Source organism: Pan paniscus, chromosome 16 (assembly GCF_029289425.2).
Source record: "Pan paniscus chromosome 16, NHGRI_mPanPan1-v2.0_pri, whole genome shotgun sequence".
Classification (NCBI taxonomy): Eukaryota; Metazoa; Chordata; class Mammalia; order Primates; family Hominidae; genus Pan; species Pan paniscus.
The window spans coordinates 41,971,916-42,116,094 of record NC_073265.2 but is presented as its reverse complement, the minus strand read 5'-3'; the positions used below and the strand labels follow the sequence as shown (position 1 = coordinate 42,116,094).

Sequence of the window (144,179 nt, the reverse complement as noted above, 5' to 3'; positions counted from 1 at the left end):
TGGAGATATACTGGGATGCAGCAAGCTAGAAAGATAAGGTGCTAACCTCGGATAAAGGACACCTGGATAATCACCCTACCCACTAACACTTTGCTGGCCTCATTTTACAGATACAAAAGTTGAGGCCCTTAGAAGTGAAATGACTTGTCCAAGTTTACAATGGGAGTTAGTTGCAAGACAAGGACCTAAATCTATACATTCTCAAAACTTCTTAGCACTTGCATTTTTCAACATTTTTTAAATCTACAATCACTCATGGAAAGTAAATGGAAGCGTTGTTAGCAAACCCATGAGTTTAACCTCTGTTCAGACTTCAGGTTTCATTCATTCATTCAACAAACACACACTTATTCAACAAACACACAGTACCTACTGCCAGGCGCAAGGCCAAAGAGAAAGTTGGTATAAATTCGGACCTTAGTTAGTCCAAGGACTGGACAAAGGACTTGACTGTGCAAGTGAAATATAAAGTTTAGAAAATTAAATCATATTTGTAGGAATTCGAAAACTTTTTCCAGCTTTCTAAAGATACTTTCCAAAGATCCGCATAAGAATTCACTTTCATCAAGTGATTTGTCTTCATGAAGCCTGAAGTTTAGAAGCTCAAGTAGCCACAAGGATTTGATTTTCATGGAGGGCAAGAGCACACAAAAGGTTTGACTCCTACCTGCTTTCTGCAAGGAACATGCTCCCTCACATAGGATCAGAAAGATTGTGTTCCACAAGTAACAATGGCCCTGTCACACGAGGGTCATAGATTTAGTTCAGAGAGGCCTCTAGAAGTTCAGATCTCTAACAGGAACAGCCCAATGTATTTGAGCCCCTTTGATATCGAGTTATAAGGATGAAAACAGAATTTGTGACACTAGATACCTCTGATGAACCACAGTAGGCAAGGAGTCTTTATTGCTATTCTGCCTGGAGTCAGCTAAAAAAAGAAACTGAATAAAAAATAAGAGCAAAGGAAAAGATTAAGTGGGGCTTCCCGAAGCTTAAACTTGCTGCTCTAGTTTGTGTTTTGCACAAACTTCATATTCTTTGTTTCTTCAGCCCCCTACATGGGACACTGGATTACTTATATACTATCATTTAAGTTATGACTAAAGGCAAATTGGAGTGTTCACCACACCACACAAGCATTCTTAAACTTCTCCTTAGGCTTGCATTGCCTACACAAATTTAAGGCCAAAATGGGTAAGTTTGATAACAAAAAATGAATGTGACATTTCACAGCCATGAAAATTAAAATTATGAGGCCTAGACAGCAATGTAAAAAAAATGTTTATGATACGTTATTAGTAAAAGAATTTAAATGATCACATATGCTTTGATTGTGACTCATGAAAATAGGTTTGAATTCAATAAGACTAGATATCCAACTAGCATATTGCTATTCGTAAATGATCAAGTGTTGGATTAAAGTGATAGGCTTAAGGATTAGTAGAAAAGAAGGAATATTTTTCAGTGTTCTTTAATTTGTTCCAGGGTTTGTTAAATTATTTTTTGATAGGGTGTGAACCCAGTACAGTAGAGAAATGGTCCCCACAAGAAGCAGGTGATAGAATAGAATTTTTTCACTTTTTCCTTTTGTCTGCGTGTTTATCATCATTATTTGTTTGATTTCAGCCAGTAACAAATCAGAAGACACTTATTTGAAACTAAAGTCTTGATGAAAATTTCATAAGGAGTAACTAACTAACATCATTGGATCCCCATTTAGAGAGGGAGAATCTGTGAGACCATGAACTTGGAGTCTGAAAAAAAAGAAAAGAAAAGAAAATCTTGGATCAAATCCCAATCTGGCCATTTCCTTCATTTCCTCACCTGTGAAGTGGGAAGGAGAAAGAAGAAATATTCGCTGAGTGCTGACTATGCACCAAGCTCTGGGCTGAGCAATTTCCCATACATCATTTCATCTCATCTTCACATCAGCCCCAGGAGACAGTATTAGCCTTCAGTTTACTCATGATGAGAAGGAGGCTTCAAGACATTAAATAATGTATCCACAGTCATACAGCTTATTAGGAAGTGGCCAAGCCAGGATCCAAATTTAAGATTGTCCATCCCCAGAATCTGCCCCTTTCACTCTCTGCATGCAGCCTTGCAGGGTTATTCTGTGAATCAGAATCTCAATATCCATTACCATGAAAACTTAATGAGCCATGTCTCTAGCTTCTTTGGCAAGGAAAGAGTCGTTTTCCCTTTGCCACTGAGTGAGCATCTGCCCAATCCCATCCATCCCGTGAAGAACAGGCACCCACATGTGGGGTGTGAGCTATGGGGTGGGAGGCAGGCCTCTCTCTCCACACTGGCCTGCAGCCCCAGCAAAGCGGCAGCATCAGAAGGAGAGCAGCACCTGAACACCTAGCAGAGTCTGTAGGGCACGCATCCTGAGCACTCTCCAAGCCAAACAATGTGTTGATGCTCGGCCTTCAGTAAGATGTTCTGCCCTGCCTGATCAGAGCAGAAAGAGAAGGAAGAGGGACCAGCAGGAGGATGGTGGGGGTGGGGAGGGGTGTCAAAAGCTTCAACAGGGTCCGAAAGGGCAGTATAGCCAGGTTCTAATTCCTTTTTAGAACAGATTCCTAATTCCAATTTAGAATTGCTCCACAGAGAGAACATAAAGGTATTTATGTATTAACTGGGATTCACCATAATCGTATAAACAGAACTTGCCTTTCTTTTTCTCTTTTTGTTCACAGTAAGGTGGGGATTATTTCCCCCTTCTTAATACAATCAAGACTTTTTTCCCCTCAACCAGTCAAGAGAGTAGGGACATTAACAACCCCATACTCTGTTCAGGAATATCGTCTTTTCTCAGGCCTTTTCACATTACAATACATTTTTAAAATAGGATAGAGTGCAGAATTAAAGACAGACACTTCCCTAGTATTTTGAAATCATTATGAGTTACAATCCTTTTGATGTAAAGGGTCTCTTTTTTTAAGCATGGTGTCTTTTATGTAACTAGTAAAAAAATGTTCACGGTAACAAATGCACCAGGAAAAAAAAAAGGTTAGAAAAAAATGGAAATCCTGTTTGTGTCCATAGGTGAATTGCTGCTGTGAGGCGGCTGCAATTTGACTTTGTACAAAAAGGGTCACTGAACAGAAGGTCAGGCAGCTGGCCATTTCCATTTCAAAGATGCTATCGAAAGGCCAAGAGGCAGTTCACCCAGCAGCCCTTTAGCAAACAAGATTTTCTCCTCTCTCGTTTATGATTTTTTTTATGCCAAAACAGTTTAGTGAGAAGGTCCCTGATTCATTTCCCCCACAACACAAGTGGTTCGTGTGAGGTTTGGATAGGACTTTAGTTTAAAGAATTGGAGGAGTTTTGAGTAATGAGGAGCCATTTGGTGGCCACTTATCAAAGGTTTTGCAGCAAGGCAATAAATCACAACAGAGCCCCTTCACTCAGGCTGAGACAACTGGAGAAAGGTAGCTCCGTTATTAGGAATTATGGCTTGTCACGTCTGCAATGAGAGATCTCAGCTTTACAAACACCTCGCTGATTAATCAAGAGCCCCTTGCAGAAATCCTAAGAGGAAGGCACAAAATTCAAGGAGACTGTGATTTGGGTTGAGTTTGATGTCGGAGTAGCTAGATCTCACCTAGCAACTATGGACAGACAAAATGATGCTGGCAGAGCTAGAAGTTACACATCCCATGTGTTGTGCATGGCTTAAACACAACACAAATAGAAGGTGAACTGGAATATGGAAGAGCAGTCACCCAGCCTAATATTGTTCACTGTTGAAATACCCCTTGAAGACTTTCATATGAGCAGGTCACCTGTCACCACACACAAACACACACACACATATAAACACAAAGTAGAAGGAGGCACTACTGTTCAGCCTGCCTGTCAGGGAAATCAGGGCAGACTGGACAGACACTAACAGAGTCTTGGACCCACTTGTGATTAGAACTGCCAGCAAGAGGCAGACCGAGAGGACAAGGCCAGTTCTAGCAGGGCCAAAGGTCAAAACCAGGGAAGCCGTATCCATCGACTGGTACAGAAATGCAAAGGAAAGCTAAGAAAAGGTCAGGAGCTGCATAAGCGTAGGAATAGGGTGACACAAAGAGCAAGGGTGGATGAAAAATACAAGGCCCAGGATAATGACTTTAAACGGGGTGCTTGCAGACGGGGCTTTGTCGTGAGACAAGGGATGGTATCTAGTGAGGTTTCAAGTCATTGGCCAGGCCAGATACTTATAGGCCCTAATGTCCTAATGTTCCCTGGAGCTGTCTTTAAAAAGCCCTCATACTTTGCCATCTTTAACCCTTTTCTCTGTAAAATGATACAAATGGCTTCCCAGCTTGTCCTTTTACCCCCACAACAGCATGAGACTTGATTGACCCTTTCCTGGATGACCAGTCATTAAGGCCTCAGAGCAGCCATGGAAATCACGTAGAGGTCAAGGTGGGGTCTAGAAACAGCCCCCTGGGAGAGGAAAGCCAGCGACTTCTTTGCTGTTTTAGCCATGTTATAAGCACTGTAACACTCTTGAGGGGAAAAAAAAATGAAAAAAAAAAAAGACGAATAACCCCTGTATTCTGAAGATTGTACCTAATACTATGGAGGAAAATTGTGACTTCTTCTCCAAATACTCTAGTAGTTTTCACCGAGCGCAGTTTAAGATGTAATATAATGGATAACACTGCATTATTTTATCATTTCATCTTTTTAAAAGACCCTTATTTAAATCATTTTATGTTTACAGAAGGAAAAGGACATCCCCTCTTGCTATTTATTTAGATTTTTCCAAAAATGTTGTCTCCAATGCTTAAAAGAGATGTCTGCTGGTAGGAAAAAAGACAGAGGGAGGGATTGAGGGAAGGAGAGAGAGAAATAGAGAGATGGAGGAAGGGGAGGGGAGGAGGGAAGGAGGGAAAGGAAGGGAGAGAGACAAATCAGACTGCTGCACTGGCTGCTGCAGAAGCAATCACTGGCAGCTGTCAGAACTCTCACTAAATGAAGGTCCGTCTTATCAGGCGTTGGCTCTGCTTCTGTACACCTAATTGTGTGGCCTTGACTGTGATGGAATTTGTTCCTTAAGGAAAAGGGAAAACATGAGCCTTAGTGCTTTAATAGCAAGGTATCTTCTGAAATAATAAATAACCCAGAGGTTGGATTTGGCAGCAAAGAAGGCTACTTCCTATGTCCTCCCCCGAGGTGCCATGAGCAGCTGCAGTCATTAGAGAGGGAGAAGAGAGTTCCAGAGGATGATGGCATGAGTGGAGAGGATAAGAAGGAAAGAGTGAGGTGATGTCATAGAAGAGAGAAGAGGTCTGACTGGATTCTCTGCCCATGACAGCTAGGCTTTTACCAGTTTGGAGCAATACACTTTGAATAGCATGACCTGCAGCTCTTCAGTCATTGGACAAATTCATTAATAAAAACCTTTCAGAGCCCTGTCTAGTAGGTTCTCAATGGCAGCTGGTGGGGCTGCAGACCTACAGCGAATAAATCCAGACTCACAGTGGTATTGTCACTACCCATAATGTCTCTCTGAACTCGTTATGCTAACAGTCTGTCCATCCACTCCAGCCCCACATTCTGCAGCCCCCATTGCAGAGACCCTGCAAGCCCAAGAGAATGCCATGTTCACACTTCCAGGCAGGCTCCCATGGCCAGCCCCCGATATGAGCCTTGGCTCAGAGCACAGCCCGCAGAGGTAAGAAGCACGTATGTGGCCGTGGTCAGATTTTCACAGTCCTGCTGAATGTAATAGATGATCCTACGTATTCCATCAGAATTCCTGGAGACAGGAAAGAACTTCCGCGTCCAAGAAAATGTGGACCGGAAGTAATCTGACTGAAATTCACCCTTTAAGCATGAAGATGATTGAGGGAGCTGGCAATGGCCCATAATAATTATATCTTCTGCTGATACCATGCTAAAGCCTTTTCATCTACTTGTTTTCTTTATACATAAAAAATCTTGTTGGGCTGTTGTTAACCTTCCCATTTTACATAACAGGAAAACTGAGACTTCAATAGGCTAACTGGCTGTTCCAAGCTAGCAAATGGCAGAGCCAAGATAGACACTCCAATCCTCTGACTCCAAGCCCAATTGTCCCAGAGCCAGGACTGGTCTGCTTAAGGCATGAGGAAAGCTCTTTCAATCTAAGCAATCAACACTTATCGTCCTGAGACAGAGCTGAGGGTTCTGACTGTTTGACATTCCTTTGGCCTGAAGAATAGAATCTCCAGTGTCTTTTCTGGACAGCTGTCAATTTGCTAACTCAGCCCCAAATGAGGCAATGAGACAAGAGAAACATAGAGCTAGCTTCATATTCCTATAAATTCTGGTAGGTGGCAAACCACCAGTGCAAAGTCCCTAGACTCTCAGGAGGTAGCTGGAAGTTCCCTAATACCAGGTAGCAAGCAGGAAGATGGATAGAAACAGGTGGGGGGAGAAGAAAGAAAAATAGAGACTGTCCACTCAGAGAGATGAACCACCAGGAATTATGAGGGGGCTGCAGGAAACGATAATACCCCAATCTGTCTCTCCTCTAGGTGGGCCTGACACAGGCACTAGCTAGATGGAAGGAGGGAGAGTGCCCAAGGGTACAACTCAGGGGAGTGCCCTGGCCTGGCCAACTTCTCCTCCCAAGCCCTCTGGACCTCAATCTAAGAATCTCAGGTAACACCCTTTACCCTGCGTTATTGGCAAGATGAGCTTGTGTCTAGTTGAGAGGGGCCATCTTGCCATACCCGGGCTTGCAGGAGAACAATCAGCCCCTCAACACTCAGAGATGGCCAGTTTTCTCCCTCTGTGACTCCATCCACCAACACTGTCACAGAGCTGATGCATCTGCAGTGCTGTCAAGACAGGACAGCAGGGCTGTAGTGAAAAGAGCATGAACCCCAATTTGGGCCAGGGGAAGAAAAGAACCAACACCTATTGAGTTCTCACTGTGTACCGTATCCTGTGCCAGGCACTCAGGCACTGTGTATACTCACTTAATCCTCCAAACAGTCCTATAGGGTGGGCATCATTATCTTCATTTTACAGTTGAGGAAACTGAGGCTCAGCCATAGAGTAACTTATTCAAGGTCACACAGCCAGTTAAACAGGAAAGGCAGAATTCAAACATTATGGCATTGCTTATGTACTTCCCATTATACTAAGCAGCTTCAATGAATTTAATAGGATTATTTCAAGAACTAAATGATACAATGTTAATAAAACCTGGGACAAACCTAAAGTGCTATGCAAATATTAGCTCTCTGTGTGCACAAACAACACTCACATAGAGGCAAGTAGTCAGATCTGCAATTCACTCTACAGAATAGCCATGTGAGTTAGTATCAGTTGTGTTTCTCTCCACAAAGCAAATATCTGTACTTTACACAATTCCCCTGTGAACCCCATCATCAACACAGCCATTAAATGCGGTCCCCAGATGAAGTATGAGCATGCTGGTCAAAAATGGATATTCACAGGCTGAAAGCACTTTATGATTATCAAGGGACAAAAAATGAATTAAAATCACACCCTGCTAAGTGCCACAGAAGTATTTTCAAATTAGCATCTTTGCTGCTATCTCCCCAGTCCCTGGCATGTGGGTTATACCTGCTGACATGTCCCTCAAGAAAACTAATATGTTCAAATCAGACCAGAGACAGATGATTACAGTTTATTTTCCATGCCAATGACAAGAGAAACAGGCCAGCTTTGTCAAAGGGGTAAAGTTCTATGGTCCCTCTCCCTGTCTTAATGAAATGTGTGCCTTTTCAGAGGGTCATTTCTATGATTTATAAGTTCCCAGCAAAGCTGGGCCTACGGTGAGGCAAGTAAGGATACAAAATTTAAGAAAGAATGCATTCTCTGGGTCAAGCAAGTGCCGACTCTATACTTGCATGTCCCTGGAAGTGCGTACACCCTTGAATTTTGCATGCTTGGTATCTTGCTTGCCTTACCCTAACCCAGTTCCTAGCACCAGCACAGGAACCCACCAATGAAAGAGGGTAGGAGTCACTTGGAAGAGTGGCTGCCCCCAGGGAGTGCTAGAGAAGCCTCCAAGAGTCTGGTGATAAATTTATCTAAACTACAACCAAGAGAAACCAATATATGGAAATGCATAAGGGCCAGATAATACAAGTGCCCCAGCATTTAGAAACCATGTCATACACTCCACTGTTCAGGCCCCCATCCTTCCATTATCCCAAAATCTGTGCCACAAGGGAAGAGGAGGGCAAGAAGGGAGAGTTAGCAGGGCTGTGTGTCTCTGCAGGTTGTCTTACCTCCTCCCCATTTCTAAGCTCTGACATACCACAGAGGAAAGCGTGAGGGCAGGACGAAGCGCTTTCCAGCCTACACAGCTTCTATCAACCTGTCATTCTATCATGTTAGAAGCCCCAGTCTGATGCAGCACCAAGTCACAGGTGAGAATTGCTATGCAATCAATTGTGCTTCACGAACTCAGGAAATGATCAGACATGAGTCGGGTTAGATGGTAACTCTTTCTACACCACCCCCATGTAGATTGGGTTACTCTAGCTCTGCCATTGAAAGGAACCAAAGTAAGAAATGTTTCAGGATTCACATGATCCAGGTTGCATTTATAGCAAATGAAGTCAACAGGGTACAAGCAAACACCCAGGTGGGGCATGAACACCCCCCGTGGTGCAAGCCAACAGAGCAGAAATCAGACACTGAGTGCTGGAGAGTCCGGTAATAACCACATCTATGGAGGGTGCCCTGGGAAAACTGAGTCAGGGTTCCACTGTGTTCCAAGAAACATAGTGTCCTCAGAAGCAGTGAGACTGGAACTCCCTTCCCCACTTGCCAACTCATGGGACTGGAAACCCACCTCCCCCAGCTCCAAAACACTGGCTCCCAGGATAGGGAATGAGACAGAAGTCAAGAGAATGTGAGGGTCAAAAACAGGTTCCACAGAGGGCGAAAAGTGGAGGAGATATAGCTGCCTCCTCGCACTGTCACTGCAAATGCTCACACAAACAGGCAGACAATCCCGATCACCTTCTTTCTGGAATTCCTTTGACTCCAGAGATTGGCCCTCTCCATTGCCACCCTCTACAGCTTCCAAGCAAGGTCTCTACTCTACCAGATCCACTGAGAAAGAGATGGAAAACAGACATCACTTACCAGCTGTGTGACCCCAGGCAAGTCACTTTCTGACCTTCTGTTTTGTTTTACCATCCACAAAAAAAAGCAACAAACCCAGCACAATGCTAGGTACTCAATAAATAGTAGCTACTTTGTCTCATATTGCTAGTGCAAATAGAGATTATTTTTAATTAGAGATATCATATGAAAGCATGAAGCCCAGTGCCTACCTCAAAACCACGCATAACGAATCCATTCTTTCTTCTCCTCTCTACCCTCCTTCACTAGATTTAAGACAGGTAAAAGTCTCTGCATTCTCAAAGAGAAGAGAGTGCCAAGATTTAAACTTTCCTGGGTATTGCACCACAGGAGCTCAACCTGGGGCAGGGGCAGAGCCCTGGAGTGGAAAACCAAAGGGAACCTGAGAGGCTTCCAGGAGAAGGGATGAAAACTGAGAGGCCCACAACAGTGAGCCTCAGCAGTGAAGGCCACCTTCTCATTACCTGTTCCTTCTTCCCACCTATCCTGCTATGCACGTGCCCCCCTACCCTGGGTGATGGCAGACACAGGAATGGGTGGAAATGAGACAAGTCAATTGCATGACAAAGGGTCAAGTGAATGAGGAAGGAAGAGAGGTCCTGCAGCCACCATGCCATGCAACCAGGCAGCTGTTTCTAAGAGACATTCCAACCCTCAAGATCTAAGCTGGGACCTGACTGTATTTCCATCTCCAGCTTGTGTATCTGGTTAATAATCACCCTCCCTAGGCCCTGAGAACCCTAAGACAAGTTACTACACTGACTTTCATTAAGCAAATAAATCTAATCAGCCAGAAATTCCAAATCCACAAAAATCAACAAAACCCAAATGATCTAAATATGTTTGATCTGAATTATCCTAATAATAACCTAAGTTGTCTACTTGACTTCAGGGGTACAGGAAGAATTGCTCCTCAGGTGACCAAAAGCCATGTCCTATTGAATGAGCTATTCTCCCTCTGCTTACTTTTTGAAAGATATAATCCATATAAGCATATAAAATCCTGTCCATCTGTAGATTTTTTTAAGATTAATCATGTTAGTATTTTACCTAACTTAACAGAGGATAAGTTATTCCTTGATATTTGCTTTTTTTTTTTTTTTTTTTTTTTAGATGGAGACTGGCTCTTATTGCCTAGGCTGGAGTGCACAGGCGCAATCTCAGCTCACTGCAAACTCCGTCTCCCATGTTCAAGCAATTCTCCTGCCTCAGCCTCCTGAGTAGCTGGGATTACAAGCACCTGCCACCACACCCGGTTAATTTTTGTACTTTTAGTAGAGACGGGGTTTTGCCATGTTGGTCAGGCCAGTCTCGAACTCCTGACCTCAGGTGATCCGCCCACCTTGGCCTCCCAAAGTGCTGGGATTTATATTTTCCATTTTTAATTCTCAAAAAGATGGAAGTGTAGTGACAGAAAGAAGATCAGTGGTTGCCTGGAACTGAAGGTCAGGGGAGGGGATTGACGTGAAAGAGAAAGAAGGAAATTTTTGAGGGTAATGGAGTGGTTCTGTGTTTTGATGTGGGGAGTCCATCAAACTGTATGCTTAGAATCACCAAATTTACCATATGTAAATGACACCTCAATAAAGTCTTAAAATGCCATTTTTGCACAGAAGAGTGGCAAAGCTTAGGAATGTCATGGAAAATGTTTCAGCTGCACAGAGTTGGAAATACTAGGTCTGCCAAAATGTCTCAATAACAGGGTACTTCTGCAGAGCACGTCAATATTTTGTGGAATAAATCACCATCTGTCAGCTCCCTGAGGTGGAGCCATGTAACATTTAACATGCCCAGAATGTGTGTTTTCCCATTACACCCCTCCAGGAGCACTACTTGATCCATTAGAAGTTAAAGGCAACAGCACTTCTCAGGTGGGCAATGAGTAGGGGCAGTCTGGTATACACTAGAAAAAGAAGGCTATTGAGTCACCACGGTCCCCTCCACAGCCCAAACATGTGGTGTTGGCAGGGCCTTTCCCTTCTGCCATTTCCACATTTACTTGGCAACTCAAAAATATGGGACCTCAAGTTCATTTGAAGCCCAAATGTTTTTTGCCTTACACCCATTTGATTTACCAAAGGACAGCCTGGTGGTGCCAAAAGTCCTCTGGGAATTCACAAGGTGAGTGACCACAAAGATGTTGATAATAAAGGAGATTTCTCCATTCCTACTATCCCCAGGGGCAAGGCACCTAGTGTTGTGTGGATAAAAGTATTGCCCTGCTGTTTTTACAGGTCTGTTTGTGCGTCTCTTGCTTATCTCAGGTTCACTCAGAAGTGCCTGGAGAAAGAAGGTCCCTGGGACACCTGCACACCCCTTTTGGAATCCCACATAGCCAGCCCTGAGAAGAGGGGATAGGTTGGTGAGACCCCTGGCTGAAAGCTCAGGCTGGGAGTAGAAAGAGGAAACCCAGGGTCTACTGATGTCTCTCATTGAATGAATCTCCATGTCACAATTTCAAAAAGTACAATCAATGTCATTTTTAGCCCACTAATTTTTTTGTCAGTGACATCTGATGGGGAACTGGGTTTGGGAGCTAGAAAGAGCACCTTATTAATATAAGCAATTCAATTCAACATGTACTAAGCTTCTGCTGGGTATAAGGTACCACAGGAGTTGTCTTAAGCATGGTCTATATTGTCTTCCTCTCCCTGGGTGATCTCGTCAACCCTTCAGCTTTGATTGCCAGACTCTTCAATGATGTCTAAAACTCTCCAGCTCAGCTCTCTCCTCTGAGCCACAGCAATGGATTTCTACCTGTCCTCTGACCATCAGTCCCTGGGTGTTTGGCAAGGAACCCCAATTTGAGGAAAGCAAATCCAAATTCAACAACATTGCTCACAAATCTATTCCTCACCTAAACCCCTACATGAAAAAACAGTTCCTAGGCAATAGGCACCCAGCTGCCCAGATCCCAAACTGAGGTGCACCTGGAATCCCCTCTTTCCCCTATCACTGTCATATCCAAACTAATCACCAAATTCCATCAATTCTACCTCACAGATCTCTCTTAAATCTATCCCCTTCTCTCCATCACCACACATCACGCTTTTCCTGGCAACTCCTTATAGTCCCTCCACTTCCAGTGAGATGATTCTGATTCATCCTCTATAGCCTACGCTTTTGGAGCCCTGCCCAGGCACCCTTTATTAGCTGATGTTTTCAATGCATTTATGCCCCAGGCACTACAGGTTTGGGCTGCTAACCCCTCACACTTACACCCTTTTCTGGAGGACTGTCTGCAGCTGGTGGAGCCATCTTACCTGGAGATGTCTGGGACCCCATCCTCCCCTTGGGGGCAGCAAGGACAGTCTCTGTGGTATAATTCACACTCAGAGCTCCTCTTGAGATCCAACTGAGCCTAGACTTTTCCTTAAATCATATCCTTTCCCAGCTTCTGCCCGTGCCCTGTCCCACTTCCCTCACTCTCTTATTTTTTCCCTAATAACACTCCTTCAATTAGTCATTTTCACAAGAATCCCCATCTCAGGCTCTGTTTCTAGGGAGTCCAACCTAGAATATCCTTTACAGTGGCACAGAATAATTTATTTTTACAGGCATAGTTGATCATGGAATTCTTTGGCATTTTTTTTTTACATTCATACCCCACCAGGTGCATAAAATCTGAAAACTTCAGTTCATCATATAAACCTTGTCTTCTCTCACCTGACACTGCCCCAAGTTCCCCATTCTAATCCTTCTGCCCTTCCTTTCTGCTAAGGTACTCTACTTGGCCCCAAACCCATGCTCTTTCACACCTCTCTATAAGCTCATGTTCTTCTCTTGGCCTGAAATGTATTCCCCCATCTTATCTAAACTCTCATTAACCCTTTAACACTCAACTTATACCTCCTCCTGGAGCTGTTCCTTTGTCTTTTCCACTCTTTTAGGCAGAGTCAGACACCCCATTCTTCATACTCAATTGGTGTCATGTATGCATCTCTACTACAACATTTGCCTTGTATTTCCATGCTACCACCAAGAAAATCCAGTACATGTTATAATGAGTTGTATCAGGACAGAGCATTTCTTTGATATCTTTGTATCCCCAGTACCTAGCGCTGTGCCAGGCACAGAGTAGGTGCTCAACAAATATTTGTTGAGTCCATGTACAGCCCATCAGCCTTCAGTTCTCTAGCCCTGGGATTACCCTTTCCTTTACAAGCTAAGAAACAATGGTATGGGCTCCTTGTTTTACTGTATCCTACTTCCTGCAAAGTCTTTAGCCAGATTTTCCTCCCCAGGTATTTTCGAAGTACCTGAGGGATGTATTTGCCCCCCAGAGGTCATCTTGGCTGTCACTTTTGTCACATCTAGATCTGGATTACTATGCTAGGCCTCTCTGTGCATCACCACTTGGCTTAGCCAGCTTTTCCAGTCCACCTGAGCATTCTCAGTCCCAATTCTTCCCCAGTGAGGATGCTGACCCTCCCTTAATTTCCCAATACACAGCCTTAGGCAGACTATGGTGTTCAACAGAACTTACTGAAAATTTGAGGAGGACAAAGGGGAGTTACAACACAGGGAAGAACCCACAAAACTTGGTGTGAGACCACTGCTCCCAGAGTCCATAGAGTTATGCCTCTGAAGGTATCTCTCCCTTAGTTTCCTCTCATACATGCCACCATGTTTCAAAGCCAATTTACCACCTCCATGAACAGAAGTTCCCCACCATGAGACTAATGCCTGACAACCCCTCTCTGCATCTAGAAGAGTAAATTTCCCCTTTGTCTTCCAGTCAGTACCAAAACAATCCCTGCAGAGAGGCAACTCCTACAGTGTACAACACTTTCCACCATTTGAATTTGGCTCCTTCCTCATAGTTTCAAACTCTCCTTTCCAGACTAGGATCTGTACTTTACATTTGTATAACCAAAGACATATTGAAATGTGACTCTCCCATGCATAAAGAAGAGAGAATAGTCCTTCCATTTCCCACAATACAAGATCTCTATCTCTGAAAAATAAAAAAGCTGCTATTATCTTTGAAATAGAAAATGTAACCATCAAGATTTCAGAAATAGGGTATTCTAGGCTCAGGGTATTGCACTATTCAAATGAATAAATAAATGTATAAATTAAAGGGTAAATCAAAAATATCAATGTTGAGGGGCTCAAGTAAGACTTTAGTCTAAGGGGCTTGAAAAGGGGGATAATTTAAACCTGCAGAGATGGGGAGGATTTATTCCAGGCAAAAGAAACCACAGGAACAAAGGTCTGAGTCCAGCAAGCAGAATCTTGATGGCACTTTCTAGGAAAAATATGGAAGATTCATACATCAATTAGTAGTAGTCAGATTGGAAGGGAAATGAGATTCCTTCCAGGGTTCATATCTACTCCATCTACAAGGCTGAGAAGTGACTTGAATTAAAATATGTATTTAAAGTAACAGGTAATGGCAAAGTTATCAAGGCTTTTGCTATAGTCCTAGATCACTGTATGAGTTGCCAACTTTTGATAAAAAAGGCTGCAGTGAACCATGTCATCAGAAGAGAAAAAAGACTAGAAGAAAAAAATGCCTTCCCTCTTGGTGGTAAAATTATGGATGGGCCATTTATTGTTAGTATTCCTACTTCTTTTCAAATTTCTGCATGTGTTAATTTTTTGCAAGGAGCATCAACCATTTTATGATAAATCTGAAGAAATCCATTGCTATAATATTCATAATCATTAAATATACTTTAAGGAAGACCCTGGGTAACAATCAAATTAAAAGGAAAGAATCTTCATTTAGCAAGCTTAGCCCCCTCTAATGGTGCATTAGCTTAGACTCCAGAGCTGCCCTCTCTTTACTAAGAAGATAATTCAGTTCCAAAAACATTACTTCTCAAAAAGTGCAAATAATTGCGATGACCAAGTGAACATTAAAATCCAAAGAGTTGTGTCTCCTCATCTTATACCCAAGCCACTATATCATGATGAGGATACAAGGCACAAATATCCCTTTGGAAAATAATAGCAAAAGCCAGAGACAAGCAAGTTGGCATAAATGGTTTTACTTCAACCTGAAAATATATCGTCTAGAAGCTAAATCAGGAAAGAAGTGGTGTCTGTGTGCAAAGAGCAAATGACCTCACCTGTAGGCCAGTTGCAGAGAGTACCTGAAAAAGAAATTGGATCGGAAATTCCAAACAATTATCGCTCACACTAGAGGAGGAATAAAAGAGTTCAAAATAATGCGCTTCTCAGAAAGAAAGCTTTCAAAGACGTATGAAAAAGAAGGCCACAGAGTTAGAATCTGGCCTGGCCCATGGGGTGAAAGAAATCCTTTACAGACACTGGAATTGTCACCAAGATTAATGCCGATGCACACAGAGAGCATGAGACATCATTTGGAAGACGGAGCATCCACATGAAATACCTGAGACAGCCTAAAAAGGTGACAAAACAATACCTGGAAATGAGAAGACAATGGAGCAGCCATGTGATCATTCAAAGTGAACACGTGGAGAAGGCAAAGGTCGATGGTAAGATGGGAAGAGCTGCCAGTGGGAAGAGCCGGATGAAGGATGGCATGAGTACAGGAGCAGACAAAAGGGAGCATTGAATGGAAAGGTCACTGTACCTTGTGTGACCTCTGCAAAGAGCTGGGTCACCCAGCCAGCAATTCTTCAGGATAGAGAAGACCTTAACTGCTCATTTTAAACACTGTGACTATGTTAATTCATAGCTAAAGTCTTAGCTTTCAGGCAGGTGCTCCAGATCAGCACACTTCAATATAGATACTGAAAGAAATTTTGAAATAAAATTTAGTGGATTCAGGCCATATGTGTGAGCCTTAAAGCAAAAAGGAACAGCAAATGTTCCTTGCTTAGAAAAAACACGTCCTTGCTTAGAAAACATAGTTTAGCCATCCAAAGGGTTTCTTAGATTAAGGGAAGGGTCATACTAGAACTCTGGGCTTGGACACTATGGAATCGCCATGCTCTGGGCATCCAAACTGATAGAAAATCCCTAAAAGTTGTATTAAAGGAATCCCAGTTCTACAGAGAGGGCTGAAAAAAAGAGATCTGCAAATGGAAGACAGAAAACAAAGGGAGAACTCGTATGTTTTCTTTCTACCCTTTAGGGAGAAAGAAGGAGGCTAAACAGCTCTGAGATACTGGGAAAGGCTGGGCTTAACCAAAGATAAAATGAAGGCCATACTAAAGCAATATACAGACTTCTAAAGTGAATAAAAGTTAATGTTATTAATTGATTGTATACACTTAGATGATATTTGCAATCTATTTGCACCAAAGTGAGATCTATTCATTCTATATCACACATGGAATAACATGCGCAAAAGAAGTTGGCACAGACCAGGCGTGGTGGCTCATGCCTGTAATCCCAGCCCTTTGGGAGGCCGAGGCAGGCAGATCACGAGGTCAGGAGTTCAAGACTAGCCTGGCCAACACGGTGAAACCCTGTCTCTACTAAAATACAAAAAAGAAAAAAAATTAGCCAGGCATGGTGGTGCGTGCTTGTAGTCCCAGCTACTCAGGAGGCTGAGGCAGGGGAATGGCTTGAACCCAGGAGGCGGAGGTTGCAGTGAGCCAAGATTGCACCACTATACTCCAGCCTGGGAGACAGAGCAAGACTCCATCTCAAAAAAAAAAAAAAAGGAGTTGGCACATACACAGAAGCAGCAGGAACAATGTCCAGCACATAACTGGTGCTCAGTAGACATCATATAGTCATGTACCAGATAGTGATTGACTGATATGGTCTCACCTTGAATTGTAACTCCCACAATTCCCACATGTTATGGGAGGAACCTGGTAGGAGGTAATTGAATCATAGGGGTGGCTCTTTCCTGTACTGTTCTCATGATAGTGAATAAGTCTCAGGAGATTCTGATGGTTTTAAAAATGGGAGTTTCCCTCCACAAGCTCTCTTCTCTCATCTGCTGCCATGTGGGGCCTTCCAAGCCACATGGAATTATAAGTCCATTAACTCTCTTTCTTTTATAAATTGCCCAGTCTCGGGTATGTCTTTGTCAGTAGCATGAAAACAGACTAATATACTGACTATCTACTATATGCAAGGCACTATTCTAGGCACTGAGAATTCAGCATTAAATAAAAAAAAAGGCAAAGCCCTCATGGAGCTTACCTTCCAGTGAAGGAGACAGGCAAATGTGCAAACATATATATAACAAAGTCAGAGAGTAATCAGTTCTATGAAGAAAAATGAAGCAGATCAAGGGGATGGAGAGGGACTAGGGCCTTCCTTATATAGGACAATCAGGGAAGCCTGTCTAAGGAGGTAGCGTTCAAGGAGAGGCCTCGAAGAACTGAGGAAGCCAGCCACATGGGTATCTGAGGGAGAGCCATGCAGGGCATGCAGAGGCAGGGAATAGCAAATTCAAAGCCCTGAGTCAAGGACCAGAAGGAGGTAAGTGAGGCTGGATCAAAGGGAAGGAGAAGAGAAGTTGTGGGAAACAGGGTTGGAGAGCAAGGTAAGGACTAAGCATGCTGGCCTTTGTGGGCCATGGAAAGGATGTTCAATGGTATTCCAAATGTGGTCGGAAGCCATTGGTGTGTCCTAAGCAAGAGAGCCACATGATCTGACTTCCTTTTTTTTGAGACAGAGTCTCGCTCTGTCACCCAGGCTAGAAGGCAGTGGCATGATCTCAGCTCACTGCAACCTCCACCTCCTAGGTTCAAGAAATTCTCCTGCCTCAGCCTCCCAAGTAGCTGAGATTACAGGTGTGCACCACCATGCCCAGCTAATTTTTTTTGTATTTTTAGTAGAGACAGGGTTTCACCATGTTGGTCAGGCTGGTCTCGAACTCCTGACTTCAAATGATCTGCCCATCTCAGCCTTCCAAAGTGCTGGGATTACAGGAGTGAGCCATTGCGCCCGGCCTCATTTTTTTTTTAATTATACTTTAAGTTTTAGGGTACATGTGCACATTGTGCAGGTTAGTTACATATGTATACATGTGCCATGCTGGTGCGCTGCACCCACTAACTCGTCATCCAGCATTAGGTATATCTCCCAATGCTATCCCTCCCCCCTCCCCCCTCCCCACCACAGTCCCCAGAGTGTGATATCCCCCTTCCTGTGTCCATGTGATCTCATAGTTCAATTCCCACCTATGAGTGAGAATATGCGGTGTTTGGTTTTTTGTTCTTGCGATAGTTTACTGAGAATGATGGTTTCCAATTTCATCCATGTCCCTACAAAGGACATGAACTCATCATTTTTTATGGCTGCATAGTATTCCATGGTGTATATGTGCCACATTTTCTTAATCCAGTCTATCATTGTTGGACATTTGGGTTGGTTCCAAGTCTTTGCTATTGTGAATAATGCCACAATAAACATACGTGTGCATGTGTCTTTATAGCAGCATGATTTATAGTCATTTGGGTATATACCCAGTAATGGGATGGCTGGGTCAAATGGTATTTCTAGTTCTAGATCCCTGAGGAATCGCCACACTGACTTCCACAATGGTTGAACTAGTTTACAGTCCCACCAACAGAGTAAAAGTGTTCCTATTTCTCCACATCCTCTCCAGCACCTGTTGTTTCCTGACTTTTTAATGATTGCCATTCTAACTGGTGTGAGATGATATCTCATAGTGGTTTTGATTTGCATTTCTCTGATGGCCAGTGATGATGAGCATTTTTTCATGTGTTTTTTGGCGCCTGGCCTCATTTTTAAATAATCACTCTGACAGCTTTGTCAAGATTTGCCTGTGAGGTGTGGGAGCAGGGAGAAAGCTAGGTGAAGGAGTGAGGAGATGATGGTAGCTTGGAGAACAAAATAGAAGGAAGCCTCCCACTTCTCCAAAAAGAAGTTCTCCCAAAAAATATTTTGGTCAACTCAAATATACAATTTCTGGAATGTGAATAAAATACTCAACTTTTTACGTAGAGCAGTAGTATTTTATTTTCATTCACATACATATCTAAATTATACCTATAAAATTAATTTAGAAATATCAATTTTGAAATATTTCTTTCTTATTAGTCTCACATTACTCGCAGTCATTTCACTCAAACTCCCCCCAAGCATGTTTAACATCCGTGTCTTTTTAGATCACTTTCTGGGTCACTTCACATAAATTTCCAAGGCACACTGTCTTTATTTCCATCCAGTCCTTTTTTTAATCCATGATAAATGCTGTCTGTGGATCATTTGTCCCAAGCCACAGTACCTATTGGTAAGGACTCCAATTTTAAAGTAGCACTTACATCAGAATATAGGTTCCTTGAAGGCAGGAGCATTATTTCATTAACTAATATATCCCCCAGTGTCTACGGCAAGGGTTAGCAAACTACAACCTGTGGGCCAAATTTGTAAATTAAGGTTGTTTTGTTTTGAGACAGGGTCTCGCTCTGGAGCCCAGGCTGGAGTACAGTGATGCTATCATAGTTCACTGCAGTCCCAACCTTCTGGGCCCAAACAATCCTCCCACCTCAGCCTCCTGAGTAGCTAAGACTGCAGGTATGCACCACTGCACTCAGCTAATTTTTTTTTTTTTTTTTTTGAGATGAGTTCTTGCTATGTAGTCCAGGCTGGTCTCGAACTCCTGGCCTCAAGCAATCGTCCTGCTTCAACCTCCCAAAGTACTGGGATTACAGGCATGACCCACTGCATCTGGACAAGTTTTTAAAAATGAAGCTTTATTGGAACACAGCTAGGCACAGCACTTATTGTCAATGGCTTTTACTCTGTAATGGCAGAATCAGACAGTTGTTACATAGACTGTATGCTCCAAAAATCATGAAATATTTACTGCCAGACCCATTGCAGAAAACGTTTGCTGACCCTTAGTCTAGAATATTGCCTAGCACATAGTGGGCATTCAAAAAAAATTGTCATTAACTAGCTATAAAACAACTCCCTATTTTCTGAAGGATAATTTAGAGAAAGAAAATAAAAACTTTATATTCTGCAGTATTTGTTGAATTCATCCTCAAGCGCCCTCCACACTGGCCCCTTCTAGTGCTTCTTTTCAAGCACTAAGTGGCATAAAAGCCTTTCTCTCTAATTCTTAAAGAAGCGTTTTCTGAGGCAGCTCTCCTTCCCTCCGTGCCCCGAATAATTCCAAAGACATCGCTTCTCTCTTTTTTGCCTCCATTCTCCACAACTTGAAAACAGAGTGTTTGTGGAACTTGTGGGTCAAGTGTTTTCAGAGAAAAGGTACTGCACTCAGAGTGTTTGACTTTTATATCTGGAAAAAGCAAAGGGGCAGGAGTGTGGGAAGCCCGACTGCCGATGGAGGGATGAGAGTGCCGTCGGCAGCTGGAGCCAGTCAAGAGCCAGGCCCTGGAGAGAGAACAACTTTGGAAAGAGCACTTCTTTCTCCATGTTTTCAAGCCACTCATAGGAGCGTGCTTTGAAGGGGTCCATTCCATGTTCCAAAACCATATACAAAATGTTCTGATCTTGATAGAGTATGCAGACTCTGAGAAAAGAGTTCCTGCCAGTGCTCCCGCGGAGGTCCTTTGTAAAGGTTTGCAGGTAGCTCAGCCCTGCTAAGGCTCTGTTGACACCAGCACTGCTGGATGCAAAATCACCTGAAAGAACTCTACACTAGAAAACTGATGGAACGATGATTGCTTTATTTCTTCTTGTAGAGCAAGCTGGAAATTACCTCCCTCTGTTGCAAGGGAATCTGGTCTTAGGAGGCAGAAAGCCTATATTTCTTGGCATTGTAGAGGCTCACAAATGTTCTGTTTCACTCTCTTTCATCTCCTGCCACCCCAAAAAGAGCAGAGAAGAGCTCTGAGAGAGGTAAGCTGAACCCCTTTAAAGTATTTCAGCAGCAATTTGTGCAAAGGATAGTCCTAAGAGTGATTTTTCTCCAGCCTGAAATATCCTGGGGGCAGCAAAGGGAAGCTGTGAGGGCTTTTGATGCAGAGCCTGAAGACCTGGGTGCATGGCCCTGCCAGGGAGCAGCCCCACTCCACACAGACTTCAGAGGGAGGGAGGGAGGGAGAAGCCTTGTGTGGAGGCCAAGGCTGGGAAGTGAGCCTGGCTTTCCTCTTTAATCACTACTGCATGATGATGCTCAAAGAATTTACTCATAATAAATGTGAGAGCACCTATGGCAAAGTAAGTCAGCTTGACCATGGGTCCCCCTGAGGCAGATCCAAGACAAGGCACAGGTAGTATATTTGAGAAATATAGAAAAAACCAGTGGTGAGTGAGGAAGTGAGACAGGGAAGAGAAGGAAGCCACTAGAGGGTCTGCTACCAAGCCAGCTACCACTGTGGACAACTAGGGCTTAAAGCCAGGGAAAACTCTGGGGCACAGTGTAAAACAGGAGCCTCTAGGGTACCCCACCCAAGGGGCAAGTCAGCAATTTATTGACAGCTGCAAGGAGCAGTGTTAATTTCCCCAGTACCCCCACTCTGGCTTCCAAGAGTACTCTCTCAGGCTAAGCTATGCAGACAGTGGCAGCTGGGAGTGGCAGCAGCACCTCAATATGGTGAGTTCCAATAAGCACATACCTGAGTCTGGGTAATTTATAAAGGAAAGATGTTTAATTGACTCACAGTTCCACATGGCTGGGGAGGCCTCAGGAAACTTACAATCATGGCGGAAGGGGAAGCAAACACGTCTTTCTTTACATGATGACTGGAAGGAGAAGAATAAGATCCAAGCAAACGGAAAACCCCTTATCAAACCATCAGATCTCATGAGAACTTACTTACTATCATGAGAACAGGATGGGGGAAACCACCCCCACGATTCAATTACCTCCCACCAGGTCCCTCAGACCACATGTGGGGATTATGAGAACTACAAAATGAGATTTGGGTGGGGACACAGCAAAACCATATCACATGGATGTAGGTGGCACAGCCACAACATCTACCACTGAGCCTCTCAATAGAAGTTTCCTGTCCTCTTTCCTTGCCCACAATCTTCTCTTTCACATACTTGGAAACAAGAAGCTACCTGGGATGGAGTAGTAACATCTACTACATACACAGTGCCCATTGTCTTTGGAATAGACTTCCTCTGTCTGCGGAAATCCTTACACTGTGAATTCAGCCTCTCCAAAGTTAAATGCAAATGCCCAGTCCCCTTGCAGTGAGGACATGCGCCTGAGATTTAGGCTCTGCTAATCAGGCACACAAACGTGACACTGTGTTTTGAAAGTATGTGATATGTGAGGTGCGCTGAGGGGGACACCTCTCGTTCCTGGGGAGAGACATGGCAGAGCCATGCAGGTTTTGGTGGTAGAGTTTTTCTGGCAGTTCGGGATAGTATTTCTGACACAAAACTAGCAGCAGGGCTGGTAGCTGCAGCAGGTGCAATAATTGGGGTTTCCCAGCATCTGTTCAACAGCTTCAGGGCTTAACCATCAGGCCAGTTCCTACAGTTTAGTGATCCTCCTACAAGCCTGCCCCCAAGCGTCTTTCTCCCTGCTTTGAATATCCTTTATATTAATTCCTTTCTTCCTTAAACTAACCACAGTGGACTTTGCTCTTTGCAACTACAACCGTGACCGCACAAGTGGAAAGAATAAATGGGGAAAAGACACTATGAAATGGTGTATTTATAATTATAAAGGAACCCAAAGGAGCCATTTGGTCTCCCCTTTTCCTCAGAAAGAGGTTTAAATGGTAGCTGGGATTTTTTCTTTTTAATTTAACTGTGTGTCTTTGGATCTGTATATGATTATTTTTAAATAAATATTGTATGTATTCCAATGTGGATGAGATTTTTGTTTTTTCTCCCTTTAAAATTTCACAGAGTTTTGCATATCTCATCTTTTGTGATCTGAGCTATTATCATTTTATTAAACTGTAACGTTGATGACGTCTCCACACCTTCTGACTGTGCCAGTTGTTTGCTATGATGATATGATGAGTATGCCAGCCCATACTTCAGTGCCCCAAAGTGGTTTCTCATCGCCCTGTGGATCCAATTTAAACTCCTTATTGCTGAAGCACTGTTTCAATTCCCTTCCTACATTCATCCTCCCATTCCCCAGCCATATATCACAGAGTCTGAGAGGCTTAAAATTACACTTCTCAGGCTCCCTTGCTTAATAAATTATACCCAAAGGACATAAATCTATGGAATCCCTAGTGATACCAGTGCCCCAAATGTTCTCCATCTTAGATCTAGGTAGGACCCTACCGCCACAATGTTTTTAAAAGTTGCTCCTCGTCTCTCTCATTCCATTTTTTTTTCTCCTGGATATTTCATAGTCAACTCAAACTCAACCCTCCCTCTATATTTCTTGAATTCTTTGAGTCCACATCAGTATTCCTTAGCTTGCAAGCTTCTTAAGGACAGAGAGGGTATCTAGTTTAATCGCAGTAACCTATTCCCTCCCTTATCCTCACAGTACACATACACGTGCTCCTAGCAAACTGCTTTGGCATACTGTAGATCCTCAAAAAAATTTGTTTGCATATATTTCTAAAGGTAAGTAATCTTCTCTTTGCATTCAGAGCACAATGGATTATGTTCTGAATTCCTTGTTTCCCTGGAGCTCAGAATATCAAAAGTCGCCGGTAAAATAGAAATCCTAAAAAGATGGGCTCTCAGAACCAGAGGCAACTGTGTCCTAAACAAAACCCACGGTTGTCTCCAGAGAGTCAGGCAAACACCCTAGGACAACTCCACTGATTTGCAGAAAGGGTCACAAGATGTTTGAGATGGAAAGGACTCTCAGAGGTCATTTTGCCCAGTCCTTTCAACTGACAAGTGAAAAAACAGGACCAGAGAAGGGAAAGTGACTTGCCCAAGGCAGGCAGATATTTCTTTCCAAGAAGAGCCTAGGGCCCCCAACCTCTTTCCACTAAATCCTCCTATGCATGGCCTGGGGCAGTAAACCCCTCTTGGAGGTGTTCGCAAAGCCCCTCTATCCTCTTCAGGGCCATTGAGAATCTCAAAAGGAAACCTAGCAGCGGACTTGCCCCATGCCTGGGTGACCACAGGGACAGCGACCTCACTTCACTGAGCTCTCCCTCAGCACCCCCATATGCTCCCCTTCCCAAAATTAATTCTTTCCAATTCTTCATGTATTACCCCAGAAATTGCGAGTGAAGCCAGGAGGGAAGGGTGCCACTACTGCGTGTCCTCCACACAGATCCCCCCTGCACATAATCTCTGGGTAATGATTCCTTTTGCCAGAAGCCCAGCTCCCAAAATAGTGCGGTACATTGGCGGAGGTCCAGGAGCTAATAGGGACGGCAGCGCTGTGTCTTATGACCCATTTTAACTGAGCTAATTTAGAATTTACCTGACCAAGAGTACCATAAAATGTACTCCTAAAGACGAGATTGTTAATTACCACAGGATGATTCGTCTGTGTTTGGCGGCTGAGGGAAGCTGGAGGGGAAAGGCTGGTTTCCAGAAATAATCCTTTCCTCCTCATCAGATAGGAATTAAATGTGGGAAAGGGCAAAAGGGATGGACGGAGAGGTTCGCCCACAGGAACTAAATAGGGTTATAATTAGTTTGTGTGTTTGCAGGTGTCATCTTTCACCCTCTGCCTGCGGAGGATACTGCAGGTAAACTCAGAATTCTTTGCGTCTCTGGGAGAAGGGCATTGAGTTCCTTGGAGTGTTGAAGAGCTGGGAGCCAGATGACTGCTAGGAGCAAAGCAAGTGAAGTCTCTGTGGTGTGGAGAGGCGCCCGATGCAGCAACCCCCGAATATAACGCTGTTTACTGACAGCAGCTCCCCGAAGCTATTACAGAGCTGCCTGAGAGCATCCTAATTAGTGAGGGTTGTCAGCACTCCCATTATAATCCCCAGTTGAGTGATCTAAGTATTTATCTCAGCCACTTCAAGTCACAGCCCCTGAAACGTGGCCCTGAGTGACTGGTCTCAATTTGTTCTTACCCCATGACTTACTCTAACCATCTCCATGTTTCATATTCATCTCCATGTGTATTTAAACAGAGCCATCTCGTATTAAAGGGGATTCCCATGGCTCTGCCATTGCTAGATGTCTGTCATTTTACAAAAATTTTCTCTTTCCAAACATTTCTAAGATATGAGTCATAAGTTAGATTCTAAGCATTTTCTTCCACCGTTTTGTTCTCTGTTTTCTCTCCTGCTGGTTCCACATGCTGGGTCTTGACCTCACCACAATCAAAGCAAGAATTTGTTCCCACTTTTCTTCCATCGTGGATTGTAGTCTTGCATATTAATCAACCAAACACTGCATTCTGTGAATTCATCCTAAGCATGCTCTCCTTAATATTCGTAAATACATGAAACCCTTTTGGAATTTGAACCGTGTGAGATATTTAATCTTCCTGTTATGCCATAAACCTTTTTTGCATGCCATGGTCTGCCTTGATGTGTAGAACAGCCTTAGTAAAAGTAATGGGTGTCTTGCATTCTGAATCGAGAGAGCCTTTTGAAGAACAGGAATAAAACTCAAGCAGGATGAGGCATGCGTAAAAACACCGTACATGTCGATGGGTCGTGTGAGCACTGCCTCCCTTTCTCCACAGCCACAATTGTCAGGAGAATTCCAGAGTGATGAGGGGGAGGGTTTGAGGGAGTCTGGCTTTCTTGAAGTACCAAACAATACCCTAGGTAAGTACATCAAATGTAAAGCTTCCCTTAGGCAGTGTGGAGCTGACCTAAGCTTACGTCTGACACCAAAACCAGTGGTTTTGTGGATAGAGAAATCTAAAGATTAAAGAACAAAAAAAAAGAGCCTGTATTGAATCCTTTTTGAGATCCATGTAAAATTAACACTAAAGATACTTGATGTGAGTTTGTCTATTAAACAATGTAAGATCATTAACAATAGTCAAATCCAGTCACTTCAATTCAGAGCCATAAACCAACATTTCAAGAAATTTAAGATCATTTTTTCAACTTTGTATTAGGAGAATTTTCACACATATACAAAAAAGCAGAGAGAATGTCTGATGAACTTCACGTATCCATCTCCCAGCTTCACCTCTATCAAATATCAACTCTTGGAATTTTTTTTTCTTTTTTTTTTTTTTGAGACAGGATCTCACTCTGTCACCCAGGCCAAAGTGCAGTGGCACAATCTCAGCTCATTGCAACCTCCACCTCCTGAATTCAAGCGATTCTTGTGCCTCAGCCTCCTGTGTACCTCGGATCACAGGCATGCACCACCAAACCCAGCTAATTTTTATATTTTTAGTAGAGATGGGGTTTCGCCATGTTGGCCTCGAATTCCTGGCCTCAAGTGATCCACATGCCTCGGCCTCCCATAGTACTTGGATTATAGGCATGACCCACCAGAAGTTCAGCCAATTTCTGAAAATCTTATTGCATCTATACCCACAACCTCCTCTAACACACTCACTGATTACCCAAGAGCTAAATTGACTATCTCATGACGTTTAAACAGTCATTCTCCATACTTAACTGAGATGGATTGCCACTTCCAGTTAGTGTATTAGGCCTCCCGCTGCTATATCCTCACCCCTCCTACCCTCAAGAAGGGCTTGGGAGGGGTGAAGGTATAGCAGGAGTAGGCCTAATACACTAACTGGAAGTGGCATCTTTGGTGACTACAGCAACCAGAGATGTCCTCTCAGGGTTGTCATCAAACACACTATGAGCCAGAGGCCCAGAATGTGAAGAACTGACTGGCTGCCCCAAATAAAAGCAATTGCCAGATGATGCTATCACCCTGCAGAGCAGCACTACCCACAGCCTGCAGCCTGCCAATGGCCTGCATGAGACAGCATGAGGCAGCATTTCTCAGTCACTAAGGCAACAGCATCAAGTGCTCTATTATCAAGGAAAGAAAGATAAGAAAGCATCATTCTTACCATAAAGAAGCTCAGTATCCTTAAAAACAGAAATAAACACACGCATAGCTTATGAACAAGTATAGCCTTCGTTCTACAAAAATGCATGAGGAATATAATATCTTTGCAATGAACCCTACACGCCCTCGCCCCTGGCTCCCCTCCCCCTGCCACAAATTAAAGCTTGTAATGTGGTTCCAAAAGCTGAAGACTCCCATGTCCTTCTCCGCTTTTTATATATTTGGGACTGTTCTTTTTGGAATCACACTAGGAAAGCATGCAAGGAAAAAAACACATTTGCACCTACTTAACTTACATGAGCTTGAGGGTGTTGATAAACGTGTGAAATAAACATCTAAGGTGGTAATGATCAGTGAGAATTTTAAGGGTCTGAAAATATTCTGAAAACCAGCCAGCCCTTGGCCCATTAGCAGCTAGTATTATACTAAAATGATCTGCCTGGAAAGCATGGAAAAATCAAAGACATTCTCCACTGGGAATCAAACAAGTTTGATTAGCAAGATGAGCCTGTACTAAACTTCTAATCTTCCCCATCAGAACAATGGTAAATCTAGCCATTAATGAGCAAATATACATTTTTAGATGGCATTCAATGAAACGCACATCAGAGAGAATGCGTGTTCACAGAATAGTTGACTTGGAATGAAGGGAAACATTTGAGATACTGGTTAGTAGGGAAAAGAAAGGAGACCTTCTTATTCAGCCTTTGTCAGTCACTATCTGAAACACAAGGAGAATGGGAACACCAGTAACCAGGCCTTCTCAGGAAGGAAGGCAGAGCTGAAGAAGCCCCAAGAGTTAAAACCCTGTTTACTATGTCTGGAGGTGGTGTAATCTATATACCAGTCACTGAAGTCATTTGAGGCTTGCCTGTTGCTGACAAATGTAGATGGACAGATACGTAAAGATGATGCGTCATGAACTACAGCTGATGAATTTCCTGCAGAAGCCCCAGTACTCACATCAGAGGTGTCAAGAGGTGACAGAGCTACATCACACCGAGTCTGGCAGTTTAATTTGGTGTCGGCTATTAGTGTTGACTCTCAGTACTATTGCCATTCAGTGTTTCTGCTGGCAAGGTGACACAGCCTCAGAGATTACTAAATTTCTTTGTTGAGTGAAAGAGAGGTTGCCTGGTTTGCACAATAACCCCTTCCTGAACAATGGGAATCTCAGAGGGGCAGAGAGAAGGAACGGGGAGAAAAAAGAACTCAGTCCACAGGGCTCCTCTAAAACTTTCCTTGCATCATTTCAGGTAAGCATCTGATGGCTTTGTTGAGTAAAAAACAAATGTCCGGGGCAGAGATGATTTATGATGAAGGTTTGGCTTGGCTGAATTGGAAGCTACTGAGTGTCCTAGCATAGGAGAATTTCTCCCTACATTGGTCCCAGAGAAACCACCACATTCACTCAAAAAGGAGGACTTTGTAGGTTGCTCTGACCTCTGGATATCACCCAGTGAGTCCAATTCCTGGGAGACACAGGCTTTGGCAGTGCACCCAAGTACATGTCAACCTTCCTTTGGGTCACGTTACTCTACATCCCTTCTGCCCCATGGCACTGCTGGCAGGATGAGAAGACATGGGATGCAAACCAGGGAGACCCTGGCAGTTCCACACTGCCTAAGTAAAGACTGACATTGACTCCAGGGTTTTAGATCAAGGGCAATAATACCTTGACCCTTCCCCACTCTCTAGGGCAACAGAGCCCTAAAGGGGTGTCCTGGTCCACACATGGAGGCCACAGAAAGGTGATAAAGAATATCAGGTCCTAGGAGACACCCTTCTAGAACTATCTACGAGAGTGGGGGAGGGTAGGAAGAAACATGTAGACAGACTTAGACATTAGTAGTAAAATCATCTCTGTAGCAACAAGAAAAACAAGGCTCAAAGTTGAGGCAGCTTGTCCAAGCTAGCAATTAGGAGTAGGCAATTAGAGTAGGGCAAAAAGGACACACTGTAGGAGCTATGTAAGAATTAGAGCATATGGCAATGCTTGTTACACCTGTCCCACCACATTAAAAAGATCAAACTCACAATACTGTGCTTCTTATATTTTCAGAGAACATCGTGCTTGTCTGTGGATACTTCCATCACTTCATTGGAGCCTCAGTCACTCCATGGTTTCTTGAAGCCATTCCCAGAGCCACCTTTCAGTTCTGAGCTCCTCCAATACTCCAGCTTCCACCCACATTCCTCTCCAATATAGAAGAAAATTGTGTACTCCAGAAGAATTTCACCCAAAACCATGAAGTTGACCAATCAAAAATCATCACAACCACATAATCCAAACTTTCTGTGGTGGAAGACTGGGGTAAATTTCCAAGCGGGGGGAATATGTAGGTCAGTCCAAGGCATTCCATTTAGACAAGGAATGTCTGGGATAACCACACATTTTAAAAGAACATCTTCAAGATGACTTTCCAATATAAACGTCTTTGGGAAACCAAATTCATTATTGTAGTGTCTTATAGGATTTTTTTCCTACAAAAAACTTCTCCAGTTGAAGGATGCTAGCATTAATATTCTAGAGGCCCTATGTCTCTGTCTTCTGCTTTCTGAAACCCTCTTCCTTCCACAGACATACTTAGAAAAGTTTCAGGAAGATCCTGTAAGGGATTTTAGGCTATATACCTTAATGACAGTCCCTGCTCCATGCTGATCATCCACCTAGAGTGTTGTGTCCTGTTGTGGGAGCTGCACTTTACAAGGGGCATTGACAAATAGGGTGCACCCACAGGAAACCAGCAGGGGTAGTCAGGAATTGAACACAGCACCATGTGTGTATATTTAAAGGTCATTGGCCAGAAAAGACAAGAATAATCTAAGTCTTCAATTATTTGAAGAGTTATCGCGTAAAGACAAGAGACATAGAGCAGAGTGAGGCCCAGTGGGAGTTTCAGGGAGAAAAATCTCAGGTAAGGAAGAGCATGTTAGTGGGTAGCCTGGCCTGAAATAGGCTGCCTCAGGAGGCCATGAGTTGCCTCCACAGGGAGGCTACGCCTGTTGTCAAGAAGTGCTTTGGTGAATGCTATAGAAAGGGTTTGTTCATCATATAAGGAGTTAAAGTAAATTACAGCTGAGTTCCCCTTCCATGCTAGTGTTCTATGGTCCTGGGATCTTCTCCACTGAAACCTTGATGAATTATAGAAGGATGAAGAAATTTCAGACATTGCATGTCCTGTCCCTGGGTGAGGACAAAACGACTCAGTGGGATGCTTACAACCCTTCTCCAGACTCCCAGGTTTCTCCCTTTACTTTGAGGTAGGCCTCAAGTCAGAAGACTGCTGGTGAGGAGTGTCTGCCTTCTTCCAAACCTGACTGGCTTTGGTTCGTTGGTTGTTTTTCACAGACTCAAATACAAAAATATTACGTACCTTGTGGGAAGTTGAGAGTTTGGGCATCTGGCACATATAAAGTGTCTCAGCCATTTCTGTCCTGTTTCCCTTGCTGTTCAGGAAAGGGCCTGACAGACCCCCTGGTCAAACTCTTTTATATTTTATATAAGAAAAGTGACACTCAGAAAGGTCAACTGCACATCCCAAGATCACACTGATAATTATTAGTAGAGCTGGGCCTTGACTGTGGGTCTCCTGGCTTCCAGTCCACTGGGGATACAAATAACAGTTTCTCCAACAAATCAACGGAATAAAAAGCAAATAAAGAGATTGGTTCCAGGACCCACTCTGTGGATACCAAACATCTCTGGATGCTCAAGTACCTTATATAAAATGGCATAGTATTTGCATAAAACCTACATACATCCTCCCATGAACTAAATCATCTCCAAATTACTTATAACACCTAATATAATGTAAAAGCTATGTAAATCATTGTTATATTGAATTGTTTTTCTTTGTATTATTTTTTATTGTTGTTATTTATAATGGTTTTTTGTTTTGAATATTTTCATCAATAGTTGGTGGAATCTGCTGATTTGGAACCTGCGGCTACCGAGGGCCAAATGTAGATTAAAGTAAGAGAATCAACTAAATGCATAAAGTATAGCTTATTTGAATTATCATTTTTAAAAAAAAACTGGAAAAAGACATTCTTGAGACAATTAGCAAAACTGAATATGAACTGGGTGTTAGATAACATTATTCATTATGGAAATTTTATTAGATGTCATAACAACATCAAGTGGATGTGACTTTTTTTTAAGCTCTTAACAGTTAGAATATTGAAGCACTGACAAGTGACAAAACATGACATCTTGGATTCTCTTTAAAATACTTAACTCCCAGCTGGGCATGGTGGCGTGTGCCTGTAATCCCAGCTACATGGGTGGCTGGGCTGGGAGGACTGCCTGAGCCCAGGACTTCGAGGTTGCAGTGAGCCATGATGGACCACTGCACTTCAGCCTGGGCGACAAAGCCAGACCCCATCTCTAACAACAACAAAAACAAAAATAGTACAGGAAAATAGGGGGCCATGGTAATGGGTGAAATAAAATTGGCAAGATTTGGCAATTGTTGAAGCTAGATAATAAGTACAGTGGGAGTTATTAAGCTACTCTCTCTCTACCTTTGTGTATACTTGAAAACATCCATTTTAAAGATTTTTTAAAAATACTAATTCAGACTTAAGGCTGAGCAGGTTGAAAGCACAACCTCTACCCTGTCTCCAGCCAAGTAGTTCTCGGAAGGGTTGGGGGAGGCGACTTGGGCCTGGACCACTGTTGCTCTCCCAGGGTCTTCACTCAACCCCCAGTCTTCTCACTGAAGATATCAGGTGGGGGACAGAGCAGGAAATCATACTGGGCTTTGTACATATTTATCTATATGTTACTCGATCTGTTTCCTATTAATAGCAAACTGAAAACTTTCTAGTCAAATTGTCCTGTGCTGTTTTCCAGATCCTAATGCTTTGTTAAATTTTTAAAAATAAAATTTAAAAAGCCTCACACTCATCTCATGCACAATACCCAACCATCACATTGTTAAATCAGATGCAGTGTTAGGGCTCATCAATAGTGCACTCATGTCACCAATTCTACACTCCTTTTGTGTGTGTTCCTCTATACACACACACACACACACACACAGAGCATTAACCATTGACTATGCAGGAATTCAGTTTGTTTGCCCATTAATCTCAAGGAGGAAGATCTACTACAAGTTGAGTATCCCTTATCTGAAATGCTTAGGACTGGAAGTGTTTTGGATTTCAGATTTATTCGGATTTTGGAATATTTGTATTATACTTATCAGTTGAGCATCCCAAATTCGAAAATCAAAAAGCAAAAATGCTCCAATGAGCATCCTCTTTGAGCATCGCAGCAGCAATCAGAAAGTTTTGGATTTTGGAGCATTAGGAGGATCTTAGATGTTAGGATTTGGGATGTTCGACCTGTACTGGATCCAAATGGAAACTTGCCTGCAATATGGATTCAGAATGTGGTTAGGCTACACCACTTCTTCTATTAATTCTCTCAAGGGACTTGAGTAATTTGGCTTTCATAATTAAAGAAGTTGTGTCTTTGTGGGAACATTTGAAATAACTTTGGACTTGAATATATTTACCATTGAAATCTTGATCTAATAGCTTTTAATAGTAATCTGAAAGCATTCACAAGCCTCCAACCAGGGACCTGATGAAATGGATTTGAGGTGGGGAAGAGCACAGGGAAGAAAACCATCAACAGAGCCTTAGAAAGTTTCTTAAAATGATCAAGACTACATCAATTATTTTTAACCCAAAAAAATTTACTTTGATCCTACCACATTTGCTCCCTTCCTGGTCCAAACCATTCCTCCCTCCTTTTACTCTTGTCATCTCTGTAGTCCATGATTTTTCAACAACCATGATGCTGTCAGCCATTGTAGAGATCCCTTTGCCAAATCGCAAACTTGCCAAATATTACTGTGACAAATGTTATTGTGGAAGAAACAGGAAGAGAGTTATAACTCTCTGTACCAAGGTACCCAGAAATAAAGCATGGATATGTGAAGTCATGAAGTTTGATTGTAGGCCCTCAAGCACTAAAAGAAAGCACTCATTAATAATTGCAAATGAACACATACCTTCAGCTCTTTCACTTCCCTGTAATGCAGACCCTGTATAGGTGGAAGTTAATTTGAGTGCAGGGACCATCTCTCCCCCTTCTTTGTGTCTCCCACAAAGCTCAGCACAGTGTTTTACACCTCATAGGAACTCCATAAGCAATTAATAAATTGAAGTGGAGAATTGCTGAGTTGCTGTTAGCAATCTTAAACCAGGCACAAAATCAGAAGATTCACCACTGTTAGTCCCTATAGAAATTGATCCTGCTCAAAACTATATAAATGCAATGGATTTGTAGCCTTAAAGTTTCAAAAGGGTTGATACTTCTAATCTGGGAAAATAATGGTATTTTAATCCCATTGCACCTTTCAGTTTAAGATACTGTATTAGACTAAAGTGGAGATTATAACTTTTACTCAAGAGATACCTCTTCTAGTCTCATTCCATTAGTTACGACAAGGCCCTGTCATTAAGGAGTTTACTCCCTTGCTGGGGAGAGAGAACTCATGATGACTGACTGACTTCCACAATTGGCTTAGGGAACCAGACTCATTCATTAAATCAAAGAAAAAGAACATCAAGGAAAGTTAAATCATCAAAGAATAACCCTGGGCTCACAATTTTTTTCCTTTCCTGAGACAACCACTAGCATCTTTCTTGGAAAGAAGGTAACACTCAGAAGGCAGACCTGGGTTCTACAGTGACCTCAGTAGATCTGCAGCACTCATTAAGCACTGACTGTATGCAAATCCTTCAATGGAAGAGCTGTCACTGAAGAACCTATGCATACCTGGCCCATACAGGCTGTGCCTTGGAAGCTTATTGCTGCCTTGAGAAGATATAAAACAGAGGAGAGACAATTTTCAAACTAAAGAAAAAGCCATATGAAAACCAGTGGAAAAGAATATGATGCAAAGGAAATACCTAAGGGCCAGGGAGAGTTGGATTAAGGCCACAATTAAATCAACATAGGCAATGATAAATAACTCCTTCCATCTGCATAACATCCCACAGTTTTCTACATATTCACACCTATTGCTTCTTTTAATTCTCAAACAACTTTATGAAGTAGGTTTTATTCCCCCAATTTCTTGATGAGAGCACTGAGTCCCATATAGGTGAGGTGACGTGCCCAAGACCCCTAAGCTAGTAAGTGGCAGAGCTGAGCAGAAAATACTTCAGGGCTCTAATCTGCTGTCTTCCAGCCACAGCCATTTCCACTTCCTCTCATTACCATTCAGCAAGATATATCTGTGCAGAGCTTTACTTTTGCAAAGTATCTTCACAGAAATTTTATCATTTGTCCCCTCAGCAGCCCAGTGAGAGGCACAGCAGAAATTTCACAGGAGAGCGATCTTGGTGAGTTTTCCTGCCTGAAGTCAGAAAAAACAGAGATTGTCAGTGTATCTTGACTCCCAGCACAATCATGGTCTCTTCACACCAGCTGGGGTCTCACAGCACAGTAGGCAGGAAAAAGGACAGGAGCAGAAGCTGCACTTGTGCATGCATTTCTTCCTGGATTCGTATCTGTGAGGCGACAGTTAAAGCCATGAGACTAGAAAGAGAGGGGCTGAGATGCAGACCAGTCTGTTCTCTCAGTGGCTTCCTCACTTTTCAGAGCATCAGGAATGGTGGGGGGTCCGGATATCTGCCCAACGCCTCAAATCATTCTGCACCCCTTTGCTTGGATCAAGGCTCTGGAGTTGGATAGTGAATTCAAATCATGCCCTCAGCTCCCAGCGCTGGCCTGTCCAGTTGACAGTAGAACTGCCACAGCCTCCTGTGTTTTCTGTGCCCTCTGCAAAGAAGAACAAGAAAGCCCCAGTGTGAGCAGGAAAACCACTATGAGGAAGGTATTCCCGCTACACCAGGGAAGGAGCAAGCTAATTGGCTCTAGAGGGGATGGGCGGTGGCATGGGCAGGTAGGGTTGTGCTGTCCTTTATTGACTGATGCAGTCACTTGTTGGGAACCTGTGTTCATTAGCTGTGTGTAAAGTGATATTAGAGGAGAGACGCTGGGTCCTGTGCTGAATGATTGAGCGCCCCACCTGAAGGGAGGTGCATTATTTAAAAGTGCCTGCGAGAGTAATCGAGTTACTTAAGTGGATGTGTTGAGCGTATCTGAGTGGCGGCTGCCATGAGAATGCAAGATCAGGGGCGCTGAAATGTGAAAGGCGACTCTACCTCAACTGGAATAAGCCTTCCGCCTTCTGATGCTCATTATCTGCATCTCCCTCTAGCTACTGTCTGGACCTAAGGGTCTTCCCACATTCCTTGTGCTAGCTCTCCAGGTTTCCTGGGCAAGGCAGGTAAGCGAGCTGCAAGGATCTGTTTGTCTAACAGATGAGAGAGAGGAAAAGCCAGCTTTTCTTCCTCCAGATCTTCCTTAGTCCTTTTCGTGACATGAAGCAGCCCATTGGCTAATCCCTGGGCTTTAAAAGAGTTGAAAATATTTAAAAGGGTACAAGATCAATGGTGTCTCCTAGGATGTTACTGAGCAAATCAAAAGTGACAAAGAGCTCACCAGAGTTGTCCCCACACCCCTACCCCAACCTTTGGAGACTTTGAAGGCATAGAAAGAAGTCTACATAGTGTCAGCCTTCTGCAGAGGCCAAACAAGTACCCCACCCCACCACCACCACCACAGGTGTGACTAAAAGGGCCACATCCCCATCCCTGTGGCTCCACAAAGTCTTAGTCATCAGTGCCCTTTTCTCCCAGGGCCACTGCCCTGTTTCACTGCCCTTAGAACATCCCTGATATGGCTTGGGTGTGTCCCCACATAAAATCTGACCTTGAATTTTAATCCCCACAATCCCCATCATCCCCATGTGTCAAAGAAGAGACCTGGTGAAGGTAATTGAATCATGGGGGTGATTTCCCCCATGCTCTTCTCGTGATAGTGAGTGAGTTCTCACAAGATCTGATGGTTTTATAAGTGTTTGGTAGTTCCTTCTGCGTTCACCTCTCCTTCCTGCTGCCTTGTGAAGAAGGTGCCTTGCCTAACCCTTCACCTTCTGCCAGGATTGTAAGTTTCTGAGGCTTCCCCAGCAGTGCTGAACTGTGAGTCCATTAAACCTCCTTCCTTTGTAAATTACACAGTCTCGGGCAGTTCTTTATAGCAGTGTGAAAACGGACTAATACACCCCCTTCTCTTCTCTTACAACTGCTTCCCAGTGAGACAGTGACATTCACACAAAAGCATTTCTCCGGTTCTACTCCCACCCATTGTACAGAACCTACAGCCCCCTTTTTTTCCTCCCAAATCATCCCAAGAATCTCCAAAGGAGTTTCCAAGGTGACCAAAAACCAAACTTCTGGGCTATCCTGATGAGGCTACCAATGTCCCCTCTCCCAATCCCACTTGTTATAGTATCATAGTGGGTGTCCTCTCAGTGCTCGTGCTGCCCTCTGAAGTCTAGAACTCTGGATTCCTCATAAAAATAGACCATGGCTGGGTCTGCACCCCCAACTCCAGTCCTCTAAACACACCGGATTCTAGGGAGAACTCAGCTTCAGCTCGCCAGAACTCAGCCCACCTTCAATGGCTCTCAACTGCCTAGAGAAGGCAGCCCAGCTTCTTCAGCATGGCATTCAAAGCCCCAGTCACTCTGTTTCCACTGGAGCTCCTCTTCTCCCAATCCCATCCTCACACCCAATTCATCTACTCACCACCCAGACTACTTGCCTTTCTTTTAAACACACTTTGAATTCTCCCTGGCCTTCATCCAATAGGTTTCCAACAACCAGCCTGCCCTCCCTTCTGTGCACTGCTGCCTTTCAACCAGCAAGACCCAACTTAACACAGTTTTCCTCCTCTCTTCATAGAGTTGTTTGCAGCACCATCAGGGGTGTGCCTCCCTCCCTAGAGTGTGCCCTCCAGAGAGCAGGGACCACATCTTCTTTTTTTTTAAAAAACAAGGTCTTGCTCTGTCACCCAAGCTGGAGTGCAGTGGCACAATACAGCTCACTGCAACCTCTACCTCCCAGGCTCAAGTCATCCTCCTACCTCAGCCTCCCGAGTATCAGGGATTACAGGCGTGCACCACCACACTCAGCTAATTTTTGTATTTTTTCTAGAGATAGAGTTTTATCATGGTGCCCAGGCTGGTCTTGAACTCCTGAGCTCAAGCAATCCATCTGCCTCGGCCTCCCAAAGTTCTGGGATTACAGGTGTGAGCCACTGCACCCAGCCACATCTTATCTATCTAAATCCCTATAGTCAATAGCACAGTGCTTTACACATGATGGGTGCTCAATAAGTGGTTATTGGGCTGAAGAAGCTATGGCACATGAAAAATGATGCCATTTGGGGGAAATTAATTATTACTTATTATAAAATCATTTGTCCATTTTGTTTCTTTCACCTGCGTATGCTACATGAGAATAAGATACAGAACTGGTAAGGTTTGACAGTCAAGGTTAGGACTGAGAAATGCCTTGAAGCATGATCCACAGAATTCCCAACAGTAAGGTCCTTACCACCAGTGGGAACCAGGAGGACACAGCCGGAAAAAACAGAGAGGAGAAAGGTCCAGTCAAAACAAAGGACTCTCTTGGGTCTGACCCTAACACCAACAATGCATGCTAGTTGATATCTTTCAACCTCTTTCAACATTCTTTCACAGAGCTTAGAGAAGTTAAGATCATCAAATGTTAGAAGTTACATAGTCTAGCCCCTTGCTTTTATAGAGTCAGAAACAGAGGCCCAGAGAGGTAAAAATGACTTCTCCAAGGTCACATGACCAGTTAGTGGTAAAGTCAGAACTGAAATCCAGATCTCCTGACAACACACACAGCATATATTTTTACAGATATTAAAGTCTTCTCTTCCCATTCTTTTGTCATACATTTTCATAAGAAAAATGGGAATAAAATGAAAGGATGAGGAAGCAGAGAAAGGGGAACTAAAAAGAAGGTTTCATTCATAAATCTTCCTCATATTTCCAGTTTCCCCAGCACAGTCAGCAGAAGGTGTTTGTCAATCCCTCGTCTTCATGAAAAGGGACAGACCTATGGAATTCTCCAGTGACCGTGCATCCAGATGCTGCATCCTAGGCTCCCCTGCTATGTGTGGGTTCCCATCCCCTCCTTGCTAGGATCTGCTGGGCTGAGCAGGGTGGCAGGAGGCCAGATTCCTGACATTATTGTCTTTAGCATTTGTCCCAATCCTGGTAGGCTTTCTGATCTGATTTATTAGCACAAACCCAGCACTCTAAAAATATAATTACAGCATTTGGAGTGTGTTTCCTATCTCTAGGCTGCAGGGGCTTAAGCAGCACATAAACTCTTCTGACACTGAGTTATACCCTGGAAAACCAAAACTGTGCACTCTGTGAAGCTGGGCTCATGGCGGGATGATCCGATGGGCTGCAGACACGGTGACACTCAGCGCAGCTGCCATGTGGGTGGTGGTAATAATCATTTTTAACATAAAGTACATGATTTATAGCAAGGGAGGCAGCCTCAAAAATCTTTTTTGATCATCTTAATATGGACTATTTCCTGAGTTTTACAATACACTGACAGATTTTCACCTTTGATCTTCAGAGAAACTGTAGGATTTCTTCTTCATGTTACTAATGTAAGATAGGAAAAAGAGATGAGTTAGTGGCATATTTCTGAATGAAAGCAGGGCCTGGGAAATACCACTGGCCTTCTACATGGGCCCCTCAAGCCCATCCTTCTACCACCTCTTCATATCATCTTTACAACCCCAAGTGGACTAATGCCTTAGGTGTCCTCATAGTCTCTGGGACCCTTAGGGACTCTGAGAAGGCCCTGGAGTGTAGTGACTAAGGGCCAGATATCAACTCTGCCATGGGTTTCTATGCAATCATGGGGAAATGACTTTCCATAGTTTGGTCACTGCAGCTACAAAGTAGGGATAACAGCCTCCCTGTGTTTGCTATGGCTGCCAAAACAAAATACCACAGACTGGGTGGCTTAAAAAAACAGTTGTTTCTTCTCACAGTTCTGGAGGTTGGAAGTCCAAGCTCAAAGTGTTGGCAAGGTTGATTTCATTCGAAGGCCTCTGTCCTTGGCTTGCATCCTCACATGGCCTTTCCTCTGTGTACACACACTTCGGGTGTCTTGTGTATCCAAATTTCTGACACCAGTCAGATTGGATTAGGGCCCACCCTAACAGACTCATTTTGACTTAATTACCTCTTTGAAGAGCTTATCTCCAAAAATGATTACATTCTAAGGTTCTAGGAGTTCAGACTTCAACCAATGAATTTGAAGTGTACATAATTCAGCCCATAACACTCCCACACTGTGATGTGATGGAAAGAATCAAATGCATTGATGAATATAAAATGGCTAACACAGGATCTCTAACACATAGCAAATACACAACAAATATTAGCTATTACTATTATTTTTGTTGTCTATTTTTACACTATAATGTTGAGTTTTTTAAATTATACTTTAAGTTCTAGGGTACATGTGCACAACTTGCGGGTTTGTTACATATGTATACATGTGCCATGTGGGTGTGCTGCACCCATTAACTCGTCATTCACATTAGGTATATCTCCTAATGCTTTCCCTCCCCCCTCCCCCCACCCCATGACAGGCCCCGGTGAGTGATGTTCCCCTTCCTGTGTCCAGGTGTTCTCATTGTTCAATTCCCACCTGTGAGTGAGAACATGCAGTGCTTGGTTTTTTTGTCCTTGCGATAGTTTGCTGAGAATGATGGTTTCCAGTTTCACCCATGTCCCTGCAAAGGACATGAACTCATCCTTTTTTATGGCTGCATAGTATTCCATGGTATATATGTGCCACATTTTCTTAATCCAGTCTATCATTGATGGACATTTGGGTTGGTTCCAAGTCTTTGCTATTGTGAATAGTGCTGCAATAAACATACGTGTGCATGTGTCTTCATAGCAGCATGATTTCTAATCCTTTGGGTATATACCCAGTAATGCGATGGCTGGGTCAATTAGTATTTCTAGTTCTAGATCCTTGAGGAATTACCACAGTGTCTTCCACAATGGTTGAACTAGTTTACACTCCCACCAACAGTGTAAAAGTGTTCCTATTTCTCCACATCCTCTCCAGCACCTGTTGTTTCCTGACTTTTTAATGATTGCCATTCTAACTGGTGTAAGATGGTATCTCATTGTGGTTTTGATTTGCATTTCTCTGATGGCCAGTGATGATGAGCATTTTTTCATGTGTCTGTTGGCTGCACAAATGTCTTCTTTTGAGAAGTGTCTGTTCATATCCTTTGCCCACTTTTTGATGGGGTTGTTTGTTTTTTTCTTGTAAATTTGTTTGAGTTCTTTGTAGATTCTGGATATTAGCCTTTGTCAGATTAGTAGATTGCAAAAATTTTCTCCCATTCTGTAGGCTGCCTGTTCATGCTGATGGTAGTTTCTTTTGCTGTGCAGAAGCTCTTTCATTTAATTATATCCCATTTGTCAATTTTGGCTTTTGTTGCCATTGCTTTTGGTGTTTTAGACATGAAGTCCTTGCCTATGCCTATGTCCTGAATGGTATTGCCTAGGTTTTCTTCTAGGGTTTTTATAGTTTTAGGTCTAACATTTAAGTTTTTAATCCATCTTGCCAGGCGCAGTGCCTCACACCTGTAATCCCAGCACTTTGGGAGGCCAAGACGGGTGGATCACGAGGTCAGGAGATCGAGACCATCCTGGCTAACACGGTGAAACCCCGTCTCTACTAAAAATACAAAAAAAAGAAATTAGCCGGGCGTAGTGGTGGGCGCCTATAGTCCCAGCTACTCGGGAGGCTGAGGCAGGAGAATGGCGTGAACCCAGGAGGTGGAGCTTGCAGCAAGCCGAGATCGCGCCACTGCACTCCAGCCTGGGCGACTGAGCAAGACTCTGTCTCATCACATGGACACAGGAAGGGGAATATCACACTCTGGGGACTGTGGTGGGGTGGGGGGAGGGGGGAGGGATAGCATTGGGAGATATACCTAATGCTAGATGACGAGTTAGTGGGTGCAGCGCACCAGCATGGCACATGTATACATATGTAACTAACCTGCACAATGTGCACATGTACCCTAAAACTTAAAGTATAATAAAAAAAAAAACCCTGAAAAAAAAAAAAAGACTCTGTCTCAAAATAAAATAAAATAAAAAGTTTTTAATCCATCTTGAATTAATTTTTGTATAAGGTGTAAGGAAGGGATCCAGTTTCAGTTTTCTACATATGGCTCACCAGTTTTCCCAGCACCATTTATTAAATAGGGAATCCTTTCCCCATTTCTTGTTTTTGTCAGGTTTTTCAAAGACCAGATGGTTGTAGAGGTGTGGTATTATTTCTGAGGGTTGTGTTCTGTTCCATTGGTCTATATCTCTGTTTTGGTACCAGTACCATGCTGTTTTGGTTACTGTAGCCTTGTAGTATAGTTTGAAGTCAGGTAGCATGATGCCTCCAGCTTTGTTCTTTTGGCTTAGGATTGACTTGGCAAAGTGGGCTCTTTTTTGGTTCCATATGAACTTTAAAGTAGTTTTTTCCAATTGTGTGAAGAAAGTCATTGGTAGCTTGATGGAGATGGCAATGTTGAGATTTTAACTAAAATTCAGAACTAATCATGTATATTCAGCTCTGATGTTGCAAACTGTTTAGAAAGTTTGCAACATCATTGGAAGCTTTTGACCAGAATAACATTCTAAACTCCTCGGTATCACTTACAAAACTCCAGAACATGAGTTTGACCTCTCCCTCCTATCTTACCCACACCTTCACCTGTCTGTCACTCCAGACTTCCTGCTGCTCTCCAGATTCACTGGCTCCATCACACATATGGGTACCTCTTCCCACCATTACACACTTGGAGAACTCCTAGATATCCTTCAAGACCCACGTGAAATTTCACATCCTCTGTGAACCATTTCCCCTAACCTTAACTCAAAGTCAGTTACTCTCAGTTATACAACTTAAAGCACTTTGCATTTAAATTTACAATAGCACAGATTACTTTGAATTTTAACTATTTATCTGTGGTTTATTTGCCCTTTTTCACATAGTAGGTAAAATATGTTCGAATCAAATAAAATGGTATTGGAAGGAAGGAAGGGAGTGAGAAAGAAAGGGAGATAAAAGAAGGGAGAGTCAGAGGGAAGAGAGAGAGAGAGAAAAAAAAGGAAAACAGGGAAAGAGGAAGGAAAAGGGAGAAAATCCAACAAGCCAGACCTATGAAAAGTTTAAAAACAGCAGAGGAGGCAAAGGAAACCAGGAGTCAAGCCAAAAGACTCACCAGGACCTCACTGATGCAATGCCATGCAAAAGACCAAAATCACTAGACAGAAAAGGAGATGTCACTAAAGAGGCAAATCTTTTTCAAGAACACTCATGCTTCCACTGGTGAAGTTGTGTCCTTTAATCTGGTGGAAGGCAGAAACAGTGTGTCACCTTCCTTCCAGATGACCTAGCCCCATGCAGGTTAAATATGTATGAAATGGCAGTTTGCATGCCTGTCCCTGACCTGAGAACAATACCACATGCAGCTGGCAGCATCTGGTGAATTCCTCTAGTTGCTCCTTATATCTGCTAAAGAGTAGTCCATCTAGTGGTCCTCAGCTCATAGCGATAGAGGGTGCGGATCACAACTGTGGTAGCTCCTGCCCTCACCCTGAGCCCCTCAGATTCCTGGCAGCTCTCAGGGCAGGAACATGGAGCAGGATGCATAGATTGTGACTGATTTAGAAAGTACCAGAAAGATCCTCTATTCAAGTGTCTGTTCCCCAGCCTGCTTCATACATACAGATATTCATGGAAAACTAAGTTCTAGATATCCAGATCATCTCATTAGCTTTTTTTGCTAGATAGATGAGAAAACGAGGCCAAAGTATTTGAGATTTGGTCCAAAAACAACCCATCAATTAACAAAATTTTTGTCCAAATCTCCAGATTCCAAGTAGTAAGCATTTCCCTCTCTCCAGATGCCCCTTTACAAACATGAACTTCCCAGGGATGGTAGCATGACATCACTATCACCTGTGATTGAGTTTTATCCATGATTTCATGAACAGCAGAACAGTCTATGGCTGGGCTGGTGGGAAGGTGAGTAGAGGAGAGGTGGGGAGACACCCACAGGACCTAGAAGCATGCAAGAGACAAGTTTTACTACTTTGATCATTTTGCCCAGGCCTCTGGAGCTAAACTAGATAAAGATGTCAGGTCCTTACATCTCTAAATGCTCAGGTAGCATCCTCTAGATGAGCAGATGCTGGGGGATCCTAGGGACAGGAGCCTTTGACAGTCAGCTTTCCTCTGATCCTCAACTCCCACAGCCATCCCCTGGCCCAGCCATATGGAATTACATAGGAGTTCATGCTCTCTCTTCCTCTCTAAAAAAATGTTTGCCCTTTTGAAGGAGCACCTTAGAATAACAGAGAAAGAGAGAGAGAAAGCAACTCTAAATACAAGATCCCATTGTTCTCGGACACATACCATAAACAGTGGGGAGGAAACAGCTAGGACTTCCTACAAAGAAAAGTTGAACAGACTCAGTTGGCCTGACTTAGCACAGCCATGGCTCTGGTCTAGCCAAGTGCCCTTGGAGGCCCCTCACTGGCAGCAAGACAGCATTTGTGCATCCTGACCCCTCCAAGTTCTAGCCCAGCTGCCAAGGAAAGGAGAGGCAGAGCTGCTGACTAGTTGGCATGAGTGGCCCTAAGATAATCAAGGGCCGCAGAGGATTGAAAATGTGATACCAGGGTAGGAAATTTAAGCTGGGCAGCAAAGGAGTATACAAACTGAATTTCCCAGGAAGTTCTTTCTACAAAAATTTGTAATTATTTCAGATGAATTGTTTCATATCACATATTACATGAACACAGCAAAAGATATATCTATATTATAATCATAACTATATAAAGACATAATTAAGATAGTATTATACTAGCTCATGTCCTTAGAGTACATGGGTCATTTGCCCAAGGAATAGAGTCCATGAGTGGGATTTCCCTTATGATATGGAGTCTCAGCCTTCTCAGAATAGAGCTTCTGATACAGGTCTGCCCACAACTGTCTGTGTGACCTCTAGAAAATTACCTAACCTCTCTGAGACTCAGCTGAAAAAAGGAAGAGAAATTATAGAGCTACCAAAGACCAGAGGCTGACCAAGATAACATTTGAGGTCCTCTCCATTTATTGATGTTGCATTTCTCTTGTTTCCCACCAAACTCAGCCACCTCTAGGTGCTGACACATGGGAAAGAGTCAGTGTGTTCAGAAATACACTCAGTCAGGAAATAAACCAAAGGAAAGGCCTATCTGTCTTAATACAGATACACTCTAAGCAGTCAGAAGTTTCTGAAGATTAGAAGTATCACATGAAGAAGAACCTGCCCTTTCCTACTGGACATGAATGACAAAGGATATGGCCATGGAGGCAGCTGCAGCCATCTTGTAACCACCAGACAGAATCTGCCTGAGAATGAAGGAATCAGGAAGGGGAGCTGAAAAATGGAGAAACATCGGGCCTGCTCACATCGTGTGAGCTCTAGATCAAGCTATGCCTGAAAGTTCCATTTCATGAACAAATTCCCTTCACTGTTAAAAAATTAAAGAAGAAATGGTGGCACCAGGAACTTATGAAGACAACTCTGAAAAGGGTGCAGTGTAAAATTCGAATCACTGAAAGTTCCTCTTGGTCACCTGGAGGTCCTTCTCTTTCTAGGCCAAGTGGACACCAGCTATTTCAGAAGGCCTTCCTCAGAGTCCCCACACCATGTGAGAGGTGAGTCATAGCCGTGGAAGAGGCCCCCTGACCAACCAGAGAACACACCAAGAAAGAAAAGGAAACAGAAGGTGCTAGAGCAAGCCCCAAGAGGAAAACCTGAAGGTACTGGGGACATTCACCCCAAACAAGAGAAGTCCAAGCACAGAAACTGCTGCCTTCAAATAATGTGAAGGGCTGGTGGGTGGAAAAGGAAGGAGATTTATTCTATATCATACCAAAGCTGCATTATCAAAAGATCCTATGGAATGCCAGACCTGCAAAATGCATGATTACAGTGAGTTCCTTGGTGTACTAGCTCATCTGCATAAAGAAATACCTGAGGCTGGATGATTTATAAAGAAAAGAGGTTTATGTGGAATACTCTGCAGCCATAAAAATGAATGAGATCATGTCCTTTGCAGGGACATGGATGGAACTGGAAGCCATTATCCTTAGCAAAGCAACACAAAAACAGAAAACCAAACACTGCATGTTCTCACTTATAAGTGGGAGCTGAACAATGAGAACAGATGGACACAGAGAGGGGAACAACACACACTAGGGCCTGTTAGGGGGACAGGGAAAGGGAGAGCATCAGGATAAATAGCTAATGCATGCGGGGCTTAATACCTAGGTAATGGGTTGTTAGGTACAGCAAACAACCATGACACACAGTTACCTATGTAACAAACCTGCACATGTATCCTGGATCTTAAAATTAAATTTAAAAAAATAATAAATTTAAAAAAGAAGTTTAATTGGCTCATGGTGCTACAGGCTTTACAGGAAGCATAGTGCTGGCATCTGCTTCCAGTGAGGCCTCAGGAAGCTTACAATCATGGCAGAAGGTGACGGAGGGCCAGCATGTCACATGGCCAGAGAGGGAGCAAGGGGGCCAATGGGGAAGTGCCACACTTTTAAACAACCAGATCTTGCATGAATTAACTGAGTGAGAACTCACTCATCACCAAGGGGATGGTGTTAAACCATTCATGAGGGATCCTCCCCCATGATCCAAACATTTCCCACCAGGCACCACCTCCAACATTGGAGATCACATTTCAACAGGCGATTTGGAGGGGATAAACATCCAAATCATATCACTTGGTCAAAGTAGTTTTGGAAACACTATGAAACATCCTACTGCTTGGAATATCATAATACACATTAGCATATATTAAAGGATCTGAGAAGTCCTGCAGTAAAAAAAAAAAAAAGTTTTGTACCGTTTAGCACAGTGACTAGTCAGGGTTCTCTAGAGAAAGAACAAACAGGGTATAGAAATATAGGTATAGATATAGGTATGGATATAGATATAGATATAAATATAGACAGAGAGAGAGATTTATTATAAGGAATTGACTCATATGATTACGGAAGCTGAGAAGCACCAGGATCTGTAGTCAGCAAGCCAGAGGCACAGGAGAGACTGTGGTATAGCTCCAATCTGAGTCCAAAGGCCTGAGAACCAGGGAAGCCAATGGTGTGGATTCCAGTCTAAAAATCATCAGGCTCAAGACCTAAGAAGAGCTGATTTTTCAATTGAGTCTGAAGGCCAGGAAAGATTAATGTCCTACTCAAGCAGTCAGACAGGAAGAGCTCCCTCTTACTTGGACTTTTTGTTCTATTCAGGTCTTCAATTGATTGGACGAGGCCCAGCCCCATTAGGGAGAACAATCTGCTTTATTCAGCCTAACAATTCTGATATTAATCTCAGCCAAAAACACCCTCACAAACACACCCAGAATAAGACTTGATCAAATATCTGGGCACCCATGGCCCAGTCAGGTTGACCCACAAAATTAATCATCATACACAGAATTTTCCAAAACTTCTTCCACCAAGGAATGGTTCTCAAGAACAATGTTCCTCAGACACCAATGGTCCATGGGTCACCTGTCTCAGATTCACCTGCACTGCTCTCTTAGAGACGGTGATTCAGAGCTCTAGGCTGGACCCAGGAATCAGCACTTTTAGGCCTCCAGCACTTGAATTCACAGATCAATTTCAGCACCACTAAAAGTGGGATACCTCTCACTGTCACACACTAGGAAACACACAGCACCACCTGTCGTGTATTCCCCAAAAAAATAATAATAATAATGGAACTAAATCTAAACAACTCTCATATCTGATTATCAGTTTACAAGAAATAGAGGCAAAAGAATTAAAATTCACCATGACGAAACAGGCAGTCAAAGCCAGAATGCAATATATTGTACAGGATAAATGATTTGGTTTCCTCAACATATAGATGGTATTTTTTAATGGATCAGCAGACATTCATAGATTAACAGACACTTAAGAAATATGAAATCCAGCGCAATGTGTAATGTATAGATGTTGTTTGAATCAAGATTAAAATTCACCTTTAAAAGGCATTTTAAAGGCAATCAGGACAATGTGAGTATGTATTGCATACTAGATAATAGCAGAGAATTATCGTTAATTTTGTTATGTGTGATAATGACATTGTGAATATGTAGAAAAAATTGTCATCTGGCAGAGAAGTGTACTGAAGTATATGCACATGAAATTATATGATGACTGAAGTTTGCTTTAAATAACTCCATTAAAAAGCAGAAGAGATCAATAAAGTAATGTTTTCAAAATGCTGATAACTGTTGAAAGTGGATGATGAGTACATAGTTTTATAATTTTCTCTGCTTTTGTATTATGTTTAAAAATTTCTGTAATAAAAATATTTAAGAGAAGAGGAAAGGAAAAAGCAACCCCAGTTGATTCTCATGCACCCTAACGTTCTGCTCTTGGGTAAAGCTAGGACAAGTGGGTTATAAAGAAGCAGAAATCCACTCACTATTTCTAACAATTAGATATGGCAGACTCTGGGAGTGTTCAGGGAAGGTCAGGGATAAAGCAAACTGCAGAAGGGTTTTCTGCATTGTTTTGGAGGCTGGACAAAGACTCATCTAGCCAGCAGCTTGTGCACTTCAACATGTTCCCTTCACCACTTCTGGCCACCCTGGTCTCCAAGGAATATGAAGGTTGCCAAGTTCCAGCCACTTGTCATTACTCAACATAGTCATGTCTCTCAGGTTAAAGAAAATCCCCAAACTGGAGTATAGTGAGGACTCATGGAATGTTTGCTGCAACTCACCCACCACCCACTTTGAACTTTTAATGTGGCTTCTGCCAAACAAAGGCAGTGGATCACTCACCTGAACATCTCTCCAGCCGGCAATTTGAAATATTTGACAGGCCTTGCAAACAGCCACTTGCTCAGGGCAAGAAACTATTTATTAGGGGCACATAGAAAAGGATATTAATTTCACTTACTGTGCTACATGTATTTCTCCCTGGAGGGCAAGGAGAGGTCTAGCTTTAAAAAAAAAAAAAATAGCTGTTGTGGGCTAAGAGGAATATAGTATACTGTTTTAAGAATCTAGTCAATTTGAATTTGGCAAATAAATTCATGTACCAATTGTCTAGCTCCCCATTTCCTAACAATTTCCTAACAGAGAACCATTTGGAATTTTGAGAGATTACAAAATAATGAAGAAAAACAAGTAGTGTTCATTTATCACTATGGTGGTCATGCTGGAGATAGGCTCATGAAGTTGGCTTGCAAAATGTCATTTATACTTTCTTGAGGTTAACTGCAGCATTTTATTTCCCTTCATTTTTTGCCCTGTAGAGGTTTTCGAGCACTTTATCTTGTAAAATCACCTTTGCAAGCAGTGGCACAATTGAACATAGAAGTGTGCTCTCTGTTCCAATTCAGAATCCCACATACACAATTATTCAGTGACTTTTCCAATCAGCCACGTCCATGATAGCTGCATGGCAGAGAATGACACCCCACAGTTATTTTTCCTCTGCAAATTAACGGTGTTGCATGTCTCTGTTGAAATAAGTGTGTTTGACTTTTCTATTAAAGTGTATTATCCTAAATGGGTTGTCAGTCAGATTGTCCTCATTAGGAATTCAAAACTCCAAGTCCATCAGGGAATAGATTTAGAATGGCTAATGATGTTACAAAGCTGCCAACCCTCATTCATAAGAAAAATTAGCTCTGTGATGTCTCAGGAATTCATCTCTTTTGTTCCCCTCCCACAAAACTTGCTCTAATTCAGGCCCCCCCTACATCTGACCTACAGGAAAGCCTTCCCTCCTCCTCCTCCACCCACTTCTCCAGGCCTCTAAACACTACACTACACGCACACACATTCAACACACACACTCACACACTCTCACACACACACTCACGCACACAGTTTTGTCTTTCACTCTGACACTCAAAGCATTAAACCATCTTTCCAGTTTTGTTCCCACTCCCATCCTCCCACCAACATCCCCACTATCACCACCCACTTCATGTCCCACCCACATCCCACAGTTGCCATGCCCTGAACAGATTTAGCATGCAACCCTTCCCATCCTGGGTATCCTCAGCCCACATCAGCACCTGTCAGAGATCTACCAATTACTTGGTACTCTGTTCAAATCTTCCAGTTCTAAGAGGACTTCGCATGTCTTCTAAAGAGGATTAATCTCTTCCTCCTAGGTTAATGCTTTCAACTCTGCTTACCCCTCCCTTATGGCACACCTACAGCCTAATCTTTTTGATAATTACCCAGGCACACACTTTCTCCTCCACCACAACGTGGGCCCCAGGGAGACAGAGGCCTCTCCTATTTATCTTTACTTCCAAGGCAGCACCCAACACATGGTAGGTGCTTTACACATTTTTGAGTTACCATTCCCAGAAAACACATGAAATTATGGACAAAATATTACATTAAGTAAAAAGCAAAGGCAGAAAAGGGTAATATTATGTTCCCATTCATGCAAAATAAAGTCATATGAATCGAGCTATACATAGATATAAGTAGATGTATCTCTGATAAATCTTTCAAAGGACACACACACAAAAAAAAAAAAAAAAAAAAAACCCTGACAACAGCAGTTACCACTGAGGAGGGGGCAGACATGAAGGGTCAGCGGTGGAACAGAAACTTCCTCTCTCTGTGTACATTTAGACTGTTTGAATTTTATTACCATTGCATATATTACCTTGTGCATATATTACCCACATTACCTATTCAAAGATAACAATTCAATTCAATTCAACTGAAAGTAATAAAATAAATGTTTGATTTTAATTGAAGCTGAATTGAACAAGCCTGAAATTAATAATAGAGCTGGCTGGAGTTGTCAAATTACCCATTGCCAATGAGTTCAGCATGCAAAGAGAGAATTTTATTTCTCTAATTATATGGCAATCCAAGGCCAAGTGGAATTCATTAGTTTCACTAATAGTAATAATAATGAATATACTTATAAAATTAACAACTCACATGATTTTTCCTTATTGAGAAATTTTATCCAAGAGTATTTTAAATTCTGTTGCCTAACAAAATCAGTTCACTAACAATGTAGGCTCTCAGAGCTCATACTTTTTTTTGCCCTGTATTATTATTGGAAAGTGTTGCCAAATAGCAAAAGTTGAAACATCCCAAAATGTATATTATTAAATCTTACAATTGCATAAATTATATAGGTAAATCCTTTTTGAGAATGTGTGCATAAAGGGAACAAAAATTATTCTTAGAGTTCAGGGTGTGACAGAGCTTGAGAAAACCATCTCCATGAAGAATTGGAGCATGATATTTGTAGCTAAGATGTTCCCAGGCTGGGCTGTGTGGCCAAGCTTGCCTAGGTCTTTCCATTCCTCTTCTAGTTTCCACCCTACAGGTGAAAGGACTCATGCTATCAATCCCAACCAAAGAATCGCAGGGCTCTCTAGCTACTTCTATATCCTTCTTTCCTTTGTGACCTGTTAGCAAGTATATGAACATTCAAAGGAAGATCAAAAAAATTAAAAGTACCCCCTCCACAGCATACATGGACAATCAGGTGCCTTCCTCACCCTCTCAGGTGAAAAGACCCTGCTCTGGACCCCAAGGCTTCATTGCTTTCATCATTATCATAGCCTCTGGAGCTACAAATGTTATGCATGGACATTAAATTATCCTCCCATCTCTAAGATCTCTTTTTAAAGAGTCACCTATGATGTATGAGTGTCTCTGAAACCCCACTCCTGGAGGCTTTCAGCGGAACATTGGGGGCAGAATGGAGACCCACACAGCAGCAGCAGATCCTGGGGGACATTAATGAGGGGCAGGGCCAGTGCCCGAGAGGAGCACTACTTATTATTAACACATTAGCCCTGTAGGGCACCGTGCCAGTTTTAATAAGCAACCAATCTGGCACACCAGCTCAGCTATGAAAGATCTGAAAACTCAGGAAAAATTACCCTCCTATACTGTAACACCTCATTTCCAGCAGTGCCCGGAAAAACACTTTTTCATAACAACATATTCTCAGCCATTGCTAGTCATAATAGCAATCTAAAGTATTATTGCTAATAATAGGTATGGCTGTTATTACTTTCTGTCACCAGTATGAATATCATAGAGTATATGTATAATAAATATACTACTATAGGATTCTCGCTCACAATAAACTATTGTAATATATTTTGTCCACCATTGTATTCTCAGGGAATAAACTGGGATATGACAGGTGCCTAATATTTGTTAGATTTGATTTTTGTATATAATATGACAGATAATATACTGTCTTATTTCCAAGGAAAGATGGAATTGACTCAATTTCTTAAAAAGTGAATTCTGATTCCCATATGTTTAGGTCTGCAGAAATTATCATTTACTTGATAATTTAAAAGAAGACAGAAAAGAAATCAGAGATGGGCTACATCAGAAGAAAAAAACAGAGGAAAAAAAGGGGTCTTCTGAGCAGCCATGCTTGCCCCTGGTTCCTGCAGTCAGTCCTCCCTGAAAAGGGACGAGGAACAGAACTCTCCTCTGGGCAAGAGGCCATGTAATATCTCATCCTCTACCCCTTCTCTTTAGAGTCTATCCCTTCTCTGTGCCTTCCAGTCCAGGATATACTCTGAATTGCTTACAGAAAGTATTGGAACCACTTTTCCCAGAACTGGGAAAAGACATCAGCAATGCCCTTCAAATTCCAAGTTCTAATTGTCTATTGCTAGATGGCAAGAATATCACTACAAACGTTTTGAAGAGCAATTTGGCAATATTCATAGGAAGAGCTCTAGAATTGTGCATACTATTTGGCCCAATAATTCACCTTCTGAAAAGTCAACCTAAGGAAATAATCCAAAATACATAAAAGGCTTTCTAGTTAAATTCTCTCGGCATCTCAGTTATAACAGTGTAAACCTGGATGGATCTAAATGTCGAGTAATAGAAGAATGTTTTATTCCACTCATATGTTGGAACATCATACAGCCATTGAAAATTGTTTATGAAGGCCAGGCTCAGTGCCTCATGCCTGCAATCCCAACAGTTTGGGAAGCCAAGGTAGATGGATCACTTGAGGTCAGGAGTCCAAGACTAGCCTGGCTAACATGGTGAAATCCCATCTCTATTAAAACACAAAAATTAGCCAGTCATGGTGACATGTGCCTGTAGTCCCAGCTACTCAGGAGGCTGAGGCACAAGAATCACTTGAACCCAGGAGGCAGAAGTTGTACTAAGCCAAGATTGTGCCACTACACTCTAGCCTCCTGGATGACAGAGCAAGACTCCATCTCAAAAAAAAGAAAGAAAAAAGAAAAGAAGAGAAAAGGAAATTGCTTGTGAAAAGCACATAACAAGGGAATATATTTGTGTTTTAATTGTAAGTGTAAAATATACACAAAATACACAAAGCGCACATACAAGATGGTTTTAACTATATAAAATGAAGGCATAAAAACAAGGGGTTCAACTCACTAGGGAAAATGCACATAGAAATTCCAGTGAGATAGAATTTCACACCATCAGAATTTAAAGTCTGAAAATTCCAAGTGTTGGTGATGCTATGGAATAAATGGAACTGGAACCATAATTTGGCAACATCTAGTAAACTTGAAGAATTTCCTTTTCTGGGTGTATACCCACTGGAAATCTTCTACATGTATGGAAAGGGACAGCCACAGAAAAGTTTACTGTTTGTAACAGTGAATCATAAAAGCAACTCATCAGTTAATTATTAATTTCTATTAATAAGAGAAGAGATGAAAAATGGTAGTCATAAAAAGGAATACTATACAGCAATGAAAATGGAGGAACTATAGCAAAATCAACAGGGCTAAATCTTACAAACATAATATTGAGCATCAAATGTAAATTCAGGAAAAAATAGCTTTGTAAACCTTTAAAACATACAAATCAATACTTTATACTAATTAGTAATAGATGCATGTAGAGTAAGAATATAAAGAAATGTAACATAATACTTATCTCTTATAGGGAGAGAGAGACATGACAGGAAAAGAGGACACAGGGAGTCTCAGTAGTACAGCTGAATGTTTCATTTCTTTTTTATCATTATTATTATTATTATACTTTAAGTTCTAGGGTGCATGTGCTCAATGTGGAGGTTTGTTACATATGTATAAATGTGACATGTTGGTTTGCTGCACCCATTAACTCCTCATTTACATTAGGTATCTCTCCTAATGCTATCCCTCCCCCATTCCCCCACCCCTTGACAGGCCCCAGTGTGTGATGTTCCCCACCCTCAGTCCAACTGTTCTCACTATTCAATTCCCACCTATAAGTGAGAATATGCGGTGTTTGGTTTTCTGTCCTTGCAATAGTTTACTCAGAATGCTGGTTTCCAGCTTCAACCATGTCCCTACAAAGAACAAGAACTCATCCTTTTTTATGGCTGCATAGTATTCCATGGTGTATATGTGCCACATTTTCTTAATCCAGTCTATCATTGATGGACATTTGGGTTGGTTCCAAGTCTTTGCTATTGTGAATAGTGCCATAATAAGCATATGTATGCATGTGTCTTTATAGTAGCGTGATTTATAATCCTTTGGGTATATGCCCAGTAATTGGATCGCTGGGTGAAATGGCATTTCTAGTTCTAGATTCTTGAGGAATTGCCACACTGTCTTCCACAATGGTTGAACTAGTTTACACTCCCACCAACAGTGTAAAAGTGTTCCTATTTCTCCACATCCTCTCCAGCGCCTGTTGTTTCCTGACTTTTTAATGATCGCCATTCTAACTGGTGTGAGATGGTATGTTACTGTGGTTTTGATTTGCATTTCTCTGATGACCAGGGATGATGAGCATTTTTTCATGTGTCTGTTGGCTGCATAAATGTCTTCTTTTGAGAACTGTCTGTTCATATCATTTGCCTATTTTTCATGGGGTTGATTTTTTCTTGTAAATTTGTTTAAGTTCTTTATAGATTCTGGATATTAGCCCTTTGTCAGATGGGTAGATTGCAAAAATTTTCTCCCATTTTGTAGGTTGCCTGTTCACTCTGATGGTAGTTTCTTTTGCTGTGCAGAAGCTCTTTAGTTTAATTAGATCCAATTTCTCTATTTCGGCTCTTGTTGCCATTGCTTTTGATGTTTTAGTCATGAAGTCCTTGCCCATGCCTATGTCCTGAATGGTATTGCCTAGGTTTTCTTCTAGGGCTTTTATGGTTTTAGGTCTAACATTTAAGTCTTTAATCCATCTTGAATTAATTTTTGTATAAGGTGTAAGGAAGGGATCCAGTTTCAGCTTTCTGCATATGGCTAGCCAGTTTTCCCAGCACCATTTATTAAATAGGGAATCCTTTCCCCATTTCTTGTTTTTGTCAGGTCTGTCAAACATCAGATTGTTGTAGATGTGTGATGTTATTTCTGAGGCCTCTGTTTTGTTCCATTGGTCTGTATCTCTGTTTTGATACAAGTACCACGCTGTTTCAGTTACTGTAGCCTTGTAGTATAGTTTGAAGTCAGGTAGTGTGATGCCTCCAGCTTTATTCTTTTGGCTTAGGATTGCCTTGGCAATGGGGCATCTTTTTTGGTTCCAATGAACTTTAAATTAGTTTTTTCCAATTCTGTGAAGGAAGTCATTCGTAGCTTGATGGGGATGCCATTGAATCTATAAATTACCTTGGGCAGTGTGGCCCTTTTCACGATATTGATTCTTCCTATCCATGAGCATGGAATGTTCTTCCATTTGTGTCCTCTTTTATTTGGTTGAGCAGCGGTTTGTAGTTCTCCTTGAAAAGGTCCTTCACATCCCTTGTAAGTTCGATTCCTAGGTATTTTATTCTCTTTGTAGCAATTGTGAATGGGAGTTCACTCATGATTTGGTTCTCTGTTTGGCTATTATTGGTGTATAGGAATGCTTGTGATTTTTGCACGTTGATTTTGTATCCTGAGACTTTGCTGAAGTTGCTCATCAGCTTAAGGAGATTTTGGGCTGAGACTATGGGGTTTTCTAAATATACAATCATGTCATCTGCAAACAGGGACAATTTGACTTCCTATTTTCCTAATTGAATACATTTTATTTCTTTCTCTTGCCTGATTGCCCTGGCCAGAACTTCCAACACTATGTTGAATAGGAGTGGTGAGAGAGGGCATCCCTGTCTTGTGCCAGTTTTCAAAGGGAATGCTTCCAGTTTTTGCCCATTCAGTATGATATTGGCTGTGGGTTTGTCATATATAGCTTATATTATTTTGAGATACATCCCATCAATACCTAGCTTATTGAGAGTTTTTAGCATGAAGGGCTGTTGAATTTTGTCAAAGGCCTTTTCTGCATCTATTGAGATAATTATGTGGTTTTTGTCTTTGGTTCTGTTGATGTGATGGATTACATTTATTGATTCCTGTATGTGGAACAAGGCTTGCATCCCAGGGATGAAGCCAACTTGATCTTCATAGTTAAGCTTTTTGATGTGCTGTGGGATTTGATTTGCCAGTATTTTATTGAGGATTTTTGCATTGATGTTCATCAGGGATATTGGTCTAAAATTCTCTTTTTTTGTTGTGTCTCTGCCAGGCTTTGGTATCAGGATGATGCTGGCCTCATAAAATGAGTTAGGGAGGATTACCTCTTTTTCATTTGATTGGAATAGTTTCAGAAGAAATGGTACCAGCTCCTCTTTGTACGTCTGGTAGAATTCGGCTGTGAATCCATCTGGTCCTGGGCTTTTTTTGGTTGGTAAGCTATTAATTATTGCCTCAATTTCAGAACCTCTTATTGGTCTATTCAGGGATTCAACTTCTTCCTGGTTTAGTCTTGAGAGGGTGTATGTGTCCAGGAATTTTCCATTTCTTCTAGATTTTCTAGTTTATCTGCATAGAGGTGTTTATAGTATTCTCTGATAGTAGTTTGTATTTCTGTGGGATCAGTGGTGATACCCCCTTTATCATTTTTTATTGCATCCATTTGATTCTTCTCTTTCTTCTTTATTAGTCTTGATAGCAGTCTATCAATTTTGTTGATCTTTTCAAAAAAACAGCTCTTGGATTCATTGATTTTTTAAAGGGTTTTTTGTGTCTCTCTATCTCCTTCAGTTCTGCTCTGATCTTAGTTATTTCTTGCCTTCTGCTAGCTTTTGAATGTGTTTGCTCTTGCTTCTCTAGTTCTTTTAATTGTGATGTTAGGGTGTTGACTTTAGATCTTTCCTGCTTTCTCTTGTGGGCATTTAGTGCTATAAATTTCCCTCTACACACTGCTTTAAATGTGTCCCAGAGATTCTGGTACATTGTATCTTTGTTCTCATTGGTTTCAAAGAACATCTTTATTTCTGCCTTCATTTCGTTATTTACCCAGTAGTCATTCAGGAACAGGTTGTTCAGTTTCCAGGTAGTTGAGCGGTTTTGAGTGAGTTTCTTAATCCTGAGTTCTAATTTCATTGCACTGCGGTCTGAGTGGCAGTTTGTTATGATTTATGTTCTTTTACATTTGCTGAGGAGAGCTTTACTTCCAACTATGTGGTCAATTTTGGAATAAGTGCAATGTGGTGCTGAGAAGAATGTATATTCTGTTGATTTGTGGTGGAGAGTTCTGTAGATGTCTATTAGGTCAGCTTGGTGCAGAGCTGAGTTCAAGTCCTGGATATCCTTGTTAACCTTCTGCCTCATTGATCTGTCTAATATTGACAGTGGGGTGTTAAAGTCTCCCATTATTATTGTGTGGGAGTCTAAGTCTCTTTGTAGGTCTCTAAGAACTTGCTTTATGAATCTGGGTGCTCCTGTATTGGGTGCATATATATTTAGGATAGTTAGCTCTTCTTGTTGAATTGATCCCTTTACCATTATGTAATGGCCTTCTTTGTCTCTTTTGATCTTTGTTGGTTTAAGGTCTGTTTTATCAGAGACTAGGATTGCAACCCCTGCTTTTTTTTTTTTTTTTTTTTTTTTTTTTTTTTTTTTTTTTGCTTTCCATTTGCTTAGTAGATCTTCCTCCATCCCTTTATTTTGAGCCTATGTGTGTCTCTGCACGTGAGATGTGTCTCCCGAATACAGCATACTGATGGGTCTTGACCCTTTATAAAATTTGCCAGTCTGTGTCTTTTAATTGGGGCATTTAGCCCATTTACATTTAAGGTTAATATTGTTATGTGTTAATTTGATCCTATCATTTTGATGTTAGCTAGTTATTTTGCCCGTTAGTTGATGCCATTTCTTCCTAGCATCCATGGTCTTTACAATTTGGCATGTTTTTGCAGTGGCTGGTACCAGTTGTTCCTTTCCATGTTTAGTGCTTCCTTCAAGAGCTCTTGTAAGGCAGGCTTGGTGGTGACAAAATCCCTCAGCATTTGCTTGTCTGTAAAGGATTTTATTTCTTCTTCACTTCTGAAGCTTAGTTTGGCTGGATATGAAATTCTGGGTTGAAAATTCTTTTCTTTAAGAATGCTGAATATTGGCCCCCACTCTCTTCTGGCTTGCAGAGTTTCTGCCAAGAGATCCGCTATTAGTCTGACGGGCTTCCCTTTGTGGGTAACCCGACCTTTCTCTCTGGCTGCCCTTAACATTTTTTCCTTCATTTCAACCTTGGTGAATCTGACAATTATGTGTCTTGGGGTTTCTCTTCTCAAGGAGAATCTTTGTGGCGTTCTCTGTATTTCCTGAATTTGAATGTTGGCCTGCCTTGCTAGGTTGGAGAAGTTCTCCTGGATAATATCCTGAAGAGTCTTTTCCGGCTTGGTTCCATTCTCCCCCTCACTTTCAGGTATACCAATCAAATGTAGATTTGGTCTTTTCACATAGTCCCATATTTCTTGGAGGCTTTATTTGTTTATTTTTACTCTTTTTTCTCTAAACTTCTCTTCTCACTTAATTTCATTAATTTGATCTTCAATCACTGATACCTTTCTTCCACTTGATCGAATCGGCTACTGAAACTTGTGCATGTGTCACGTAGTTCTCGTGCCAAGGTTTTCAGCTCCATCAGGTCATTTTAGGTCTTCTTTACACTGTTTATTCTAGTTAGCTATTCATCTAATCTTTTTTCAAGGTTTTTAGCTTCCTTGCAATGGGTTCGAACATCCTTCTTTAGCTCAGAGAAGTTTGTTATTACTAACCTTCTGAAGCCTACTTCTGTCAACTCGTCAAAGTCATTCTCCATCCAGCTTTGTTCTGTTGCTGGCGAGGAGCTGCGATCCTTTGGAGGAGAAGAAGCACTCTGGTTTTTAGAATTTTCATCTTTTCTGCTCTGGTTTCTCCCCATCTTTGTGGTTTTATCTACCTTTGGTCTTTGATGATGGTGACCTACAGATGGGGTTTTGGTGTGGATGTCCTTTTTGTTGATGTTGATGCCATTCCTTTCTGTTTGTTTGTTTTCCTTCTAACAGTCAGGTCCCTCAGCTGCAGGTCTGTTGGAGTTTGCTTGAGGTCCACTCCAGACCCTGTTTGCCTGGGTATCACCAGCGGAGGCTGCAGAACAGCAAATATTGCACAACAGCAAATATTGCCACCTGATCCTTCCCCTGGAAGCTTCGTCTCAAAGGGGCACCTGGCTGTATGAAGTGTCAGTCGGCCCCTACTGGGAGGTGTCTCCCAGTTAGGCTATGTGGGAGTCAGGGACCCACTTGAGGAGACAGTCTGTACGTTCTCAGAGCTCAAACACCATGCTGGGAGAACCACTGCTCTCTTCAGAGCTGTCTGACAGGGACGTTTAAGTCTGCAGAAGTTTCTGCTACCTTTTGTCAGCTAAGCCCTGCCCCCAGAGGTGGAATCTACAGACACAGGCAGGCCTCGTTGAGCTGAGGTGGGCTTCACCCAGTTCGAGCTTCCTGGCCACTTTGTTTACCTACTCAAGCCTCAGCAATGGCGGACACCCCTCCCCCAGCCAGGCTGCTGCCTCGCAGCTTGATCTCTGACTACTGTGCTAGCAGTGAGCAAGGTTCCGTGGGTGTGGGACCTGCTGAGCCGGGCATGGGATATAATCTCCTGGAGTGCCGTTTGCTAATACCACTGGGAAAGTGCAGTATTTGGGTGGCAGTGTCCCAATTTTCCAGCTACAGTCTGTCAAGGCTTCCCTTCTGAATGTTTCATTTCTTTAGCAGGATGGTGGGTAACTGATTGTTGGCTGTACTATTCCTTATACCTTTTGGTACCTCTTAAGTATTCTATAACAATTTAAAAATATAGAATAAATGATTACATGGAATCATTTCAAGGAATGGAATGGAATGGAATTAGCTACAGCCAGTAATACAATGGCTACCTCTTGATGGTAAGAATGAAAATGAGATTTTTCTTCTTTCTACTCTTCACCATTTGTTAAGCAAGTACAATCTGGAAAACATATAATTTATTTACAAGTAAGGAGGCACCAGTCAGAGCCAGGATCTACAGAGACAACAGACATATAGGAGAGTGTGGCCAAAGTAAGGACAAGAGGGCATCCTTTTTTACTCCCAACCAATAAGTCCCTTTCCTCTGAGTAACCCCTGTCTCAATTGGTTTGAACTGACCAGGCCCAGAACTCCACAGGAATTTTCTGCAGCTCCTCTGAGCTCAGTTCAGTTAGTCAAAAATACCATGAAGGCCTACTATGTGCCTGGCACAATAGAGAAGCCTTGCCTTATCTTCGTCCAAGCGCCTACTCATCGCAGACTAAAGGCCCGGTTTTTTCCTCTACCAATCTGCCCCCAGTTCCTTCCATAACTTCCATAATCAGGCCAGCCCTGTCCTGAGACAGGACCGAGTGATTCAAGATGCATCTGCTTCTACCTAGCAATGCAGTGCAATGGGAGCTAACCCAAAGGCATTATTCCTAAGTAAAGGTGCACAGGGAGCTCCACCTGATATCATACTACTATGGGCTCTTTTGCAAACCAAATAAAATACTCCAAAATACCAGCTGCTCACCTCCATTGGCATTCATGTTTAGACTTCATCAATTTTACTCAACTGTTTATTGTTGCTAATGAGTTTAGAAAGAGAGCATTCTGAAAATAGCCAAAAGGTCACTGAAGAACAGAAGGAAAAAATTAGAAGTGTGCACTCTCAAACTTGCTCGAAGAGAAAAGCCACTCACCAACTAGCCCATTTATCTCACTGAACAAACCTTTGTTTAGGGCTTACCATGTGCCATGTACAGCTCTTAGTGCTTCTCAGATATTAACATGTTTGGTCCTCATAACAACCCTGTGATGTATCCATGATTAGTAACCTTGTCATGTTATGAATGAGGAAACTGAGGCACAAGTTCACATAGCTGCCAGGTAGAGGTACCAAGACCCAGGCCCACACAGCCAGGCTTTAGAATCCCAGCTACTCACCACCATGCTGGGCTGCTGCCCCCCATGCAAATGAGCTTGTAAGGAACGGGAGTTACTTTGTCAATGGCCAGACAGAAATAAACCTCTATATTCCATTATTTTTTCCAAGAAATCACTGCTTTTTCACAAATCCAGAGTTTTCCAACCTGAACCCAGTAGAATGACCCATGTCCTCTCCATAAGGACTCACCAAAGATCATGAGGCTTACGCGTCCTAAAACCACTTACTCAACCTCTCAGGACCCAGCCCCCACACCCCACCAATCACCACCTTTTGTTCAAGTGGCTTATTCTGGGGAAAGGTTGAATGAGGAAACTAGTTCTCAGTACAAGAATCTCCAGTCAATGCCAGAGGAGGAGGAAGTGACTCTTGCTGGGAGCTGCAAGTGCTTCACAAAGAAAGTTTTCAAGATTAAAAATCAAAATAAGAGTGCGATACCTGACTTGGAATTTTTGCCAGAATATCAAATGTTTTATTACTGAAAATACATACTTTTTTATGATAAGTGGGCAATGGGCATTCTCATGCACTGTTGGAAAGGATAAATCAGCACATTTCAGGTGGGGATGTTTTGGAAAAACCTGTTAACATTTTTTTCAACGTGTATACTCTAACCCTGTAATTCCACAGCTCAGAATATACACACACTCACATAGAACTATAAGTCACAGTTTTGTTTGCAATAGAGAAAACAATCAGGAAAAAACTAAAAATCCATAATTAGGGGTCCAGTTAAATAAATCATAGCATATCCAAACAGTTGAATACTTCACAGTTCTGACAAAAATTAGGTAGATCTAGTTGATATGGACTGGAAATATCTTTAAGACACATTATCAAACAAAACAAACAAAAAAGACTCACAAGACTGGTTGTAGCATGTTCCATTTGTATAAATGTTTAAAAGCATATGCCTGCATACACATGGGGAAATTTTTTAAATGTTTTAATGTTTAAAAGACTACATGAGAAACTGACAGTAATTCCTAGGGTTGAGGGAGTATACAGAGAAAGAGTTTTATTTTTCATTTCATACTTTACTATGTTTTCAGTTTTGGGGGAGGGGGGTTTGTGGTGGTTGTTGTGGTTGTTGTTGTTTGAGATGGAGTCTTATTCTGTCACCCAGGCTGGAGTGCAGTGGCATGATCTCAGCTCACTGGAACCTCTGTCTCCTGGATTCAAGGGATTCTCCTGCCTCCTGAGTAGTGGGGATTACAGTTGCCTGCTACTAAGCCCAACTAATTTCTGTACTTTTAGTAGAGACAGGGTTTCACCATGTTGGCCAGGCTGGTATTGAACTCCTGACCTCAAGTGATCCACCCGCCTCAGCCTCCCAAAGTGCTGGGATATCAGGCGTGAGCCACTGCACTCAGCCTTGAGTTTTTAACATGTGTATATATTAGCTTTAGCTATTGTTTTAATTTTAAATAAATTTCTCTGATTTGTTTACAAATAAGTAGCTTTAATTGTATTTTTCAAATATATATAGATATATATTATGTAACACATATATTTGTGTGTATTATGTACATATGTACATATACACATTTAGACTAAGATAATAAACGGAAAAAAGATGTGTCATTGGATCTGCACTAACAGAGACACATAAATATTACACAGTATTATTGTCAACATTAATGATACTGATTTTTAAAACTTGAATATACAATTCAATTTCTTAAACATTCTTTCTGCTTATCTTCCTACCACCTCTGTCCATTTTGTTTGCACTTTTCATTAGAAGGACAAAATGGGAGTTTTTTTGTTTTTTTGTTTCGTTTTGTCTTGCTTTGTTTTATTGAGACGGAGTCTTCCTCTGTCACCCAGGCTGGAGTGCAGTGGCGCGATCTTGGCTCACTGCAACTTCCGCCTCCCGGGTTCAAGTGATTCTCCTGCCTCAGCCTCCCAAGTAGCTGGGACTACAGGCACGTGCCACCACGCCTGGCTAATTTTTTGTATTTTTAGTAGAAGTGGGGTTTCACCATGTTATCCAGGATGGTCTCATTCTCCTGACCTCCTGATCTGCCCGCCTCGGCCTCCCAAAGTGCTGGGATTACAGGCGTGAGCCACCGTGCACTGCCAGGACAAAATGTTTTTAGTGGATAATATAAAGCCCAATCCAACTGCCACAAATTTCAAATAAATAATTCAAATTAATCATGCCACAAGGTATCTATTATTATGGAGGGGTTTTGAAGAATAAGAGTATTCAAAACAATAATTGATGACTAAGTAGAAGGGCAATTATAGGAGCAAGACAGAATATTTAGGCAAGAAGGTGAAAAATTGAAAAGAAAAAACTAGACAAGACAAGAAAACAGTTCTGTGTCTGTAGTGAAGAGCTGTGAGAAGTAAATGTGATTACAAGGGAAGGGGTGTTTCTCTGTAACTGAAACTTGACAGGAAGGACGTTAAGATATGACAGGGTTTGAATAGACTAGATTTGGAAAGGTAGAATCATAAAGCTGGAAAAAACTCCAAGAGACTTCCCAAGGTCTCTAAAAGAATAGCAATTATTTGATGATATAAGACACTGAAAAGATGTTAGGTGAAATTATCTATTAAACATCATAGGATTATAAATCTACACCCTGGATAGATCAGTAAAAGCAATCTCAGTTAAAAGTGGACAAAACTGGATCTCTCCGCTGCATTTCTTAAAAACCTCTTTGAATCAGATCATACACTTACACACATACACACACACTTACACAAATCAGGGTGACCAATCATCCCAACTTACCGGGGACTGAGGAGGTATCTGGAATTCAAGACTTTCAGGTCTAAAACTAGGAGAGTCCCAGGCAAACCAGGAACAAGTTGGACACCCTAACACAGAGAGGATAGATAGAAAGATAGATGGATGGATAGATAGAAAAGATAGATAATGAATACAGATAACCTTAGAGACATGTCTCTGAAATGTATTGTGGAGCATTATAAAATAAAATTAAGATTCTTGCTGTAGCATCTATTATTTTTAATAGAAGCAATATAAATTGAGTATAGCCATTAATTACACCATTTCCATATTCTGTCCCTCAAAGCGAAATGGCATGGGTTAGTGAGACTTTTGCATACTCTGCACCTAGAAGAAAACTCTTGTAACATGCCAGTCAAGATGATTACAGTGGAGTCTATTTAAGATCTAATTCTATCCAAATTGATAGCAGGATAGGGCTGATATTTCATAGTACTTTTAGATTTTCTTTAAAACTAAGTAGGGCAATTTCTGGGATATGAGAATTATCAGAGTTTGTTATAACAGATAATCTACTGACTGATAAAAGATCTTTAACCGAAAGCAAATGACTTTGGGAAACCATTTCTTTGCCACCGTGCATTGGTATTGCCTCCTTCACAGTCACCACGGGAAGAGTAAATCTATAGTTATGTTCCAGCAGCAATTTCCTCTCACATAAGTATGCTCCTAGGTTTTTCTGAGTACAGGCCACTCTCTTCCCTGTAAGAGTCTGATCAAACTGACACATTACAGCATTTCAACGAAATTCCTAAAAACAATAAACAAATCCTTTTCGATGTAGGATCTTCAGAAAAACAAATTAGATACAGTATACCACACTGTGATTTCATAATTCAATATATCCATTTCACTGGTTTCACAGCATTAAACTGACCCATGATGGCTTCACTGTCTTTTATCATCTCTCATAGGAAGAAATGAGGACATATAAAAGGTTCCTCAAATGTAAAATGCGAAATGGAGACTATTTCCTCCTCCCTCCCTTTCTCAAAAGAATATCCTGCTCCTCCCCCAGTCACCTCATCTCTGTAAAATGGCACCACCATCCATCCGGTGGCTTCAGCCAACCATCTAATAGTTATCTTTTAAATTGTTTCCCCTCACTGCCACATTTCCAATTCATCAACAATTGCTATCAGTTCCACTTCTGAATCATTTTCCAAAAATCTCCATTTTTCTGCCTCTCTACTGCCATTACCTTAGTCCAAACCTTCCTTCCTCAGGTGAAGCTGCAATCGCCCCCTAAAAGCTTCCCACCCTTGAACCTCCACTATTCATTCCCCAGGGAACAGCCCAAAAAGTATTTTTTAAACACAAATACAAACTACCATCAGAGAATACTATAAACACCTCTACACAAATAAACTAGAAAATTTAGAAGGAATGGATAAATTCCTGGACACATACACCCTCCCAAGACTAAACCAAGAAGTCGAATCCCTGAGTAGACCAATAACAAGTTCTGAAATTGAAGCAGTAATTAATAGCCTACCAACCAAAAAAAAGCCCAGGACCAGACGGATTCACAGCCTAATTCTACCAGAGTACAAATAGGAGCTGGTACCATTCCTTCCGAAACTATTCCAAACAATGTAAGAGGGACTCCTCCCTAACTCATTTTATGAGGCCAGCATCATCCTGATACCAAAACCTGGCAGAGACACAACAAAAAAAGAAAATTTCAGGCCAATATCCCTGATGATCATTGATGCGAAAATCTTCAGTTAAATACTGGCAAACCGAATCCAGCAGCACATCAAAAAGCTTATCCACCAAGATCAAGTTGGCTTCATCCCTAGGATGCAAGGCTGGTTCAACATACGCAAATCAATAAATGCAATCCATCACATAAACAGAACCAACGACAAAAACCACATGATTATCTCAATACATGCAGAAAAGGCCTTCAATAAAATTCAATACCCCTTCATGCTAAAAACTCTCAATAAACTAGGTATTGATGGAACATATCTCAAAATAATAAGAGCTATTTATGACAAACCCACAGCCAATATCATACTGAATGGGCAAAAACTGGAAGCATTTCCTCTGAAAACCAGCACAAGACAAGGATGCCCTCTCTCACCACTCCTATTCAACACAGTATTGGAAGTTCTGGCCAGGGCAATGGGCAAGAGAAAGAAATAAAGTGAAATCAATTAGGAAAAGAGGAAGTCAAATTGTCTCTGTTTGCAGATGACATGATTCTATATTTAGAAAACCCCTTAGTCTCAGCCCAAAATCTCCTTAAGCTGATAAGCAACTTCAGCAAAGTCTAAGAACACAAAATCAATGTGCAAAAATCACAGGCATTTCTATACACCAATAATGGACAGAGAGCCAAATCATGAGTGAACTCCCATTCACAATTGCTACAAAGACAGTAAAATACCTAGGAATCCAACTAACAAGGGATGTGAAGGATTTCTTCAAGGAGAACTACAAATCACTGCTCAAGGAAATAAGACAGGGCACAAACAAATGGAAAAACATTCCATGCTCATGGATAGGAAGAATCAATATCGTGAAAATGGCCATACTGCCCAAAGTAATTTATAGATTCAATGCTATCCCCATCAAGCTACCATTGGCTTTCTTCACAGAATTAGAAAAAACTACTTTAAATTTCACATGGAACCAAAAAAGAGCCCATATAGCCAAGACGATCCTAAGCAAAAAGATTAAAGCTGGAGACATCATGCTACCTGACTTCAAACTATACTACAAGGCTACAGTAACCAAAACAGCATGGTACTGGTACCAAAACAGAGATATAGACCAATGGAACAGAACCAAGATCCTCAGAAATATCGCCACACATCTACAACCATCTGATCTTTGACAAACCTGACACACACAAGCAGTGGGGAAAGGATTCCCTATTTAATAAATGGTTCTGGGAAAACTGGCTAGCCATATGGAGAAAACTGAAACTGGACCCATTCCTTACCTTATACAAAAATTAAAGATGGATTAAAGACTTAAACATAAGACCTAAAACCATAAAAACCATAGAAGAATACCTAGGCAATACCATTCAGGACATAGGCATGGGCAAAGACTTCATGACTAAAACACAAAAAGCAATGGCAACAAAAGCCAAAACTGACAAATGGGATCTAATTAAACTAAAGAGCTTCTGTACAGCAAAAGAAACTATCATCAGAGTGAACAGGCAACCTACAGAATGGGAGAAAATTTTTGCAATCTATCCATCTGACAAAGGGCTAATATCCAGAATCTACAAGGAACTTAAACAAATTTACAAGAAAAAAACAAATAACCCCATCAAAAAGTGGGTGAAGGAGATGAACAGACACTTCTCAAAAGAAGACATTTGTGTGGCCAAGAAACATATTTTAAAAAGCTCATCATCACTGGTCATTAGAGAAATGCAAATCAAAACCACAATGAGATACCATCTCACACCAGTTAGAATGGTGAGAATTAAAAAGTCAGGAAACGACAGATACTGGAGAAGACGTGGAGAAATAGGAACACTTTTTTTTTTTTTTTTTTTTGAGATGGAGTTTTGCTCTTGTTGCTCAGGCTGGAGTGTAATGGCACAATCTCGGCTCACTGCAACCTCTGCCTCCTGGGTTCAAGTGATTCTCCTGCCTCAGCCTTCCCGAGTAGCTGGGATTACAGGCATGCACCACCACAGCTGGCTAATTTTGAATTTTTAATAGAGACAGGGTTTGTCCATGTTGGTCAGGCTGGTCTCGAACTCCCAACCTCAGCCCACCTCAGCCTCCCAAAGTGCCAGGATTACAGGCATGAGCCACCGTGTCCCAGGAGGAATGCTTTTAAACTGTTGGTGGGAGTGTAAATTAGTTCAACCATTGTGGAAGATAGTGTGGAGATTCCTCAAGGATCTAGAACCAGAAATACCATTTGATCCAGCAATCCCATTGCTGGATACTTACCCAAAGGATTATAAATCATTCTACTATAAAGACACATGTACATGTATGTTTATTGCGCACTATTCACAATAGCAAAGACTTGGAACCAACCCAAACGCCCATCAATGATAGACTGGATAAAGAAAATGTGGCAAATATACACCATGGAATACTATGCAGCCATAAAAAAGGATGAATTCATGTCCTTTGCAGGGACATGGATGAAGCTGGAAACCATCATTCTCAGCAAACTAACACAGGAACAGAAAACCAAATACCACATGTTCTCACTCATAAGTTGGAGGTGAACAATGAGAACACATGGACACAGAGAGGGGAACATCATACAGCAGGGCCTGTCAGGGGTTAGGGGACTACGAGAGAGATACCATTAGGAGAAATACCTAATGTAGATGACGGGTTGATGGGTGCAGCAAACCACCATGGCACATGTATACCTACGTAACAAACGTGCACATTCTGCACATGTACCCCAGAACTTGAAGTATAATTAAAAAAAGAAAGAAAATCTTAAAACCGTTGATGATTGTAACATACAGTAATTTCAGATTTTTTTAATGTTACATATTTACGATGAAAAATATAATTCAATGAATAAACCAAGAGTTTAAAAAAAAGTCTTCAAGGGCTTCTATTGCATTTGGACTACAACACCAATGTTTTTATCATGACCCACATGATGCCATCTGGTCCAGCCTCTGCCAAATCTCCATTCCTGTCTTGTGCCACTGTAGCCCTCAACTGCTATGCTTTAAGCATCAAATTAACAGACACATTTATTGATTTTGAGCAAATATATTTCAGCTTTGCTGGAATCAGCAGAAGGAGGGTGGCATACTGCCTACATCCAAAAGAAATGATTATCCTAATACCTTCCATCTCTGTCCTTTTATTTAAATCTAACATTTATATTCCTTTATTTTTGCCTCATAGATAAAATTTGAAACTGGCAGATAACATCATTCTTTTCTGACAATTGGAAAACTGAAACATGCAGAGAGGTCATAATGCATAAAATGGCCATGTCTACCTCAACTTAAGTGTGAATTAAGCATTAATGGAATTTCAGGCTACAATTCATCCTACAGAGTTATATTAAGTCAGCAGCAAATATATGTCCTATTTTGTAAAAACTCTTAAGAACCTATAATGTTACATCTCTTGAATTCATTTTTAAACCATGTTTTAAATGTCTGTGTCATCCTCTAATATCCCTGAAAATTGTGATATTATTCCCCATTCAGGATTATCTCTACTGAGAAAAATTTTATTTGCATTGTCATTATGGCAAAGAAGGTCTTGAAATACATAAACCACCTGGGTCAATAAGAAACTATCACTAGTTTTTCCTAATATCAAATATCTAATTAAGAATCTTTAACAATTCAAAACAAAAATAAAAATTCAGAAAATCGAGTGGAATATTTTTACCAATATGAGTCAAGATTTGTTTTTGTATGGATGCTAAAATTACTTTGTAAAAGAGAATTTTCACTGTACTTTCTCACTTGCTAGCAACCACAGATATTCCTAAAAATTGGGAGAACGAAATTACCCAGACATGCAGAAAATACTGATTACTTATGCCCACTTCAGTTCAACCAAAATAGTTCTAAACTGATTTCCTATTGCTTTGGAGAAAAAGTATATACCCAAAGAAATTCATACCCAAAATATTTTATAAAATAGAAGTACTCTGGTTTGAATGGGGGTAAAAATCCAGAGCTCCACCTGCTGAGACATCTCCTCACGATAGTTTTCCTAAGAAAAATCTAAGACTTATAAGATTCACTATAATCCACAAAAGTTGCTGGAATTTTACTTTGGATCCTGTTAAAAATGATGGATTTTATAACACAAGTTTAAGAAGCATCAGATGTTCAATTTGTTTTTGACTTACAGTATTAGTTCTATTTCTATTCCTATTTCAACGTGACTGTCTTTCTCTCTATCTCCTTATACTATTTACTCTGCTTTTATTCTGTTTCCAGGCACTGCAATTGCAGTGACAATGAGTTTTGAATTCCTAAAACACAAAGGAGAAAGAATGCGTATTTCAAGGGATATATTCAGTATTTTTATGTATTCAATATTGTTTTTAGGAGGATGACTTTGTTTTTAATCAAATGAGCCATAAGACACTGCCCACTGCAATGTACGACTAGGCACTACACTTGGTAATGACAATAAAAGTCAATGGTTTGAGGCCAAATTCCCTGGTACTGAAATAAGAACAACAATAACAGAAAAAGGCATGTGAACACAGCTTCCTACAACTTTCTACAGATTTGGGGATTTCACTATTTTATATCAATAAATCTGAAATAGAAGAGGGTATATCACAACAGAACAAAATAATGCTATAAGTTTCAAAGGAACATAGCAATAAATAAATAAAATTCAAGCACAAGAGAAAACTTGTCGGATGCGGTGCTCATGCCTGTAATCCCAGCACTTGAGGAGGCCAAGGTGGGCAGATCACAAGGTCAGGAGTTCGAGACCAGGCTGGACAACATGGTGAAACCCTGTCTCTACCAAAAGTACAAAAAAAAATTAGCCAGTCATGGTGGTGCGTGCCTAATCCCAGCTACTCAGGAGGCTGAGGCAGGAGAATCACTTGAACCGGGGAGGAGGAGGTTGCAGTGAGCCAAGATCGTGCCACTGCACTCTAGCCTGGACGACAGAGTGAGACTCCATCTCAAAAAAAAAAAAAAAAAGCAAGAGAAAACCTTAATTGCATGCCTTGTGGACAAGATCATTTAGAGCACCCTCTCCACTAAGCACTGTTGCATTCTTTTCAGTGAATATATAACAGTCTTAATCACTTTGACCCCCACCTGGATGCAGACCTGCCTTAGTGAGCAGCCTGGGTCAGTCTGGGTAAGCAGACATTTTGTGTAGCATAGGTCTAAAGAGCACTGCTCAGCCCAATTACACCCAATACCCTCTTTATTAAGAGAAATTTTCTTATGTCTCCTTTGCTATCCTAAAGTAAAATTCATTGATAGTATAACCCACTGATGCACATGTTTTATAAGGCTCTAACAGATATAAGGAAGAAGTAAAAAGCAATTTATATTTTAAGAATATACACTTGAAAATGTAAATGCTCAGGCGTGACGTCTTAGCCCTTTTGTACTGCTATATCGGAAAACTGAGACTGGGTAATTTTTAAATAACAGAAATTTATTTTGCTCATATTTCTGGAGACTGGGAATTCCAAGAGCATGGCACTGGCATCTGGTAAGAGCCTTCTTACCGCACCATTTCCTGGCAAAAGGCAGAAGGGCAAGAGAGGGCAAGAGCAGGAGCGATGGGTGGGGGGGACAAACTTGATTTTATAACAAACTTATTCTCATGATAACAACATAAATCCATTTATGAGGGCAGAGCCCTCATTATCTAACACCTTCCATTAGACCTGCACCACAACGCTATTGCATTGGGAATTAAGTTTCCAACACATGAAATTTAGGGAACATATTCAAACCGCAGCACAGGCCAAGCACAGTGGCTCATGCCTATAAGCCCAGCACTTTATGAGGCCAAGGTGGGAGAATCACTTGAAGCTAGGAGTTCAAAACCAGCTGGGCAACATAGGGAGACTTTGTCTCTACAGAAAAAAAATTAAAAATTAGCTGGGCACAGTGGTGCATACCTGTAGTCTCAGCTATGTGGGAGGCTGCGGTGGGAGGATGGCTTGAGCCCATGACTTTGAGGCTGCAGTAAGCTATGATCATGCTATTGCAGTCCAACCTGGGTGACAGAGTGAGACCCTAGCCCTACAATCTATTTTTTTTTTTTTTTAGATGGAGTCCCACTCTGTCTCCCAGGCTAGAGTGCAGTGGCGTGATCTCGGCTCACTGCAACCTCTGCCTCCCGGGTTGAAGCGATTCTCCTACCTCCTGAGTAGCTGGGATTACAGGTACATGCTACCACGCCAGGCTAATTTTTGTATTTTTAGTAGAGACGGGGTTTCACCATGATGGCCAGGCTAGTCTTGAACTCCTGACCTCAGGTGATCCACCTGCCTCGGCCTCCCAAAGTGTTGAGATTACAGGTGTGAGCCACCCTGCCTGACCTAAGTTTTTTTTCAAAGCACAAAACTATATTAAAATACCTAATGAAGCAAAGAGGAGATATTATATTCTTTTGATTGAATTATTAATAATATAGACACACTCCTGCCAGGATTGCCAGAATTTAGAATCTACTTTCAAAGTTTGTAGGGGTTATATCACTTAGAAATATATTCAACTTCCAGTAACACACTGGAAAAAGACCTAGATAAATCGAGGCCTATATCTCCCTCATGAAAAAAATCGAGAGATACACACCAAGGGCTGAAATGATGTCTCCATGGTCATCAGGAATGAAGCTCTTTCTGTGTTTCTGCTGTGCCATCTTTAGCACATAGCTTTTATCCTGACATCTCTTACTTTCAAGATGGTCACTGCAGCTCCAATCATCAAGCCCATGATCCAGATATCAGGATGAAGAAAGGGGCAAGGACCAAATCATACATTCCAGCTGTTTCATACTCCTTTAAAGTGCTTTTCTGGAATTCTCACAAGACACCTGCTTACCTCTCATGGACCACAACATCTTTCTGCAAGAGAGACTAGGAGATAACAGTTGCATATCTGGGCACAGGGCTACATCCAGCAATACAGGAGTTTTGTTAATATGGAAGAACAGGAATATGGATATTGACTTGGCAGTTCATTTGTTCATTACTTAGAAATTACAGATTCCCCTAAGGATGGGATAAATAAGCTATCCACAGGTATTGAAAATAATGATTAATCATTGCCTATTTGAGCTCTCTGTTTCAAGGACAGACAGACCAGATGATCTTCTGAGAGTCTCCCAACTCTGCTCTATAGTTTTGCTTGACTCTGTACTTCATTTTCTAGTGTAAGGCACAAAGAAAATCTTCAGTTCCTAGGCCTGTACCTTTGCTCATTTTGTGGGCTAGTTCTCACAACCAAAATGTTCTGTGGCCTCCCTCCCACTTCCCCAAATCCTACCAATCTTGGCTCAAGCCTTCTCTGATTACTCTAGTCCAGTTGATCTTCTCCTCTCTGAATTCTCACCACACAGAGTCTATCAAACCTCTTAGCAGTTCAATGTTCTCTGCTCTTTTGTGGGTGCGAGTATTATATTCCCCAAGTATAAGAAGAAAGAGGCTTTTCCCCCCAAAATTCTAGCAGGGATGCTTAAGAAATCCAGCTGGTGAAGGAGACACTCCCACAGGACTGCCCTGGGGAAATGGGCTTCTACACCTGATGGTATGTGAACAGCAAGGGAGCAAAGAAGAAGAAAGCCAACGGAAGAGCAGGATGGCTGAAAGGGACTCTCAGAGACGTGAGAAGAGCTTGTTTAGCAACACAGGGAAACTTGCAAGAAAGAACAGACATCTAAATATGAACTTTGGGAAGTTTATTGTGTAGAGTGTCATATAAGAAAGGGCAGTGCAGGTTTTAAAACACTTTCAAGAAGACAAAGTGGGCCAGGTGCAGTGGCTCACACCTGTAATCCCAGCACTTTAGGAGGCCGAGGCGAGAGGATCACCTGAGCCCAGTTAAAGACCAGCCTGGGCCAGGTGGTGAGTTCTCACAACCAAAATGTTGTGGAAAAAAAAAATTAGCCAGGCATGATAGAGTGTGCCTGTAGTCCCAGCTACTTGGAAGGCTGAGGCAGGATTCACTGGGCCCAGGAGTTCGAGGTGGCAATGAGCTGTGATCGCACCACTGCACTCCTGCCTGGGACAAAATGAAACCTCATCTCTAAAAATAAACATAGAAAAAAAAAGAAGACAGAGTGAGGATTCGCATTGTTCTTCAAGGTTTTCTGAGTTGCCGTGTGTTTTGTTCAAATGTGACCAGTGCACATAGCCACTGAGAACAAGCTTCAGACACAGGCAGAACCTCAGTTCTAAGACAATGGTTGTCCACTCACAACAAGCCAATCAACTTCAACAGAGAACAACAAAATTCAGAGGCAAAATGATGGGGTGCTTATGGTAATAGAAGGGAAAATTAAACAACAATAATAGTAAATAGAAAAACATCACACTTATTCTCCTCAAATAAATTTGATACTTCGATTTTTGTACTTAAGAAAAAATGGATATCTGGAAAATTATTTAACGAACTAACGCTTTATATACCAACAACATGAACACCAGCTTTGTTTGTGTGTGTTGCTCTTGTGTTTATACTGACCTCCCTGTCCCCACTCTCCTCACTCTTAAACCAGTTCTTTTCCTAAGCAATAAATCCTATTACCTTATTTACCTGCTTAAAAACTTCTATTGGTTCCCTGTTGGGTAAATGAGAAAATCCAAACCCAACTTGGCAATAGGCCCTTCCCAGGCCCCAGCTGACTTTCTCTTGGAGCTATTACCCTCATGTCTGCCAGGCTGGGCACTTCATTCATTCTGTTTTTCTCTATGTTCTTCCTCTACAATCATTCTCACCTGCCCAGCTCCATCTCATCCTCCTAGGTAAAGCCTTTGGTGACAAACTCCCTGTCCCTGGCAGCTCCCCAACCTCTCTCCCAGCTTTCCTCGGATCTCTGAAATGCCATCTAAATGTCTGTCACTTCCCTCAGATAAAGAAAAGGTCCTATTTCTTACTTTCTCTGAACCCCTGTATATCCAGCAAGGAGCCCAGCACATAGTGGGCAGTGAATAGCTAAGAAACAAAGTTTTTCATTCTGCAAATCACTTTCTACCTTGTTTCCAAGAGCTTCAGGGCAGTTTTCCATAGCCTAACTCCAAGAGGCCCCTTGTCTTCACATGGAAAGCCCAAGAAGTAGATAATGAGAGTTCTCTGGGCCCACACCAATCATTCCTGTAGAACAAATTGATGGTGTTCTCAGGGAGTGTGTGGGACACACCCCTGGGAAGCACTTGTCAAAAACTTTCCCCATAGGTATGTCAAGCAAAATGTTGGGGGAGGGTGCAAAAATGTTTCCCTTCCTATTCAACAGATCAGCACATCTTAGAAAGAGAAAATGACAGAGGGAGAGTAGAAGAGCAGAGCATGAAAGAGAGGGTGGCTATCCAAGGACAGTCTCTGCTGTCTGTCAGCTCACACCTCCTGCCACTCCCTGCTACTTAGGAAATAGTTCCAGCCAATTTCTTGCCCTTTTCCCATTATTTTTTCTATCTGGGCCTTTCCACCGCTAACCAAAAAGGAAAAGAAAAATTTGATTTCCACCAAAAATCAAAATATGTGATTTTACTAGGATTATTTATCTAGATAAATATCTCTCTTGTCAGTATTAATGTGTATATTACATTAAGTGGTATTTATTTTGTACTGGCAAACAAAAAGAATAACTCAGAGTTTCTACTCTCTCTATAACCAGCAACATCCCACAAGTTAAGTCCATTTTTCTCAGATAGAGAAATATTCTCAGAATAAACTGGCTTATCATTCCAATGTTTTACATTTAAATTGTCTGAAGCTTCTTTTCCTTTTTTCAGCTATTTAATGTTCAGCATCTGCAGATTCTAGTTCCAGAGTTAGATCAGCCTGGAGAGCTTCTAATTTCTTGAACTCTCCGTTCTGACCTGATTCCTACCCCCAGGGAAATATAATGCAGTTTCTGGAATCTTTCTAAACCACACAAGGACTGTTGCGGAAGGACATTTCAGTCATCAGAGTTTATGACTCAGAGCTTTTGAGCATCTAAGTTCCAGTATCTGTTTTTAAACTGTCTCTTGATCAGAGTTTAGGTCTTCTAGTTTCTCCCTATTTTACATTATAGAAACTAAATCAAAGGATTAATAAGACAAACAATGCTTGCAAATATAAAGTGCTATTGCAATGTTAGATTATGATAACAGGGTATTTTAAGGATGACAAGAATAAATATAAGGGGAGAGAAGGATTCATGAATTTGGGGCAGTCATTTAGGAATTAACCTAATATTTATTTCTACTATATGCCAAGCAATTTCACATACATTCTCCCATTCAATCTTTGACTCTGTGGCATAGACATTATCTCCATTTTAAAAGAGAAAACTGAAGTTCTGAGGGGTTAAATCCCTTGCCCAAGAGTCCCACTGCTAGTGGGTGCCATAGGATTTGAACTTAGGTCCTTTGACTCCTGGTTCAAAATTCTTTTCACTGCATAACTTTTGCTGAAAAGACTAGCACAGTCCCTGGTTAGAAATTTGTTATCCATTATCTATGACCCACTTCTAGGACTTACTAAAATAAATAGTTTTATTCTACTACAACCTCAAAAGGATCTCAAAAAATGAAATTGAGAGGCTCCCCCACTTCTTAGAATGGTTTCACTTAAGCAAGAACCAAGAAAGGTAGAATTTGTAGAGATGTGTAACGGCTCCCAGGATCCTTTACAAACAGGCATAAACCCCTACCTAATGCAGACTACTCAATTCTCCCTCCTTTTGGACTGAATGGGGCCCTTTTACCGAGGAAGCGCTAATATGGCATCAGGCTATTAATGGGAAAAGCATTTACTTTAGATTAAGAAGAGTGTAAAGCAGTGTGGAGGGGGGGGGCTCTATGACTGGCTATTAGGGATGTTAATTAAATATTTATAATGTCTAAATTAGCATAGCGAAATCTCAATTCATCAATTTGTTCTGGTCTGTTTGTAAGGGGGAAAAAATAACTCCAAATGCCCCTGAAGAAAGACACTATGTGGGTCAATAAGAAGATGACTGAACAATTTATTATGATTGTGGTAAACTTTTTATTTGATTTTATTTAAAGGTACTTGTTGCAGCACCTTACCTTAAAGACCATTTACCACAGTCAATATACTGGAGGGCCATGCATTATTCATTGTTATCCAATGAAAAATTTTCTAAGGTGCTTCATTGCTGAATGCCTGATTGATTAATTGATTGCTTGATAGTTACTTCCAAAAAGTAAGGACTAGATTTAATGTTTAGAACCAGGCGCTGGAAGCTAGAAGCTCTGAGTTCTTCCTCTATTGCTAACTAGCCTGCTGAAGGACTTAGATTTCCAAGCCTTAAAATGATATCTTGCTAATATAGCTGTTTTTAGGCTTCCTGGTTAATAATTAAGAGGACTAGTTGGATCTTCCACTGAAAACTGCTAAGTGTGCGGCTGCTTCTCCTCAGATTGGCGTGGAAAAGCCAAGCATATTAATACCTAAATACCCACAGCCTGTGGGCATTATGTACATGCTTAATGAATGTACTTTATGAATTCCATTAGTTACAATTACTTTTACCTCATTTTATTATAGGAACGTCTCAAAAGGGAAAAGCCAACTGTCTAACTTATTTTCAACTGTAAATGAGACTGGCTGCAATGGAGACTTCATCACCAGCACATAAATGGAGTTGTCTATAGCTAGCAGAGTCTCATCACCACTCACACACATTTGGGTAAACACAGTTATGGGAGAAAAGTCTGGAATATTTTACAGACTCTCTCCACACTGGCCCAGCAGTTTCACAGTCATATTTAATAAATGCACTCCTTTCCCCAAAACTAAAAATATTAAAACTTTCTGAGGACTTTTCGTTTGTTTTGGCTATAATTAACATTTTTCTAATTTGCGGGTATTTTGTCTGCTATTCCTATGAAGAAGTGAGCACAAAAAACATTTTGAACCTTCTTCATGTGGGTGCATCTAAGTTCCCTCTCTTACTTTCCCCCTTTGGACAATCTGGCCTTCTCTAGAGGGAGGGCTGGCGTGAAAGGGTTAAAGGTTCTCTGGTCAAAATAGCCCAACAGAAGGAGCTGGGCCCAGAGCTGAAATCTAAGTGCTAATGACCGTTGCCCTTCACCCTGCTGCTGTCCACTGGCCGGACCTGCGGCCGGGTGGGGCCCCGGACTGGGAGAGGGCACAATGTTCTGCATTTAACATTTGAACTTCTCCTATCCGAGGCAGCAGGCCGTTTTGTCCTGGGGTCGCTGATCCTGGCTCCCCCATCAGCTGCCCTGAAACCTTAATTGAATGACAGATGGTCATTTTCGGGGGCGCCAGAAGCTGCGGGCGGCCAGCGGCGCGGGGGCTGCGGCCCCAGGCCCCGGCAGTCCTGCCCGGACTCTGCCAGCAAGGGGCGGGCGGCAGAGGTAGCAGGCGGCTTGCGGAGCTGGCCCAGCCTGCGGGCGCGACGGGGTCTGCGGGCGTCGGGCGAACGCGTGGCAACGAGCACCTGGAGGAAACCCCGGCGTAAGAGGCCGCGCGGGCGTTAGATCACCAGGTCCTAGCGTCCCTGCCAATTCCCAGACCGAGGGCCAGACGCAGACTAGGCCCGAGCTAGGCCACCCGGGAGCCTGGCCCGGCCTCCGGCCCTGGAAGGCGGCAGAAAGGAGACAAAACCTCTGTCTTTCTAGGCCGAAGGCCTGAGTTCCAGCATCCTGGGTCCCCACGCGTCGGGGTCTGGGGCCAAGACCGCCCACAGTCGGCGCCCAAGCCCAAGACGCCCATCCCGGACCTGGCCTTCCCGCCAGGGCCCGCGCGCAGGTCGGGAAAAGGCTAAATCCCGCGTGCTGCCTACCCTACGCGCCCAGCGGCGACTTCTCGCCAGCGCCATGCCGGGCCGGAACCCACGTGGGCCTCCACATCCCGGCGGGCCGCCAGGTGGGCCCTGGCTACTGGCCATCCCGCCACCACCCCGCTGCCCGGAGCTTTCTGAGCTCTGGGGTAAAAGATAGGCGCCCCAAAAGGCCCCCGGAGGCACCGCAGCCCAACCGTTCTGCCTCAGCCGCCTGCCGGCGCCCTAGTGTCCTATTTCTTTAAAATAAAAGCTGCGAGCCCTACAATTACTGGGATTACAGTGAGCGGGTATTGATCCGCAGCCGGCATTGTAGGATCAAGCGGGCGGGCGGAGGCAGACATCGCCGCCCCAACCCCCCGCCGCCGCCGCCGCCTCGTCCGGCAAAGCGAGAAAAAAATCTAAATGTTTGATTTCAAACGCACCATCAACACCTGCTGCAAAAGAACGACCCCCCCCCCACCCCCAACCCCGCCCTTCCGCACCTCCTCCCCTCTCAGCCCGTGGGCCTCCCAGGCCCTAGCCAGCTATGCCACCACCTTCAGCCTTTTATTTTCTTTTTTTATTTTTTTTAATTACTGAGGGAAAATATAAACATAAGCAAAAAAAAAAAAAAAAAGCCTCCCCTGCAGGCGCGAGCGGGGGTGGCGAGGAGGCCGACGAAGGCGGTAATGCAACCCTAATGCATAGATAGCTGACATCAACTTCCGTCAGGCAGCTCCTGGAGATCGAACCTTTCGATTGTAACTGGGACAATTTGCATAGTGATTCCCTTTCAGAGCTTTCCCGGGTCCATAACAAGCCCAGGCAGCTATTCAAATGCAAGTTGCATCCCCAAATGCGAGGCTGGCCTGACCAAAAAGAGCCACTCGGCGCCCGGAAGAGGCGAGACTCGCGCTCGGGTTCTCAATCCTTCTCTTTTCTCCTTTCTTTTTCCCTTTCTCCTCTCCGGTTCCTGATTTAGCTGGGAGCTGTTTATTTATGGCTGCAAATGTGTGTGTTCAAGAGAGAGAGGGAATTGATCTTTGCCTGGACTTAAAGATGGAGCCGAAGAAGCTGGAGGGAATTTGGGCTTGTGCGTCTGGCCCAGACCCTGTGCGCCGAGCCCGAGGTCTATCCTCCCCGCACCTCTCACCTCGCGACCTTGCAGGAATCCGCGGGCCCGGATGCTGCCCAGCTGACCCTCCTGCCCCGGGCCCGGCTGCAGAGAAAGTCTTCGAGCAGGAGGCCAGCCTGTTCCTGTCTTTAAAATGAGCACAATAAAAGGTATCACCTGCGACGTGTGCTGATTACTTTTTTTTTTTTTTACCTGTGCACGGGGCGTGTTGTGGGGGTGCGGGGTGGCTCACAGGTTCGGGGGGAAGGAGGAATTAGGGGGCTTGAAATTCAGTTCCCTATTTCCCTATTTATTTCTCATTTGAAATTATGCAGATTGACTCTCCTTTCCTTCCCTCCTAGGGGGCAAATCCTCGAACGCGAACCTGATCTCATGTCACAGAAGCAACTTGCCATGAAATCCGCTAATGCGCTGCGACTCGCCCACCAGGGTAAGCCAGTCTCACAAGCGTTTGGGCGGGGGTGGTGAGGGGGAAGAAGTAGGGGGCGGTAGGTCAGGGCAAGGGCTCCGGGGGCCTGGCCACGCTGGCCCACCGCTGAGCTTGTGGCCATGCAAACAGGGTGGAAGCCAGGGGCGGAGGGCAGCGGCCGCGTCACGGCCCGGGAGCCGAGCGGGGGCGCCCCCCTCCCAGCCTGCCAGTCCCGCCACGGCAGCTAACAGTTCCTCCCCGTGAGTTTAAAGTAACAAATGAGAGGGGGGCCCCCGAGCAGGGTGTAAATAACACGGGCGTGCCCCGAGCTAGTGGCAACTACGCGAGCACGCGTCTGCGGTTTGTGCGCGTTTCTCCCGCCAGGCAGCGTGCGGCGGCCGAACTGCACCTGCGTTTGTGAGCCTTGTAGAAATGGAGCCCACCGGATTCCCTCACCCGGAGAAATGCCCAAACTGAAACTTGACTACACTTCCCTGGGCTGGTTCACGGTTTCATAATCTCCCAGGTTTGCTGGCTGTGTCACCAAATCCAAGCCAACCCTGCTATAAACATGATCACAGGCCACTGACCTTGCAGCACTGACCGATAACTCGGTGGCAAAATCAGCTCCTCTGGTCAGAGGTTATTAAAGCAGCGGCTGAATTCGTGTTTGTTTTTTTGAAGTGGTCAGAAAAACGTAGTCTTCTTAAACCTACAAAAACAGTCAAACACATTTTCAAATGTGCTCTACTTGTATTGGTTCGAGTGCTGGAAGCTGTCTGGCGGTGAGCTTTTTCGTTGCGTGTGGTTTATGCAGAGCACCCGGGATGTTTTTCTCGTCTTTTACGTCTTGGTATCTTTTTAAAATGTAGAATGTGTCTCTGATTGTTTCACAGTATGTTCCTTAACAACCAGATATGTAAGAAAACGTTTGGGATTGAGTGGTGAGAAAAGCAGACTGGAAAGTACAAATAAACCCAATCCAAATGGAAAACAAATTAAACAGATGAAATGATTATGAAAGAAGATGGGGGAATTAACTTGTCTGGAAAAAATCGAGTTTAGGGTCTGAACTTTACAGATTCAATGGCAACACAGAACAAATCCAAAGGAATTAAATCTATTCTTTTGCCCTCCTAGGCATCTGGGTCAGATGCACATTTTGAGGCATTTCAACAGACAGATCAGCTCTGGGACACTTGCACACTTTTTTGGTAAACTGCAACCTATTACGTGACCTTTAATCCTGGTGGAAAACAATTTAAAATGTATTCCTGGCTTTAGGAAACAAAAGAAAAATTTTAAACCCTGGCAGTTAAATTATTACTGGTCTCTACAGGGTTAATTTAATGTAAATAATCTACTCTCCTAAGGGAAAAGGTGGAGGCCTGGCATTCTGGAAGGGCCAGTCAGGTGGTGACAAAACTGTGTGCCTTGGGGTTTTGAGGGGTGTGTTGGGTGGCTCTGAACCTGGCTTTGGGTTTGTTACATCTCTCGCTCTCTTAAAACAGTAACTCAAGATGTAAGTAAAAGTGTTTTCATTTTTTATTGATCCTGCTAACATCTTTCATTATCCAGCATGTAGCCACAGCAAATTATTGCTCATTTGATACTGAGAATTCTATTGACCATCGCTTTCGTTGGAGAGAGAATTCTAACTACTCGGCTGCTCTGTCATCAGTCAGAGCTAAGGCTGAGGACTTTCCACCACTAAAACCAAAATAAATTGAGCCTTCTGCCTCCAGAAATTGATAGAGATGTGTTCATTACATTGGGCCACATGAGCATGCATAGAAATCTGCTTTTTACTCTCCCAGCCTTGCCCCCACTCAGGCAATAGGTCGGCCCCTTTGGAACAGAACTGTCTATTTGAAGGGCTGGGCATTCGTTTGCTTTTCCTGTATCCCTTCTGGCAACTTCTTTCCAGCTGTGGCCAGGTTGGGGCAATGAAATGATGCAATGGGAGACTCCTCCTCAGTCCTGTGGTCAAAGCCACCTTGACTTGCTTAAGCTTAGAGAAATCATTAAAATCTCAAAAACAAAAACAAACAAACAAAAAACCTCCTAAAATGTCCAGATAGGTCACTTTATGGTCTGGATATAATTTCCTAAATTAAACTACTCCACCCCCATCAAGACCCCACATAATCAAAGAGCGGCTAAGTCGGGAAGCGAAGGTTAAGCTCTGGGGTATGCGCCTGTTCTCTCTGGAAATGGGCGTCCAGCGGGAATGATAGGCCTGGGCGACTCGTGCACTCACACCAGCCCAAGCGGAAAGGAAGTCTGGACCTAGAGAAGGCCTGACCTTTGACCCTTGGCCCGGCAGCTCCGGGGTGCTAGAGTCTGCAGAGGGAGGCGGGTTGGGAGACGAGGCTAGACAGGGGCCCGCAGGGCAATAGGAAAGGCTGGGTTTGTTCCCCACGAAGCTAGTGGAGGAATCTACCTTGACGCAGAAAGGAGCTGGAGCTGCCCCACAGCAGGGGCCACCCGACGCCCGACCCTCTGGCTGCCTTCACCATCCCAGAGGCGGGTAGGTCAGGCCTGTCTGTCGGGATCCACGCTCCCTTGCCACCTCCCTTCCAGCATCTGGGGAAAAGACGCCCTGACTCAAGGGTGTTCTGGCCCCGCACGACGGGGGGCGAAGAGAGACAAAAGTCGAGCCTAACAGCAGGCGGCTGCTGAGCTGGCGGGTCTTGGGCCACTGCTAGTCCAGCGTTGGCGTCCAGCGGGGCCTGTCACCTTTACAAGTAACAAGGGACCATATCCGCTTCTCCTTAAGCCCTGGACCCCAAGCGGAGGCCAGGACGACCTTGCAGGAGCCATGCCCCCTGGGGATTCTATGGAGGAGATTGTTTGGTTGGGTTTCATTTGCATCAATACCAGGAGATGAACCCTCTGGGTTTGGCTTCAGAACAAACGGAGGACCAATTAACGCCTGTACAAATTAGTCCCTGGCGTGTGCAACCCGCCAAACAACGCCAGTTCCAAATCGGAAGGCACGTTTAGGGACTCTCAGGGACCCGGCTTGGTAGTTATTTTTCCAATGGTGCTGTTAAGTGTGAGTGAAGCTATTTGCACTCTCGCGGGCCTCGCTCCAAGACCCCTGGCGCGATGGGGAGCCACTTTGTCCCGGAGGAAGGCAGCGGATGAATAGGAGCCCTGGCTGCGCACATGGACCCTAACCCAAGAGCAGCAGCAGCAGCAGCAGCAGCAGCGGAAAGACGCGGGTAGTCTGATTCGGCTTGGGGAACGGAAGGGGAGTGTAAGATGAGATACACACCGGATTTTTTTAGTTTTTCCTTTTTTGTTTTTAACGTAGATAAATAACCCCATCGTCCTTGTAATCAGCCCGTTCCCAATGAAGTCGTTTTTCTAGAATGCGCTCTCCGCCTGCCACACTTGAGGAATCCAGCCCACAGAGGTTTCGGAAACCCAGTTTGATTCCAGCCTAGACTGAAACCCTGCGAGCCTCCCAGGAAAGAGAGCCCGGCCCGGGCCAAGCAGTCGGTCACACACACACACACACACACACACACACACACACACGGACTGCGTAGCTCTTCGCAGGATCGAAGGCTGGATGCGGATCTGGGAGGTGGTGGCTAAGCGAACCAGGAAGACTGTGACGGAAACCAATACAGCAGTGTCATCTTGAAAGTTATTTGGAAGAACAGGACCTGGAGTCTGGGTTTGAATCAAAAAATTGTGAGCAAGGGACAGATCACCCTGTATTTCTCTGGAACGAGGCAGAACTGAGACCTGCCCAGCTGAACCAGCGTGGCCACATATTGGGGATTAGGAAATTGTTCTCAGACACTGTAGCACACACATCCTCTGACAGCGAGCTCACTCCTGCGCAGTGGGCTTCTGGCTCTGCCACTGCACTCCACAAACGCCCTACAGGCCTCCTCCAGGTTTTGCCAGGCAAATGAAACGAGCACAACTCGATAGTAAATTATTTTGTTCAGCCTTCTCTCTTTTTATGAAAATAAGAGGCAACACTTTGTCATTTTTAATCACATAAGCAGACAATAAATCTAATTTTGATATTGATTTTTTTTCCAGAATCCAGTGATTTTTTGTAGTGGCTGTTGTGTTTCCTTTCTGAAGAAGGGCTGTTTTCTTTTAGACTGTGTGGCAACGGGGCTGCGTCTATGCAGGCTGGTGCTTATCTGAAACACGTTGTGGACTTTGAAGCCAGATAGCTGACAAGGGATTTTTCCTGGGTGGCAGGAAGTTTGGGTTTTGTCTGAGACAGTGATTCGAATGGGCCGCCCTGGTGCCCTAGACTAGATTTAAGGCTCTGACGGTGCTTTTAGGGGTTACAGCATTTGAGATTGACAGGTTCAAGTTTTTCTCCAAATCAAATAAATAAAAATAAAAACAACCCCCAAATCTTGCTGATGTCAGGGGCCCAGATGGCACCGTGGGAATATTACTTAGCAAGAGGAATGCAACCTCCATGGATGTCAGAAATGTACCACGCTCAGGAAAGGGGCACGACCCTGCACAGGGTATGGACTGAAGCCTAACTGAGAAACATCAGGAAAGGCCAGTTACAGCGAAAGGGCCCCAGAAGCTTAGGTACCGCCTCTGCATCCTGAGGCTCACCTGGCACTCTCCTTTCTTTCTCCTTTTTTTCAGAAACAGGATTAGTTTGTCATGCCAAATGGACTGGCACCCTTCATATAAAAGTCTGGAGGTGCAGAGACTTGCACCAGGCTCCCCTGTAGAGAAGGAGGGAGGGGATGAGAGAAGCAAGCTAGGGAGAAGGAAAGAATAAGACAGGGGTGGAGAAAAAGAAAGAAAAAAGGAGGGAGGGGGGATGAGAGAAGAAAGCTAGGGAGAAGGAAAGAATAAGACAGGGGTGGAGAAAAAGAAAGAAAAAAGGAGGGAGGGGGGAAGGGAGAAGAAAATAAGAAAGGAGTGATAGAGAAGGAAGAAAAGAATGGAGGGAGGGAACCAATGAGAGAGAAAGGAAGGGAGAGAGTAAAAGGGAGAGAGAGAAAGGAAGACGGGAGGGAGAGAAGGAAGAAAAACAGATCTTAAAAGACCTAATAAAAAACACAAAATTACCCGGTCTTTTCTAGGAAATTGTAATTGCCCTGGTGGACCACCTGGGCCTTTGCCTGCAGTACCAGACGGCCTCTCCTCCCTTCTGAGGCACTGAGCAAATGACAGCCCCGGTGTAAATTAAAAGCCCCTCAACTTTCCGCACCAATCAGAAAGACTGGACTCAGGGCACCCCCGACCACACCGCCAGGCCGGGACACCACCGGCTACCCTAGCATTGCTGCATCGCCCCATCCCACTGCGGCCAGGGGTCGCCCCTCTCCCTCACTCAGCTTCGCCAAGGGCCCAGGACCCTAGCTAGGGGGAGGGGACCTGGCGGCTCTACCCCCAGCAGTGGGGGATGGGAACTCGGGCCTGAGATTGACCCTCGGGCTCTGAACTTTCCCGCGGTCCTCCAGGGTCAGGATTTAACCTTTCGCTCCCCCACCCCCTCTGTTTCTCCTCCTCCCTCTCAGTGGCCCTTGACTAGGGGAAAACCGAGAGTGGGTCGATATTTGGAGCCGGTGGGTAAGTGGGGGCGGCGCCTGTGCCGAATTACAGGAGAATTGGGCCCAGACCTGAGCGCTCACTCTCCTCTAGCCCGGGAACAGCTAGCCTAGAATGTCCCGCGCTTGCTGGGAGCCTTATGCCAAGGCCCAGTTAAACCCCGGGCCTGGTAAAGAACCCACGGAGGCACGGGGGACGGGGGAGGAGGGTGAGCGCCTTTTCCAGTTTTCCTACCGTGTTTAGAACGGTTTCTCTTCATATAAAGCCTTCCCTCTCCTGCTCAGGCACCAGCCACCCGTTTGCATTTTGGGGATCCCGAAAGCCTTGGCCAGATGGGCAGGAGGCCACAGTGCAGAGCCCGACCTGGGCCCCCGACAAGACCGCAGAATTTGAGCGGGTGCCAAGAGAACCAGTGAAGAAATTGAACCCAAATCCCAGACCGCTGGGCACCACTAACCCGGCTTTCTGTCCCCGCCTGGACAGCAGGGACCAACTCTGTCCCTGCCCCATTCCACCAACTTCCCAAAGCTTCTGCGAGCAGCGCCCTAGAGAGCTCTTCCGGCGGGGACGGAGGAAGAGGGGCGGCAAGCCGGAGGCTGCCTAGGCAAGCGGGGCGCCCCCCGCCCCCCAGCTCTCCGTGGCTTGGGGTTTTCGCGGTCTCCCCAGCTGGAGCCGGGGCTGCCAGGAGCCGAGAGCGTTAGGTTCAAATGCATCAAGGCTCTGAAGTCATTTATCCGGTTTCATAAATAATTTTCTTATTACACTTAAGCCCGATTCCTGCCCCCTTCCCGTTTTTATTGCGGGGTTTCAGCGGCTAAGAAGTTTCTAAGTCGGGTGGGCCGTTGTTTTCCTTTTTCCATCATTAACATCATTAATATAAGCTATCAATAACCCTGTCGTTGGGAGCCGAGTTTCACGGTATTGATTCACGCAGCTATTCATCTCTGCCATGCAAGACACGGAATAATTTTCGCATTACAGTAGCTTGGATTTGCTTTTAATTCATATTTAAAGCTGCAACCGGCTCAGTGGAGCGCTCTGCGAAAGACTAGAGGCGCCTAATTAATAATAAGTTAGAAACGAAGGAAGGCACCAGCGAATAAATAATTAATACAGACATCTATGTCTCTTTGAATATTGCTCCTTTAAAAATTTAGACTTACCAGGACCATACGTAAGTCTGCAATTTATATTGCGGGGATGATTTAAGAAAGCTATTTTTTTCCTTGAAATACAATACTAAATTATTCACGGTGTTTTGCAAACCTAACTTCCTTCATTAGCCAGTCCTTCCGGTTTGTTCCTTCCAGGTGGAAAACACCAATTTTTAAAAATAATCAAAATAAGAATCATAAACTCAACAACTGCCAGCTGAGATTAGCTGCAGGTGGCAGCTACGTGAGAGCAGAGCGTGGGGTCTCTTGCCCTAGGGAGGTGCTGGTGGCTGTCACACAAGGGAGATTGTTAGGGAAGGGAAACAACAAAAGCATAAGTCATTGGCCAGTGACTTTGGGCATTTGCTGGTGCTGGAAGGGATGAAGTTTGAGGTAAACTCGAGGTCTTCAAATGGCCCAATTGAAAGGAGGATGGCATTTGAAGGGTCCCAGATTCCACTCACGGCTGAAAAAAAAAATGAAAGAAAGAGAGAGAGAGAGAGAGAAAGGAAGGAAGGAAGGAAGGAAAAAGAAAAAAGAAAAGAAAGAAAAGGAAAGAAAGGAAGAAAGAAAGAGAAAGAAAGACAAAGAGAAAGAAAAAAAATCAGGAGTTTTAGATAAGGGCTGTTGACAGCCAGCCAGGATTGGATTCTAGACTAGCCAGGGACTGCCAGTAGACTAAAGGTGAATAACAAAATTCAAGGAGGTAGGAGTGACTGAAAATCGGAGGAGGTTTTTGTGTGAGAGAGACCAGGATTTGTTTGCAATGTTGTTAGCAATATTGATTTTTTTTGTTACTCAGATTAATGTATGTTAAACAGGAAAATACAGGCATTAGTCAAGTACATTATAATCATCTATTGTTGAGAGTGAAGTTTCTCAGGTGGTTGATGGAGACCAGGGACTGCGAGGCAGTTCTGGGGGCGTATAAACATTCCAGGCTCAATTTGAGGCAGCCAGAGCCCCAAATGTGGAAAGGAAGACGCAGCTTTACCTCCAGCTCATCTCCCTCTCCCCCTTTTAGAATTACAGCCTCTTCTTTAACCAACCCACTACCCGGGTGCATCAGCCTCCAACCTCATCCTCCCTGCTGAGCTAAATGATTAGCGGAATTAAGGAGTGGAGGTGTTCTTGGCCACTCGGGTGGCCCAAACTTCCTCACCCCACCGGTCCATCTGCCCCGCAGCCCCACCTCGAGGTCTCTTGGCCCTGGTAAGCATCCTTCCAACCCTGTGGAGCCTCGATTCCGGGCTGGTGGGGCTCCTGAAACCCAGCGTTGGTGGCATGAGGGCCAGGCATGGCGCACAACCAGACTGTCTACACATACACAGGCGTCCACACCTGTTAGGCCTGAAAAAGACACCGGGTGAGGAGGGAGGTGCAGGAGCAGCAATTCAGAAGCGCCTGGAGAACCTCCTAGCTGCACCCCTGGACCTTGGGAGATAACCTGGCCCAGAGAAGCATGCATCAGAGAGTGCAGTCACCACACAACAGTCAGCTGGGAAGCCCCCCACGAATTCCCCCCACAACATCCTCCCTCCCGCCGTTAGACCCAATTCCCCGCCCTGCAAACGGGTTTTAGGGACCAAGGCTATACTCAGCTTTTCCTCTCAACCCCCGTCCTGCGCCCTGGGTCACTGCATTTACCGGGAGAGACTCAGGCAGACCCCGCCCGCAGGTAAAAGTCTTTTCCAAGCTCCACAGAAGCCAAAGAGCTCGCATAGGACCCCTCGGGTCTTGGGCTGGTTCAGGAAGGGGTAAGAGAGTGAGGGTCCAGGGAAAAGACAACTGGGCGCTTGGCGAGTCCCTAATTCTACACCCAGATGGCTCTCAGGCCAAAAGGCAGGTGCGCTTGCCCAGAATCCTGGGTGTCCCACAATCAGAAGCCGTTTCTCGTGCCAGCCACGGGGGTAAAGAACGCGGGGATGAGGAGACCGAGACTCGGGAGGCCGGCAGGGCTGGAAGGGCAAGAAAACAAGGTAAAGCGTGGAAAAGTGTGAAGGGGAAGGAGGGTTGAAGAGGGAGGCAAAGAGGAGATTAGGCCTGGAGAAAGCAAAAGCCCCGACCTGGCCTAGCAGGCCCCGGAGGGAGTCGAAGGCAACGCGTGGGGAGCCCGGAACACCGGCGTTTCATTTTTAAATCTTCTAGGTGTCTGCGGGTCAAATAAAGACAAGGGCAGTAACGATTATTCTGTTAAATCTACGGTACTTGACTGCGCAAACACTAATTGATTAGACACCAAAATGATTTGTTTAAAGAGTTTTCCTTCCCAAGTGCAGCTGCTGCTCTTGGGCCGGGGTCGGCATTACCCGGCATTAGCTAAGTGGGCCGCGAGCTCGGCCGCCCAGTCCTCAGTCGCCCTCGGGTGGGGTGGCTGGTCCAAGCCCCGTGGATCAGAGGCTCCCGGCTGGACAGCCACCCTCCGCTTCCGCCCTTCCCTGTCCCTCCAGGGCGAAAGAATGGTGCGCCTGAAGATCGTCCTGGGCCGACTTTGCCCTCCGTCCACCCCTTCTGGGTTTTCCTCATTTCGGGTCGCTTGGAACTACATCCGTCGGTGCAAGCGTTCTCTCGTCCTTCCCCTTGTCCTCTCCAGCCCCTAAACTTGGCATCTCTACCCCAGCGCGGGGCTAATGGAATGCAGGGCCCCAGCGGGGGAGGCACCAGAAGAGGAGCATTAACCGCCACCCCAAATCCGGACAATTCAACGCCCTCGCGGCTTGAGCTGGCGTCTTTTGTAGACTATTTCAATGATATGAAGTTATGTCCAAGAAAGAAATCCCACTGAACTGTTGGCTAGACGAGGCCAACTCCTCCGGAATTAGGCTGGCCGCGGCCAGCGAGTGGTCCTGCTGCAGAAGAACACCCCAGGAGCCTGGAACCCCTCCCACAGCCCTACGGCATCAGTATACCCTTTCTCCCTTCAGCGCTCTTGGCTTGAAGCCGTGAAAAAGCCCTCGCGGAAGTAGGCGACCGCCAAAACGGATTCCAACCCAGGAGAAGCCGCCTGTAGTTTACCCGAGGACCCAGGAGAGCAAGCGTGTTCTTTTTTCCCCAGCGCAGGAAGTAACCAGAGATACGAGCGGAGTGGTCTGGTGTCCTCGGATGGCCGCCCAGGCAGCCCTCGGCAACTCCCAGAACGTGGAGTTAGTTGGGGATGGCACCAGCTGACAGCCCTTTGACAGAGCATCTTCTCTTTGGGATATGGAAGGCCAAGAGGTAGATAAAACAGAGGAAACTGCAAAAAAAAAAAAAAAAAAAAAAAAAAAAAAGCCCAATTTAAAAATATTTTCTTGGGCAAAAACTGTAATTTGAGAAAGAAAAATGTTACCGAACATATGAATAAAATGATACGCTAAACAGAGTATCAAAGATTGAAGCAAGGGGCTACCATAATTAGTTACCACTTCCTTGGTCCCCAGAGAGTGGAGAGAAGTCATTGAGTGATTTTTTTTAATGGTTTTCAATAGTGAGTCACCAGGCCACCCCATTCTGAATTTCTTGGTGTTCTACTCTAAGCCTGCAGCAATTTTCTGAATAAAATTTCTCTAGAAGTGGAACAGGAGAGCTTGCCAGGAAGCACCCAGGACCAAGTCCTTCACTCTCCAGCTATCTAGTGCTCTACTATAGCCAGATACCAAAGAAATGGTTCCTCCCCACAAGTTTAATGTTAGACTAGCTACAGGCATCAGAAAGGCCAGTGAGTATGCCCTGGGGCTCTAGCCAAGGAGCCAGCCTCCCCCTGGATCCCTGGGTGGAGGAATTTGCCCTGACACCCAGGATCTCGCTCTTTGTGAGTCCAAAAAATGGGAAGTAGACATTTCATGGTTCGGAGGAGCTAGAAACATTTCTTTGGAATGGTCCTGAGAACTGGGACTGGGCCATATGTTACGCCTCTACTACTCACAAAAATAATTAAAGCATTAATTCTGAAACCAATGGAAGGTTTTCAGAGAAGCTCATGTGGCCAGTATTTGGAGGAATGGTTTTATTCTCTTTGCGCTTTTTCTTTGCTGAACCTGGTAGGGTGCGTGGTAAGCTCTAGCCTACCTAGCAAAAGAAGGATTGCCCCTGTCCATCTCATATCCCAGGTTCTTCTCCTGACATTTACAAAATAAACATCCTAAGTTCCTTGTTTTCACTCTGAAAATATTGTCAGCAACAAGCATCCAGTCAGTCTTATTTCCTTTTTTCTTACATATATACATTATGTAATTTTCTGCTAGTGATTGACACTATTTTTTTCTTTAAATTTCCTGCAGCTACTCAAAATCTAAGCAGCTAAAAATAAGTCCTCCTCCTCAATCGCACACATTGACCTACACCTACCAAGTTTCCAGGGACTCCTCTGTGGACTCTAATTCCTTCAATCCCCATAGTGTACCTAATGGGTGCCAGGCTCTGTTCTGGGCACTGGAAGGGGGAAAGAAGGAGAGGGACAAAACAACAGAAAGTAGTCCCAGCCTTCCAGCAGTTAACAATCTCTCTAGTGCCCCTCCTCCCTCCACACATGCAAATTCACCTTAACTAGGCCTAAGAAGAGCATTCTTCCTACCCGTCACTTCCTTAGTAAGAAGAAAAATTTTGAGAGGTCAAATAAGAACACAGTAATATGTTGTTTCTGACTGAGAAACCACTGCAACTCAGTCAATTAGGGGAGAACAATGGTTAGATAAATGGTGTGAATAGCCAAGAAAGATTAGGGAGATTTGCAAACCAAAGCAAATCCTGCACATACAATTTTTTTTAATGTTTTAGAAAAAAATCAAAAATTACTGAGCAAGCCCAACACATATGGTGCTTCTCCAGGTCTTTTCGTTGGCTCCTTCTTTAGGGACCAACACAGAGCCAGCCCCCCTTTTCATAAATGCCCTTGGGGGAGAGGGGAAGTTGAGCTCACCTGATGCCAGCCTTCTTCAGGTGGACTCCAGAGGCTCAGCTGAGTGCCTCTCATGAAGGAGTGTTTCCAAGATCAAGTTCCTAATTAGCTACACAAAGAGAAAACCATGAACAATTTGTGCACTTGGTGGTATTTACTTCTTTCTTTCTTTTAACAAACTGCCTTTTGGGAAGATAGTTGTCATAAGGGCAAATCAATCACTTCAGCGGGATTAAAATATTGGGGCGTGGGCGGGGGGACAACTGTTTAGCTGAAAGACTGCCTGCTACTTTAACCCATTGTTTGGTCTCATGCTGTAGGAAATGAGAACGGAAACAATTAAAAACCAAAGATGCAGCTTTCCACCAACGTACTGTAATATACTAGGCAGGAAATACATGTTTTGTGCTTGTGTGTATGCGTGTGTGAATAGGTAGATATAGATACAAGTTTAAAGAGTTAATCGTGTTTTCTGAGTTCCTTTACATCAGTGTATTTTCCCCAAAATATCTTTTCTTCTCTGGGGGTTCCTAAATTCCTAACTGTTCATTATGCAAGTAGACATGAAATCCATTGAGATGAATTATTTGCAGGGCCTCCATATGCATTGTTTGGACAGGATGGGAGTGCCTCTGGTGATAAAACCAGCTAGATTAACCAGTCCCAGGACATGGCCGCCTTCAAGGAAGTCACGTTGACTGTATCCACTGAACTTGACCTACCTGGATTAGGATGTTTCCCTGGTGGTAGCAGGGACCTGGGCAAAGAGATAGGCCTACTCATGCCTGGGCCGGTGGGGACTTTTCCCAAAGGGTTGGCCAGCCCAAACTTTTGCCTTGGAAACCCAACTACCACCACTACCACAGCCTTGGCCTCTCTAAGGGCTTGGGAGCATTTGCAGTGGAAACACAACGGGTGGGCTGCAGTTCGGTGCCCCAGCAAGCAAACCTACAGTCTGAGTCTGGCCCAGCACAGGCTACACACACTTTATTCCATATCTGAGTCCAGATACCCCGGCTCTGAGAGGCTATTCTCATTGTAACCACCGCTTGCCTGGGGCTGAGGCTCGGCGCTGACCCGGCCATAACTGCCACGGGCTGGACAATGGGCACATCTGTCCTTTCTCTGAGGGATGAAAGCACCTAAGCGGACACGACTCTGCCTTTTGTTGCGGATTTTTTTTTCTTTCTTTTGTAAATGAAAGAAAGCCACGGCATGTGGCGGCCGGGTGTACGTCTCAAACTGGGGGCCTCCGCACACGTCCCCACCAGGCCCAAAGACCAGGTTCGATTCCGGATTGGAGCGTGACTGTGGGAAGGGCGAAATTACTCCCGAAGCTGAATTGATTTTCAAATCTGGAGGCGTCTCTCGGGGACGCCGGGAAAAGGGCGTCCCTACGGGCCAAGCGGAGACCCGCGCGCCGGCGTCCACCCTGCCTGCGTCAGTACTTCTGGAAAGCAACCGCCTCCGGGTGCTTTAGCAGGAGGGCCTTGGGAGTAACCGCAGGGACGGCCCGAGCCTCCACGGCCCCACCAGCACCCGGAGGTTAACATGGGTCCCCTCCAGGGCACTCCCTCCGCTCTCCCTCGCCCCCCTCCACAGGCCGAGTCATTGGCGAAGCGGACGCACAGCCTTAATTATGAGCTGAGCGGGAGAAGGAGCCAGGCGGCGGGGGACAGTGAGGTATGGCCCGAACTGGGATTCTTGGCACTGATTACTCTTCTCCCCAGGGCATGGATGAGAAAGGGTGGGCAAGTATGTATCTGGGAGGACGAAGGGTGCCGGGTCAACGGCCGCCAAACGGACCCAGCCCTTTAAGCAATCTGCACCCCACCCCACCCCAACCCCCATGCCCCAGTAGGCCGTGAATTCAAGGGTGGGAAAGCGCACTCCCAGCAGCCCCCCGGGAAATAAAGCTTAGTGGGCCAGAGCCGAAGGGGTGATGACACAGTCCCCAGCTCCCCGGGCAACCTGCACCGGGAAGCAGCAACTGGAGAGAGAGGGGCGATGTCTCTCCAAGCACAGCACTCCAGCCGCTAGGAGCCCGACACGAGCGTCCCCGGGCTGGGAGGAGAGAGCCCACCCAAGCAAGGGAGGCGAGCGAGCCAGGCGCGAGTCTCCTGGGATTGCAGCGGCGGCCCCAGGTCGCGCTCTGCGCCAATCTTTCGCACGTGCCCGCAGCTCCCTGGCCATCCGGCGCCGCAGGGAAGGCGCTGGGCCCCCTCCTTCATTTGTACGCGGACGTCAAGGGCCGGGCGCGCCGGGACCTAGGGGGCGGGGGCGGGCCTCGCGCATGCGCGCTGCGCCCGGCGGGCGTGAGGGCGGGCCGCTGCGGCGGCGGCGGCGGCGGCTACCGAACCTCGGCCACAGAGTCTGTAACAGTAACAGAGCCATGGCTCAAGCTGGCCAGCGGGGCGGGCAGGCAGCAGCCGCGGCAGGCGCGCGGGCCGCGGCAGGGGAGCCGGAGACCTCAGAATTTTAAGAAAGAGAGGGGCGAGAGGTGGCCGAGGCGGGCGGGCTGGGGCACTGCGCTCTCCCAACGGCGCGGATCCTTTTTGGAAATTAATATTAAAAAAAAAAAAGCCGAGGACGCAGAGGGGAAGGTGGGGTGTAAGAGGGAAGGCGAGACACACACACACACACACGCACACGCACACACGGACACACACACACGGAGAGAGAGAGAGACAGAGCCCCACAGTGAGAGGAAGGAAGGCAACAGTCGCCAGCAGCCGATGTGAAGACCGGACTCCGTGCGCCCCTCGCCGCCTCTGCCTGGCCACATCGATGTTGTGTCCGCCGCCTGCTCGCCGGGATCACGATGAACGCGCAGCTGACCATGGAAGCGATCGGCGAGCTGCACGGGGTGAGCCATGAGCCGGTGCCCGCCCCTGCCGACCTCCTGGGCGGCAGCCCCCACGCGCGCAGCTCCGTGGCGCACCGCGGCAGCCACCTGCCCCCCGCGCACCCGCGCTCCATGGGCATGGCGTCCCTGCTGGACGGCGGCAGCGGCGGCGGCGATTACCACCACCACCACCGGGCCCCTGAGCACAGCCTGGCCGGCCCCCTGCATCCCACCATGACCATGGCCTGCGAGACTCCCCCAGGTATGAGCATGCCCACCACCTACACCACCTTGACCCCTCTGCAGCCGCTGCCCCCCATCTCCACAGTCTCGGACAAGTTCCCCCACCATCACCACCACCACCATCACCACCACCACCCGCACCACCACCAGCGCCTGGCGGGCAACGTGAGCGGTAGCTTCACGCTCATGCGGGATGAGCGCGGGCTGGCCTCCATGAATAACCTCTATACCCCCTACCACAAGGACGTGGCCGGCATGGGCCAGAGCCTCTCGCCCCTCTCCAGCTCCGGTCTGGGCAGCATCCACAACTCCCAGCAAGGGCTCCCCCACTATGCCCACCCGGGGGCCGCCATGCCCACCGACAAGATGCTCACCCCCAACGGCTTCGAAGCCCACCACCCGGCCATGCTCGGCCGCCACGGGGAGCAGCACCTCACGCCCACCTCGGCCGGCATGGTGCCCATCAACGGCCTTCCTCCGCACCATCCCCACGCCCACCTGAACGCCCAGGGCCACGGGCAGCTCCTGGGCACAGCCCGGGAGCCCAACCCTTCGGTGACCGGCGCGCAGGTCAGCAATGGAAGTAATTCAGGGCAGATGGAAGAGATCAATACCAAAGAGGTGGCTCAGCGTATCACCACCGAGCTCAAGCGCTACAGCATCCCACAGGCCATCTTCGCGCAGAGGGTGCTCTGCCGCTCCCAGGGGACCCTCTCGGACCTGCTGCGCAACCCCAAACCCTGGAGCAAACTCAAATCCGGCCGGGAGACCTTCCGGAGGATGTGGAAGTGGCTGCAGGAGCCGGAGTTCCAGCGCATGTCCGCGCTCCGCTTAGCAGGTGAGCCGGCCAAGGAGCTGGGCGCGCGGGAGATAAGGTACACGAAAGCCGAAGGGACGAAAGGAGGGAGGGTAGGAGAGAGGGCTGGGTGCGCTTCATCCCGCCCGCCCCTACCCCTAGAAGGGGGACTCCCTGTGCCTGGAAGGGCCAGCACAGGGCTATGGGAGCAAATTGCCTACTCCAGGGCTCAGGGTGTTGGGCTGTGGAAGGCTCCGAGAGCTAAGCGGCGGGGCCTCCGCGACTGAAGAGGCGCGTTTGCGCTCAGGGACAGCGAGGGAAGCTCGTACGGCCTGAGGCGGAGAGAAATCCCCGCACCTGGTGAGACACTCTGCGCCACCTCTCAGTTCAGCGATCCGGGTTTGGGAAGAGGGATGCAACGCGTGCGTGGAATCGCACGCAAATGTTCCTCGCAGGTACCTCTGACACATCCCAGGCGCTGGGCTGGAGCGTGCCGGAGCAGCGTCGATGTTTGGCCGAACTGGCTGCTGTGACCCCCTCCCGCGCTCATGCTTTTGGCGCTGGCTGGGGTGACCTCAATCTAAGAGTATGGGCAAAAAGTTTCAAAGCCATTGGGCGGTGGGTGTGTAGCACAGACGAGGTGTAAGGGTTAGGACGCTCTCTGCGCATGGAATTGGCTGTGGAAAGGAGAGGGAGGCTGACTGTCCCAAGGTCCCAGTGAGAGCTGCAAAGCAATAGCCAAGTCCTGGGACCGACTCCGCTGCCGACTCCCTGAGGACTTTGCATTTTGTTTTATTATTCCTCTTCGCGATTTTTGTCTGAATCCCCGTGCGGGAGGGGGGTTTGGGGATGAGAGTGTGTAAATGACCCCCAAGTCTAGGAGCAGAGGTCTCCTGCCCGAAACCCCAAGCCCCAGGTGTTTCTGAGTTCAGCTGGAAGCTCTCCTTGGCGCAGCGCAGACACCGCGCCTGGCTCCCCGAGACCGCGGATAGGCAGAGAAGACAGCTGAGCCCAGCCCGAACCCCACCGGGGATTTCAGGAGGATTCGGCGACCCTTGAGGGTAGAGAACATGAGGGGAGGTAGAGCTAAGGACAGCGGAGGGTGGCCTGGGTTTGATGAGATCCGGCCGGCGGTTGCCAAGTTGATTGACTCCTGGTCCATGCCCCCTCCCCCCCCTACTCCCCCACCCCCACCTCCACCTCCATCTCAGCCCGGCGCCCAGGCCTGAGCCTTGGCGAAGAGAAAAGGTAAAAGCTGGAATGAGGGTTTGTTAATTAACTGATCGTTCTCCATTAATTCGTCCCTGGAGAACGAGAGACAGTCAATCCGCTCTGAGCCGGGGGCACTGAGCCGTTTCACAGTCTAAAATCAAAGCGTGAGGCCAAAGCCCCCTCCCCCAACTCGTGCCTGCCAATGAGAAGCTAGGGGGTGGCAGGTGCCGACCAGCCTGCGATTCGTGCCCCGAAGCGACCCAAAGCGTTCTTTGGGTTTTGGTTCTTTGGGTTTGGGCGCTGCAGGCCACCGGTCCCAAAGCACCGCGCTGGCTGAGACTCTGCCCTGCCAGGTTTTCCAGCCCAGCTCTGCCTTCGCCCCAGGCAAAGTCCTCATGCAGGTTCCTGCAGCCTGCGCCCGGGAACCAGTCAGGGGAGAAGAGGCTCGCTGAGCGCCCCAGCGAATCGCTGGCTCCCGGGTTTCCACTCTCTAGCTCTTGTGCCACCGGCACCATATCTCCACCCGTGGGCTGCCCGCGAGCAACTGAGGTTCCGGAGGGAGTGGGCGAAGGGGCTGCTCCTCGCCCTGACTGCTCCGTCTCTCCAGAGCCCAAGGTAGTGCCTTTTCACACACCCACACCACCCCAGAGCCAGGCTTCAGAGCCAGGCTTCAGGGCCTCTTACCCAGGCAGTGCCCGCTGAAGCCAAAGAGTGGAGCGGGGGGATGTGGGAAGAAGATAGAAATGGAGAAGGCTACCCCTCCGGGAAAACTCGGTCCCCATCCCCCACCCCTGCCCCCTGGAGGCTCTTGCTCTGGACTTCAATATCCCTCCTCCCCCCACTGCCTGCTGTCGCCCCATGGAAGGACAGACTGACACGTTCTGTTCAGAGACGACCTCTGAGCCATGGAAACCTGGCCGCAGGAGCGCCCTCTGACCTCCAAGCGTGGAGAGCTACATAGCCGAGCTCAGGGGACGGCACTGTGGAGGGGGAGGGAGCCTGAGTGCTGGGACCCGCACGCTGGAGGCGCAAACCTGGTGCCTGGCAGGTGCTTGTGGCACCCAGGAGGCTATCGAAGGAGCGCCTGCCTGGGCACCCAGCAACCTGTAGAGGGCCATGCAGCCCTCAGCCCTAGGCCCATGGCCTTTTCCTCGAAAAAGTGAAACACTGGAGAGTCCAGCAGGGCAGGCATTTGGCACCAAACACCAAGCCGAATCTGTGTCCTGAGACCCTGAGGAAGCATGTCTATTACATTTTTGTTTCCTTAACTTAAAAGGGATGGTGAAAAGGGCTAGGACTGAGGATTCCGTGTTGGTCCAGGAGGGTCTCCTGCAAGGAACCAGGAACAGTCTCTTCACAACCTATTTTTAAGTTACTGAAGAAGAAGCCATCTCATTAACATTTTCATATTTTAAAAAGAGTGGGGTTATTTTCTGAACTTTCCAAATGATCTCTAGCGGGCCAAGTGCATGAGCCTTAAAATGGATTGCAGAGCGCCTTGGCCGTTCCTACGGGACATTAGTGCCTGCCCCCCACTACCAGCTCCCATATGGGGAGGTGCCCCTGGCAGCTTTCCTTGCTGTTGCGCTCAGAGACCCTCCCCAGTCTCGTTCCAACCACCTCGCGAGGTCAGGGCTCACTGAGCTCGGTTCCTTCGCTCCGCAGCGGGAGAGTGGTGGCTTCTCCACGCCCCTCTGTCCTCCAGTTGCCGGCAGCCTGTTGCAGAGGGTCAAAACCCTCTTGCACGTGGCGCTGTGTTTGGGGAGGCGCCTTCCGGTCACGAAATAACAGCGGCTGGTGGAAGAAGGGCGACAGGAGGAAATTCCCACCAAATTAACTACCTTTTAAAAATCAATATATGTTCCCTCCGTGTACTACTTGCTGCTGCCCCATTAAAGAGCAGAGCGACAGGGTTCTCGCCGCGTCTCCTCCGGGATGAGGCGGGGGTGTGGGTGGGTGGCGCGCCTCTGACGTGGGCGTCTATCAAGACGCAAGATTAGTTTCCAATTAAAGATTCCAGAGGGCTTCGGCCACACAGCAGGAGCTGCCGGCTCGGAAAGAGACAGCGACACACACCCAACAGTAAGCGCAGCACCGCGGACCCAGGGGAAGGCGGCGCGCAGGCCCGAGGTTCGGGCGGGGGTGTTGGGCACTCCGACCCTGCCCTGCGGGACTTGGAGGCGAGGAAACCTCCAAACCCCGCGGGGGAGTTGGCGGGGCCTCCAGCACCCGGACTGCGCCCCCTTCCCGTCCGGTGTTTGCCCCAGAACGGCCTAAGGAGGACCTGAGCCAAGCGGGGAGGGGTTGGGTCGGGAGGCGGCCATGAGAAAGTCTCGCCCAGCCCAACCTGGGCTGTGTTTGCCCTGAGTGGCCTTGCGGCCTGGTTGATTGATAACTGGCCCCTGCACAAGTCCATTTGCTTTTTTGTTAATATTTATCCCGGGGTGACATTTCAAATGTCCCCCTGCTTTTCTGGGCCATGGGAGTCAGGCAGGAGTGCGGGGCCCTAGGCAGAGCCCTTCAATCCTTGAAGACTTCTGGGCCGGGAGAGAAGCCAGGACTGGGCGTGTGGGACGCAGGAGCTGGAAGCGTTCCTGGGTCCAAGAGTTGGGGGAGAAGGAGTCAAGCGCAGCGGCTTCCTCTCGCTTCGCGTCTTGGCGCTGTGGGTCTGGTGTCGCGCAGCTGCTCCCAGCCCGCTGCGGCGCGAACAAAGGGCCGGCAGGGCGCGACCGACCGTGTCCGCCTCTGAGCCCGGGGAGAGGGGCGCCGCCAGCTGGGAGCGCCTCCTCCGAAGGCCTAGGATGGCCTCCTACGGAGACCAAGGAGTCCCAGAGCCCGCCAGGCCGAAAAGTGGCAGTGCATCCCGGTAGTCGACTGGGGACCGTCACACACACACACCTAGCCGACTGCAAAACCAAAAAAGGTCTCGCTCCTGCGGAGAGTCACCAGAAGGCTCTGCGTGGTGCCTGTCTCACGGCCGGTGTCTGTCCCCTCGAGGGTGTAGGACCACAGTTCCCCCTGTGTAGTTCTCTCTGTGTAACGGGCATAAACCCGGGTGGAGAGGGAGGTGCGCTTGGGGATAAGAAGTGCGCTCGTGGCGACGACTGGAATCGCTATGGCTGGGGCAGGGGAAACCTACTTCTGGGGCTTATGGGGGGCTGATGGCTATTGTGTGGCGACCTTGGTGTCAGCGCAGCTAGGATGCCTGCCAGAGACGAACTCCACTACCTGTTCGGAGGCATGCGGCTATCCCGTCAACGGGTGCAGCACCTATCGCCCTGGAAGCATCCGGAGAGGGATCCCGGTAGCTGGGGCGACCAGCCTGACCCAGGGCAGAGCGGTTGCTAGAGACCCAGCCCCGACATCGCCGCTTACCACCGACACTTGGGTCGGACAGTGCCAACAATAGCACGGCTGTGTTGTAGCAGCAGAGGACCCAAATCCCAGGATGCGCCTCTCCTTATCTGCAAGCCTCGAGCCCTCCGCGCTCCCTGCTTCCCTCCATTCGGCTCCCTTTCTTGGGGTAGCCGGGCTGTGCTGCGGCTGCGGCGCGCGCCCCCTGCGGGCCGTCGGGGCTGAGCGCCCCGCGAGCGTCCGTGGTTCAGCCCGCGGCAGCGAAGAAAGGGATGCTTGCTGCGCCTTTGTTTTTAGAACGTCGTTGTTCTAGTGAATTTCAAAACAATAACTATTTTGATAGGAAAAAAGTGTGAAGGAGGAAGAGAAGGGTATCTAGAGGGTTTGTCGGGGTACCTAACAATGCCTGGGTGTTACCCAATTCATGAAAACAAAATTCTCATCTCCCGAAGTACACCTCAGCTCTAACCTCCCCAAACAAGATGCGTACTTGGATTTTGTATCCGAAGTATGCTTTTGTTGGCGTGTTTTCATTTAAGAAAAGCGGGGTCAGAGTAGAGAAGGTGACCCTGGCGGTCCGAAGTCGGAGGTTGGAGCTGAGGGATATAATACCCGGCGGATTGGCGGTTCCTTTGTTTTGTTGTTTCCTCTTCCTGCAAACTGACCGGAGTCAGGAGGCAGCCCTGAGGCCTTGAGCTGAGAAGTCTTTGTTTCCTCTTGTGTGGGGTGGGTGAAAGGGCCTTCGGAGGCCAACTGGCCTGGAGCCCTGGCGCGGAGTCAGGACCCTGGACAGGGTCCCACCGCCCTGACGCCTGGTCCCATTTCTCTTCTGCCCTGGTGGGCAGATAGAATGTCTTTGGGAAGTCATAGTAAGAAAACAAAAATTAACAGCTAAAGTTCCGAAGTTTCTTAGGGCGCTAGGCCCAGCCAGGAATATACACTGGCACACTGAGGTAATCGAAAAGATCAAACCTATCCTCGTCGATCGGGTGGTTGATCTTTTCGTCCCTCCACGCGGCTTTGTGTGAGTATCTGAGTGCACGTGCACACCTGCTTATAAAATCGGAATTCGCGTCCCTGTGGGTGTGACAGGGGTTGGATCATTAAGCTAAAACGTTCAATTCAGTCCCTTTGATCCGCGCTGGGGAAAATCTATAGTCATCTCTAATCTACGAGGTCTTTAAGGAGGTTGTTACACGAGCTGTTTTGATGTCATTATTTCCACATTCATGGCAAATTCAGCTAATCAAACAAATGCTGCTACCCCAAGTTATCAGAAGAAATCGTTCTTACAGAGCATACCAATAAAATTTATTTCTGATTTTCTTGTAAGACAGAAAATCCTCAAGTCTAATAAAGGTGGGTAATTAAGAAGGAGGCTCTCCAATATCCTGCTCCTCAGCTTGAGGCCTTGTTCCTCAAGTGACATTGCTTGTGCTCTTTGTAAAGTCCATTTATTGGAATATTTAAACACCGACTTAATATTTCAAATCAATCTAGGGGCCTTGATGGTTTGAATGAGAAACGACTAGTTTCCTTTCAGTCCCCATTAAAACAGCAGAATTTCCACACTCTTGGTAAAATTGAATGGCCCCCAACCTAGGGTAGCAACAGAAGGAAGGTGTTACTGAAGTTGTGGTTGTTAGAGGGTGCATTTCTTATAATGCTGGAGAAAACATTTAACAAATATTTATTAAATAATACTCTCATTGTGTCTCTATTTGAATAAGATGGATAAGCATCTTTGGGAGAAGAAAGCCACATTATTTCTACATAAAAAATGTCAGTCTCATAGAGTCCAGTAAAAAGAAAAATATTTCTTATGTGAATGGATTTAGTGCACAGTCATAAATTCCTACCTTCTATCAATAGGTTTGTATAGGTTCTTATTTTAATACAAGTATGTTAATACTAATGAAGTTTAATTTCCTCCTGAGATAATAAGATTGGGCTAGGTGACTAGACCAATCACAAGACAATCTGATTATTTTGATACAAACATAAAAATTATTTATCACAGGGTCTTGCTATAGAAGCATCCACATATGTCTCTTCCAAGAGATGTTACGGTATCATAAAATTGTAACAAATTAATTTCTAGAAATTTTCTTTTCTTAATAGCTAATAGATGCTGGGCTTAGTACCAAGATGATGGGTTGATCTCTGCAGCAAACCACCACGGCACATGTTTACGTGTGTAAAAAACCTGCACATCCTGCACATGTACCCTGGAACTCAAAATAAAAGTTGAAGAAAAAAAGAAATTTTCTTCTCTTTTAGATGAGGCAATTTAATAAGACAACAGCTGGACAGAACTAGACCCTAAAGTACAACCAATCTCATTTGTCATAGTAACTGATAAGGAAGAAGCTTAAGTTTTTTGTGCACATTCTATTTGTTGGGTACTGTGATCAGAACATAGATGTTCTCATTGAAGACTCAACATTTATACCAGTGGTTCCCAAATCTTGCTATACATTGGAATCACTTAGAGACCTTTAAAAAACTGATGCCTAGCTGCAGCTTCAGATATTTTGATGTAATTGGTACAGGACGTGACATGGGCATTGGATTTTTATAAACTCCCAGGCGATTTTGATGTGCAGCCAAGTTTGGGAACCATTAGTCTAAGTGGTAGTTACCACTTTTTTCCCTGTTGCTCTCTTCAGTGAGGTTAAATAATTTACTTGTGATAACACCACTGGAAAACAGTGATGCCCTGAGCTCAGCTTTCCCAGTGCAAAGCCCAGAACATTTTATCCTCCATCCCATGCTTCTGTTGCCAGGACAGGTGCACCAGGTTAGTGGAGTCAGAATGTGGAAATAACTGATTCAAAAGTCTCTACATAATAAGCTCTTGAAATTAGAGAAAGTGTGTCTTTCCTTTGGGACTCTCAAAAAGAGTCACTTATGAAAACTTATTTCTTTTATACTCAAGACTTGTAAAAGAGATTTTTTATTACTCTTTTTTGAAGAAGCAGCCAGAAAATGTGAGGAAGTGCCAGAAGTAGATGTGAAACCCCAGCCTCCCATCCCTTTGTTCACTTAAACAATTACTGATGGACAAGACCCATCTCATTAGATGTGCCTGGAGGTGGGGCTGGTCCATTCGGTCCCTTGCCTTGAGGGGGGCCCAAGGGCCCAGATCTTCCCATACCTTCAGGCATTGGCATTCTGATCTGCACTTGGACAGCAATTACACTTCTTGGCTCCACATCAGTGCCTGCCTTGCTATTTCAAAGATTGTCTGTAACTCAAATTTTAGGGCTCTGCACTAAAAAGTAATAAATTGACCAAAACTCAGTATATAGGCTGGGAGTTGTCTAGAGGGCATCTTGCAAGTTCTGTCAAACACTGCATGTTTCCAGTCACCATGTGTTTCTCATCTTCCTTTGCATATGCCGCCATGGGATATTCAGAATCGACGGTTTCTGAAATCACTGCTTTCGTTTTCACATCTGGTGATGATCTCATAGTCCCAAAGAGAGGTTATCGAAGGAACGCAATAAACTATGTGCTTTTTGCTTTCTTTCCTGTTGTCTTCTAAAACAGATCAATGGGGAAAATTAAATAAACAAACGAGCGAAGCGCGCCACCTAGTGACCTCTGTGCTCGCTGCAGATTCTGCGACTGAAGTGCGTGAGAGGAGTGGCTAAAGCGATTCGAGTATTGATGGAGTCACAAAAATCGTTCATTAAGGCAATTTAATCTTTGCTATTAAATGTCCTTTCAATTCATTTGGGGTAATTAAGATGCAGTTAAAGTGATTAAATTCTAATTACTTATGCTAGACAAAGACATATTTGTCACACTAATGCGGTTAACTAAGGACTCAGAAAGAAAGTTAACATTTACCTCAAATGATGCAACTGGAAAAATCAGTTCCTCTTTTCATCATTAATCCAGTGAGCTGGGTGATTATGTAATGGCACTACCAGCTCATTAAAAGGGGGAAGTGCTGATTAAAATGACTGCTAGGAGGAAAACTGGAACCAGAAGTACCTCAGTACTGTTTGGTCAGCATTCCTGCACAAAATTACTTGGTGTTCTTTCCCTCCAAGCCCCCCACCCCAGAGTAATAAACAGCTCCTGAGTTTCATCCTGACATTAAAAAAGGGCTGCCTCACAGAAAGCTTTTAGCATCTGCCTGCAGACGTTGTTAAACCAAAAGATTTGTTTAAATGGTAAAAGAGGACTTGGTGCAGAGAGGACCAGGCAGATGGGAAGGGGTAAGGAGGAAGAGAATTCCTGAAGGACACAGCTCCAGAAGGAAAATTTCCACTACAGGCTTCAAAAGCCCCCTTTGTTCACACCAACACCCATCCTGTTAGGAAGCACTCCTTCTCCTCCCCAGCTCCACATGTACTGTCTGATGGATGGAGTCAGATGCCTCTGCCCTAGACTTGTATACCACACTCGGTTATTATGCACACTCTGAAGAGCGCTAAGTACCTCTGCTGCAGATTGGTCTCTTTTTGGCATTTTTCCACATTCGCATGTGGATTAGAAACCATCAAGTCACTGAGGCTATTTTGCCATATCTCCACAGATCGTTCCCAGAATCTTAGTATAGCCTAATTATGAGTGCTCCTAAGGGGAAGATGATTTTAAATTTAATGAATTTAAAGTTTTCCTTACTCACAAAAATGGCTTTTTAAGGAGGCACCTAGTATTTGCCTGGTGGGTATGGGGAATGATCCAAGGACAAGAATGATCAATCAGATAACTGGGGACTGTTTATCCCCCAGGAGACCAGTGTCTCTTAGGATAGTTAAATTTGCATATTGAAACTATAATTTTGGTTTCTTTATCCCATCGAATAATATCACCCCTCTTTATAACCAAAGAAATGAAAGTTATCAAATTCGTGCCACTTAAGTTAAACAAGTATTTTTTTAAAATAAACCGGTCAGCCAGGCACGGTGGCTCACACCTGTAGTCCCAGCACTTTGGGAGGCCGAGGCGGGCAGATCACAAGGTCAGGAGATCGAGACCATCCTGGCCAACAGGGTGAAACCCTGTCTGTACTAAAATATTAAAAAAAAATATTAGCCGGGTGTGGTGGCCTGCACCTGTAGTCCCAGCTATTCGGGAGGCTGAGGTAGGGGAATCACTTGAACCTGGGAGGCAGAGGTTGCAGTGAGCCTAGATCACACCACTGCACTCCAGCCTGGGCGACAGCGAGACTCCAGCTCAAAATAAATTAATTAATTAAATAAACTAGTCAGTTATTTGAATATTTATAGTCATTATTAATGTAATGGATCATATTACACCATCTTCAATTTTAAAAAAAAAAAACCCTCTCTGGATTAAGAATAAAGTGCCCCAGAGAAAGATTTCTGTAGTAATTAGCTCTTAGACATTGTCAAGTAATTTAACCTTTCTGGGCCTCAGTCTCAATAAATGTAGAATGAAGGATTTGGCTTTAGGGTCCCTTCCAGGTGTCACATTCTATGATTGATTGCCTTCTATGATGACTATGTGTCTATCCATGGGGAAGCTTAGTTGGGGCCCTAGTCTCTTCTAAGTTTAGTGCTCTGTCTGCAGTTTCAGGACTCAACAAAGTGTAAGCCTCAGGGGGCCAGTCCCTTGTCAGGTGGTCAGGAGGAAATAACCTATCCAGGCAGGAGCTCTGCCTTCTGGCCCCAAAGTGCTGCAGCTTGAGATTCCATTGCTTGTGTTCTAGTAAGACAAGCTGTTAGCAAGGATATGGGTCATTAGGAACTCTTAGCCACTACTGGTGGAAACGAAAGTAAATTGGCACCTTTACTACAAAAACTTAGTGTCAATGACTTGGCATCATCTTCTCAACCTGGACCTACATATATCTAGCAATTCTACCCTTTGGCATATATTATAGGTAAATTCATAAATGCTCTTAAAGACATGCAAAGACTGTTCTTGGCAGAATTGTTCCTAAGAGCAGAAAAACTGAAAAAGCCTAAACGTTCACTGACAAGGAATGCATAAATAAATCATGATATATAAAAACTATTTTTAAAAAAATGAGTAATAAACATAAATTTAGAGGATAGGGGAAGGCAGGGAGATAAGAGGCAAGAACACCCTGTAGCTTCACAAGGCAACTAATGTTCTAGTTCTTTGATTGAGTGGTGGACTCATAGATGTTCATTTTGTTTTTGTGCTTCATATCTTACATATATGATACATATTGTTTGGTAGGCAGTGATTATTATTTATTTTTAACATTGGGGAGGTAGAAACATTGTTTTTGTCTGATTCCTCAACCCAAGCAATTCAGACCAAACAAACCTCAAGACATACTCTATTGTCATTTAAGCAGGTTCTAGCCCCATACTAAATATCAGCTCTCATAGGAATTATATTCAGCCATTTTTGGACAGGAGGACAAAATAAGTAAAAGAGGGAATTTCATTAAATATGGAAAAAAGAGTTAATTTTTTCACTCATTTGAGCACCTGCTGTAGCAAGTTCCGTGCTCAGGACTGGGAATGGAATGTACAACACAATTTTTCTTTGGAACTCACAGTCTAGCAGGGAAGAGAACAAATAACTGTTTACATGTTTCGTGTGTGTGTGTGTGTGTGTGTGTGTTTTCCAGGAAGGAGGAGTTTAAGGTGTGATGAAGGGACAATTTTGAAGATCTGGAGGATGAGTAGGACTTGGGACAGAAATGGAGGAAGAGGTTTCCAGGCAGAGGGAACAACAGCATGTGTGGGGGCCCTGGCTAAACTCCTTTTGCAGAAGAGCTCTTAGATCAGAATTACTATGAAGCTAAAAGCTTGTTTCTTTCCCAGCACAGCTGAGTGACACAAAACATTGCCATCAATTACAAAAGCATTCTCCAAAGCTGTGGTTTTCAGTGGTAAGGAGCCATGGACTGAGGGTGTCATATTCCTCTAGAAGAGCAAATCAGATTGGAGGGAGAGAAGGGGGGAGAATATGTGCTGCTTAAAAAGTTTCCCAGGTGATTCTAATATAAATTCAAGTGGCAAATTAGAATAATGGTATTGAGAATTTAAGGGTAGATGACTCTTATTTTTACTCCCTTTTCCTACTTATTTCTGGAATAACCTATAGCTCTGTAGCTTACTCTGTATAACTGTGTGTTTGTGTGTGTTTATAAAATCTTGTACTTCTTTTGATCTTTTTGAAATCAAAAGTTCACTCAAAACTTCAAGATCCTTAGAGGAATAATTGATTCAACGTGCTCCTCCATCTAAAAAAGTTATTAATGTTCTATAGGTCCTCACTACTCAAAGTGTGGCTCCCTAAACAGCAACATCGACCTCACCTGGGAACTTGTAAGAACTGTAGACCCTCAGGTTCCACCCCACACCTGCTGAACCTGAATCCGCATTTCAGCAAGACCCCCAGGAAATTCTTGTGTCCATTAAAGTCTGAGAAGCACCACTGATGGCCATGTTACATCACTCAAAAGGTCTGTTTTCCTTCATTCGCCCAAACACTGATCGGGTGCCTCCTATGTGCCAGGCACTAGGCTGAGTACAGGGGCACGAAAGAGGAATGAGGTGTTTATTGTATCCTGGAGGAGCTCACAGGGAGGAAGCATGCAGGAAAATAAATACTGACAAAGTCTCTGATCTGGGTAGAAATAAAGTTCTGTGGGAGCAGCCAGGAAAACTGGAAAGAAGATTGAAAGGAGATGACAAAGGACCTGGTGTGTTGGTGCAGCCCAAAGGGAGTTGTGACCTGTTGTGGAATGAAACGGTCAGATTTGTGCTTTTGAAAGCATGCTGGAGAGGAAGATAATGGGAGGAAAAGTCGCAAGGGACTAGCTAGAAGTGGCAATCGATTCTGAGGGTCTGATTATATGTCATTGTCAGCAAAGGTGGAGAAAATGGGTGGCAAAATTTGAGAGCTATTTCTAAAGTCGAGTAGACATGGTGGAGAGTGAAAATGGAAATGGAACAGGCTCCTTGCTTCTGGCATGGGAAGCTGGGTGCTTGGATATACCTTTAACTGCAGAGTGGCTATGTGGATGTCAATATAAAGATGGAATGTTTCAGAATAGTTCACCCTCTCAAATACATTCCTACGATAGGTGGGCTCTCTGGCTTCTGTACAGATTTGAGGCATCCAATCAGTTAGATTATTTCTGCCTCACCGGAACCTGTTACTTACTGAGAGAGACATGATGTGAGCACGATGCTAATGAGGTGAAGATTGTGGGTCCTTTGGGTCCAGTTTTCACTTCCCGGTGTTGGTGGGCAGTGATGGTTACTCACATTCCATCCAGCCACTTCCCTGGGTACAAGGAGCCCTGAAGAACCAGTGGAAGGGGTTAGCCCAAATCCATCCCTGCTGTTAGAGAAACAAAAGTAACTCCCCAGTAATGGTAGCTCAAGAGCTGTCTATCTATAAACAAAGAAAACAGCAGAGTAGACAGAAGCACAGACATGTAGGTGGGGCAGACAAATGTTGGAAAGTCTTGGTTTGAGTCACTTACAAATCTATCTGTGATGGAAACTAATCAGTTTAATGGCAAGCATATTTTCATAAGAAAACACATTTTACTTTCCTCCGATCTAGTTATTTTCACAGTTGTTCCATAAGCAACAGACTTTTTTAAAGAATTGTTTTTAATTAATAAATATTTTGAACATATACTAAATGCACATCATTATTTTAATTTGAACAGCATGAAAATGTATACAGAAAAAAACAAGTTTTCCTCCCAATCATATTCCCTAAGTCCCCAAGTCCCCCTCCCTTAGAAGAAACCCCTGTTACCAGTTTCTTGTATATTCTTAAGAGATAGTCTATGGTTCTTTAAGTGTGTGTGGGTGTGGGTGTGTGTGTGTGTGTGTGTTCCTCTTTAAAAATAATCAAGGGCCTCTCCCATCTCCCAAAAGATAACTTTCTAGGGAAAGTACTAAACGGCTCTTACTTCTTTTAATTATTTGGCCAGAAAATTGCCTCCCTAGAAGATGCTGCCCAGTGCAATTATCTGAGTAATGAAATTAAAAGAGAAGTAGTACAGGGTGACCACCCCTCTGGGTAGGTTGAAAATGCTCCCAAGTGCTTCAGTGGTGGTGCCCTTATTCTAGCTTATTCTAGCTCTTTTTTTTTTTTTTTTTAGACAGTCTTGCTCTGTCACCCAGGCTGGAGTGCAGTGGCGCAATCTCAGCTCACTACAACCTCCGCCTCCTGGGTTCAAGTGATTCTCCTGCCTCAGCCTCCCGAGTAGCTGGGATTACAGGTGTGTACCACTGCACCAGGCTACAATTTGTATTTTCAGTAGAGACAGAGTTTCGCCATGTTAGCCAGGCTGGTCTTGAACTCCTGACCTCAGGTGATCTGCCCACCTCAACCTCTTATTCTAGCTCTTTTATGAAAGACAATTCAATGTGTGAAAGATGTTCAAAATGCAAGCTTATAAAACATTATATCTACCATACAGTTTCCTCTTTTAAAGTAATAAATACACTCAGACACAACTACAATATCATTTTGGAGCACTACCCTCAACACAAGGGTGGAGATTTTTTCCAAAAAGTTAATTATTGTACCGCTTATATATACTTTTTTGAATTCTGCTTTTGTCATGACATAGCCTTAGTAAATTTTTTTTAACATTTGTTTGATACTTACCATGTTCAAGCACCTTGTATCTTATTTCTTAATTTATGTTTTAATTCCAATGCTTTTTTAAAAGGTAACTTCTGGCCAGGTGTGGTGGCTCATGCCTGTTATCCCAGCACTTTGGGAGGCCGAGGTGGGAGGATCACCTGAGGTCAGGATTTCAAGACCAGCCTAAGCAACATGGTGAAACCCCGTCTCTACTAAAAATACAAAATTAGCTGGGCATGGTGGCGCTTGCCTGTAGTCCCAGCTATTTGGGAGGCTGAGGCAGGAGAATCACTTGAACTCTGGAGGCGGAGGTTGCAATGAGCCAAGATCAAGCCATTGCACTCCAGCCTGGGCAACAAGAGCGAAACTCTGTCTCAAAAAATAAATAAATAAATAAATAAATAACTTCATTTCTTGTTGCAAATTATTAGTATTATATACATCCTTTGAGCTGGAGCTGCAGGGTAAAACACTAATAAAGAAAAAAAATAAAAGAATCACCCACAGCACCCCACACACTCTGTGTGTGTGTGTGTGTGTGTGTGTGTGTGTGTGTGTGTGTGTGTGTGTATCCTTCCAATCTTTTCCCTATGGGATGGTACATACTACTACTTTGTAACTTTTCAAACTAAAAAATCCCATTATTAAATTTATGGTGGAGTATTTGAAAATACATAAAAGAATAATGGAGACAATAAAAAATCTCTGGTAATTCCATCATCCCTGTCCTTTCCCAAATATATCATGAATAGCATTCATTTATTCAACATATAGATAGAGAGAGAGGATATTTGCAAGAGCCTTCCTTCTCTCTCATTATCCATTTATGATTGGAGTGGACTCAGGCATTCCTTTTTTTTCCAGTGGCTTACAATTCATTACTGTACTTAACTATTTTGGTGCTCAAATTGTCCCAGATTTCACTGACGAGAGCCCTTTCGCTCTGACTCCTATGTCCCTATGACAATGCTCACATTTTTTTTTAACTTTCTGGCATCATAAGATGTTCCAAGCTCATTTGGTACATATTCTGCCCCAATCCTAGAATGTGCCGCTTCTTTGATGAGCCCTGGTTTATCCTGGTGGGGAAAAATGTTAGAGTCCAAGACAGCCTAGGCACTAAGTGTGCTCATGGCTTTAGGGTGACTTTTGGTTTTCTACCCTCTCAGACAAAGCCAGGAAACAGATATATATACATTTATTTACACACACATACAAATATGCGTATACACATCATACATACATAATATCCATGTACGCATAAACATGCTTATATACGTGCTCATGTACGTATTTCTAAAATCATTAGTTCATACCAGTACCTCCACCTCCAATTGCAATATATCCTCAGAGGATTTTTCCCTGCCTTCCCCCATTCCCTATTTCTATGTCTTTTCCTGCACAGTGGGAACTCTGGTACCCAGTAATCTACCTCTCTCTCTCTCTCTTTCTCCCTCTCTGTCTCTCTCACACACACATTTACTCATTTGCTCAATCCTGTAATACATCTAAAATCATTTCAAAATTGCTTTGCCCATACCCATAAAATAAACAAACCTGCTTAAAAATGTTTTAGTTAAGATTCATTTGCAGTTCTCTCTCCCCACCCCACCTGCCATACCCACACCCCAGCATCACTTGGGAGCTTGTTAGAAATCCTATGGAATCAGAAACTCTGGCTAGAAACTCTGGCTTGTTACGTTTTAACAAGCCCTGGAAGTGATTCTAATGCATGTTACAGCTTGATAAGCACACCCCAAAATATGCAGCTTGGGTTTGTTATATGTGTATGTGTGTGTGCACTCATGCCACGTCTTATTATATAAAATAACACTTTAAACATCCTCTAAATGTAACAACCCTAAAACAAGCCCAGTACAAACTAATAGGGTTCCTGTCACAGCCTGGGTGTGGAGCTGCAGAAATTAAAACAAAAACAACAAAAACCCTCCAGTTCTTTAGTTCATCTCTTGGAGCCAGCCCGGTGGATAATAAGGAGTGGCACAAAAACCTTGTTCTTCCTCTTTCTGGGCATGAGATACACTTACTTGCCCACAGGGATGCCCTTCAGTCCCACAGCTCCCTCCCTTCCATGTTAGGCACTTGGCAGTAAATTCAGACAAGTCAAGATGAAGGAGGCCCTGTCAATTAGCGCTAAAAAGCTCACAGCCATTACTCTGATCTTTTCCTCCATTCTCACCCAACTTCCTCTTTCATCATAATCACAGAACAAAACCCTCTGCCTCCAATGAACTCCGTGGACAAACTTCACACACATCTCGCTTTTTTTTTTTTTTTTTTTTTTTTAGATGGAGTCTCGCTCTGTCGCCCAGGCTGGAGTGCAGTGGCGCGATCTTGGCTCACTGCAACCTCTGCATCCCGGGTTCAAGCGATTCTCCTGCCTCAGCCTCCCAAGTAGCTGGGACTACAGGTGTGTGCCACCACGCCCGGCTAATTTTTTGTATTTTTAGTAGAGACGGGGTTTCACTGTGTTAGCCAGGATGGTCTCGATCTCCTGACCTCATGATCCGCCCGCCTCGGCCTCCCAAAGTGCTGGGATTACAGGCGTGAGCCACCGCGCCCGGCCACATCTCGCTTTTTTTTTCCTCTGCCAGGTTGTCTATGACAATCAATGCAGCTGGGTTTTACAAGTACAATTTCACTGTGGGGAGAGAGGAGGGTTACCTGGGCCCAGTCCCACAGAAAGATCCCACAAAGCAGGCTTTCCTGGACCTGAACTCACAGGAATTATCTGGTATTCTTCTCAAAGCACAGATTCCCAGGCCACTCCTAAGATTCTGATTTAGTCAGCCTGTGTTTTTGCCAAAGTATGGAGTAATTCTCTTGAGCTTGGAAAGGTCTAAAATACTGTCCTAGGAGCAAGTGGCTCTCCAATTTATTGGGCATCCAAATTACTGGGAAGCTTGTTTAAAATATCTGCCTGTGATGGGTGCACCAAAATCTCACAAATCACCACTAAAGAACTTACTCATGTAACCAAACACCACCTGTACCTCAATAACCTATGGAACAAAAATGAAAAAAAAAATTTAGTGATTATCAAAATTACATCTGTTAATACATGCTCATTGTAAAAAAAAAAAGAGACATTACGTAAAGATACAAATAAGAATGCAAACAACATCTATAATCTCACCATTTAGGAAGAAACACAATTTATATGTTGGTATACATTCTTCTAAACTTTTTTCCATAGATATATACACAGACACACACACACACACACACACACACACACACACACTTGCTTTTTATGCAAAAATGAGATGATTCTATCTATGCAGTTCTGTCATCTGCTTGTCCTTTTTGTAAGATCGGATGAATAGTTTTCCACTGCAATAAATATACATCTACATCATCATTCTTAATGGCTATAGAATTTTCTACTATATTTATTTGTTCATTTATTCAATAAATGTTCATATATAGACCAAGCACTGAGCTAGATTCTGGGGATGTAGTCATAGGTAAGCAAGTCTTTGCACACACAAATTTACCATAATTCATTGATTAACTCCCTATAGTTTTCACTACTATAAAAGGATCTATGATGAATATGTGTACTTATATTTTTGAGCACTTGCCTGAATATAGCCTTAGAATAAATTCCTAGAAGTGTTAATTACTTGATCAAAAGTAAATATATTTTAATATTGATATAAATGCAGATCATCTTTCAGAACAGTTGTTCCAATTGATGTTCCCATCAAAAGTGCCTATTACTCCTTATTCTTGTCAACATTGAGGATTAGTAAGGTTTTAAATCTTTGCCAAGCTCAGACAAAAAATTAAAATAAATGTTCTCTCTCTCTCTCTCTCATAAACTGACACAGAGTTCATATCCTTTGCCCTGGATGTTCTTTTATTTCTGGGTGATTTGTATAAAGAAATTATTGTGTATTTTACAACTGCTTCTCAATTTTTGTCTTTGGATTTGATTTGTGGTATTTTTAAGCCATATTAAAGTTCATTTTTTTCCACGTTAAAAAATTAATTAAAAAACAAAATATCAGCTTGTGAATCTCACTCTCAGAGACAGTAGGTATAGGATGAGGTTCCAAAATGTGCATTGTGAACAAGCCGCCCCTTTGTGCTCCCAGGCGATGTTGATGTATTTGGGCCACACCTTTACTGGAGTTCACGCTTGGGACTCTCAGCCCTTGTTACTCAGAGTGCAGTCCCGGACCAGCAGCTAGACATCACCTGGGAGCTTGTTAGATGGTCAGAATCTCAGAGTCTACCCTGGCCTGCCGAATCAGAATCTTCGTCTTAACAAGATGTCCAGGTGATTTAAGTTTGAGAAGACTGATTTAGAGGAGTGGTTCTCAGCCTTGGCTAAGTATTAGAATCACCTTGGGAGCTTTCAAAAATCCCAGGCTTAGGCCTCTGCGAGACTGAATAAATCAGTATCTCTGGAGATGGATCCCAGGCACGAGTGCTTTTAAAGTTTCTCAGTGGTTCCCATTTGCAGAGAAGACTAAGAACTTCTGAGGGTCTTTCCAGTCTCTCCCACTGCAGAATGCAGGCCAGCCCTGAAGCCCAGGAGAGAGAAATGATACCCTAACCCATGGATCCAGGGCTCTATAATAGCCAGAGGTCCTACTCAAAAAGCCCAATGGCTTGGCAGTTGCCAGAAGAAAAAGAAACAAAATGGGATATCATTTCACCTTATTTATAAAGCATTCTTTGAGTCTTTCATCCCTTGAATTTGAATTTCTTCAAGACTCTTCTGCTGGAGTCATCTCATTAAGGTTTCTACCACACAGACTCTCTGGATATTTGCTGACATTATCCATAAATCTGATCCTTATCTCCTCTCTATTTAAGGCAGATATGGACCAGTCACCACCCAAACTTAGCAAGGATGGATGCAGACAGTACACCTCTGCCCTCTGGTACTCAGTGGCCCCACCTGGGCACCTAACCTTGGTAAAGGGAGGTGATTACCTACTCCCAACTAATTTCAATGTCCCACCCCAAATTAGTTTACTCTGTGCTTTCTGCTCCTCCAGCTCTGTTGCTCTAGTCTGCTCCTTACCTGTCCCTGAGCTCACTTCAGACCCAGTTATAGGAGTGGTGGCAATACCAAGGACTCAGCCAACCTTTACTGACTTCCCAGTCAGTGACATTTCAGATATATCCCCATATATTCCCCATATATATCCCCATATGTTTCTGATATAACATTTCAGAAATCTCCCCATGGTGCCATTAAACTACTGCAAAAATCACTATCCAGTAAAGGGATTAAGGCTATCTCATGGAACTTCATTCTATGCACACATTTTCAAAACTTAAAAGACTTGTGTCTCTTGCATCTCTATTTTCTATGGAGCCACATCCAACTTGCTTTCCCAACAAGGGTGCTGAGTATGCCAAGGAAATAATCCATGTTCTAGTATTACAGACTGTGTGAGAGAGATGGGTAGGTAACTAACTAATTATACTGTGGGGAAGGTGCTCTGTGGGCACAAAAGACAACAACTCTCCCTGGATGGGAGAGGGGATGGAGAAGGCTTAGCAGAAAAGAAGATGCTTGAGGTTGACCTTCATTGCACAGGGATCTTTTTGTATGGAAAAGAGAAAAGGAAGGACATTCTGGATGTAGGAGACATCTTGAGCAAAGTAGTAGGGATGTGGAGGTTCATATCTAGGAATGACTTCTGAGCAGTGTGGCAGGAATGATTGGTATTGAGTGGGCAGTAGTAGTAGGAGGTGACATGGGAAATGTGGTTGAGGTCAGGGTGTCAAGGTCCTTGAATATCATGGTAGAGTAGCCGCCAAGGGCTTTCATCTTGGGCTTTTGGGAGACCCTTGTGAAACTAATTGTATAATGCATGTCATTGGAAGAATAGCATTTACAGTTTGATTCTACAGACAACTTTCCAAAAAAGCAAACGAGGAAAACTTCACTAATTTGAAATTAATTAGAGAAAATGTCTGATGACTTAGTGAAAACTCAAGATTGTAGGTTTTTTAAAGAAATTCTGTTTTATAACTCTCAATTACTATAAATACTATAAAGTAACATATACATCTATTAATTAGAAAAATGAGGTCGATAAGCTAAGACTTACAATTCACAATAGGCATATATGAGGTAAAAATAAGCATGTAATTCATCAGATGTGCTTTTTGTTTTGACTGTTTTGTGGAATCATCATAATAACTAGAGCATCTATGTCACTCCAATTATTGGAGGCAAACTATTGAGAGTCTTTTTTAAGTGAGGGATACTGATGTAATAAAACTCCAACTGATCAGCCAATAACAGAAGTTTAGGAATTTAGAATTCTAAAATAATTTAGAAAAATCCTTTTTTAGTTTTAATTTTTAATTATGGATACATAATAGTTGTATATATTTGTGGGGTACATGTGATATTTCGATACAAGCAGACAATGTGTAATGATAAAATCAGGGTAACTAGGGTATCCATCACTTCAAGCATTTATCATTTCTTCATGTTAGGAACATCCCAATTCTACTCTTTTAGTGATTTTGAAATATACAATAAATTATAATTAACTGTAGTCGCCCTATAGTGCCACCTAACACTCGGTCTTATGCATTCTATCTAATTGTATTTTTGTACCCATTAAGCATCCCCTCTTTATCCCCCACTCCCCACTACCCTTCCCAGCCTCTGGTAACCATCATTCTACTCTCCATCTCCATGAGTTCAATTTTTTTAGATCCTACGTGTGAGTGAGAACATGCAATATTTACCTTTCTGTGCCTGGCTTATTTCACTGAACGTAATACCATCCAGTTCCAACCGTGTTGCTTCAAATGACAAGATTTCATTCTTTTTATGGCTGAATAATATGTATATATGTATATCTACCACATTTTCTTTATCCGTTCACCTGTTGATGGACACTTAGATTGATGCCACATCTTGCCTATTGTGAATAGTGCTGCAATGAACATGGCAGTGCAGATATCTCTTCATATACTGATAGAAAACTTCCAGAAAAGAGCCCTATTGCCCTTTGCTGCTGACCAAACTAGCAGGTGCAAGGCCGCAGCTTCTCCCTTCCCACCAGTTCCTTTGAAGCTGCAGTACAGGGGGAGAGCTTCATGGAGGGAAGGGTCAGGTTGATGGGTGTCTCTTCCTGTGAGTATAAAAACTGATGAGGCTGTGCTCAGGAAAGTGTGTGCACATGAGCGTGAATGACCAGCGAGAGGACGATGCCAGTATCATTGGGTACGAAATGCATTCTTTCAACGAGAATTCTCAGCTACCATTCTAGTTCAGGGTTAGCCTCTATCACAGGGAAAACAGAACAAGGGAGAGAAGACAAACCTTGTGGAGAGAAGAACTGAGATAGTCTAGAATCACACCAAAATAGCTGTTTGTGTGGTCAAAGAAAGCGAAAGCTGGTATGGTTCTCTGTTTCCCCGTAGTCTGTGCCTGCGGAGGAGCGGGAGGCATACCTCCCGATGTCCTCCAGTGCTGTCATGGGGCCCTGTGCTGGCTCAAATCCCAGCTGTACCATTTTGCTGTTGGGGTGACTTGGGCCAGTCTCTTAACCTCGCCGAGATTCAGGCTGCTTATTCGTCAACTAGAGAGAATAACAGTGTCTCCCTCACGCCCTTATTGTGAGGCCTGGTAAGGTGACTTATGAATGGGGCTTAGCTCAGGAGATGCTGTCCACCCCTCCCAGGCCCAGGCAACCTTGTCCAGGGTTCCAATCTCTCCTGGGATGCAGCTGTGGAGCTTCACCTGGAGAAGACAGGTCCATCACCATGTTTTATTCACTGACTCAGGAAGGACTCCAGGCAGCAGACTATGGGATGGCAGGATTCTGTCCTGGACAGCTCTGCTAGAGAAGCAGACTGGGGGCAGGGAGAGGCTCCAATGACTTTCCCGACCTGGCTTTGCCAAGGCCCTCTGCTCCCGCTCTTTCCTTTTCCATTGGGTGAGCTGCTTCCTTCAGCTTCTTCTCAAAGCTGATACACACAAGGAGACAACTATCCCATGCTCCCCTGCATCCTTCCTGACATGGGACTACTCCAGTCCCTTTCCCAGGCCAGCATGGGTGTGCTGTCTGCTATGCTGCCAGAACTCCCTTTGACTCAACTTCCATCCAGCCCACTTTCCTGGAAGGCCAAACTGCAGTCCTTTCAGCCACATCAAGACGGATCTGGCTGACAACTGGCCTGCTGCTTGGCTGACCAACTGCTGCTGTTCTGTTCACCTTGGGTGCAAGTTGTCTGAGCTCCACTTCACCCGTTCCCTCAGCTCTTGCCCCCATTTCACCATCCTGGGGAAAGTTTCCATGATGTGTTCACTGGTGCTGCCCTCTGCTTCCAGGGTCCAGTGAAGCTGGAGGCCCAAGTCCCCTACTAACCAGCCCACAGGCAAGCTGCCTAACTTCTCTGACAGGGTTTCACCTACAAAAAAAAAAAAGGAAGAATACCTATTTCTACCTCACCTGAGTTTTGTGGGGATCACATGATAAGGTTTTATGGAGGTGTTTTAAGCACTGTAAAGCAAGACACAAGGGTGAGTTACGGTGATTATTCCCCACTGGGAATGTCTGCTCTCTGCATGTTCTTATTAGGCTTTCCATGTGTGTGACCAAAAGAGTTTCCACAGTTGCTCTGGCTACTCACAGAGACACAGCAAACACAGCTCATGTCCAGTAGGTTGTTTGGGCTCCACCTCCCTCTGCTGGCCATCAGTTTCCAGACAATCTGTGCAGGACTTTGCTTCCCATGCAAAGGATTTCCTTGGCCGTATCAGTTAGAGCTCACTGGTGTTGCTTTTCAAATGGCACACTGGCCTGTGCCCTCTGAATTTGCCACTTAAGAGCTCCTTTATCACCCAAACAACTGGGGACACAGCTTATAAAAATATACACCGCACAGTAAGATCATTCAAGGCAAGGCAGATAACATTCTGACCTAGGACTCCTTGAGTCTGAGCTCTAATCCTGATGGTCTCCGTCAATCCAATGGCTCTTTAATCTCCACAGTGTAGGTACTGGCCTGGAATACAGGCTCAGGAACAGTCCTGCCATGTTTGCTTGCATAGTTTCCCCTTCATTTGTCTCTCCCTACCCCCACTGCGTTTTACTGAAATCTGTTCATTTGTGTGCTCGCTCATCCACATATATTGTCTCTAAGAGTTTACTTTGAAAAACAGCTTCAGCTGACAAGAGACGGTCTTCAGGGCTCAATGCACATGAACAGCCAACTACCTCTTGTCCTTTGCCACAGCCCAGAAAAGGGTCTCTCTCAGTGGCAGGTAGGGGTGAGAGCAGAGGGCTCACCCTGTGTGCATGGCTGGCTGCCGCTGCTCTTACAACTTGATAGAGATGTAATTCACATACCATAGAATTCAACCCATTTAAAATCATCCAGTTAGTCACAGAGCTTTGCAACCACAGTCAATTTTAGAACATTTTCATCATCTCCCCAAAAAAGAAGAACCATACCTATTAGTCACTCCCATTTCCCACCACCACCCCTTCAGCCATAAGTAACCACCAGTCTGCTTTCTATCCCTGTGGATTTTCATATTCTGGCCTATATGCTTTTTGATATTTTTGTTCCCTACCCCTGAAGCCCCAAGCTCTCCTGAGCAGGGTTTGCAGGGATGCCATGGCCAAGCCCATCAGGAATCTGGGTAGCAGCCCTGGGCTGGCTCTTGAGAACTTCAGGATGTGTCTTGCCTTACCAGTGCACCCCCATCTGACCCAGAGGCATTGGAGCAGCGAAGGGGCTGAGGGCCGCCTGGACGTTTCTCTTCTAAATCCAGGCAAGACACCCCTTGCGTGACTCGGACGTCACAGACTTACCTGTGTGAGAACACTTGGCCCTGCAGGCTACTGAGGGGTTGCAGTTTTCAGCATCTACATCAGCCTTTAGGGTGAAGATGCTGCATCTCCAGCAGGCCCTTATGACAATGCCAATCTGTCCTTAGATGTCAAGGCAGTTTCATGGTGTCCTGGACATCTCAGCCTTTCCCGTTTACTGCTCTCTAGTCCACTTTCTCTGCGATGATGTTAGGACAACATATTCTAGGGCAGCTATTTCGAGGGAGAAAATATTTGTCTAGAGTCTAAGGACTCACAGAGAGCAAGCCACATATGAGTGGATAAGCTGCCGGCACACAGCTCAAGCCCAGTTCTGTGGCCACTGATAGATGTGTGATCTTGACCCAAGTCCTTCACCTTCTTTGAGCTTAGTGTCCCCAGCTGCAAAATGGAATACGATGGCTTCTCTCACCTTACAAAATGGTACTAAGAATTAGTCAGACAATATATTTGCTATGGTTTGAATGTGTCCCCCAAATTTCATGTGTTGGAAATGTAATCCCCAAATTCATAATGTTGATGGTATTTGCAGATGCATATCCAAGGAGCTGGGCCAGAGCTTGTGTCTTCAAGAGTCCAGGCTCATTTAAGAAGCTGTATCATAAGTTCATTTGGCTTTATTAATGCCTCCCAGGCCAATATATGTGTGCCCACATATTCCCAGACAAATTCTTGGCAGACTTTTGCATAATTCAATCAGCACTTTATAAGTTCTAAAGTCCTTTCTATCATTAAGTCAGGAAAATGGATATAAGTTAGTATACAAATGCTTGAGTGACAACTGATCCTAAGATGTTACTATGTACTGTGTTTTAGAAAGTGTGTTCTAAGACAGGGCTTCTTAAACTCTAGGTAGTGAAGGACTAGCTTGTTGGTTTGTTTCTAACTTCCATCTGTCCTGAATGAATAATTTTGATAATACAATAAAAAATATATTACTAGAGAAATAATCACACATTTGAATGTTGCAGCAATGTCAAACTGCCATAAACATTTCTAATTTCTTATTCTCAATATTTTGTACTGACCTCGTTGCAGGTCAGTAGTGGTTCACAGACCAGCACAGGTCTGCCAACCACACTCTGAGAAACTGTTCTAAGGATCACCATTCCTAAGGGAAATTCCCTGAATAAAGAGTTCTTTGATCAAATAAGTTTGGGAGAGCCTGTAAGCTAGAAAGTGTTGATGCTCAGTAACATATTAAAGCTCTGAAAAGTCCTGCATTAAAGAAGTTTGGTTAATCATTAATTAATTCAGCATTTCCCAAACCAACTTGACCTCACAACTCATTGTTCACAAAATACCTTTCAACCTCCTGCAAAGTTACATTTCTTGAAACCCACTTGGCTCTGCCTTGCCTACTATAGGCAAAGCAGTCCCCAGGCATGCCTGAACTAGAAGTCTCTGTCCTTTGCCCACACCCTCGTGCTCTGTTTTTTTTTTTCTTCATAATCTTTTATTCCCGTGGCACACAAAGTCATGCTCTGACTTTTACCATCTTTCATGCCTACTTCTACCTCCTCCATGGTACTCACTTTGGGTGACCTCACCCATAAACCTCAAAGTCACTTGTCTGATATACTTTGCCAGTGCATCCTATAGAGCTGTCTGCTTGCCCACCCTCATGGAGGTGACTCCTAACAGATCTTCATCATTAGTACTACCTTTCACCAACAATGGCCATCTCCTTCCACTTAATCCAGTTGACTGACAAGTATTTCTCTATTTTTAATGGAAACTGTACCCCTACATAAAAATATTACATTCACATAAAACATGTGTGTTGCTCTTCCCTAAGCAGCACTACTTCTTGTCATACTCCTTTTTCATTCTCTCTCTCTCTCTCTATCTTGCACATTCCTGTCGACTCTCATAACCTCCAATTGGGGGTTTCCTACCTTACAATGGGTAATCTCTACTCTGAAACCAATTCCGTGGAAATTTCAGCTCTCACAGCTATAGTCTGGTAAAAGCTTCTAGAAGTATGACTTGTTTCTGTGGGTTGCTCCACTTAGCCTCCCCTGGTCATCGGTGACTCTCAGTAAGCTTTAGTCTACTCTCCATTTTACTGATATCTCTGCTTTCTTTTTCAGCACCTCCAGCTTTGGCAGCATTTCCTCCAGATCTAATCACATCCACTTATTCGCAGACATACCCCTGCCCCATACCCACGTGGATACTGATCTGCCCTTACAACCAGGCCCTAGGCCAGGGCGTCCTGGAGATACAGAGCAAGTCAGCCAGGGTCCCTGCTCCAAGAGAATCTCACTTCCCAGGTTCTGGTATTGTAACGTCTACAGTGCTTGAGGTCCCAGGGCAGGAACTTCCAAACTGCATTTCCCCAACATTAATATTGTATAAGACATTAATCGACAGTCTCCACCAAAAAGCGTTCTGGGGTCAAACAAATTTGAGAAACAGAATTAGCTGTGCTTACATATGTTATGAATCTTGAGGAAGAGGCAATATATAATAGATTTTTTTAAATGTCCTTAATCTGCAAACCATCTTTTCAAGGAACCCCTGTTTGAGAGAGTATCATTCTTCTGATGCCATTTGGGAAATGCTGGCTCAGGGGTAGCTTCAGCAGACAGTCCTGCCAAATGCCAAGGACCAGACTGAAGTCATTCAAACATACAATCTGGCTAGATGGAAGATGAATATCTCTTTCTGATTTCCCTTAGCTCTGCCTTTTGAATGATAAATAAGTCAAGTCTGTACCCAGTGCTCAGTTATTTACTTTCCCATGAGTGAGTGTTCTGTGTAATTTACCATCTAGAGACCTAATGACTTCCAAGTCTATATTTCTAGCCCAGATGTCTCCCCTGAACTCCAGATCCCATACATCCTGCTGTCTGCTGTACAACCACCTAATGGAGATCTTTAACAGAATGTCCAGCAAACACATCCAATGCAATTTGTTCCATAGAGAAGTGGTTACTATCCTCATAAAACTCATTTCTCCAACTGCATTTCCTAATGGCCCCATTACTATCATCCAACCAGAAACCTGGCAGATGTTCCAGACTACACCTTCTTAGCCAAGTAGTCAAGAAGTCTTCTTGATTTGACCGCCCAAGAAGTTCTTCTCCGATTCTGCCATTGTCTAATTTTGGGTCCTCATTACAGTGGTTTTCTTTTCTTTTTCTGAAATGGAATCTTGCTCTCTCGCCCAGGCTGTGGTATAGTGTTGCAATATCAGCTGACTACAACTTCTGCATCCTGGGTTCAAGCAATTCTCCTGCCTCAGCCTCCCAAGTAGCTGGGATTACAGGCACCTGCCACCATGCCCTGCTAATTTTTGTATGTTTAGTAGAGACAGGGTTTCACCATGTTGGCCAGGTTGGTCTCGAACTCCTGACCTCAAGTAATCTGCCTGCTTCGGCCTCCCAAACTGCTGGGATTACAGGCATGAGAAACTGTGCCTGGCCCTACGGTGGTTTTCTGACTTGTATTTTAGGTACAGTTCTCTGCAAAGCAGATTCTGAGTTTCTGAGATGTGCATTCAGAAAGGTTTTCGGAGCATGTTATGGCAAATAATCCCCCTGGGGGTGGTGAAGGAAGTAAGACTGGACAGAAGGAGGAGTTGAACAACAATGTAGGTGCAAAAATAGCCTCATCCAATTATATGGAGTGCTCTTGAACCGGATGACTCTTTAGAGTTGTCTCACTTGATGCAAGGGATTGGGGTGAGGGTCCTTAAACCAACACATTTCCACTCTCCTAGACCACCACCTTTCATACCCCCATCTCCTACAGCCCCCCACCCACCCCCACTAGATATGGGCAAACCCCCACCCCACCCCAGAGTGGCATAACCTTTGGCCAAGGGCAATTCCAAGAATGGACCTCACCTGAGAGCCACCTGTCACCAACCCTTCCAGCAGCTGGAGGAACAAGTGCCACAGTCCTGAAGGGGGATCTGGGTAGTAGACCACAGCACCCACTGTAGCATTCTTGTCCCTAATCTTGCTGCTTTCCAGTTCTCCCTCCACAACTCCACCAGAGGGGTTTTTCTAAGCCCAAATGTAATCACACTACACCCTTACTCATGCCTCCCCCTACCTCCTCCTTACCTATGAGATGATTTATATCTGAACTCTGTCTATGCACGAAGCCATCTCCCACAGCCTTTCCTTCTTGTGTGCCCTCTTGCCTCACAAATACCAATCTACTAATACTTATCAATCCTTCACAATGCTGCTCCCTCTGCAGGGAATGAGCTTTCCCACTCCTCTCACTAGAAAGCCTCCATTTATCCTTTAGGGCCCATCTGAGTGCCTTCTCTGTAATTCCTTCCTGAATATCTTCAAGCAGTAGACTCTGTACACTCTTTTTATACTCTTGTAGTTAATTGCTTATGTGCAGTTATTTACTTAAATCTGGCATCCTTAAGAGCAAAACCTGTGTTGTATTCATTTTTAAGTCAATGAATCAGCCATCTGCATCAGTATTGTATGAGGCTGTGTCTACATGGGCTGACTCAAACCAACTGGAGTTGACTTTAGTCATTTTTTTCTGGGACTTAATCTAGGTGCCCGGTGAGGGCTGTAGGCCTCTGGGAGGAAGAACTCTATTTGGAGACTCTCACCTGGCTCAGGATGTCTATAACTCGAGGCTCTGAGGGAGTTGGACATTTAATAATACTGCCCGTTAGGTTGATGCCGCCCCTCATGGTGGGCAAGAGGCATAGCAAGTGACCTACAGGACATGTTACAAAAGGCCATAAGGCCTGCCCTGCCTACAAATCTCTCTTTCATGACTGAGCCCTCCCTTCATGTCCATTCTGAAATTATCAATCTTATATTTACTAATGGTTGGACCAGTGGCCCCGTAAGTAGGGTGAATACACTCCAGAGCCTGGCAAGCAGATGCATCTCTAGAAGAGAATTCCATGTCTATTTATTTTTATTGTATCCCTTTAAAAATTTTAGTATTGTGGGCTGGGGGCAGTGGCTCACACCTCTAATGGGAGGCCAAGGTGGGCAGACTGCTTGAGCCCAGGAGCTCAAGACCAGCCTAGGCAACATGGTGAGACCCCATCTCTATAAAAAAAAAAAAAATACAAAAAAATTAGCCAGGTTGTGGCAGCACGCACCTGTAGTGCCAGCTACTCCAGAGGCTGAGGTGAGAGGATCGCTTGAGCCCAGGGAGGCAGAGGTTGCAGTGTGCCAAGATTGCACCACTGTATCCAGCCTGGGCAACAGGGTGAGATCCTGTCTCAAAAAAATGTCTTTGTATTGTGTATGTTTTATAATGTGCACAATATAGTAGTATACTAACACATGTATATGATTTATAAATAAATAATATAAGGGAATATACACTCAGAACTTTTTTTACTAAGTAGCACATTGTTTTAAAAAATTGGAGCCTTCTGGATTGGACTCTAAAGCCTTGAGGCCTCTCCAGCTTTCATCCTATGAGCTCTGCAGCTGATCTGTTGCTGAGCTAATTTGTACCAATGGCACCTGAAGTTTTACAGGAACTCTGAAGTCCAGGATCTACCCAGCTGGAAATGAAAGGGAGGGACAGGCTGAGGAGAGCACAGAGGCTGAATCTAGCCAGAGCTGGTGAACCATCAGGTAAGGAATTGAGAACCTGGAATACACAGAGGCATACAGTGAAGCAGAAGGCAGCAACAGGTAGGACAGCAATGGGAGGGATGCGCTATGGAAGAATGGCAATCCCTCCCTCCATCATGAAGCATGCCCCGTCCATCTTCCACTATGGTCATGATGAGAGTACAGCCAGCCAGATATAAAGGTGGCAGTGGCTGCTCTAGAACACCTACATAGGGGGCTAAGAGGCAGCAATCTGATTGCAGTGAGGGCATAGGAGCCTTTTCTTAAGGCTGCATTCACATATCAGAGCACTATTTTTACTTGGGTTGTATGGTTATTTGTGGATGGTTGTGAGGATTGATTGATGGTGGAGATTGGGTGGAGGGGCAGTGTGCATTGTTACCAATGCAGCCTTGATAGTCCTTTAGCAGGTGGAAACTAGTGAGCCTCATTAGGGTGGAAAGAGACTTATGGCATCTAAAATCAGGAGAGACCCTGATCTGGCGCCAAACCCTGGGGTCTGAGGGCTCCATTGGGATGATACATTAGAATAACTCCATCAGCCAAAAAGCAGCTTCATAATACAGGACCAGACATGCAAGCGCAGGGAATGGGCCCCTCAGTGGGAGACCAAGTAAGTGATGAGGGGGACTCCAAGAGCATGGCTTGCAAAAAGGAGGCACAGAGAGACCCCAGAGATGAACATGGCTAACTTGGCAGGTTTAGTCTCAATGTCGAAGAAGAGTGGTTCACACCTCCACAGTTCCCGGTTCCACTAGAAAATCAGTGGAAGACTGTTTGATGGCCAGGATAAAAAAAACTATATACTGAACTTTCTTATATACAGATTTTCCTGGAAAATAAAAAAGATCAGAAGGGAAACAAATGCAATTCCTTTCTACTATGTTTTTAGACTCTGATTAGGCTCTTAAGATTCTACTGGCAGCAGACTATAAACCCTTTGAGGGCTACAACCACTTCTTGCTGACAAGGCGTTGCATTTGTAAAGTTAGCATAAACTTTTGTGTACACTATTTCATACCACAACACGGCAAGGTAGGTATTCTTATATGCATTTTGCGGATGAAGAAATAAAGGTTCAAACTGATTAAGTTCATTTAGGCAGAAACTTCCATTCTACAGGTGAGGAATCTGAAGCCCAGATGGAGTTAACTGACTTACCCAGGACAAAGAGCAAATACTCATCAAAGGCACAACCCATGCCCAGGCCTCACAGAACTTCACCTGTATCCCATTTCTCCATTCTTCTATTACACTTTCCTCCCAGCCTCCAATGGTGCTTAAAGCAGAGGTCAGCAAACAGAAAGCAGGCCATGAGGAATGGCTAACAAATTTTATGAGCTCTGTCTTTCTACTCATGATTCTCCCCTAGACCATTTGTTCTAACATCTTCTGTGTTTCTTCACAGCATGCAAAAGGAAAGAACAAGAACATGGGAAGGATAGAGGCAACACACCCAAAAAGCCCAGGTTGGTCTTCACAGATGTCCAGCGTCGAACTCTACATGCAATATTCAAGGAAAATAAGCGTCCATCCAAAGAATTGCAAATCACCATTTCCCAGCAGCTGGGGTTGGAGCTGAGCACTGTCAGCAACTTCTTCATGAACGCAAGAAGGAGGAGTCTGGACAAGTGGCAGGACGAGGGCAGCTCCAATTCAGGCAACTCATCTTCTTCATCAAGCACTTGTACCAAAGCATGAAGGAAGAACCACAAACTAAAACCTCGGTGGAAAAGCTTTAAATTAAGAAAAATTTTTAAAAGACCAGGACCTCAAGATAGCAGGTTTATACTTAGAAATATTTGAAGAAAAAAAAGCGTTATTTATAGTCCAAAGAAACCAAAGACTTAGCTCACCTGCATTCTGACTTTGCTTGGAGACACACACTTCAGCAGGGCGGCGACTTGGCAAGACAAATGATGAGCAGGAAAACACCACTGGATCTCACACCTTCAATCCATGACCATCCTCGCTGTGCTTGGCTGTTTAGTGGTTTGGAGCATAGTGATTTTGAGCCATTGAGCGGACATCTTTTAAGATCGAACTTTCTCATCTGTTCTACCATGCCACGAAGGTGTATGGTGTCTCAGTACTACCACCACCAGTGGTTAGAGACTTAGGCAGAGCTGGTCTTCAGAAATGGTTGTTCTATAGGAGTGCAACCAACATGGTATGGGGTTGTCTGAGTTCATTGGATTAGGAGTGTGATTTTGCTCGTCTAGCCTAACGTTTGAACCTGCCAGGCCCGCAACCTAAATGCAGATTCAAACCCAGCAAAGAAAATTTGAATGACACCTAAACCAGTGCATTCTCTTTGTTTGTTAAGGAATGTTCAGATATTTTTTAAGAAATGAAACAAGAGTCCATCCATTAAAAAAATCACCTAGGTACCAAAGAACACACTTAATATTATAGTGCAGGTATTTTATTGCAATGATTTTAATAACCAAAGCTATTTTTACACAAGATACTATGAAAAGTTATACGTATGAACTGATCTAGCTGTAATACACATGCCACATAGAATCATGACTATTATTTATGACTCTTGAAGCATTTGAAATATGAGTTTTCAGAACTGGCAAGAAAGAATGTAGCTTCAGGGAAGCAATTAATATCATGGCAGAGAGGTCGATGCAGTACACATGTACATCCAGATGGCACACTCCTTTTCAGGATCCATAAATGTCACTTAAGTAGAGAGATAGACATGGTTCCATAATCTGTTCCTAGCTGAGAAAACCTAAGGATCTTTCCAGAGTAGTACCCCATTTTTACACTAGAAAACTAAATTTAACAGGGAGGGTAATTAAATTAGAAAATTGGTTCAAAGTAATGCTTTTTAGTAAAAGGTCACTAAATAAAGAACTATCCTTAGATTAATTGACTTATATTTGCTTTATGCATCTGGCACCAACAACCTCTTTTAAATACTTTACAAATACAAATAAAGTTTAAAAAAACAACATTATTATTCAAATGAGCTATTCAGTACTTATAACTATCCTAAAAAGTTATCAAACTAACTTATTGCCAATCCCAGAAATTTTATGACTTGGACGTCAACAAAACAGCAGGTGCAACTGAGAAATGGTGGAATTGGTGGAACTGTATAGAAAAAAGCCAGTGTTCTGGTGGACGACAAGACTTTTGATCTATTGGTATTAATCAATTTATGGAACTAAGAATAGCCTCCAAAGCATTCTGCCTTCTTTCTTGCTACTGCATTTAGCTGGAAATTTTATAATATAGATTTTGCTCTCTAACAGGGACAGATTAAAAACTAGACCTGAGCTTACAAATACAAAATTTTAAATTTCTATTTTTCCAAATCACTTAACCAGAGCTGTAGAAGTCAAAGTCAAAAAAAAAAAATGAAGTTGTATTAGTGGTACCCCAGTGAATCACTTGATTCCCAGAAAAATTCTCTCTGAATTCAGTTGGACTGTAACTTATCTAAGCGGATGCCCCTTATGCCATTAGGTAAAGAATTGGATACTGTAAGTTAATTACCACCCCTACTTAGAACTATGAAATTAAATGTTATCCTAATGATAAGTTGTTTTATTGAGATTCATTAAAAATGCCAAAGAACAAAACTGAACCATCTTGACACAAAACATAACTCCTTAGCATCAAATCTCAGCACCTTGTCTAGGTCTGTAACAGGCAGGCAACTAGAGAGGTAAAGCAAAACCAACAAGCCATCTATCTGTGTCTGCTTCATGTCTGCTGTCGAATGAGAAGAGGAAACCAACATATACTTCTCTTTTGATGAAATACTTCATTTGCCTTGACATGTTTTTTTTTGTTTTTAATTTCACCCACAACTCCAGCTTAAAAATTTCCCTTCTAAATATGGCACAATTATATTTCAGCTATTGAAAGAGACCATTTACATGGCCACCCTTCAAGATTTACTAAAAAATAGAATCTTGTCAATGACATAAACAAAAAGGAAAAAACTGATTAACATTTTCTCTCTCTCCAGGAATGGAGGGAGCCGGGGATACAGCTACATAATGTATTTATAATTTAGGAGGGAGGAAAGCCTTATTTATTTAAAACGTGATAATTCTAAATGCAGGGAAATTCAAGCTGTGTCTACACACAATCTTACCAAATTCAATACCCCAAGAAAAGAATAGCAGAATTCAGACAACCATGTTTTTTATTTGTTGCTACTATATATTACCCCCAAAATCAATCCAACTACATGTTACCCTTTTTTTTTTTTTTTTTTTTTTGAGAGAGTCTCACTCTGTCACCCAGGCTGGAGTGCAGTGGTGCAATCTCAGCTCACTGCAACCTGCACTTCCTGGGTTCAAGTGATTCTCCTGCCTCAGCCTCCCAAGTAGTTGGGATTACAGGCGCCACCACGCCCAGCTAATTTTTGTATTTTTAGTAGAGACAGGGTTTCACCATGTTGGCCAGGCTGGTCTTGAACTCCTGACCTCAGGTAATCCACCCGCCTCGGCCTCCCAAAGTGCTGGGATTACAAGCATGAGCCACTGCGCCTGGCTCATGTTACATTTTTGACCAATTATTTTGGTACTGTGTAGGCACAGTCTCACAGAATATTGCTTCATTTTCAGTATCCTACCATAATGGTTTTTTAAGAAACTACCCAGTTATCCTATTTGCTAACACCAAAGATAATTTTCATACCAGCATTGAATTTGCACCCATTATGCAATTTCAGGGCTTAGAGATATATTTTCTCATAAACAGATGCACAAATCAGAGCCTGAAAAGCAATTTTTTTACTCGACTGTTTGAGCATACTCACACCCTTTGCTTTTTAGAAATCGTGACGGACAAACTCAGCTTCTCACAAGCAATACACTTATTACATCATGTATGACTGATTCTTTACTTGCTCCTGAACTGGCATGTAGAAAAAAAACACAATGCTTCCATTCCTATTTAGTGTAACATTAATTTCTGGCTTGAGTTTTTTAATCTACATCCCACAGAGCAGATCATGTGCCATTTGTTCACCCATCATTTCTCAATTCTTTTGCAAAATTCACTAGAAAAAGGTATCTATCTTACTCTTTTATTTGTACGTGTTTATTCCAAAACTGCACTTAAAGTAATCCTTTTTTTTTTTTTTTTTTTTGGTAGAATGGAAGTTAGTCTGTTTCTGGCCATAAGACATTCAGGTCCTCTCATCACTGGAAGCTTTCCTGTAGAGGGCAGGGAGTTGTGACGTCTGGACACCCCAAAACCCCAGACTTCAGTAAATGTTCAGGTAAAAGAGCTCTGGATGTCAGGAATTGAGTATTCCAGTCCCTGGATGCAGCTGGAATAGACTCCAAAGACCAAAGAAAATGTGTGGGAAATCCAGAAGTCCTAAATGAACATGTCACTCACTGTGCCCCCGCAAAAAAGCGAAATTATTTTTCCAGGAAAATATAAAAGCACTACGCTACTTTTGGATTCATTCCACTCCCATTGCTACCCCAGGTGAATGACCGTGGTTGCAGGTTAAATGCAAACTTTGCTATACCAAAGAGTCCTAGGACATTTTCACATGAGCTATAAAGGCATATTCCCTAAGAAAGGTCCTCCCTTCTTTGTACATAAAGGATGAAAACTATGCATTTAGCAAACAAAGAGAAAGCACTTCTTTTTCTATCTAGTTGTTTAGGGTGCATTCAAACACCAGAGGCTGTTTTGAGACATGTTTGGCCTTCTGGGTTATTACTGTGGTGTGGTTAGCTTTACAGTACATTTGGTAACTATTTCCTAAATAGTAAGGACAAAGAAGCAGAAGGTAAGAAATAGCGACTTCCACGTGTAAAAAAAAAAAAAGAAAAAGAAAAAAAGAAAAAAAAAGTGTAAAGATCTACTATTTATAGTGTGAACCAAAGATGCTACCTCACTCAATTTCCATTGGTGATTTTAATCACATTGATGATACCAAAGAATACCAAAGATATTTTCATGCACGGTCTCAGTCTGCAGAGGGAACTCCGCCCCTTCCCTTCCCCCACCCCTCCCCCTTCCTAACTCTTCACTCAGTGTGTAAACTTGTCTTCATTCTTAATAATGATACAATAATGACAACAACAACATTAGGAAATACTACTCTTATTACTGCTAGTTCTACTTGTAAATCTCTAGGCAAACATGTTGCAAACTTTGTAAACTCCTAGGACGAGTGCCTTGCTTGAACCAAAGTGTTAAACCGCTGTTGACCTCTTTCACCTTATACTCTTTGAATACCTCAGCCTCTTAGAAAGGCCACTAATGAAAAAAAAAGGAATAATTATTCACCGTGGTGCTTTTTCCGTGCAACCATGCAATGAAACTTTCTTTGATACCAAAGGATGACTTTTTTTTCCCCCAATTTCTTGCTGATAAACCAAAGCTCCTCCTCCTTGTTCCCTCTCAAGTTCCCCCCACCTGACTTCACCTGTCCCTCCACCAGGCAGGCCGTGCATAACTTTTACCAATTCCTCCAAATACCTCATAGTAATAAAGTTTTAGGGTTATGTTGTATAGAGAGTCTATGTGATAAGGCAGAACTTACTAGTTTGTTAATTGTTAAGGTTACTTTAAAAAAAACTTTATAATTCTTATTTATTTTGTAGTTTGTATGTTTGGGATGTCCCCCCCCCCCTTTGATTTGGGGTTTATTTTCTTGGCAGAACTGCTCTATTGCTCAAGGAAGACTTAGTTTCTGGAAATATTCCCCGGGTGAGTTAAGGGTTGTGTAAAAATGCAAGAATGGAATACGAAATGATTTTCATTTTGATGGTTACTTATGAAGTTTTTGTGTTCCGTAGAAAATTTGTTTCCACAGGGTAAAAATATATATATATATATAAAAAATCTCTTTTTTGTGAAGCTGGTTCCTATTTTTCTCTATAATGTGCTGTGATTTTTTTTAATTTAATTACATTTTATATGAGCTTATTTAATCACTGCTTTAATTTATGACTGTGTAGTTTTTAAAATGTATATAGTAGAATCGAAATGGCCAAAGCTTTATGTTACAATCTTTTTGTTCTCGATGCTAAGATAAGCTGAAGGCAAGAGCTTCTCTTAACTGCAGGGTGTATTTTTAGCTTTTTCTTAGTAGGTACTTCAATGTGTGCTGTAAACACTGCCAGGTCCCCCTCAGAAACTTGTACATGCCAAAGTGAGTGTTTCAAGATAGTCCTTTTTGTCATTTAGAAAGAAGAAAGGCATTGTTCGTGTTCTTCCTTTAATTTATTAATTTTTTTTAGAAAAGATTACTTTGCAGGTAAGACCTGAAATTCCAAAGAATTTGAGACTTTTTTAATATTTCAAAGCACCGGCATTTGTGAGATACTTTGCTACTTCTTTTTTTTTTTTTTTTTTTTAACCATTCGCACGGGTATGAAAAGTAGAGTGTAAAAACTCAAAGAGACAAGCTAACTTGAATTTGGAAATCCTCTAGGTTTTCCCAAGTTTCTGAATTGCTTCAAGGCAGGGGGCAGGGCATGGAGACACAGTTCCTTTTGCAAAGCTGAGAGGAGAGTGTAATGGCCTCATGCCCTTAAGCAGAAAGTCAAGGCTGGGGAGCAGCTGACCCAGCCCCTACCCCTCTGGCCAGTCCACAGTAGACACAAAATACGATTGCTTGGCCTCAATTATCAATAGAATTTAAGAGAAAAATCAAAGTTACACATCCCTCTCCACATCAGTTTCTTGGAATCTGCTACTCATGACTGCCCCTCCTCTCCCCACGCGCCCCTACCAAAGTCACAGGAGTCATCCTCAAATGTCAGGGTCCTGGGGTGAATGTACTCCACGCCTCTCTGAGTTTGTCTCTGCTCACTCTTCATCTTCCCACTGGTTTCTTTTCTGCACTAGAGATGATCCCTGCCCTCAGCTCCCTTCATGGAGGCAGTTCAGATACTTGGCCCTACCTGTGATGAGCACACACACAGAATTCTCAACTGACAGTGGCATCCTCAGAAGAGTCGGTGCCCACTATTTTGTTTTATTTTGCTGAAAGAAGTTGCTCTCACTACACATCATAAACCCATAGATGTAAATACTTTCCCTCTCAACATACAAATTTTACCTTTCTCTTTCCCCCCCACAGGGGTGATTGTGGTGGGGAAGGAAAGAGAGGGCTTAGACTTCAGGTCAAATGTTACATTTTCTTAGGAACATTTTAATACTCATTATGTATTTTAATAGGGCAATAAATCTGCTTTGGGTTGCAGGATCACTCAGTGTTCTGTTGGAAAGCATTGACCAATGATTTGTTTTTAATACAAATGCTGTGCGATGAGTTATAGAAACCTAGGACAATGGTTGAGGGAGTCGACTCCTACATCAGCAGTGAAGCGCTGAGCGGCGTTGTATTCACAAAGTCACATCTTCTGTTTCTGTGTTAGTCTCGATTTGTTGTGGTACGTTCTGCATTTATTACATAATCATTGTGGGCTCATTTTAGATTTGCTGTCTGAACCAAGTGACAAGTATTTTTCAATACAATAAAGTTGAAAACCTTGTCTTCCACTTGCTTTGGTAGTTGTCTTCATATCTCCCTGTGCTTATTGCCCTGTCTGAATCAGCCCATCTGTCACTCACTTAGACCTATCCCTTCCCCGCTTTTTCTACTTTCACTACACTTTTGACGTTAGCTATTGTTTGAGTGTGATTCAGTTTCCCTGTTCAAGTTAGCTTGATGGTTTATTATGTAAGGAGGGTGCCTAAGACAATCATCAGGTAAAAATAAAATAAGATCAGTAGAGTAGAAAATCTTCCAAGAGCAGAGGGAGTTCTTCCTTAGCAATGAAAAAAAGACAAAAAAAAAAGGGTAAATACATAATTAAATAGTTAATTAAAACCCTAACCATGAGGGGCTTAGAAGATTTTTTGATAAAAGACAAATGTTGCTGTCATTTTCTTTGTCAATTAGAAAACAGTGGTAGTTTCTACGTTGCATCTACATTTCAGACTAAATGATTATTGTACCCAGTTATGGTTGTTTGCTAATATTTTGTCTCTCTCTCTTTCTCTCTGTCTGATGCTTCTTCTGTATTTTTGTGTGTAGCAACAAAAACGTGTAATGCATTAGGCATTATTCTGGTTTGTTTCTGAGTATCTCCTGTACTGCATTAAGGTTTCTTTCATTTATTTTAAGCTTCGCTACTGTTCTCACTTTATGCCGTGCAATATCATCTGCTGTGTTTGCTAAGCAAAAAAGAAAAAAAAAAAAAAAGCAAGTGATGATGCCATCATGCTTTTCAGTGTTAAAATGTTTCAGCATTTATGTAGTCACCAAAATGTAGTAAATAAAATGTTGGATTTTCCAGCACTTTAAATTTAGACAATCCTTGCCTTCTTTTGTTTTTATTCTACCTGAAATCCTAAGCAAGTAGCTCATCGAGTTTCTTTGGAGGAAGGGTGAAACGGAGAGGACAACACGCTTGAAAACAAAAGCCAGTGCCATGGTCAAAGAAAGATTAATGCAGGGAAATAAAGAGATGTTCTCTAGTGGAGCAAAATAATGCTTTTAAATGAAAGTGGAACATTCTATTTCTAGAGATTAGCCATTTATATTAACCTGATTGACTCTCAGAAGAAGTAAAAATTATTATTAGAGAGGATGGTCCTTAAAAGCCCTCTCCAGTAAAATAACTTGTGTGGGCAGTTGTGTGTGTCGGAAGCTGGGGGGCAGGGAAATTAAGGTCCTCTTTAATACAATGTAGTAACCGATCAAGAGGCCTGGCTCAGGAAACACGGTTTGGCTTTCCTGCTGTGCTGATTACTAATTGTGAGACCTTAGGCAAATTACTTAACTTCCCTCAGTCTGTTTCCTCATCTGTAAAATAGGCATAAGTATCTACATTATAGGGTGGTTGTGAGGATTAGACACTAGAAGTAGGTAAAGCTTAGCCCAGTGTCCGGCATATAAATCCTCCATCAATCTTAGCTATATTTATTATCAGCAAATTAGATAGATGATAGATAGACAGATTGATTGATTGATTGATTTAGAGACAGGGTCTTGCCACGTTACCCAGGCTAGCGTCAAACTCCTAGGCTCAAGCGATCCTCCTGGGCTTCAGCCTCCCTAGTAGCTGGGATTACAGGCTCAGCAAATATCTTAAAATGCGGATTTTTTCCAATTAAAAAAACTATTTTTGTCCAGGCGCGGTGGCTCACGCCTGTAATCCCAGCACTTTGGGAGGCCAAGGTGGGCGGATCATGAGGTCAAGAGATCAAGACCATCCCAGCCAACATGGTGAAACCACATCTCTACTAAAAATAGAAAAAACATTAGCTGGGCGTGGCGATGCATGCCTGTAGTCCCAGCTACTCAGGAGGCTGAGGCAGCAGAACCACTTGAACCCGGGAGGTGGAGGTTGCAATGAGCCAAGATCGTGTCACTGCACTCCAGCCTGGCGACAGAGTGAGACTCCGTCTCAAAACAAAGAAGTAGACAAACAAAAAAACTATTTTCTAAGGTTTTTCATTTTTTAAATATAGGGGTAAGACTGCTCTCCCTTTTTAAATTTTTATTTATTTATTTATTTATTTTGAGATAGGGTCTCCTTGTGTCACCCAGGCTGGAGTGCAGCGGCGTAATCACCGCTCACTGCAACCTGGACATCCTGGGCTAACGTGATCCTCCTGCCTCAGCCTTCCAAGTAGCTGCAAACACAGGCACATGCCACCATACCCCACTAATTTTTGTGTGTGGGGTTTTTTTGTTGGTTTGTTTGTTTTGTTGTGTTTTTGTAGAGACAGGTTCTTGCCATGTTGCCCAGGCTGTTCCTGAACTCCTGGCCTCCCAAAGAGCTGGCGTTATAAGCATGAGCCGCTGTACCCAGCCTTGGCTATTTTTAATGAAGGTGATATTAATGTTCTTCTACAAAGCTTTTTGTGGACATTTTCTAAAAAGTTTTATTTTGAAATAATTTCAAACTCACAGAAAAGTTGCAAGGATGCATAAGGAATTCTTATGTACCTATTAGCCAGATTTAACAATGCTTTATATTTTGTCACATTTGCTTTATCATTCTCTGTGTATATGTTTACATAATTATTTTCCTGGAACCTTGGGAGAATAGGTTGCATATATCATGCCCATTTATCTCTCAATACTTTCACATGTATAGTCATGAGTGGGCTTTGGGGCATACCAGTGGGATGGTGGGAGGTATGCTGAGCTCTGCCCCAAGGATGATTAATATCAATTTCAATACTATATAAACATTTTGTTCCTATATAGCTCTGTTCTCTCTTGTGATGATCAGTTTTCTGTGTCAACTTGACTAGTCTCTGGTCCCCAGTTACTCATTCAAACACTAGGTGTTGCCATGAAGGTATTTTGTGGATGTGATTGCTGTTCATAATCAGTTCACTTTAAATAAAGGAGAATATCTCACACGGGTGTGCAGAGCAGTCCAGATTCTCAGGAATATATTGAAACTTTTCAAAGCCCTCAATGGGGTAAAGCAAAAAGTATCTGAGACAGGTCTTGATCAATTTAGACATTTATTTGGCCAAGTTTAAGGACTTCCCTGGAAGAAAAAAACACAGAATCACAGAAACAGTCTGTGGTCTGTGCCTTTCTCCAAAGATGAATTTGAGCACTTCAGTATTTAAAGGGGCAGAGTGGACTGGAGGGGAAAGAGGGAAGGCATGGTCATCCACATGTTGCAAGGGAAAACGAGCAGTAGGGGAAGAGTCAATTATATATTCCTCTCACTCTCAGTAAATCAGCACATTATATAAGATAACATGAAAATAGAGTAGCTACCTGTGAAGATATTTGACCTTTTATCTGTAGCTATCTGCTTAGGAACAAAAGAAAAGGCAGCTTCTTGCATGACTCAGCTTTCAGATTAATTTTTTCCTTTTGGCAGAGTGAAGTAGGGTCCCAAGTTTTTACTTTCCTTTCACATTTCATATCTCATTCCCCAAATTTTCTTTTAAGATTTTTGGTCAGCTTTTGAGTTGGTCTCAGCTGTTGTCACTGGCTCAGGCAACTGCAATATTAAACAATCATCCCTGATTGTTTTTGTTGTTCAGTTTTTTGGTGGGGACAGAGTCTTGCCATATTGCCCAGGCTGGTCTCAAACTCCTGGGCTCAAGCAATCCTCCCACCTCGGCTTCCCAAAGTGTTGGGATTACAGGCGTGAGCCACCACACCCAGCCCCCTGATTGTTTTTGACAAATGCCTCAGGAATTGATGGAAACTGAGTTGAGACAGGAATAACACACGGTGGTCACAAGAGAACAGAAAATTCCAGGCAGTAGTTTCGCATGGCTAAGCAAAAGGTAACTGTCAGAATAGCTGCAGGGTTGTGAACCAAGCTGGCTAAGACTAACTGGACCCAACATGGCACTGGATTTGACCTAGGTTTCTCCTAGGAATTCATTGTATGCTCATTAACATACTCAATCACATGCCCATCAGTACCATAACAGTTACGGGAATACCTGTATTTGGTGTAAAAATGAGTGGCACCAGAGTTCCAAGAAATCTCTACTTTTTTCCAGGAATCTTCATGAATATTCCACCCCTTTGGTGAAAGAAACCCATGAAGATAGAAACCACAAACCCCATTGTAAGACTCTCTCTTGAGTATGCACACTCCCCTTTTTTTGAGTTTTCCCTTTATAATAAATCTCCACGCTTTCCCTGTTTTCTGACTCATCCTTGAATTCCTTCTCATGATGATGTCAACATTCTGGACACTGCTGGGGTCAAGGTCCCACCTGCTTTTGTGGGCCTCCCTCAGCCCACTGGCATCAGAGCCAGGTAAAATGTTTAAAAGCCCTGTGAATGGAGGTTCCCAGAGAACTTCCCGATAAGTCAAAGAATGACCACGATCTGAGAACGGTGTTTTGAGAGAGCACCAAACCCCTTGTGCCGTCCCCCTCCCCCTCCAGAGGCTGCCAGGCTGTTAGTTTTTAAGGAGACTGCAAAGCTGGGGAGGAGGGTGTATGAGTCCATTCTCACACTGTTATAAAGATACTACCCGAGACTGAGTAATTTATAAAGGAAGGCGGTTTAATTAACTCACAGTTCCACATGGCTAGGGAGGCCTCAGGAAACCCAATCATGGCAGAAGGGGAAGCAAGGAAGCAGGCACCTTCTTCACATGGTGGCAGGCAAGAGACAGAGTGAGGAGTGAAGGAGGAAGAGCCCCTTATGAAACCATCAGATTTTGTGAGAACTCACTCACTATCATGAGAACAGCATGGGAGACCATCCCCCATGATCCAGTCACCTCCCACCAGCTCTCTCCCTACACACGTGGGGATTATGGTGATTACAATTCAAGATGATATTTGGGTGGGGACACAGCCAAACCGTTGAAACAGCTCCATTGTCTGGAGTAAATACCTGGGGTTCATTGTCTCACACCAAGAAAAGTAAGGACACAGTCACACACAAGGAGTGGGTTTAGCACTGCAAAGTCTAATAGACAAAGAAGAGGAAAGGGAGAGAAAGATTTCTCATTTTGAGAAAGCAGGTCACCCAAGAGAGGGTTTCCAGGTTTGGGGTGGAACGTGATTGATTTTGTAGAGAGGCTTTAGGAGGCAGTGATCCAGTTACACAGGGCCCAGGGGATTGGTTTGACTAGGTGTGTCATTTACATAGCCTACGGAGAAACTGGCCCTCCCACCCTAATCATTTATTATGCAAATGTGACTTCTACCTGGCTGTCACCGTGACACCTGCACACGTGGCTTTACCTGGCTGATGCCATGAAACACGCACATATGGTGACAAAGAAAAGGGAGCGGGAATCACCATATTGAATGTACCTGGCTTCCAGATACACCTGCTGGCATTTACATATGCAAGCACCTAGCTTGCATATCTATGCCTGAAGCTTGATTTTTCAGGCTGCTTTCTGTTAGTGAAGAAGTGGTTTGGGGGCTGCTTTTTATTAAAGGAAAATTCCACTGAGAACTCTTTTACCTGCTCTAACTGACTGGAATAATTTCTTAGTAACTCCTGTATTACCATATCAGAGGGGATAGGAATAGCCCAAGTTAAAATTTTCACTCACGTCTGTGTGAAGAGACCACCAAACAGTCTTCGTGTGAGCAATATGGCTGTTTATTTCACCTGGGTGCAGGCGGGCTGAGTCCAAAGAGAGAGTCAGCGAAGGGAGATAGGGGTGGGGCTGTTTTATAGGATTTGGGTAGGTAAAAGAAAATTACAGTCAAAGGGGGGTTGTTCTCTGGCGGGCAGAGTGGGGGTCACAAGGTACTCGGTGGGGGAGCTTTTGAGCCAGGATGAGCCAGGAGAAGGAATTTCACAAGACAATGTCATCAGTTAAGGCAGGAACAGGCCATTTTCACTTCTTTTGTGGAGGAATGTCATCAGTTAAGGCAGGAACTGGCGATCTGGATGTGTACGTGCAGGTACGTGCAGGTCACAGGGGATATGATGGCTTAGCTTGGGCTCAGAGGCCTGTCATTCCTGTCTTCTTTATTAATAAGAAAAATAAAATGAAATAGTGGTAAAGTGTTGGGGCGGTGAAAATTTTGGGGGGTGGTATGGAGAGATAATGGGCGATGTTTCTCAGGGCTGCTTCGAGCGGGATTAGGGGCGGCGTGGGAACCTAGAGTGGGAGAGATTAAGCTGAAGAAAGATCATGTGGTAAGGGGTGATATTGTGGGGTTGTTAGAAGAAACACGGCTTAGGAGGAATCCCGGGCTGTGGGCATTCCTTGGCCCAGTGGCCAAATTTCTGGCATGTGTAGCAAGCTCCTGTGGGAAGAGGTTCTGGAGGAACGCCTGGCCGCTGCGGTTCAGGCATTTGGAAGTTCTTGTGTGCTGGAGATGTGGCTGGGGTTTGTCTCACAGTGGAGGCAAGGAATTGCAAATTTTTTCTATTATTGTACACCTTGAAGGCGAGATTAATTAAATCCTATTGTGGGGTTTGAGGGCCGGAAGGAGTTTTATTTAAAGTCGGGAGCGGATTGGGTAATAAAATGTATATTGAGAATAAGATGGCCTTTTGACCTTTTAGGGTCTAGGGCTGTAAAGCATCTCAGGGTTGCTGCCGAATGAGCCATGAACTGGGCTGGGTTTTTTATATTTGATGAAAAAGAGCCTAAATGCTAACTGATTTGGGACAGGTCGGATAAAGAAAAAGGAGCATTAACCTAGACTATGCCTTTAGCTTCAGCCACCTTTTTAAGAAGAAATTGCTGGGCAGGTGGGGGAGGGCTACTCATGGAATGAAACTGTAAACCGGACCAGGTGTGAGGAGGGGAGGTGATAAAAAGATTATAGGGTGGAGGAGCGGAGGCTGAGGAAGAATTGGGACCTAGCTCCACCTGGCGAGGAGCAGCCTGGGGAGGTGGGGAGAGGTCAGATGGGTCTGTAGAAAAGGAAGATTAGAAAGACTCAGCGACGCTTGGGGTTGGGACTGAGGGGATAGGCAGGAGGGAAAGAAGGAAGATTTGGGATGAGTTGCATTGGGCACAGAGACTAGGAAGGGACCAGTGTGTAAAAGAATGCCTGGACGTCAGGCACCTCAGACCGTTTGCCAATTTTATGACAAGAATGATTTAGATCTTGCAGGATGGAAAAATTGAAAGTGCCATTTTCTGGCTATTTGGAACTACTGTCAAGTTTGTATTGGGGTCAAGCAGCATTGCAGAAGAAAAGATGCTTAGATTTTAGGTCAGGTGAGAGTTGAAGAGGTTTTAAGTTCTTAAGAACACAGGCTAAGAGAGAAGAAGGAGGAATGGAGGGTGGAAGGTTGCCCATAGTGAAGGAAGCAAGCCCAGAGAAAAGAGAGAGTAGAGACATGGAGGGAAGGGGTTCGGGGGTTCTTACCCTCCAGAAAAGCGGGAAAGTGGTCGGGGCGCAGAGATACGAGGTCGGGGTGTGGAAATAAGGGATCGGGGCACAGAGATATAAGAGGTTGGGGTGCGGAAATAAGGGATCGGGGCGCAGAGATAGAAGAGGTTGGGGCACGGAAATAAGAGATCAGGGTGCAGAGATATAAGAGGTCGGGGTGTGGAAATAAGGAATCGAGGGGCAGAGATACAAGGTTGGCATACTTGCCCCTCCCCCAGAAAAATGGGACTTGCCGCTAAAGGTGAAGGAGAAGGGGTTGGGGGTTTCTTGCCCCCCAGAAAGGCAGAGAAGGGGTAGAGACACGGAGAGAAGGTTGGGGTACTTGCCCCTCCCCTAGAAAAGCGGGACTTGCCGCTAAGGGTGAAAGACCAAGGCGGGCATCCCTGCATGGTCTGACACCTCTGAAACCTGGATTAATAATCAGAGAGGCGTCCCTGCAATGATTAAACACCAAGGGAAGGCTGCCTTGCCTGGTCCGTGACCAGCACCGGAGTTTTGGGTCCACGGATAAAACCTGTCTCCTTTGTCTCTACCAGAAAATGAAAGGAATTGAAATTAAGAGAAGGGAGAGATTGAAGTGCGGCGCCAAGATTGAGAGGAGAAAGAGGTTGAGGGATAGTGAGGGAGGTTGGAGAAGAGAGTAAAAAGAGGCCGCTTACCGGATTTGAAATTGGTGAGATGTTTCTTGGGCTGGTCAGTCTGAGGACCTGAGGTCGTAGGTGGATCTTTCTCACGGAGCAAAGAGCAGGAGGACAGGGGATTGATCTCCCAAGGGAGGTCCCCTGATCCGAGTCACGGCACCAAATTTCACTTGCGTCCATGTGAAGAGACCACCAAACAGGCTTTGTGTGAGCAACATGGCTGTTTATTTCACCTGGGTGCAGGCGGGCTGAGTCCGAAGAGAGAGTCAGTGAAGGGAGATAGGGGTGGGGCCGTTTTATAGGATTTGGGTAGGTAAAGGAAAATTACCGTCAAAGGGGGGTTGTTCTCTGGCGGGCAGAGTGGGGGTCACAAGGTACTCGGTAGGGGAGCTTTTGAGCCAGGATGAGCCAGGAGAAGGAATTTCACAAGACAATGTCATCAGTTAAGGCAGGAACAGGCCATTTTCACTTCTTTTGTGGAGGAATGTCATCAGTTAAGGCAGGAACTGGCGATCTGGATGTGTACGTGCAGGTACGTGCAGGTCACGGGGGATATGATGGCTTAGCTTGGGCTCAGAGGCCTGACAAAAATGTCACAAACCTGCTGTTCTTACTGAGATTCAGGCTGTTTTTCTTAAACATTCCTTCAATTGTTGCAAGCCTTTGGATAATTTCCAGAGTTCTGAAAAAGTTGATTTTGACGTTTTGCCAGTGTTCTCATCGCCTTTGTAGAGGAGATGCTTTTCAGAGCTTCTTCTCTGCCATTCCTCCCTGCCCAAGGATGAAAGCACCAAGCTGATGTTCACGTGCCCTCTCAGCAAGGAAGCCAGCAGCCATACATGTTAGCGGTTCAGAAAGCTTCAGAACTCAAAATCATTTTTTTTGAAACAGAGCCTTGTTCTGTCACCCCAGGCTGGAGTGCAGTGGCGTAATCTCAGCTCACTGCAAGCTCTGCCTCCTGGGTTCAAGCATTTCTCCTGCCTCAGCCTTCTGAGTAGCTGGGATTACAGGTGTGCACCACCACACTCAGCTAATTTTTGTATTTTTAGTAGAGACGGGGGTTCACTATATTGGCCAGGCTGGCCTCAAACTCCTAACCACAAGTGATCCACCCACCTTGGCCTCCCAGAGTGCTGGGATTACAGGCATGAGCCACCGCACCCACTCTCAAAGATTTTTTTTTAAACCTTTGTAACTTCATAATTGTTACTTTTGTCATGCCAAGTCTATTTCTCCACAGGGTAAAATGCCAAGGTCCTGAGGTCCTGGGTTGGGTACTTGTGATAATTGGGTAGTAACTGAGTCACTGTGCTCAGGGAAGATGATTTCATGTGCCCTTTTCTGAGTTCACACATTGAGAATAACATGGTGTGCTCTGTCAGGTTCCTGAGAAAGCTGATATATATATATCAAGTTATACAGTGTAAATTAGCACAATTGGTATTTGTCAATTATACCTCCAGAAAGCTGTTGTTTAAAAATTATGGGGCATGTCAAAGGGCACAGAAGCTAGCTTGAAAGAGCTCCCAAAGCCTAAGCTTGGATAATTTGAACAAAAAAATAAATAATGATAGTACTGGATTATAGTCCACAGAATAAAATATGCATGAGTCCATACTGAGCTAAATGTATAATTGAATAGATAAATAAATGGGGGAAAGGGACAGTTCTTCCTTATAGTAGAATTCCTATTTTAAAATGTAGGAGAGATGAAAAGATGAAAATAGGTAATCACAACTATGCAAACGAATACCGCATTAATAATTGCTGCAGGCAAGAACCATCTAGAAATTCTAAAGTCAATAGGTAAAGTATGGTAAGAAATAGGATATTTGCATAATCTCAAAGCATTTTCCTGCAATACTTATTAATTGCGAAGGAAAAATAGCAACTTTAAACAGGAGGAACTTGACAGGTCCCCCCCTCTTAACCAAGAGATGAAAGTTAGCATCACTACTAATAAATAAGACGTATCAACATCATGCATCCCCTCATATGATGCACTAAGAACATGGCAGTATTCTCGATAAAGACAGATTACCTCAACATAATCATGAGGAAATAGCGGACAAACTGAGGGACATTTTACAAGATAATTGACCATTACTCTTCAAAAATGTGAAGGTCATCGGGTGCAGTGGCTCACACCTGTAATCCTGTAATCCCAGCACTTTGGGAGGCCGAGACCGGCAGATGGCTTGAACCCAGGAGTTCAAAACCAGCCTGGGCAACATAAAAAAAAAACCTATATATATATAGTGGGGACAGGGTTTTATATATATTTTATATATATATACTATGTATATACTATATATATACACTATATATACTATATATAGTAGGGACAGGGTTTTATATGTATATTTTATATATATATATGTATGTATATATATATATTAGCCAGGTGTGTTAGTCCATTCTCACACTGCTGTAAAGATAGTACCCGAGACTGAGTAATTTATAAACAAAGGAGGTTTAATTGACTCACAGTTCCCCAATGCTAGGGAAGCCTCAGGAAACTTACAATCATGGCAGAACGGGAAGAAACACATCTTACATGGTGGCAGGCAGGGGAGAGCCAGCATGGGAAAACTGCCTTATCAAACCATCAGATCTTGTAAGAACTCACTCACTATCCCGAGAACAGCATGGGGGAAACCATCCCTGTGATCCAATCACCTCCTACCTGGTCCCTCTCTCAACACATGGGGATTATGGGGATTACAATTTGAGATGAGATTTGGGTGGGGACACAGAGCCAAACCATATCACTAGGTGTGGTGGCATGCACCTGTGGTCCCAGCTACTCACGAGGCTGAGGTGGGAGGAGTTCCTGACCCCAGGAGGTCGAGGCTGCAGTGAGCCCTGATGGTCGTGCCACTGCACTCCAGCCTGGGTGACCCTGTCTCAAAAATAAAAAAATAAAAATAAAAAAATAAAGTGTGAAGGTCAAGAAAGATGGAGGAGCTATCACAGATTAGAGGAGTCCAGGAGACAAGACAAATAAATATAATAGAAGATAATGAATCATTGGATCCTGGACAAGAAAAAGAGCATTAGTGAGAAAGCTGGCAAACTTCAAATTATATCTGTGGAGTAATTAACGGTATTGTACAAATGTCCATTTCCTGGTTTCAATTATTGTCCTGCAGTTACTCTTAGGAATGTTAATATTAGGGAACCCTGAGTAAAGGCCAAGCAGAACTTCTTGTACCATTTGTGCAACTTTTCTGTAAATCTAAAACTATTTCAACATAAAAAGTTTTAACACTCATTAAACAACTATGTCAAAATTCGTTTTTCCCTGAAAGCACAGTTGTGAACTCTTTCTTTGCTGATAGGTTGCTAACAAAATTATATGAAAAGCCGCAATCCAGTCATTTGTAACACAGGCACCTTGGGCCTTAACCTTTTCCAGACCACAGCTCTTTAGTAATATACATTTTGGCCAGTAGGTGGCAGCACTTGACCAGTTTACCATCAGCAAAACCCAGGGGAAAAGGGAGCATAAAGAGAGGGAGGTAAAACAATGAGATATCCAGAACACAGGAGCAGAAGGTGACAAAGTCATTATTTGATGGACAGTCACTATAGGGAGATGCCATTTTTATGGGGATTTACATGATGAGGCAGGGAGGAATGAACTTGTAAACAGTGATGTAAGGCTTGGAGACAAAATTACCTGCCCCTACCCCATCCCCACCCTATCCCCTACGCTTTCCCCTAGCCTGGGGCATCAGGAAGGAGCCCTAAGCATTACCT

At 44.0% G+C, this 144,179-nt stretch overlaps 1 protein-coding gene and 2 long non-coding RNA genes across 3 annotated transcripts; 2 read left to right on the top strand and 1 right to left on the bottom strand.

The window, feature by feature from the left end:
- The first annotated feature begins 77,350 nt into the window (after positions 1-77,350).
- On the top strand, positions 77,351-82,947 carry LOC103783199 (uncharacterized). Its single transcript, XR_004666520.3, has 2 exons — positions 77,351-78,915; positions 79,279-82,947. It is a non-coding gene; the product is annotated as an uncharacterized LOC103783199 (long non-coding RNA).
- A 9,853-nt stretch (positions 82,948-92,800) lies between these two features.
- ONECUT1 (one cut homeobox 1) lies at positions 92,801-133,593 on the top strand. Its single transcript, XM_024925763.4, has 2 exons — positions 92,801-94,409; positions 125,354-133,593. The coding sequence occupies exons 1-2, from the start codon at positions 93,305-93,307 to the stop codon at positions 125,644-125,646; spliced, it is 1,398 nt and encodes a 465-aa protein (XP_024781531.2). The 5' UTR covers positions 92,801-93,304; the 3' UTR covers positions 125,647-133,593.
- Positions 133,594-138,001: 4,408 nt separating this feature from the next.
- On the bottom strand, positions 138,002-140,995 carry LOC129394005 (uncharacterized). Its single transcript, XR_008621179.2, has 2 exons — positions 140,436-140,995; positions 138,002-138,392 (listed from the first exon to the last, which is right to left on the bottom strand). It is a non-coding gene; the product is annotated as an uncharacterized LOC129394005 (long non-coding RNA).
- Between the last annotated feature and the right edge of the window lie 3,184 nt (positions 140,996-144,179).

Excerpts from the sequence above, each read along its gene's own strand:
- ONECUT1 (XM_024925763.4), top strand. The coding sequence starts at position 93,305 with ATGAACGCGCAGCTGACCATGGAAGCGATCGGCGAGCTGCACGGGGTG. Across the intron at positions 94,410-125,353 it reads GTCCGCGCTCCGCTTAGCAG|CATGCAAAAGGAAAGAACAA; the intron begins GTGAGCCGGCCA and ends GTTTCTTCACAG.